Source organism: Phragmites australis, chromosome 1 (genome assembly GCF_958298935.1).
Source record: "Phragmites australis chromosome 1, lpPhrAust1.1, whole genome shotgun sequence".
Classification (NCBI taxonomy): domain Eukaryota; kingdom Viridiplantae; phylum Streptophyta; class Magnoliopsida; order Poales; family Poaceae; genus Phragmites; species Phragmites australis.
The window spans coordinates 10,911,007-11,053,939 of NC_084921.1; the positions used below are offsets into that span (position 1 = coordinate 10,911,007).

The window sequence follows — 142,933 nt, forward strand, 5'->3', positions numbered from 1 at the left end:
GACAACACAGAGGAGGACGCGCGTCAAGAAGTTCAAGTGGCGGGAGGTTAGCCGCGTAGTGTCCGTTTGAGTTGTAATGGAATTTGGGACTTAGGCTTGTATTGTTGCGTTCGCATCCTGTAGCCCGCTTGTGTTGGCCCATTAGCCAGCTCCCGTGGTTATAAGGGATAGAGATGTGGCAAGTGGGTTATCAGGAAAATGAATGGATAAACTATCTCCTCCCAATTCAGTCTCGTCTTTTTCCTCTGTTGATTCTCTCTCCCTCTAATTCTCTCCAATTACCTACCCAATTTTTTCCTCATTCTCTATTCCCTGCTCTTAGGTGATCGGGTCACAGCACTAACATCATACATTGTGACGTCGTGATTCAGTTAAGGTGTGTTTTATTGGAAGGCAAGGTTGGATAGGTTATGGCCATGCATGTTTTTAGGGATGAGATAAGCCAATTTCTCGTTTGGTTAGATGAGTTGGATGAGCCAATTTCTTATTTGGTTGGAAAAATAGGGATGAACAAACATGATATAGCCACCTATTTCCATTTGGGTGAGATTACCTCCTCTACTAGGCCAAAAAAATTGCAGTCACTAGGCATCAATAATTGTGAGGAGCTCTAATTTTAGGTGGGACCCACTGTTAATAAATAAAACCAAAAGGTAGCTAGCTCACAGTTATCTTCTTCTTCCTTAGAGCTCTATTTCCTTTTCTATCTCCTTCCAACAGAGCTCGTTACCCGCATAAGATCCATTGTCAGTGGCACCAGATCTCATCGTAGGGCATCAAAAATGGAACTCATATCCTACCACGTGTAAGGAACCGTTTAAACAATATTCTAATTAATCATTAAATCGATTATTTACTTAATCACGATTTCAACCATTAACCAGAATACTATTCTAGTAGTCCCGACACGTGTTTTGTGCCCAAGATCGAAATACATGTCTTTCCAACATTTAACATCACAACACAACTTAATAAAGAACGAGTAATTAACATTAGATTACAAGTTCCTAAGCATTTACCAAGTTATTGCAATTTACCGCAAAAGAGAGTTAGGAGGAGATAAAAACCGACTCAACTCCTAACCAACAAAACAAACAACGCAGCGGAAATAAAAGTTAAAGACAGCAAAAGATGTGTGAAGTCATATGTCCTTAGGCTTCACCCTAAAAGCGCGACTTCCGAGCAGTTGTCTACTCATACCCACCACCACCCTCGACATGCGTGAAATAGCCAAAGACTGACTCCTCCTCTACGGTAGCATCTTAAAAAGCAACATGAATACAAAGATACTCGCAAGACAAATCTACAATGAGTACTTATAAATAGCTAGACTCTAAAGATTATGCATTTGTATGTTAGCAAGAAAAGATCACATGGTTAAGTAAACTTCATATGTGAAAGCAAATTTGATATAAACATGTGTGGGCATCTATACTTGACCAACACGACTATCTAACTCATAAGCCTCAACTGAACATATATGTAAACGGAACCAGAAGAATAATATTTGTAAAGCACCATCTCAACCCATCAACCACATCAATCCATACTCGTAACTCTACAACTGTTGCAAATGGACAAAAGTATGCTCATGATTGAGAGCGCGATATTTTGAAATATTTTTACACCATCCAGGGGTACTCCTTTACCTACATGACTTGAGGACTATGCGGCTTGCATAACCATACATGTTCATACAAGGGGTCCTCATGTCAACCTTTTCCAATAAGTCTTAACTGTTTGATCATGCGTCGATAAGTGTGGGGGTCATCCAGAACTACTCTCAGAGCAAAATAGATACCTTAACCGATCTCATGCCCGGCACTATCGATCCGCACGCCAAAAATCCACAGCTACAAAGGTAATCAGCTTATCGTTCTCATATGCGACATGTAGTAAGCACGAAAAGTGCTAAAGCCAATTGCAACAACGATCGATGCTTAAACAATGCAAGCGGTCTACAGTATTCGGGTCCTTCTCCCGACATACTCAGGGGAACTCCACATCCAGGCAAGACAAATATCCCTAACACCATCCACATCTCGTCTCATTCTCACAACTCATCCAACCAACACCATCAATCCATCATTGTGATCATTATACAAGTAATTAAAACCTATACTCATAAACGATGAAATATTTCACCGCTCAACTTCTACCAATGACCTAAGCACTTGTTAAGCATCACGAATGACATTTTAAGTTAGATAACACCATATTAAACCCAGACTATAAGGATACAGATCAACAATTATTCAAGATAGGAGAATTAGTGCATCAACATATGTTATACTCATCATAAACCCGACATCGACTCAAACTCATGCATAACGTACATAAAACGTAATTTATCATATATGATGTATGCGATCCAAATTAATGGGAGCAGTATGCTTAGATACTTGCCTTACTACTCTGGTGACCGCCTAATACTACCCGCACAACACTCATAGAACTCAGGGAGATTGATGTCGCCTTCAGCTGCGGCCAGGTCATGAGTCGATTCTTCATTCACTAAACAAGAACGCGTTCAATGATGAGCATAAATGAAGTGTTGTATGACACAATATGCATAACAACACGCTAAAAGTGCAAGACATGCGAAAGAATAACAACTGTGCAATCTAAAAGTACATGGGAAAACCAACAGGAGGCCGGAGACTCTAGGAAAAGCTTTGGACTCTCCGGATTTATCCGAACTCTTCGAGAAGTTTTCCGGACTCTTTGGGCTACGGAGCCTCAGGAAAATTCTTCGGACACTCTGGACTTCCAGTGGAAAATGTGTTCGTGTTGTTTCATCGATCGATTCGACTCGCATGATGAATCTATACTACATATACATGCATATATACTATACAAAGGGTTCTAGACTCAACTTACATCCTAAACCCTAACAATTATTTAGTACAATTCAACGACCCTTTTCTGGAAAGTCTGGACTGTTCAAACATTTGTCCGGAGTCTCCGGACATTACGCAGAGAGCAATTTCGAAGGGAAACTTTGGTTGATTCGATTTCAAACCAAAGAGCAAGGTTTTTGCAATGGATCATGGGGTCTAGAATTTACTTACTAACTTATCAACTCGATTCCCTAGTTTAAATTCACCAAAATCTCAGAATTGCTCCAAAAACATCAGGAACTTGGGAATTTTGCAACCAAGTCTCAAAACTCGGATTTCAACCAACCAAAACACGCATTCGTGCTATGGGAGTGTGGGAGACTCACCCAAGGTACTTTGTCGAGCTTTGGGACCATCGGTTAAAGGGGGAAAAGCTTGGGAAGAGGAAGAACTCCGATGCTTCTTGTGCTTCAGCCAAGAGCACCAAAAGACATCAAAATTGGCTCGAATCCTTTGGAAAAATGAAAATAAATTGGATAGATAGGAAGCTTGTGAGCTAGAGAACGCGTGAGTACCACGTGCATACCTCGATTCCTTCTCTTGAGGTGGGATTTTGGGGGAAGAAGGAGAGAGTACTTGAGAGAGAGAGAGAGAGAGAGAGAGAGAGAGAGAGAGAGAGAGAGAGAGAGAGAGAGAGTTGTTGTTCCCTTTGGGGTTGCACGGGTGGGAGAGCGTGGGAGGGTGAGGGGAGAGAGAGAGAGAGTAGGTGGGGGCTACTCCAAGGGAGTGAAGGAGTGGTTGGCCTCCCATGTGGCCCCCACGCTAGAGAAACTAGTCCATTTAACTGTGAATTCTATTCTTTTCTCTCCTGAATTTCTTCCTCTCATTCGATTGAGTCAAACCGAAGTACTCTGATGTGCTAAAATAAATTGCCTCGAATTTAGTCACGACACTAATGATGCATAAATAGACTTAAATGCGTGATTACGGATTCGGGACGTGACACCAGGATGCCATACATCCTATTTCCCCCTTCAATTAAGGGTGTGTTTTGTTCATCGGATGAGGTTTTGTATAGTGGTATTGTATATGCAGGCTGAGGAGAAGCAAACTAAGTGGAATCATATTTGTTAAAAAGAAGAGTGTTTGGTTGGTTGTATTTATTTGGAAAGGCTGAGCTGAGTTTCTGTTTGGTTAATCGAATCTGAGACTATATGAGAGGTTGGATGGACTAAGGTTATGATTGGTTGCCTACATGAGGGTGGTTGTGTGACCTTGTGTATGAAGAGTAGTGTGTTTACCTTATCCAAGGATGCATGTACGCGCGCTGGAGCATGCACACTCGAATGGTCACGGCGCAAGAGCCGGGCGGAGCTCAATCTGATCAGCAAAACAAAACAACCATGACAAACACGGGAGCTCACACCGGTGACGAATCGCGGCACCCTTCTCCTCTGTGCCACACTCAACTAATCGATTCTTGACCCTTTATCTCGCTTCTTTGGAAGGGGATCTCGTCGAAGGTCGGTCTCATCGGCATGCATGGTGGCCGGGCATGGTGAGGTCGCCGGTGTCATCCTCACCGGCAATTCTGAATCGAATCCGGTGGATCTGCAGTGGCAGGATGTCGGCCGTCCCATGGGGAGTCCATTTGAGGGTTGCTCTGCCGGCGCCACTCATTGGAGCCTGGTCGGCGACTAGGACTGAGCGACGATAGCTCACAATGCCCATGGAGGTGCACGCCGACGTCGGGCCAAAGGGAAATTGACGCGTGTGGAAGGGAGAGGAGAACAATGGAAGGCTCTCCGAGGTTCAGGTTGAACATGCGAAGCTCAGCGGTGGCTGTTTGTCGGTGAAGGGCAGAGAGGGTCATCGGACTCAGGGAAGAAGACGACATCGCACCCAATATTGGGGGAGAAGATGAGGTTCGCGCAGGAATCAGTCAGATTGGTGGTGGGGACTTCCTTCCTTGCTTCCCCATGCTCGCGCAAGTTGGATTCGAGGGCAACACGACGGAAACCGCCCAGAGGCGCTCTAAGCAGGGAGGGAGGAGGTGGTCGCGAGAGGTAACCATAACTATCTGTAAGTGGGCCCATTGCACCTCGCACTTGCATCAGCTCAGTCAGGCCCATGAGCGAAGCTCGAATCGGCCTTCACTGCGGATGCAACATATGGTCATATTTTTGCACCCAACGAGCCATGCTGCTACAGTAAATTCAGGACACCAAACAACCTTCTCCACCAGATTCTACGCACAGTACCAACCAGGATGGGACTCATGCGGACAACCAAACACGCCCTAAGCTCACCTCGGAGGAGGAAGGCGGCCGGAGGTAGGAGGGTGACTCTCTCGCGAGAGGTAAGAGGAACGCGAGGGTGCTGAGTCATGGGACGCGAAGAAATAGGGACAACCTCCTCAAGCTATTTTCGAGGGATCCACTCGTCTAACATCTACACGAATATTCTCTAGTGTTAGACGATGTCATCCAATCCAGAACCATCAATTAAACACTTGATCATCAAAAAATCCTAGACGAGACCATCCCATCCAGACTTGTACCATGAACCAAATACACACTTAGATAGAGATGAGGGTGGTCAGAAAGAGAAGAGAAAAAATAGTGAGAAAAAAAGAATAGACGGTCAGAGAGTGATGAGCCGAGGGAGAGACTGGCTGCACGTGAATGACATGTTAGCATATATTTGCCATCTCAGTGCCATGTCAACCACACTGAGCCATCTGAAATATTTGATAGACTATTGTAAATCAGCCCCACGAAGGGAGGCTGACTCGACCACAGAGACCGAGCCATACCAAGCACAGCTAGGGGTTGGACCTATCAGGTGTGACTCCTTTTCCATGTCCTTTCTGGTGTTGGCTCATTATCAAATTTATCTCTTAAGGTCATCTCTAGTAGATACTCTAAAAATTCATCCCCTATAATACTATTACAGTACCCCTAATACTATTACAACATCATCTATTTTTTCTATCTCCAGCAGCTATCATATTTCTTACCTTTCATTACTTTTCATCTCTCCTCGGACCCACATTCATTCTCTAGCTACAGTGATACCGGTGCCCTTTTCCGTCCGCAACTTTGCCGCTCTCCAACTCCCACCGTATCCCTGTAGAGGTAGAAATCGGAGCTGCTGGAGCAAGTTGCGGCTGGCTTTGATCGGCAAAGGACAAAAAAAGTCGTCGGCACAGTGCTATGGAAAGATTTGCTGCTCCCGCTAGAGATGGCCTAACTAGAAGGATTTTTCTGCACTTTATATGCGTAAAAGCTATCCCATTAAGAAAAAATAATGAATAAAAAGAAATCTATACCCTATATATATATGTTCTTATGTTTTTAATTGGTGCTGTGTTAATCAAGAGAGGTTTAGGACATGTTTGGTTTGCATTAAAATTACTACGTCTAAAATTAGCTAAATATGATTTATCATAAAAAGTATGACCAATAAATATTTAGTTATAAATGTGACAAAATTAGTTGAAAAACTGAGCGTATAACATATATGTGAGAAGACTAATAAAATATAATTTATTATAGTTGTGACAATTAATTAAATAATTATTAAAAATCTTAAACCTAACTACCCTGAGACTTAAATGAATTTACGCGTGAAGTCACCAAACCGAAGCACTAACTCCGTCTCTCGTGTATCTACAGTCAACACTCCACCCGAGAAGCCCAGCCGACACACCGGTACCCTCGGCTCCGGCCTCCGCCGTCCCCTCCCGAAAATTGAACCGGCGAGGGGACCCATTCCATAGAGAGGAGCGCCCCACCCGCTCCTCTGCGCCCCCTCTCGCCGACGGCCGGCCTCCCTCGGGGACTCCGCCATCCGACGCCGCGGTGAGTTTTCGCTGCACTCTGCTCTACCGCTAAACCTTGCTTCTCTCGAGCAATCCCGTGGTTCTCCGCCCCGCCTACGCTTCGCTTCCCCTGGTTGCCTCCACGTGTGCTGGGCGGGGGGTTTCTACGCCTCTCGGACCTGTGCCATCGCAACACATAGAGTAGAGTAGCAAAGGGAGGAAGGAGAAGTCTTACGTTGGGTTTGTGGAATTTTGGCCGGCTCTCTGCTAGTTCTACCGGACAAGTGTCTCCAGTGAATGTCTACCCAAATTGACTTGATGATAGTAAGAGTTATTTCTAATGATTGCTTATGCAAGCCAGAACTGGGTTTACCGTTGATGTGTCCATGTTAGCGCCAAAAACTAATTGTTTTCACCAGGTACACCTTGCAGATAGGGGCTTGAACTCTTACTTTCGTGCTAAAGCAGGGTGGCGCAGGAGTCTATCTGAGTGCTTTGGCATTTATAATGCGAAGTTTACTTTCGTTTTGCCAAAAGATAGCTTCCTTGGTTTTTTTAGTCTCCCAATTTGTACTTTAACATCGACCGGGTAAATTGGTAACGGCACACTGAGTTCCTGTGGAGTCCTAACAAGTTTGTTTGCCACAGCGTGATGTCCTGTGCAATGTAACTATGTTTGGATGATAAGTTAAATGATGAATTACCTATCATAAAATGTGACGGTGCGTCATATGTATCTAACAGGGAACTGCCATTTAAACCTGAATATCTACGTGGCTGCACTGGAGTACCATGGCGTCCTGTCCTTTGCATGTCATGAATCTGTTGATCATAGGTACTTTTGCCATCTTGTGCTTACAACTGCACTATGGAAGCTTCTCATTTTATCTTTCATTTGACAATAAGATCACCTTTTTATCATTTTAAGATCTCAACAGTTGTTTGTTAATAAGGCATACTGTGCTTCGGTGTACAGCATGAGCTAGATTGGTGAAGACATAATTTCAATCGATTGGGATTCAAAACTTCTGTCCTCTTTTATTTGGTTAAAAGAATATCCATAATGTTCAAAGTATTTCTTCAAGTATGGATGCTTTTGGTAGTCTGAGCAGATTTTATGCAGTCAAAAGCTTTCCTGTAAAACATGTTCTGTCAATTTGGTGATGGACAGACTTGTGAAATTGGATCGCTCCTATTGCTTTCAGTGGAATCTATACTTCATGAAATATCACTTCTTGTTTGATAGCGTAGAGAATATTTATTGTTGACTTTGACTTGCCAGGATCCTCCCTTCTTTTAATTTCTAGAACATGATTCTAAGTTCTCTACATAAAGCGATGCCTTTTCTAATCTTAATTTCAGTTTGTTAAATCAACATGGCTATGTTTTGTTATGGGAATTATTGGGTCTCATAGATCCTTATAGTTTTTGTTATTTGGTGCAGTTTTGTTGGCAGTTATCTACATGCATGTACCAGCCACTGCCATCATAGCTGTTCCAAGTTCAAATTGCTATACCTTTGACAATGAAAGCCGCCTTGTGGATTTTGTATCCTTACCGTCGTGCTGTTCACTAGGTATATGTACATTGAAATTAGATAACTTCTTTTGTATTGCTTTCTCCTAAGCAGCTTCCAGACACATCTGGTTGGAAAGGATTTCGAATATAATGAAAAGGTGATTATGAAAAATCCACTGTAAGATGTTCGAAAATTACCTTCTAGACTGTTTACATGTATATTGTATTTGTTTTTTAAAGTAACAAGTACATTGTATTTCGTTAAGTGTATCCAGATATACGTTAACAACTCATATTTTATTATAATTATCAGGGCTTGCAACCCTCTGATTTGGTCGTCGAGTTCTGCAAAGATGTGCAGAAAAGATCTCAAGGGGTATGGCATGTCATTTTTTAATTCTTTATTGGCAATTTACGGTGCTAAGTGTTAACTCCATCTATTTTTAGTCCATGAAGGTTTAATTCATCATGTTCTTAAAAGGTGACGCAGTAGTACTCTGTTTGCATATTTGTACTTATATTGTAAGGTGCTAGTGGGTATTTCAAGGGTGTAGACTGTATAAAGGTATGTTGCCGTTTGTCATGTTTGAAGAATATAAAATCATGGAGGTTATGTGGTGCTAGCACAGCCATTAGAATTGGATTATAGTGATTATTCATAATGCATCCTTTTATACTGAACAAGTGATCAATACATTACTATATCCTCAGTTAATAGTGCAATATTGGCAAGATGGAAAAAACTGAATATTCCAAAAGGAAGAAATAACATAAAGGTAAAAACATATGCTTATGTATTTGAAGATTAGTGAGCACAATGCAGCAGCCTTGTAGTTCGAACATCAGCCATCATTCGGTTCCAATATTTTTAGCCATAATTCATCTGCCTGTCTGTCCTCTGTTTTAGCCTCACTGTTCTATATACTAATTATATTTAAAATTCTGGCTTTCCTTTTGGGCTTAGGCCCATTGATATTTGATTATTTTTATCTAAATGTAAATGACCGTCGATAGATATCAAAATTTGTGATATGGTCACCATCTGGATAATGCAATTGGTTTTTTCATTCCTTTCAGGGTTACATTGAGTTTGGACGTTTTGTCAGTTCTCACTCTTTTCTAACTGGTTCAGAACATATTGACTACATTCAGGTATCACTTTCAGATTGAAATCAATTTTGTCTATGATAAAATAATGCATACTCTTTCTCAGTGTCCTTATTTTGTATTGTGGGTGAAAAATGTTGTGCCTACTCTTGCGCGCACGTATGTGTTTTTATTCTCCATCCTTTCTATTTGTCACACTAGTGTATTTTCTTTTTCCCAAAAGGGAGTTTGGGGTTTTCCTTTCTTTTCTTCTTCCTATGTGTGCCTGTGTGTAATCAAATTTTGCACCTCGTCATCGTTCTTATAAGGTTGACTTGATCAGACCAGACTCATCAAAGGTAGGAAAGAAAGAAAAAGGGTACATAGAATTAACAATCCTTGAGTCCATTTGCGAAACATAATCACAACCTTTGAACATAGCATTGAGTTTGAGTGCAAAATCATAAATGGAAGATAAACTGTCATAAGCTGTAGGGACAGTTTCAAAGTTTCATTGCCATTTTGTCAACAAGCGACAGAATATAATCTGAACTAGAAAAATGTCTTTAACCAGTTGGTGTGTTCATTAATACATTTAAAAAGGTCTACAGCAGGGTCCAGGATGTACGATCCCCAACTTGAAATAGAACTTCCCACCATTAATCCATACATACTTAACATAACAGTTTGTTCAATTCATTTTGATGTATATCAATGAAAAAAAAAAAAATCCGCCAGGGTTCTTACAAGCTCGCTATCCGAATAAGCACAATATTGGTTTGAACATTTGGCTTCTCTGCATTGATGGTTGTTGAACTCAACTGTTGAGGACTGTTGCCCTATGCCTTTTTATCATAAGCGTGGTTATTTAGGTTGAATTGGAATTAGAGAGACATCCAATCTTGTTAGGAGCTCCCTACCTTCATAGCTCAACTGAACCAGCAAACATTCTTTAATTCCTCACTCACAATTTCAGAAATTCCAGTATGGAGATTTAGTGCACTGTGAAACTACCTTTGAAAAGATGGGTCGCACAGCACAGGTTTGTGTCTAATTTATGGTGAGATTCTTCGTTGTTGTCACCAATATTGGGAATTTTCTTTTCATCAAAATTTATTTTAGCCTAGTGCCTTTGAACGTATTTCAGGTAAATATCATATGTGGACATTGCTCAAGTAAAGTGTGCAAAGGTCTGTTGCCTGTTGGCTTTTCTTATTTTCCATCAACATCTTCATGTGGTCAATTTAAATACTTTTGTGTATGTTACCAATCAAATTATAAAAAGTGAGCTATCAGTGTTCGAAAAAACACTTATTCAGGGGTGGATAGATTACTTCCTACTGCATTGGTGTAGTAGGATATTACGGTAACAAGAGGAACATTGGATACAAGGGGTAGGATAGGGCAGATCGCCCTCTAATCCCGGGCTTCTCCCGTAGACTCGAGGCTCTGATCAATGCCAAGGGCAGATCACCCTCTAATCGCCGGGCTTCTCCCGCCGGGAAGAGGCTCTGATCTAACCATCTGGGCAAAATCCTTTTGCTGAATTCTTACTTCTTCCAATGATGCGTGGCTGCCCCTTTATATAGAGGAGAAATTACAATCCAAATCCTAACTTACCTAATTTATCTCTGGCTGAATTGGAAACTAATTGAACTCTATCTCCTAATTAAATCCAACTTATCTCCTGCCCGTAACAACTATATAACTTGCCTAAACAAACTTCACTCTTTCCATAACATTACACCGCTCGTCGAAGACATCTCGTCCTCGAGCTGTGGTGGCGGCCATGGCTGTTGTCCTTGGTGAAGACCTCATGTTGATGAGCGGCGGCGGGGTGCAATAGGAGAGCAGCACCGGCGTGGTGCAGCAGGATGGCTGCAGCGTCGTGGCGGAGCAACCTTTTTTTTTTGCGAAATTGGCGGAGGGCGGGCGGTGCAGGGACAAGGCGGCGGCTGCATCTTGGCAGGGCAGTAACGGTGGTGGCGTAGGATCGATGTCTCTGATACCAACTATTATGGTAACAAGAGGAATATTGGACACAAGGGGTAGGATAGTGCAGATCGCCCTCTAATCGCCGGGCTTCTCCTGCCGAGAAGAGGATCTGATCTAACCATATGGGCAAAAGCCCTTTGCTGAATTCTTCTTGCTTGCTTACAATGATGCGTGGCTGCCCCTTTATATAGAAAGGGGAAATTACAATCCAAATCCTAACTTACTTAATTTATCTCTAGCTGAATTGGAAACTAATCAAATCCAACTTATCTCCCGCCCATAACAACTAGATAACTCGCCTAAACTAATTGACTCTTTCCATAACATAGAAAGTAGTCTTCTCACTTGTACACAAGCTTGCTTGCAATTCCCAGCTACTCATTCAGTCATTCTTATTAGTAGATTTAAATTGTTATTTTCTCTGGGTCTTTAATGTTTTAAAGGAAAATGTTGACTGGTTCGACTTGATCATACTTCATTCTTCCCCCTTCGCAAGAGAGTTGAACCTATAAGTAAAGTTTGTTGTTATCCTCATTCCTCAACTTCCAGATGGCTATACATTTTTTCCTGCAAACATATTGGAACTTGACACATTACTTAAAGCACCATTCTTATTCAACAACGGGTTCATATAGATGCTCTGTATATATTGGTGTGCATATGCCATGCACCGTTGACAAGTATTGTTGGTTTTGTTCCCAGAATCATGTTTGGTCAAATGGTCGTAAAACTGCCAATTTCTTGTTGACCCTGAATCCAAAGATAACATAATGTTCTGTTTTAGCTGCATACTTCATGAGAAAGCATATGCTAATATTGACAACCATACAGATGAACAAGGATGCATTTGCAGCGTATATTACGCTGAACGGATGTGCAGGTAATGAAATATTTAGTTTATTTGCATTATCAGTGAAATGATTCCTATCCATTTATTGCTGTAAAAAATTCTACTCCCTTTTCTGTCCTCATACATGGTTCTTTTCTGTCAGAGTGGTTGTTGAACTTGCTATATCTTGTGCTAAAAGTGGTCCAAGAGTATTTAAGGGTTTCACTGTGGGATTTCATCCCCGGTCATCGGAAATCGTAAGTTCATCTCTTTTTTTTTGGCTGTTAGTCATTGCTTAAGTTAGTATTACAAGTCACTTTGGTCTTCTTAGGTTTATAATGGATTGACTCAGCTGGGATTTGAACAACTTCATCATGGATTTAGGTACGATGTCAAAATATGATTAAAAGTTAATGAGATTAAGATATCTCTTTGGCATAAAGCTTTAGGTTATCTATACAAGCCTGAGCAAATGCCGAATGGGAAATCTGAATTGTGTTCATGCAAATAATCTTCAACATGCATTTATATTAGTTTGCAGCTTCGTAGAGGGTTTCACTTGGTTTGACATGGGGTTCTGTAAGATCTAAATTTGTAAAGCTTATATCAACTCTGTGGATGATTATTACTACTTATACATCAAGATGCTTTGATAAATTCTAGCTTAATCATACAAACTATGGAATAACTACATGACAGGTCAAACAGGTCCTAATTAGTGACTTTAGCTACGGAATTACAGTAGGATATGTGTTATTGGAACGCAGTATCAAAAGGAGCCTAGACAATAAGGCTCTGTTTGGCATTGCGGTACATTATGATTATCTTTCAGATATTTTGGTGTTTGGCTAGGTGTGTTTTTTTATCTATACCATTTTACAAACGGATATATTATTGTGTTCCAAGTGAGTGGAAATGTGAGAGGAACAACCACCGGATAACAGGACTTGTCTAACTCAGTTTGATTGCTAAAAACAATGCTATATTTCTCACAACTGCTTTTGCACAGCAACTTCATAAATAAGGACTGCACAACACAGCACAGGAACTGCGAATTGACCCTTAGCATGCCATCGTGGCATCATTCATCACATGTCGATGGCCAAAAGCAATACATATGCTAGAAGCCCTGTCAACATTTGAGCATGATATTACCTGCAAACTTCATCATTACTCCTAGAATTTTTGTAACACTCTGGATTTTAATACTCACTTTTAATTATGATATCTGATTGTTTTTCCATGTTAGAGAATAGAAATATGTACTATTTCTATATTTATTTTTCTACAATATTCTCTTCCCTATGCAGTTTTCAGACTGAGCAGATTCATGTGTCTCTATATCTTAGTGCTATGTCTTCCCTCTCAGGCCTTGTTGGAAAACCTACCTTCAAGGTAAAAAATTTGGGTTTGTCAAAATAACAACAGTTTAATTTGATAATTTAACTAGTTTCTCTTCCCCAATGAATGATGTCACTCAAAAAATCCCCATAAAAAAAATTACTACTAAAAAACAACACTAACTTGTGCTCATTCACTCTTGATCATTGTTATGCCGGTGACTAAATGTTTATTCACATATCCGTACTATTCTTGATTAACGCATATCCTTGGCATATGAGTACATTATTGTTAAAACCATCAACAGTCTGCTGTCATCATCAGTACATGTTGAACTCTATGCATATATGTATATATATTTTTGGCTATTTCTGTTACGCAGGTTAATCCAGTGAAAGGGCTTGGTGTTACACTTACAGGATCCGGGGTCAATGGTGCCATGCCTACTACCCTGTCTCCTACAGTTCTGAATGTGGATTGGAGATGTTAGTTTTCTTCCTTGTGTCCCCATATTGATGCCTTTTGTAACATTCAACAAATGAGCTGTCTTCTACATTTTGTAGGTGAAATTGTGCGAAGCAGTCCTTACGAGGTCAATGTTTTGATCCCAGTGAAGGGCTATGATCCAATCGAATTTACACTTACCAAAGAATGTGGTTAGTCCTAGCCATACAATCATTAACTACACATATAGACTTACTCATTGGACATTTGGTCCTGCATGAGCTTCATTAGATCTTGATTTGGGAATATACGGAAGATGGGTCTTATACAATCCTCATTTGAGATAATTTCACAGATAAAAGAGATGTGTAGCTTGTAGGTTTACTTCTGGATCGTATGATTAAAGAAATTCAAAGGTGAATGCCTATTTGAACTTTAAAGTACCATTCAGTCCAACCATTAGCATTACCTGACGGTTTACATTGTGGACTGGAAAAGTGTATTACAATGTCGGCCTTGAGAGTTTGAGAAATGTTACGCAGCAAATTGTTAAAAGCCATCTGTCACAAAAGGTTGCCGTGTTTTGTTGATTTATATGTAGGTTATATTAAGATTGTAAACACAGCATGATAAACTCTGATAAACATGGTAATTATGCAATCTTTTCCTTATATCTTTATCAGTATGTTAGCTGTGGCCTAGTTATTTGAATTTGTTTTGTATCTGTCTCCTTGTGTAGGTTACACACAAGAAAAAGAGGGTTATCCTATGAAAGGCTGGGCAACATTTGGAATTATTTCTTGCATGTATGTGTTTTTTGAACTTAAAAATTAGCTTCTCAGTGATGGAAAATTCTATCATGAATTGTAACATCTGTTTTCTGAAGTTAGCATTTCCCTGATTTGGAATTATTTTTGAACGCATGAATTATCTTCATGATAACTGCAGTTTCTTCATGAATTGTAACTACTGTTACTGAAGTTAGTTTTTTTTTCCTGATATTACTACAGTACTACCCCTTTAGCACTACTATTACTATCATTCGTTGGTACTCGTGCTGCGTTTTTATTTCCGGTGTTGTGTTTACTATTCTGATTGCTGTCCTGTTTACGTGTAGTTTCATTGTCTTGTCAAGTCTACTTTGTTGTGGAGGGTTCGTCTACAAAACGCGTGTGGAGCATCTGGTATATTTTTAATTTAATGTTTGAGGGATAGAGCAATACTATTCAGAGTTGTCTTGAAATCATGATATTTTGCACCAACTTCAGTATGGTTTAGATGCGCTGCCTGGGATGGCCATCTTGTCTGCCCTTCTGGACGCTGTGAGCATTTACTTTGTCTTTACTACTTCGTTAGCTCATCAAATTATAAATGATCATGCTAGTAGATAGGCAATACTATTCTACTCACTTATTCAACCTAACCATTTATCAGGTTGGCAGACCAGGAGACTACTTGCGAGTGGATAATCGTATTGAAAATCACGCAAGCCAAGCATCTTGGGAAAGCTCACCTGGTACCACACAAGCAGCACAGAGGACAAATGATAGGACATATGGGTCGACATGAACTAAAGCATATGTAGCTCTAAGGATTATTTCTTGCAGGTTTGCATTGTGTACTCAATTAATCTACGCTTAATTTGATCTCATGCATATATATGGTTACAACCCACCATCAGCTTTTCCAAGCTTATTTATGTTAGATGTATATATGCACGCACTGCAATTACCTACTAGTGCAGGGTGTTTCTTGCATGTGTATAGTTGTACACCTTCCCCTTTGGGGCTTGGAACAGAACCTATGGTTGCACTCGATCCCCATCCCACTATCGTCGGTGTGTTGCTGACGCGCTGCCACCATCGACCGGTGAAGGCAGCTCCACCTCCTTATCCCCTTTCCCCTCTGCATCGGGATGACTTGCTGCTCCTGCCTGATGCCGCGTCGATGTGCTCGACGCCCACCGTCACGTTCGCGCGGGTTCCGCACTCAATGACGCCGTTGCGTGCCAGCATCGTCCTCTGCACCGTCGACTGTGCCGCAACTTCTCTCGCTACTCTGCCCCTCCTCGTCGACACCCGCAGAGGGCTACGTCGACTCTAACTTGATCCGGCCATGAACTGCTTCAGCAAGGGTTGCTGTCGTCTGGCCTCCGCCCAGAACGTTGCGCCACTGTCGCCCGCTCCAGCCTTTGGTGCAGGGGCACGTCACAAGGATGCCATGCCCCTGCGCCCACGTCTAGATTAGGATGGTCCCCCGCTGCTGTTTGGCACCAATAGCCAGCAGCTAGGGCTCCAGTGTGTGTGCGCGTTGAAAAAATAGAGGCATTCTGTTCCTGTTACCTTGATGCCGTCCTCTGGGAGGCTGAGTGCTATTCCTATTCTGCGGTGCCCAATATTCTTCAATGGCACCAACTTCTAGGAGTTCGCGGTGCATATGGAGATCCACATGGGTGGTCAATAGCTACGGGGCTACCTCACCGGCAAGAGGCCACGTCCACCTTGTCCTGCTCTTCCGACTCCACCTACTTACCTGTCAAATGCTAATGATGCCAAGGCTGCTCTTGACGCTTCTGAGACCGAGATGAAGACTTACTAGCCTAATCTTGCCGTCTATGAGACTTGACTGCGTGAGAAGGCCTGTCCCAAGGCCATCTTGTTTGCGAGTATGGAGGTTGACCTCATGATGTCCCTTAAGGGCCTTGCCACTACTCAGTTAATGTGGGCTCACCTTTGTCGTGGCTACGAGATTTGCAACGAGGCGTTGTACCTTGCTGTTGTAGAGGAGGCTCAGCCACTTCGCCAGCTAAACTCCATTGTCGAGGAGTTCCATCGTCAGATGTCCACAGTTTGGTAGTGCCTGGATAGCCTAGGTGTTGAGTTCTATGGTGTTGGCACTTGCAGGTGTTCTGACCACTACTGGAGTCAAAGGGACACTCTTCATCTTCACGAGTTCCTCTCTTGACTCTGACCTGAGTTTGAGACTATCAGATCGTAGCTGTTGACACAACGTCCGCATCTATAGCTTGATGAGGCGATGCTTGAGCTACGGGCTAAGGAGACACGTCTTCAAGCGGGGAGTCTGAGTCGGGATTAGCAGTCCACCTCTGTCCTGTTGCTAGAGTTCCTTCATGATCTCACACACCTCCCCAACTGCCTCCACCTCCTTCAACGCCACAACCCTCCCCGGTGGTGGTGGGGACCCCTTCTGGTATCGTTTGCAACTACTGCGACAAGCCAGTGCACATTGCTCAGGTGTGCTTCACGAAACAACATGACAAAGCATAGAAGAAGACACGTCACAGTGGATGGACCTCTCAGAGCTCTAGTGGTGCTTCTAATTAGTCCTCTCATTCTGTGTCTGCTGCAGAGGAGGAGGTCCTCGCGAGTTTCGCCGCCTCACTACTGCAGCTTCTACCTCAGCTTTCGGGATTATTGCTTAGGCTTCTGGTTTTACACCACCTTCCTTCCCACCCAGGTATATTATCCAAATGGCTTCTTGATTCTAGTGCTTCCTTTCATATGACTTCAAATTTCACTCATATGTCTTCTGTATCATCTCCTAGTTCACCTCTTGTTGTTCAGACTACAGATGTCACTTCTCTTCCCCTCTCTTGTTGTGTTCAGGATCTTCGTATGGGGCTTTTGGTGGGGACTGGTCCTAGGCGTCATGACTCTCAGCTTATTTGGGAGCTTGATTGGCTGCGCCTTTCTTTTGCTACTTGGGACAGCCAGTCATCCAATTCGACTGTCTCTGTGTTAGCTACTTCTTCTACAACCATTCTTGTGCAGTGGCATCATTGTCTAGGCCATCTCTTGGGTTCTAGGCTTTCCACTTTGGTAGGTACTGGTGTCTTAGGTCCTGTTTCTGGTGATGCTGCTCTTCATTGTATGGGTTGCAAGCTTGGTAAATAGCTGCAACTCTCTTATCCTTCTAGTGGTTTTGTCTCAACGTCCCTTTAATCTTGTCCACTCTGATGTATGAAGGTTTCGAAAGGGGGTCACTCCTATTATGTGATCTTTATCGATGATTATTTGAGATTTACTTGGATTTATCTTATGTCTTCTCGTGGTCAGTTCCTTTCCATTTACCAATAGTTTGCCACTATGATTAGCATTGTGTTTAACTCTTGCATTCGGGCTTTTTTTGCTGACTCCGCTAGTGAGTATATTTTAGACACACCTCGTCGCTATATAGCTGACCAGATCACTCTTGCTCAGTTCTTCTGCCCTGGTGCCCATGCTCAAAATGGCGTTGCTGAGTGCAAGCATTATCACATTCTTGAGGCTGCTCGCGCTTTTTGATCTCTTCAGATCTTTCACCTCACTTTTGGGCTGAGTCTCATTAATAGGCAACCATCCTCTGCTGTTTAGGGATGTATTCCCTATGAGCGTCTCTTTGGCAAACCTTCTGGCTACAATCACCTTCGGTGCTTTTGGTGTGTCTGCTATGTTCTTCCTCGTGAGCACACCAAACTGATTGCTCAGTCAGTTGAGTGTGTTTTACTTGTATACAGTTTGGGGCACAAGGGGTGTTGCTGCTATGATCCTGTTGCCTGTTGAATGAGGATTTCTCAGGATGTCACCTTTGAGGAATCCCGTTCTTACTATCCTCTTTCGTCCACCAGTACTCCATCCACCACAGTTGAGTCTATCTCTTTCCTGACTACTCTTCATTTGTTTCCTCTTCCATCCTCACATCTTTTGTTGCCATCATGTTCCATACAACCACCACTCTCCCTAGCTCCACCGACATCGTCATCACCATGCTCCCTACCTTCTGCTCCACCTCCGGTTCCTTCACCACCTCCTCCAGAGGTTCCTCCTCGTGAGATCACTCATTACTACACTCGTCGATCGCGACATCTTCCTCCACCTGACTCCTCTCCGTCCCTTCTAGGACTTGCTCTAGAGTCTCCACCTCGGTATGATCTCCATGATCATCGTACTATTCGGCCACGTAAGTGCTATGGCTTCACAGCTACTGCTCTTATCGAGACCACGACCTACCAAGAGGTTCTTGTCCACTAGGAGTGGCAACATGCTATGGCTGGAAAGATTGTTGCTTTGGATAGTTTGGCACTTGGGATCTTGTTCCTCTACCAGCTCATGTCACTCCCATAATTTGCAAGTGGGTTTACAAGGTCAAGACTCACCCTAATGTCTCCCTGGAGCGCTACAAGTCTTGTCTTGTGGCATGTGATTTTCAGCAGAAGCACGGTTGTCACTACGATGAGACTTTTTCTCCAGTTGTTCACATGTCCACTGTTCGGACTCTTCTGGCAGTTGCCTTTATTTGCTTGTGGTCCATATCTCAACCAGACATCAAGAATGCCTTTCTCAATGGCGAGTTACGTGAGGCATGTAGCCACATCTAGGATACTCTGTTCTTGATGGCAATGGTCTGTCATATGCGTCGCTCTCACTATCTTTTCTTCCCTGCTCCAACTCACTCCAGCTTTAGGCATATTCTGATGCCATCTTTATTGTTTCTTTTGCATTGATTTTTGGTAGCTCTTCTGAATTAGGCTAGTTCATTCAATTGCCTCTGCTCTCACCACCATCCCATGTGCATGTGCAAATGCACTAGTGTTGTAGTGCATGCACACTATTAGTGTTGCTTTTATGCACGATATTTGAGTTTTTTATAAGTTTAAAAATCAAAAACACATAAACCGTCCTAGGATATCACCTGTGCAAGCAATTGTTGTGTCCTATCATCTTGTAGTAGAATATAATACAACTACACAACTATTATTATTGAACTCGTAACACAGGGCTTACTTGTCAAACCTCAGAAGTCAAAAGAATAAAAGAAGTAGACAACCATACTAGTTAAAATGTATGCACCATGGACTACCAACTAAGGACATGATTATGCAATGACTCACCCCTTGTCTATCCTTGACATAAATAAACAGACTGTTTTAGAGCAAAAGAAGATGAGATACATTTCATTGAAAGTAATGGGATTACATTGGCAAATGGGGAAAAAAAAGCAAATTGAAGTTGCAGTTACATCTTATGCCACCACACATTAGCATGCTGACATTTAAATTGGCATATCATGTAAATTAAATGGTTGATCACATGCAAAAGAACCTGATTCAAACTGAAGCCTTTTGATGACTAGATCTCCTGATTAATCCTACGACAGTTCTTGCGGATTTCTCCATTGTAACCCATGAGGGGGTTTATGTTCCCCATTTTGATTATTGAATTCACATAATGTTCGAAGAACAATGACTCGTTTTCCGCATAGCTTCTAACAAGATCTGCTATTTCTGGGTCTTTTCCTGTCCATAAAACTTGATCTGAATTAAGAAGCCCTTTTCCCTTCAATATCAACTTATAATAGCTGTTATCAAATTTCGAAGGACTGACAAAATCTAGTGGACGTATCTTGTTATCATCACCAGTGCGTGGGCACGTCGACACCAATGTGTAATAGAACCTTTTCTCTAGCGTGATGTCTGGTCTGTTATCTCTATGTTGATTGTAGAGCCGTTGTGTGAAACTCACACATCTGGCCATTCCAATAGTGTGGCTTCCTGTCAGTGTGAAATAAAATTATCTTTAAGTAGAAAAGAGAATATGCAGATCTAATAGCAACAGCTATGTTCTTAGAAATTCATCTGGAATAGCAATTTTTAGTTTCAGTGCTACAGTCATGACCCTACTGGAACATCAAAATATCCAATACGGTTATTACCTAAGGACTTTTGTTATTTTTCATTTTCCATTCTTGTCTGGCACATATAATTGCTGATGACAGTAATGCCTTTTTACTATCCCCTTTTCAATGTCTTTCTTGCTATACTTTCAGTCTTAAGCATATAACAAGAAACTATGTAGAAATTATGAACTGAACCACTTTGATTCACTATTTTACATCAAGGTTTATTTTGAGCATTGAAGATGTGCCAATACCATACCTGATAGTGCCACAAGGTCCACCTTATCGAGTCCTTGCCTTTGGAAAAACTTGATAAGATGATGTAGTGTTGCATTTGGTGGAGGAAGGTTCTTATTTGCTAGCTTCATATTTGCTGCCTTTGAGTCCCTCCTCCCTAGCGGAAGTTCCCAATATGGTCCACCACTCTGTCAGGAGATAACATTACCATGTGCGTGTTAAACTATATCAATTGGAGCTAAAATAAATTTTAGTTGAGGATGCCAGCTTTTAGTCCTCTTAAATAAGATAAAACAATTAGTTTCTTTGAAAAATTCTCTAGATACTTCTCTTCCTATAACTAGTACAGGTTCTTGTGACTTGAAAGAACAGAAATTTACCAACACTGTTGAACCTCTGGCTGCTAGAGCAATAGTGTCAGCACAAGAGACTGTATGTGGACATGCTTCTTCAAGTGCGGCTTTGATCTCATCTATAACCTCAAACCCCCTAATAGAATTCTTATTGGGAATAGCATTTTTCTCGCTTATGACTTCCTCAGTGTCATCCAAAAGAACTGATGCATCACACCCCTGCAATTTCATCCTGATGAGCAAAATAATTTTGATCTACAGTACTAAATACACCAGTAGATAACCTAGATTATCGATGGTTGAACATGAAAGCATGGTTCTAGCTCTCAACAATAATCAATGTCCGATACATGGCGAAACCTTGTGTATTCTGGATGAAAAAAGGATTTGAACTGTGCTAACCTGAACAAAGCAGTCATGAAATAGGAGCCTGAGAAGGGAAGCGGCTATCCTTTGTTCCTTTGCAATAGCCTTCTTTAGTACAGACACCACAATCTCATCAGCTTGTGGGCATGTGAGCTTGTAGTAGTCTGGAGAAAGACCTGGATTTGGGCTGTTACCAATTGGATAGGCACCCTCATGGTGACCAGGGAATGCGAGGGAGGCAGCTAAGTAGAAAGAAGCAATTAAGATTGCACCAAGAATTATCTTGGATGAAGCCATGAGTTTTGAATGCTGTTGTGCTTCAGTTTTGCTCATTCTACTTCGTATTTATAGAGCTCATGTGATTCAACTGCATCATTCCATCCACTCCACTTATGGAAAGCATTATGTGTTTGCATCAGGTGTACCTGATTTCTGACTTAGAGGTAGCATTTTGCCTGTGTCTTTTATCACTTAACTGCATCATTCCATGCTTGACCTGCCTAAACCCTGTTCTCCTATTATTGGCTCCACTTCCACATGAGATCATTAAGCTTCTCACTGTAGGGGCTATGTCTGCCTTGTCAATAGGAAGGTCCCTGTTGTTTTCTTTAGAGATTCCTCTTTGCTTGTGCTCTAAATACATTTTGGAAACAGAAACTATGGGACTTTGTTCCACCTACTTCTCTAAATAAATCCTGGTAAACTTACAATGGAAAGTGGTAGTAGTAGCTCCACCCACTCCAAATACGTCCTTGTATAATTCAGTAACAGGAGAGACAAGCTGCAGAAAGTACCATGGGTACAACTAGATATGAGTCATGCATTTAGGAAGCTCTAGTAACCTTACTTACGATAACTAGGTACTTTTGACTGTTCCATTTTTTGTGTGAAACATCTCAATTCATCTGACATAATTGGAAACCTTTTGCGTCTATATGTTTACAGAATGGAATTCCAGCAAAGTATAATATGATTTACGTTTCTTTTGGATACTCTTGACTGTTTGCACCTTGCACACCTCTATTTCTTTGAGACTTATGTGGCGTCTGTTGAGTTATTAATGGACCCGTAATCACAGATACACAGACTGTTCTGATCGACTGATCCTGCTGTTGTTGTTGAATAAAACAGATGCCTAGTGGTCGGATGGTTCAGAATTCGGAAGATGCCAGCTTATGGTGCATTTCGGTGAATTGATTCGAAGTCCGGTTTTTCTGCGATCTAGGAATTTGTCCAAATCGTTTGTAGACTGGTATGCGTAGATCTATTTTCTTTTGATGAACCAGTAGGGTTTCCCCTACCTGATTAATATCTGTCAACTGAAAGTAGTTAGAGCAGTTGGTCTATTTTCCTCCGGATGGAATCTATCAGTTCCAATGGAAATCCTTCGTTTAGTACTTGGAGGGTGATATATAGTACCTGTCATTACAATACTACTGTACTTGCAACGGCAGCAGAGTCAGTTGGAAGTAGTTTCGAATCGTCGTACAATGGCAGTAATTACGTGCAGTCCCAGCAAGAAACAAATCAGGTGGTGGTACTGAAATAAGATGGCGTGCATATATGCTTCTTGCACACTAGTGGCCTTGCAATCTTCTGGACTCATGTGGCAGTGACGAGATCTCTGATGTAGCGCGCCGTCATTGACGTATCGCGCTGTCGCTGACACGTGAGGCTAGGCTCATGCGACACTGATGAGGATCTTCTGACATATTGCGATGTCGCTGATATGTGAGGCTAGGCTTATGCGAATATATCGCGCTGTTGCTGACACGTGGAGCTAGGCTCATGCGATAGTGACGAATCCACAATAGCTCAGCATCACATACGAGGACGACAGGACCAAGTTTACTATACCAGTGGTCTTACTGGACGCCATGATGCACCATGTATGTGTGAGGACAGAATAACGGGAGGCAATTTTCAACCGAGGACGGTAGGAGTTGCATCTGAGGGCTGGACTCAATTCACCGTGTCATCACTCATTTTACGGTGTGACACGCGGCGTAACTAATCATAAAACTCGTTGGGTGGGTTAATGCAAATTCATAGGTGTGAAAAAAAAAATAAGCTAGTAAAAGAAGGAAGATACTACAAGATAGTGTGCCAACGTACGTAGGCATGTAGCCTAGCTTGGCTACTTGGTTAGTTCGTCCCGAGCCATCCATATACAAGCCGTCCCACGCGCAGCAGCACAGTGAAAAGTCGGTCGCGCCCGGCATTAACGCCGCGCCGGAATTTTCAGCTGCGGCTCACAACCACCGTCTCGTCCTGTCCTACGACGGCCGAACCTACCCGTCGTCGTTGGCGTGGCGTTCTTCAATTTTTTTTTCGGTGAAGAGGCTTTCTTGGAGCCTACGTGGTATGGGATTAGGATGTCTTACGTCGCGTGCCACCGTGCGCGTGGGTCGGATTTACGTGTCTGCGATAAAATCATCGTGACGTTGACGTCAAGGAATCTGAATCTCGTGGTATGACTGCTGAGTATTGACCAGTGAACACACACTAAATTATTTTCTTCATTCATTTATGTAAAACATATTTTAAAATAAATATCTTTAAAAATAAAATTTAATATTTAATTTCTCTTACGATATATTATCAAGTGCTATAAAGTTAACAAACTGGTTAAAATTTATAAACTTTGATCTTTTTAAATAAAAATACGCCTTATACCTTATATGAACGGATGGAGTAGTAAGGTTCAGGATGCATCTTGTGTCCGTGGAATGAAAAAGGTCGGTCGCCTTAACAGGGTAAATTTAGTTGGTAAGTTAGCTAGTTAGTTAACACGATGTAACTACTGTGGTCGACCAGTGATGTGTGCAAGGGTGGATCACGGATTCATGTCCGTGCGTCGCTGTGAAGAAAGGGTGTGTGTGTGAGCGAAAATCATGTCACTCCAGTGATTGTGCTGGCTCATAAGCTTAGTTTATCAGCGTCACGGGGCACAGAGCAGGGTGGCTCCCTGTCGGCCGATCAAGGCCCTCCAGCACTGGAACAGAAGTCGGCACTAATTTTCATTTAACCTTAACCTGAGAAAATAGTGAGAAATGGAACAGGATCTCCCGACTTTACTATGGGACGTTGGATCTTAGTAGATGGGTAAGGTGTCGGTGCTACAGTAATGCTACAGTGCACAATAATATTGCTACACCACTTTAATACAGTGTTGTGAATTACAGTTCTTCTCTGCTTTCACCGGGATGAAGTCGGATTTGGATCTGCACGGATCAAGCAAGTATAACTACCGAACTAGCTAGGTCCCATATGATTGACCCCATCTCGAAGTCAAAACCTAAGGCAAGTGGTTGCCCAGATTCCGTGGCCAATGCTGATCAGTTGTCGGCACGGGGGCAGGTGAAAAGGGGCGTACAGCCCATGCAGTTGGTACAAAAGTGCTTATACTACTAAAGATCACCCATTGAGCTTGCATGATTATGTTTGCGTGCTTTTTTTTTTTTTGGTTCTTGGGTATAGATTTAGGGTTACGCGAGTTTAGATTTATGTATATATGGAGTAGCTAGCTAGATGTGTTTTGGTTTAATTAAATGGCGATGATAAGGTTAGTTTATGTGCTTTCGTGGCTCGATGTCTTAGTATATGTAAAGCATTGTAAACAATCACTTGATTTGCAGTGTAAATTTCTCACACCTATCTGAATAGCATGCTTAAAACACAATGGTCCGTGTGAAGACGTGTCTCTAACAACTACGTACTTTAGTTTTGAGGCACCTTCGAAGTGACCTGACTCAATTGATTGAACCTATAATTTTTTCCTAGACTTTGCAGCCGTGGTTTGCCCCCCAAGCTCATGTTTTCTACGCGGGATGCGCAGTTTTTTTAAATTTTATTAACTTTAATCGTTACATCAAGCTAATATAAATATACAAAAGTTTATTCTCGATATCTACGTAACTATGATACACACAGCCGTAATCTAACAAATATCAACACATTACAAAAGACTCACACAAACCAAAAATCTAATAAGATAGAATTACATCTTCTCAGCTAAGATTATTCTGCTTAGTCTTAGATGCGGAGTCTAGACTGTCATCCAAACTAGGTAAAGAGCTTCTTAGTTTCACACCCCAGTCAAGTATATACCGTAGTAACCATCTTGTGATGCTCCTATCAATGTAGTACATATCACATACGGAGCCAGTTTGTACAAGTAAAGATAACCCGTAAAGGAGAAGAAGAGTTCCTCTTGTTAAAGATAATGTTATTCCTATATAGCCATAGAGACCAACAAAATGTGGCATCCTTAGCTAGTAAGTAGCCTTTCAAGTTTTTACTAAGACCCAGAAGCCAATTCCCAAATATGTTTTGAACACTTCGCGGTTGATAAAGATTTGATACTACCTAGACTATTAGCCATGCAGAGCGTGCGAAATGGCAATCAAAGAAGAGGTGCTTAATCGTCTCGGGTTTGTGACAAAAGCAACACTTTTGATCACCACGCCATTGTCTTTTGATTAGATTATCCTTTGTTAATAGAACACTCTTATACATATATCAAAGGAAAATCTTATTTTAATGGTATTTTCAATTTCCACATTTGACTATTCTGGATTGGTTCATCTCCCTTCACCAGGGCCCTGTACAAACAACTAACTGTGAACCTTCCAGATTGGTTTAAACTCCATTTAAACTCATCTCGGTCCCCCGTCAAAGTGATGTTGGTAAGGTGTGTCGTCAAAACATTCCACACAACCAATTTTGAGCCAGTCAAGTCCCGCCTGAAAGAGAAATTTGTGGGGAATGACTCCATTGCCTTAGCTAACGAGGCTTGTTTATTTTGCACGATGTTATATAATGAAGGAAATTAGACTCATAGCGGTGAGTTGTCTAACCAAATATCTTTCTAGAATCTAATTTTAGAGCCGTCCTTTATGTCAAAAGTACCATATCAGAATATGTTATTTTTCACTTTCATTGGAGCGATCCAGAAGTCTGAGTCACATGGTTTTCTTTCAACTTGTGAAATTGTTTTTGTCCCTATGTATTTGTTTCGCAAAAGATCTTGCCACATCCCCTCTTCCATCGGTAACTTGTATAATCACTTACATAGGAGAGAGGTGATTTGGATATCCAGGTAATTCACCCAAGTATTTGGGTTTACGTAGGACTTTCTATTTTACCAGGCGATACTTCTTTTTATGACAATCGATTTGCTAATAAAATCTTGATCGAAAAGAATCAACCTTTTTTATACCCCGTGTGGGATTTGAAAGAAGGACATCATATAAGTGGGTAAGCTACTAAGAATTGAGTTTAGAAGAACCAGTTTTCCACCCACTGTTAAGTACTTGTCCTTCCAGCTGCTCAGTCTTTTTTTAATTCTTTCCTCAACTTATTTGCAATCCGAGTTTCTGAGTTTTCAATATTGAATTGGGATTCCTAGGTACCGAATAGGTGACTCACCCACTGCACATCCAAATATATCTTCATACTGATCTACCTTGTCTTGAGCCACTCCAAAGCAAAACAATTCATTTGGAAGTTTATGTTTAATCCAGGGAGTTGCTTGAATGTACAAAGCAAAAGCTTCATGTTCTTGGCCTTTTCTAGGTTATCATCCATGAATATGATCGTGTCGTTAGTATATTGGAGAATTGATAGCCCACTTTCTACAAGTGGGGTACAATGCCTTCGACTTGACTGGCATTGTTAGCCCTCTCAATCGATACAGCTAACATATCTACGATAATGTTAAACAGAATCAGAGAGAATAGGTCACCTTGATGTAGACCCTTTTTTTTGGAAGTAATGGTCAATTTCTTAATTGACTTTTATAGCTACGCTACCCTTGAAAATAAAGCATTCGATCCATGTGCACCATTTAGACAAAAACCTTTCATCCGAATGGACTATAGCAAGAAAGGCTATTCTACTTTGTCATAAGTCTTCTCAATGTCATTTTTGAAAATTACACCACTCATCTTTTTTCAATGGAGTAAGAAACCAAGGTAAAATGGTCTTAGTTTATATGTGATGAGTGATTGACAAGGTTTTTGATTTGGTTTGATGATTTTTGAGATTACATGAGCATGTCTGTGTATTTCAATTATGATCATGACTAACCAAATGTGCAGAGAAAATCAGCACAACACGCCGGACTAATTTTTCTTGAGAGGTTGCAAAGCGTGCCTAGTGTGATTCTATATGTCGGATGGTCCAGTGATGGAGGATGTGCAAGCCAGACTAATTTTTCCAGAGAGGATGCAAAACTTGTCTTATGAGGATGTACATGCCAAATGGTCCGGCGATTGACAGTGTGCACATCGGAGGGTTTTTCAGGAGTGTGTTAGTGAAGGAAATATTGCATACGTCTGATGGTCCGGTGATCAGAGGGAAATACACGCTGGATCATCCGGTGTTTATGATTTTTCTGGGATGTGCTTTAAACTAACAATTCTGATTTTTAACTAACTTAAGATAGAGTTGGAGATACGTGTTTGCTTCACAATTCTGATTTTTAACTAACTTAAGATAGAGTTGGAGATACGTGTTTGCTTATCTCATGGTGTGCATGTGATAGATGCAACTTAACGGTTAAAGGCGGGATGATCGAGGCTAAGCGGCGTGCTTGGTGCCGGACAATCAAGGAGGCTAGGCAGAGTCAAGGGTGATCCTAGCTATACACATGAAGAGCAAGCAAAGCATGAAAATGTGAATGAAGATGACGTGTTGACAAAGTCAAGAGAAAGGAATGCCGGCGCAAGTGACAAGGCGGCCTGAGGATCGGAAGCAGAAGAGACTTGTTGTAACATCCTGAGTTTTAGTGTGTTAATTAATTGCAAATTTCACTCTAAATTAAAACTTTTTGTGATTAATTATGTCAAGTAAAATCAAGGATAAATACATATTCAAATATATTAAGTTGACTAGGTATTCCAAAATGCACTTGAATTATTTTCAAAATAATCCATGTATTAAATTGATTCATCTGCATTGATTTACGGTTTTCATGGTTCTTTGTGTGGAGATTTGAAACCGAATGTCTCTCAATTTCAAATATATTCCTAGAGTCTATGCAGCTCAATTCCAAATTGAACTCAAATCTTTTGATTCAAATCATCTTCAAAGTCTCAAGGTCCAAATCCAAATCATCTTCAAAGTCTCAAGGTCCAAATCCATTTGAATTTATACCAAACCCAAACTCAATTCCAAAACTAAACTCAAATACCTTCATTTGAATTTAAACCCCAAACTCCTTTCCTTCTATTTTTCCCTCTCGGGCCCAATCTCTCTCTCTCTCTCTCTCTCTCTCTCTCTCTCTCTCTCTCTCTCTCTCTCTCTCTCTCTTCACGCGATCCAGCCAGCCAGCCTAGTCGGCCTTCCTCCTCTAGCGCCAACCACGTGTCTCCCAACTCACGGTCACCACCATTGCCTTCCTTCTCTAGCGCATCACCGTGCCTCGCTGCCCCATGCCACTGCAATGGCCTACACAAGCCACTTGACTCTCTCGCCCATCCCTTTGCACTCTCCCGCTCCTTCTCCTCTCCTCTCTCTCTCTCTCTCTCTCTCTCTCTCTCTCTCTCTCTCTCTCTCTCTCTCTCTCTCTCTCCCCCCCCCCCGCAGCCCGAGAGCCTAACGCCCATGACTTCCGCGACTCACCTCACCACCTCATAGTCGCGCTGCTTGTCGACGACTGCACGACATCATGAGCCAGCACCACCTCAAGTCAAGCTGTGGGGCTATAAAAGGCGCAACCCAGCCTCTCTCTTTCCCTTTCCCCCATTTCTCTGCCACTACTGCCATAACTCACCTCCGTAACTCGTCGTCGCCAATCTGCCACCCACGTGCTACCAAGGAGCTCCAGGAGGACTACACCATCCTAGTGTCGTTCGCCATCGATCGGAAGCCCTACCGTCCCCTCTTAGGTAGCACATCGTTGTCCCAGTGCTCTCTCTTAGCCATGTGCTACCCGTGTCCTTGCTCCACCACCATGAAATAGCTTATCGCCGGTGTGTTTGTGCCTCTGTTTGTGGTCTGGCCATTGTGTCGTGTAATCTATGGAGCCTTAGGCTTCTTTTTCTTATAGGGAGATCACACGTAGGCTAGGGGAGATGTTGCCCAACTTCTACGCAGCCGCTTAGACAGCCTCCGGCCGTCATCTGGCGCTGCTCCGACCTTGGCCCACCTTCGATAAGCCCCCAAACGAACTCGTCATCACGTGTAGAAGCCCGACGATCATCCGTTGTCGTGAAACCCTATCGGGTGGGTGATTCCAGCGAGCCCTCCGGCGTCACTCTGCCGCAATCGCTCGCTGTCGATCCCCCCTTCGCTGCTCTGCTTGGGACGACGCATTCGTGTGCACGCATGCGCATGGTTAGGCCATTCTTGCGCCCGTGTGGCCCAGCCGAGCTAGCCAACCCAACCACCCATAGGCCTCGCCCCAATGGGTCGGCCCAGCTTCACAGCCCACGAACCAGCCGGCCTACCCGAGCAGGGCCAGTACTGTGTAGCCTAGTACTATGTAGACTAGGCCCGGACCTGGCCCAAATCTGAGCCCAATTCGGCCTAACCACATATTGTTCATGTGGCCCATGCTACTATTCATGTGGGTCCCACTCATGAATAGCATCATTTTGTATTTTCTCAATTAATTTTAGATTAAAACTTCTGAGAGTCATAATTCCTCCGTTTTGGCTCCGATTTTGGCGATTCTTTTGCCAAAATTCATCTAAATTCGAGATCTATTTATTCATCACAGTGTGATATCCTTTTGGGATCATTTGGATTTTCATTGGTGTTATTTGATTCTCCCCTAGTATAGCTTGTTAATGATTGTAATCACAATTGTAGAACCACCATAATGTCTACATTTTCCTGCGAGGGAAGCGTCAGGAGTGAGGAAGATCCTGACTACAACCAAAACCTTGAAGAAAACCTCGGAGAAGGCAAGTCTTATCTCCTTGATCATATTGGACCTATGTTTTCAAGTAATCTACATGATCAACTAAAACATAGCTTATTATCGTGTGTGCTATGTATCACATTTTCTTTAAAAACTGCTTATAATAGCTAAATCCTATCAACATGTGTCATACCTTAAATGTTATCATTCAGAGCACATATCACCCTAGGATTACCTGTTGTTATCTATATTAATGATGGATGACAATTTGATATCTAGCATGCTTAGAATGGAATGCGTCTCCTCTGAGATGTCGCTTTTTAAAATACATCTCCATAGAGACAATGATTTATTGTTGCCAATGCTAACTCATATACTATGAAGCCTTGATGGTTGTGAATTATGTAATGGTTGTGAAATCCTTGATGTCATATGGGATGTGGAGGGTTGAAGCATCTAGGCCCCTAATTCATGTTTTGGTAATTAATGACAATAAAAAATTGTGGACTAACATGTTTATTTGAGTTATGAAAAGGTTAGTCACAAAGGTTTCGCGAAGCTAGAAGAAGCATGTGTAGAAAACATGAAAATGGCTAGCTCAAGGCAAATGTATAACTATATGGTATTTTCTTTTACCGATCAAAGGAGATTAGAGAATAAAATTGACCAGATTGATAGGATAAGTATCGTACTATTAAGAGGGGTTGATGTGCGTTTACTTGAGACATCTACAGTGCCACAATTGCTCAAACTTGCATTTCATATACAGTGGAAAATTTAGTTTGAGAGAAAACAAAGAAAGGTAACCTTTGGGGTATTTCTGAGTTGTGGTGGTCTGACTGTTGGAACGGCCGGTCTAATCGATGTATAGCAAAGGTTGTTCGGTTCAAGTTTCAAGTGTCGCGGTTTAACCGCTGTATAACCATATTTAAGATGTGTTCGGATCTCAATCCCGATCTGATCGTGGTGTGGCCCGGTCTGATCGCCAAGGAGCAGAGGGGCTTAGACCCTCAGCTCTAGCTAGTGGTCTAACCGTCGGGCATGACTGGTCTGACCGTCCAGGAACAGAGAGTTTTGGCACTTTGTTCCCTGCTCGCGGTCTGACCGAGAGGGTTGGTGGTCTGACCACTAGCCTGTGTTAGAAGTTATTATCATGACTTTATAGCCATTGAATGGCTGACAGTCTAACCGCTAGTTGACCTACGATCTGACCGTCAGTGTCATAGATGTGTTAAATCAACAGAAACAGTCATATTTTGGAGTGCGACCTATATATAGTCGTTTGGCTGGTTCAAGGGAGCTCTCTAGCACTTCACTACAACACCTTTGAGCTCTTGCCTTTATTCTTTCCTTCTCTTGGCTTAGTGGTTGCATTTTTGAGAGTGTGAGAGCATCTAGTGTATAACTTTGAAGAGTTTTAGCATTGAGACACTATTGATCCTTCAAGCAAGCGTCATCGACTTTTTACTCTTGGAGTTTGCCTCCTCCTAAATGGCTTGGAGGTTATTGCATTGTTGAGCCATTCAAAGAAGATTTTTAAGCATCCATGACGGTGATTGTGAGAGGTTTTGAGTACGCCTTACCGGAGAGGCAAAGTACTACTCTAGTGAAATTAAGGTATTAACTAGATCTTATTCTATTCCAGTTTAAGATCAAGTTGCTCAGTGTGAGCCATTTCTCGTGTGAGAATTGGATACTTGATAGAGAAGCGGTTAGAAACTTGAACTCACCTCAATGTGGATTAGGGGTGATTGGCAAATCACCGATACCACGGGATAAATTTCGTGTGTCATCCTTTGAGCAATTTACTTTCATGCAATTTACTTTATGTAATTTATTTTCCTAGAATATAAATTGTTGCATATCACCCTAGGATTGCAAACCTTGACATAGCTCTTAATTGTTTTCATATTACTCTAGCGATCTTTAGTTTGTTTCTACAAGTTTTCTTGATCGCTTAGTAATTAGTTTTAATACCACTTATTCACCCTCTCTAGTCGGTATCCTTGATCCTACAATGGTGATATGTAAAAATGGATGAAAACTATTTTGGCGAGGGCATGTTGAGTAGTACTCTGGATAAGAATGCTCCTAGTGGCTTGAGTCACCTCTGTGGTATTCATTACTAGAAGATACTTGCCCCGGTCGCTTAAGGACTGAGTCATTGCGCCGTCTTGCGTAGCCACCCCGTGCAACCATACGTCCTGAGTGAGCAAGACTTGACTTCTCCTTCATCAGACTGAGTTGGGTATCATACTAGGAGGCTAAGAGAAGCGAGCAGTCAAGTGACCATATGTCCCTCTGTTTAAAGGTTGCTAGAATTGGCCTAGGCTTAAAAAGAGGGTTGACCTTCAGTACATGGCCTCTAGTACTTGAAGGTAAATCTCGTAGAAAACCCTAGCGGGAAAGGTGATTGGAGTGTCTCGATATGATTCATTCCTCTGCTTGCAACGGTTGGAGGCTAAGCATATTGCATAGGTACAGTGTACAACCTCTACAGAGTGTAAATCTATTCAAATAGTTGTGTCAATGGTCATGGACTTGCGAAAGCAGCAATCGTGTTGACTAGACTCGGGGTGCGTGTGTCTTGATGAACGAGTGTATAGACTAGATGTCAGTGTGATGAGGTTCCTGGCTCAATCTGTCAGAAGTTGTGTGATATTAGAGGTACACTAGAGGTGATGATAGGGATTGTGGAGTGAGGTATAACCCTTCTCAGGACCGAAAAACCCTAGATATAGCATGTTACCTGATTTTGAACTATTTAAGCTGTTTTGAAGTCAATCGTAGATGATACAATTGGATACTTGCATATATTGCTTTACGTTTAAAACTAAACCGAAAAGTCTTATCCTTGAATTACCCCATTTATCTATCAATACATCGAAGTAACATAGAGCTTGTTGAGTACCTTCTATACTCACCCTTGCTGTCATTCAGATGAGGAAGCTAATGCTGACTTCGTAGGATGTGAAGGCGAGGATAAATAGTAGTCTTAGAAGTCGCGTTCGCACCCTAGCTGCTTGTGACTTGGGCTTTCGTTTTTCACTGTGTTTTGTTAGCCGCTTGGCTAGGTTTGTAATATATAGTATGGTTTGTAACTTTTTGTACTCTGAACCTTAATTTATGTATGAATCTTGACTGTGATACTACAATTGTTATATTGTGCGTATTATCTATTTGATCCAGGAGACCGATATGAGAGACACATGAGATCATGGGTTGAGGTCATACACTTGTCGATGGTCAAGATTGTAAAATAGAGTACATGCGTAGACATCAGATCGCTTGCTTAAAGTGTAAGCAAGTGGTGTTGAGTCACGCTTTGAGAAGCAAGCAAGGTGGTTTCGCAGTTTAACCTCAAAACTGTGTGAAGGAGGAGTACATGTAGCATCATCGCGAAGCTTGTGTCGAGACGAAGCTAAGTCATGAAGGCATCACGGTCGTCCGATGGACGAGAAAAAAGATGGACGAAAATATCCTCGGCGATAGTTAGGAGTGTATTGGAAAAGATGAGCATTTTAAGAATAATCTATGAAATTTAGGGATTAAGGAACCTAGGCTATAAATAGCGGGGAGGGCTGGTTAAGCCCTTTGAGCTATCCATTTGAGTATTGTGTGCTAGGATTTTAGGAGAGCGAGAGATGAGTGGTTAGTCTATGTATTAGGTGTTAGCTTTTGTATGAAAAACATTTTGTAATCCACTGAAAATAGAGGTTCCTATGTAAGAAATGAAGTTTATGTTTCCTTTTATATTTGTGTTCATCTTCTTATAGTTTTTTTCTATTAGTTTCCTTGCTTGGTTGCAAGTTTCTCGATTTTTGTTGTAATTTTCGTTTTTTGTTTGAAAGCTGAAATTTTCCACTCATTGAAGTTATTCTTCTTGTTGTTAGAGGCATAAAATTCATATTCAGAATTAGTCTTGAATTTCCTGGCCTATATATCATCAACTTGAAGAGTTTATTCATCCAATTCTCCTTGGATTTAAATGTTTCTTTCTCAAATTGCAAGTATTTGTGTGTGATGTTGTATGGATTGGGTTTCAATGAAACCTAGTATTCAATTCTATCCATTAGAGCTATGCTTTTCTTGAAGATTTTTATTATGACTTATTTCTCTCTTTTATGTTGCTTCCACTCTTAGTTTTGATATGCGTTGGATGAAAAAATAGAAAAAAATCATCTATTTCAGAAGAAATTAGTTGAGACGTCTATTTACCTTCGTCTAATCATTATTCTGGTTCCTACAACTTCATGTACATCTCATGCAGAATTTCCGCTCCTAGAATATTTTTGCCACGCATGAATGCCACGTCGTTTTACATTGTGATTCACTCAATCTAGTCTTCTTTTATATTTCTTGCTCTGATAGTATTCTTTTATGTTCTTATATTGGCCAGTTGTAACGTCGCATACAAAGCTTGCAACCACAGCTTAATATGTTCATCGTACGCTTCAGATTGCGTAAAGCGCTGTTGATTTTCTAGAAGCATAGAAACAGACACCTCTAGCTACCCTACCTTAAGCGACAACACACTGGCGAAGCTAGGATGAATTTTCTGGTGGTGCACAAATAATTTCTACTATGATATGTAGTCAAAATGTGCTACTTAGCACTAAGTATTTTTTCTAGCCTGATGCTAATGAACAGGGAGACACAACGTAGCGTCGCCCCTGACAACACATTACAGTTCGCGACAATGACAACAATAACAATAATGCATTTGTCTCAAACAAATTGGAATAGCTAGAGATAAAACATATAAGATCTAGTTAAAAAGATGATAAATAATAATAATAATAATAATAATAAATGTACTACTAATAGTAAACATTAGTAAAAGTAATAAGGGTGCAAGAAACATCACGGTTCACGAAATAAAACAAAATCCTGTCAAATAAAACATTGATAAAATGAAATTAAGCCATCCCTTGGAAGCTAATGGCAGTCTCTAATAGCCAACAAAGCAGCGGCCGAGCTTGTTATCTTCTGCGAGCAAATAAGTGCAAGTAGCATCATAATAATAATCACTACTTAAAAAAAAAAACTATTTTTAAGAGTAGGTAGTAACCTAGTTTTAGAAATGTTTAGCTATCCATCTATGACCGAAGATCTGTGGAAATAAACAATTTTCACAAGCGTAAAAGAGACCGTATGTGAAAACCTATTAACAGAGGCGGTTCACTTAAAGAACAATCTATAAAAATAGGTTTTCACATGCGGTTCTTTAAGCAATCCGCCTATGAAAATATGTTCTCACAGACGGTTCCTTAAACGGACCGTCTGTGATAATCGATCCTTAAATCGATATTTTTTTTGAAAAAAAGCAAAAAAAAAAAGACCAACCTTGCACCCCCCGTGGCAGAAATATAGCAAGTTACAAGTCACACGATTTTCATGGAAATACGACAGCGTGAAGTTATAGGCACTCAAACTCGGAACCTCTTAGCTCGTGCGAACCATCCCACTAAAGAACGACTACTGATACTAGTAGCATATGCATTTCTTTTGATATCTTCTATCTAAAACTTTAAACAATTATTTGGACAACTAAATGATTTCAAATGAAAAAAATTCAACTATAAAGTTATAGATCTCGTCGAGGGCTACCATTTTTATATAAAATGTGTACTCAGCCAACTTCGTATAAAAAAATTATGAATTTTATAAGATAAATTGTCATATATTTTTACAGATGTTTCACATAAGAAATCGCATGTAGAATGACCATCTATTATCAGAGGAGGTTTGTGAACCACCTGTGATAATGGATGATAGATTATTTAAAAAATTCATAACCTTTTCATACGAACTCAGATTGGAACAAACTTTATATGAAAATTATAGCCCTCGACGAGATCTACAATTTTGTAATTGTTTTTTCGTTTGAAGTCATTTATATATCTAAATAATTGTTTGAAGTTTTAGACATAAGAGATAAAAAAAAATGCATATACTATTGATATCACTAATACTTCTGTAAGCTAAGTCTCTAAATCCTCCCGAGTCCCTTGACTCAAAGTCATTTTAGGAATCTAAACCTCTTAGAGTCCTTTATATTATCAATGCAATCCTTGAGCATTCGAATGGTTGGTCCCACTCCTATGTTACATGCCAACCATATAGGTTACTACCTTTTCATTGATCTTTCTTCTTCGTAGAAAGATAGTGGAGGTCTTTGATCTTCTTGTTGATCTTATTAGAGATGTTGGAGTCTGTAGTATTCTTTTTCTTCTTCTTGTTCTTGAGTTGCTTGTATTAATAGAACTCGTGGTAACAATAGCATAGATATTTTTATCTCTCTTGTGTTTGAAACTTCATCTGATTATTTGAACACATAAATGACTTTAAATAAAAAGTTTTCAATTACAAAGTTGTAGATCTCATCGATGGCTACAATTTATATATAAAGTTTATCCTCATCTGATTTCGTATAAAAATATTATGAATTTTTTAAGATAAGTTGTCATCTATTTTTAAAGTCAGTTCGCATTAGGAACCGTATCTGAAAATAAATGGCTATTTTCATAGACAGTTCATAGATGGTTCCTTATTTGAACCGCCTGTGGTAGCCATTCGGCTTATGATAGCCGTCTGTGCAAATTAGATGATTATCACATGTAGTTCCTTATGTAAATCGCATGTGTAAATGGTTATTTCTAGAGACGATTCTTTATGTAAATTATATGTGAAAATTTGTTTCCAAATACGGCCTAAAACGGTAGGGGGCCACCATCGCCAGCTCAGACGGTTTCTCATGCAAACCGTCTGTAGGAAGTCATTCTGGGTGTTATAAAAAATAGTGTTTTAATTGTGAACAGTGTCCAACACATCATTGTCAGGTCAAGGCAGCTTATTAGATACTCTCCAGCTCGATGGATCATAAGGTCAAAAGTCTTCTCTGCATGCATGCTGTAATCATAACAAGTGTAACACCAAAAGAAAAATTGTTAAAGTTCGACCTGCTGAAATGGTGAAATGGGGTAATATATATAACCGATTGCGAGCCTAAAGTATTGTGGACTAGGAGTAATCAAAACGATACTAGTGGATTGGCGCGCCTACATCACGTCTCTTTTTTTACACAGAACATGACAAAAGAAGACTAAAAAAATTATGTTCATCAATTTTAGACATTTCAATATTTATTTATGAATTTATTAATATTTAACACATTCATTTAATTATGGAAAAAACAATATTATTTTGATGCATACACATAATTTTAATATGTAGACGACAATAATACGAACCTAACAAAATTTGTTTCATATTTTTAAAAAAAATTTAGATATTTTTCTGTGCATTTGGATTATTTCAACCGATTTATCAATATAACTATTATACCTTTCGCTATTTTTCTAGAATTTTTTCAAAAAATTATATTATACATGTAAATATATGGATACATATATACATACATACGCGTATATGTACATATATATATATATATACATATACGTATATGTATTCATATATACACATATATACATATGTAGGACCCATATAAACAGTAGCTAGAGTTCATATGCTACAGCAGCTGCAGTGTATTAGCCTATGAGTGGTCTTCAAATTTTGGCCGGTTAATATACAGTATAGATTTGCTTACCATTTCCCTTTAAAAAAAAAGAGAAGGAATTTGAAGCTTGCTTACAAATAACAAGCATATCCATGAGAGAGGGATACACGAAATCTAACCATCACATCAGGGTTGGTAAAAGAAACATCAGAGTAATGCATTAATGGGCCGTCTAATCAGTTATATAATTGTGTCCTTTAATCATTAATGCCAAACTCTCACTGCCTGAAGACATCATTGAAATATTATTTTCATCTGTGTTAGAACACAGATGGTTAACTTCTAAAAAATGTGTGGGACTGGGGTCATTTCAAACTTTGCCTCTTTATTTTCCTTCTACAGTGAGCATGGCTGCTATGTAGTTAAGAGTAAATTATAGGAGTAAAATGGGAAACGAAAGAACAGGATACAGTTACAAATAAATCAGGAGGATAACACAGCGGAAGTCAAATGAGCAGGTACTCCCCCGCCCATGTCACTTTTTGGTCTCCCCAGATCTTAGTAATAGACAGGATGTGACATGTGTTTGTGGTCTATTTTGTGGCATGTGGCATGCTCTTCCTACTTGCTGGGACAGTAGGACTACATAATTTTTACTTCTTAGGTATAACCTATTATTTATATCTACTATTGAAATTTTGTTCAGATGTAAAATAATATGCTACATCATAGAATAGCACTACTATATATATACACACACTAGGTTAATAAGGATATGACATGGCATACAATAGTTGGTTGATCACTTTTCTCACTATCTCCAAACTTCCCTCATAAAATTACGTGTCAGCTCTTTTAGCTCTGATAGTAACAAGAATAGCCATTACTGTTGTTTTCTTTAAGGAACGGACACTACACTGTACACTGAAGCAAATTCTATAGAATTCTATTCTACGAAAAACTCTCTTATGCGATAACATATATCTACTCTCTTTTTTCAACTTAATTATTAAATCATAGAAAAATAATATAAATAAAATCTTACAAGAATCTTACTATACAAATTCTTATAAAACATACTACGTGCTGCACAGAAGAACAAAGCTGGCTCCTCTACCACTAGTGTTGGAAGGTTTCAAACAGTTCAAGTCCTTCCGGGAACCTGCCCGTGACATGTATGTAGGCCATGCAATGCAAGCACCTAACGCTAGTAATCACGCACCGTGTGCTCGATCAGAGTTGGTACATCACACGTCACGTTTGACGTGACCGGCATACATGTGTGGTCGCTGAAAAACCAACACCATGCATGGTTTAGTCAAGTCACGTGCCCTGGGCAACCGAAATCACCATGTTTTATTTCGAAATAAAAGAGTTTTATTACTCATGAACAGGATTATAATCCGCAATAATTACTGCTGTGATACGGTCCGGAGAGTGAAGGAACAGAACATCTGTACTACGACTTGTCCTTGTAAAATTTGCTAATAAATCTACAGCCATATTTTAGTTATGGTTTACTTTTTTAGTATAAGCTCTACATGTCCACCGATCTTCCTTCTTAAATCCTTGATGAGATGGCCTGTGCTTGATCTGTTCATGGACGTACTTTTGAGTGCTTGTAACAACACCTCACAGTCTGACTGAAGAACTATCGGCTAGTTTGTGTACTGTAACACCAATGTGATGTCTTTAGTAGCCGCATGAACTTTAGCTTCAAATGCTTCCGAACAATGAGGGAAATAACGCCAAGCTGATAAGAAGTCCTCGCCTGCAGAATTCCTAATAATGACCCATACTCTATGACACTGTTGGAAAATGAGCCATTCGTGGATATTGCCACCCACCCTTGTTCTGGGCGAAGCCAGGGAGGTGAAACACTATTGCACAGAGGCTTGGGGTGCCGGGCATTCGGTCGCTCTTGGCCAGTCACCTGCTTGTCTATGAGAAAATCTCTTCCATCATGTTGTTGGATTTGGAACAGTGTATCACAGCAGTTGCATAGATAATTCTTTATCACTTCAATGGGTGGATTCCGCTTCAATGGGTTGTATCATTTCTCAATTGCCATATCCTCCAGATAAGCAGAAGCACCCTACACCGATCTCTTTTAGAAATTTCATGAAGCACATCAAATAACCACTCCAGACCAATATACACGATATCATCTATTACCAGTATAGACCAGACTTCCTCCATTGTTTGCCATAAAGTGTGCAGATTAGTACAGATTATCATGGTATGGAAAAGAGTCCTCATTACTCATGCCACAGCGAGGGCAGTTGCCAATCTCCTCTTGAAAGGACAATGATGTCGTCTAGAGGGGGGGTGAATAGGTGTTTTTGCAAAAATTCGTTCTATTTTACCATTGGCCTAAACTTACAGCGAAATATAAACTAATGGATTTTTCACAAGTGAAAAATCTAAATATGTTAGACTCAACTAGTGCACAAACACCCTAAATAAGTGTGAAAGTTACAATCCTAGGGTGACAAGAATTACTCTAATCTAGCGAGAAATATGCAGTAAAAGTTAAATTGAAAAAGGCTGAAAACACTTTTCACACGCCTGAAATCACTGTTCATCCGGAGGATCCGGGGTAGTCCGGATACTCCAGGTTGTACAGGTCCAGAGTCTCCAGGAAAATCCGGAATCTCCGGATTCTGTACAGAACAGAGCTCGAAACTAAAATAAAAGGATGTCTAAAGAGTTCTAGCTCAAACCAAGTGATGTCGTGTGTTCCAAGAGATGATTCCAAGTAGATCCACGGAGAACCTACACTTAAATACACACAAACAAGTAGATCGAACAATATGCACAAAGATTTGAACAAGAACTTAAAAATACGAGAACAAGAGATGAGACACAAAGATTTGTTTCCCGAAGTCCAGATTCACCACCGTGAATCCTACGTCTCCGTTGAGGAAGCTCCAACGAGTCGGGTCTCTTTCAACCACTTTTCTCGATTCACTCTTGATTTCTTCCCTTGCGGAGGCAAAATCAACGCCTTTACAAACTTTCACGGTACACCAAAACCTTGGGTGCTCGCCAGCAACACCTAGCCGGCTAGGAAGCTTCACCTCCAAAAGTAACAAACGCAATCGAACTTCTTGCCGATGAACTCGAGTGCTCAAGATTGGATTTAGCTCACTTGCACTCAATCTTCCAATATCACAACCCAACTCACTTTTCTTCTCAAATATCTCACTAAAATGGAGTGGGAAGGAGTTCTTTTGACTCTAAAAAGTGTTCTTTTTCGTGCTCTAGCCATCCCCAAAGGAGGGGGTATAAATACCCACCTCCAAAAAACTAGCCGTTGGAGACTTTTCAGGCCTGATCCGGAGTATCCAGGGTACTCCAGAGTATCCGGGTCAACTGAAATAGCCCAAACTGAGACTCTCTGGCAGAGTCTCACCCGGAGACTCCGTACAGTCTGGAGTATCCGGCCTACCCCGGAGTATCCGGGTTTAGCACTGCTGACCTCTGAAAAACGGTGATAACTTTTGATCTCGGAGTCCGATTTCGATGATTTTGGACTCTATGGAAAGCTTATTCAGAGGTATACACACCTCAAATAAATTCATGACCTAAAACATATAGGATCAAATTAGGAACACTCCGAAACCCAATTCAGACACTTCCACATTTTTCACACCGGGATTTCTAAAAAGAACTCTCACTTGAGTTTGGTTAGAAACTCTTGAGCAATGAGATACGACAATTAGCTCACGTTGCATCCCTCTTAATAGTGCGGCATACCTATTCTCAAATTCAAAGATAAAACTCGTTTGAACCACTTTGAGCATTTGAAAACTTTCATGTACCGCTTCTTTCTTTCAAACCATTAGGGTTGCTATCGGAGGATGAACTCCTCAAGCGGGAATCCGGAGGGACCCCCTTTGAGATTCGGCCGGGGGATGATTCTGAACCCGCTTCGTAGGTGAAATAAATGGGAGTAAATGAGATGCAGGTGGAGGTGGAATGATCGGATGCAGGATGGAGTAAATGCTTATGGGATTTTTAGACAGATTCGGGCCGCACTGAGCATAACACCATACTCCTGTGTGTATGCTATAAATGCTCTGAGAATGTCTCTCTGAGGATCTGCTGGGTTACAAGAATATTTGTCTAAGTCTAGAGCTTCGTTCTCCTTGTTCTTCGAGAGTTGTCTGGTGTTCCGTGTTTCGGTCTGGTCGTTCCTTGTGTTCCATGCTTCGGGGTTGTCTGGTCGTCCGTCCACCTTCTCTGGGGAGCTCGCCCCGCTTATATACCTATCGGGGCGGTAGCGTACCCAGAAAGGATGGCACGAGTTCCAAGGCGCCATAAATGGAAAGCAACCATCATGGACTGCTGCGCGAGGTGACAGGGAGGGTTGAAAACACGCCCCCGTCCGGTCTTTGTTCGTCATCATTTGGCTTTTCGGCAAGTGCTGCGGGGAGGGCCCACCGGGCAGCCACCGAGCAGCCCCGCGTGCCCGCCCGGTCAGAGCAGGCCTGACATAGCAAGGCGGCAGACAGTGTGCCTCGAGCTCTGCGACGTTATCCCGAGACGCACTGGATGACGCGCGATGGGACTCGTGCATTAAATGTCCCCACGCCTCCCTACCAGACCGTGGCAGGGACTGACAGCAGACGTGGGGGGGAGTGGTTGGAAGTGCCAGGCCACGCGCCCTCTTAAATGCAGCATCGGGCCTCTCACTAGTTGACACCTCACCGCTGAGCCTCTGTGGGGACCACCGGTGAAGGACTTCTCAGGCCCTCGGGGAACTGTGAGGGCTCGGGAGCTACTGTTCGCAGCCCTGAGCACTCTCTCTCAAATATGCCCTCTCTTGGTCCTCGGAGAACCGAGTGCTCGGGGACCACTGTTCACGGCCCCGAGCACTCTCTTCCGGAACTGACTGTTCGGGTCCTCAGGAAACCGAGTGCTCGGGGGCCATTGTTCATGACCCCGAGCACTCTCTCCCGAAACTAACTTCCCTTGGATCCTCGGGGAACTCGGGTGCTCAGGGGCCACTGTTCGCAGCCCCGAGCACTCTCTCCCGGAACTTGGCTTTTCTTGTTATTGGGGAACTTGGGTGCTCAGGAACCATTGTGTATGGCCCTGAGCACCCTCTTCCCAGAACTTGGTCTTTTCGGGTCATCGGAGAACTCGGGTACTCGGGGACCACTGTTCATGGCCCGGAGCACCCTCTCCCAGAACTTGGTTTTCTCGGACCTCGGAGAGATAACCCCCGAGGGAGGGCGCCATGTGGCACTCTGCTGTTCTGGCCTCGGGACTCGGGGACCCCCGATTCCTGTGTTACCGACAGTCACCAACTTCCATACATTCTTCACTCCATCTTTTTTTGATTCTTCATATGATTGATGTGAATCATCCATAACTTCCCATGGTCTCGCACAATCCATCGGCGCAAAGCCTTCACTCGCTCTTCACCACCACCTTGGTCCTTCGACGCTAAACCATTTGCTTGCGCTTCACCATGGATGGTCCATCGCAGCCGAGTCTTGCTTACCCTTCACCGTCCTGCCATAGAAAACCACTTTGTATTCGACATCATCAAGGAATTAACTTTATCAAATATGGAGTCCACTCTTGTTCTACACTCTTGGCATATATGATTTCAATTAGAAAACCACTTTGTATTCGACATCATCAAGGAATTAACTTTATCAAATATGGAGTCCATTTTTGTTCTACACTCTTGGCATATATGATTTCAATTCAACTTATGCCTTCATATGGATCCTAACCCCAACTCACTCTTAAGCACATAGCACACGGGTTAGTCCATAAAACCTAAATGACAACTTTTATACCTTAAGTTACTTGATCTCCACAAGTAACTTATTAGCCTTTATGCATATTGTCAATCTTTATATAAAACCTAACCCCACTCATTCTTAAACACATAGCACACGGGTTAGTCCATAAAACTCTATTAACAAGTCATACCTTTAGTTACTTGATCTCCACAAGTAACTTAGCCTTGAAGCTTATTACTAATCTTATTGAGCTTCTTCTTCTTATGAGCATCACTAAAATCTCAATGACTTTTGATGCAATTCTTTGAACTCATGGCATTTCTCAAAGAATCCATGCTTCATCATTTATACATCTCCTATGGAATAACCTAATAGCAATTCTCAATATAATTGTAAGTCCATAGGCATTGTCATCACTTACCTGAGCATCACCTAGAGCTCATTCATCTCGATGCATTTTCAATCTCCCCATTCACCTAGAGCTCATGCATATCTCTCATCCATGCATCACCTATGGAACAACCTACTAACAAACTCAACACCATTGTTAGTCCATAGGTATTGTCATTAATTACCAAAACCACACATAGGGACTAGATGCACTTTCACCTCTATATGGTGTTATTTCTTCTTTAGCATCGTGGGTAGCCCCCACCCCCCACCACCACAAGTTTCCAGGCATTGATCTTCATCTTCTATGGCATAGGTGTCAGCCAAATTAGTTTCTAGATTAGTCACTCTCCGGATGGCCTAGAACTTGAAGCCCTCACCGCTCGACTATTGATAATCTCCTTCATAGCAATATGATATGCACTCCTAACCGAAAAGAGCCCAATCTTCTCCGATTGACAGGCCAAAAAATCCTCCTCTTGTGGTCAAGATGTTTTAATTTTCAGAATGAGATCAACATCATCAGGGATAAAATGCCCCCTTAGTAGTTCTTCCTTCCACTCTCCTTGCTCATCAATAAAACTAACCACTCTGGTATATCTACATCTCCCATGATCAGAAGGTCGATGGGATGCACCATGAGGTATCCATAGATCTCGCCAAGTTCTAACTGTTTTTCCATTACCAATCCTCCATATTATACATTTCTTTCAACAATTGCAAGCCATATTCAATTCCTTTCCATATAGCCAAAGGGGTTCCTCTGAACATAGTATCCATTAGGTTCTCTTGAGTAGTACTTAGCCTTTACCAACCACGCACAAAGACTATCCGATTTGTCAATTAGTCACCAAGCTTGATGGGCCAGTAACGCCTGATTGAAGAGACGCATGTCTCGGAAGCTAAGACCACTGTGGTTCTTTGGGAGTATCATTTTATCCTATGCAACCTAGTTCATCTTATGCTTGCCGTTCTCCACATCCCACCAATAACTTCTCATCAACTCTGTTAGGTCATCACAAACAGACACGGGAAGCTTAAACACACTCATCACATTTGTTGGCAGGACTTGAGCTACTGATTTTATTAAAACTTCCTTGGCACCACTTGACACATATTTCTCTCCCCAATCCACCAGTCTTTTGCTCATCTTAGCTTGCAAAGTCTGGAATTTTTTTATTATTCATTCTTCCTTTAGGAACTGGCAAGCCTAAGTATTTTGCCTCAAAACCCACCTGTGTAACATTAAGAATAGTTTTCACTTCCTCTTGGACTTCAGCCAGGCAAGACTCACTAAAAAGCATTGAGCATTTAGTGGGGTTTATGAGCTGGCCCATGCTTAGTACATACTGGTGCAAAACATCTTGAACGATCGCTGCTTGAGCCGGTGTAGCATTTAAGAACAGTAGAGTGTCATCCGCGAAAAGCAAATGTGACACCACTGACGCGGTCGGGCAAATCGTGAGCGGGTTGACACCCCTCGATGACACTGCATCTTGGATCATAACAGATAATGAGTCAGCCACAAAAAATAAAAGAAATAGTGGCATAGGATCACTTTGGTGTAGTCCTCTCGATTCGAAAAACTGCTAGAAAAGTCTTCCATTAAATTTTACAGAGTACTTGACAGTTGTCACACACTACATCGTCCATCTAATCCATTTATATGAGAAGCCCAGTTTCAGCATAGCACGCTAAAAAAAACCCAATCAACACAATCGTATGCCTTAGACAGATCTAACTTATACGAAAAAAAACGACACTCATCATCAGTGTCTTGCTGTATAAAATACAGGCATTGCCACTATAGCATTGTCAGAGATCAATCTTCTCGGCACGAATGCACCGTGTTAACTAGACATGTTCATGAACCATCCAATCTATCTTTCATACTGACCACGAAAGTACCTTAATTTGGTAGTACAATTCTAAGGTAGGAAGCTACGATAATGTCCGGAAAATTTTAGACGTTACCTTTGTGATGCGAAGCTTGTGCGAAGAAGGGCAGAAGGCATGGCGCTGTAGCACAGTACTTTTATCCCCAAAGACAGGGATACGAATCCGTGTCCGATTGTCACTAGCCATTAAAAAAAAAACTCCATGGGAATAGTCTCCTGCATTTATATGGTCGTCATTAAAAAAATACCTGTAACGACACCTGTGTATTACAAAAGTAGCTGGATTGATTGGTAAGCAAAACCACACTTTTGGCTAATGAAGCTTCTCTGCACTTTGGTTTGCTTGTTTTCACATAGCGTATGCTGTATTGTCATGTTTTGCGCGAGGTTGAATATGGTTGGGCGAATATATTACTACTACTGCTACAACTTGTGTTGGGGGGTGGGCCTACCATGATACAACTTAGATACATTAAGTGAGAGCCACAGAATAGAGATAGACGACTAGATAGGTGAATAGGTATCTTATAATTTTTTTACAAAATAGGTGATCTATTTATTATTTACCTAACGTATCTTAAGAAAAAATCATCATAAAAAGTAACACAACTGAAATTCAAGTTTAACCCGAAAGTTTCGATTCAAAAATTAAATTTAAAAATCCAACAAAAGGTGGATCTCATAGTTAGAATCAAACCCTAGGTTCCACAGTAAACCAATCTATGACTCAACCCACACAAAAATTAGATCTTTAGGAGAAAAAAAAAACTCAAGAAGATGATCACTGGGTGAAAAAACCTCTAAATTGATGAATTAGAAGCAAATAAATTTAATACCCAATTATGTAATTTTATATGCGAATTTTATACCTCTCGCAACTAGAAAATTAACTCCAACAAGGTGGAAAAATTCAGCTCACGCACGAAAACAGAAATCGCGATCTAAAACTTGCAAAAAAAAAAAGGGAACCAATAGAAGAAAACTAGAAGTAGGGAAATTCAAGCATATACAAAAATATAAACTTTATTACTCAAAATGATCAGCCCTATATTAAGCAAATTAAAAAAAATCCTCTCAAAGCTCACACATATTATATAGGCTAAGCATTAATCATTTCTCTCCTTAAAACAATAGCACTAAGCTCTCAAATGGGTGTCACAAGGGGCTGGCTTGTTCAAAACCTCTCATAGCCCTACCCATCTATTTATAGGTCTAGAAAATTTGATCTCTAAATTTTCTAGCTTGTTACTAAAATACTATTCTATTATAGTACACTCCTACCTACCATCAAGGATATTTTGTTCAATTTCTTGCTCCGTCCATCGAACTGTCACGACGTCTTCACGACTTAGGTTCGTCTCGACGCAAGCTTTACGACAGTGCCACATACTCCTACAATCCTCTCACGGATTTAAGTCCCAACTGTAAAAACCTCTTCACGCTTCTCAAAGCGTGACTCATCACTTGCTTACACCTTAAGCAAGCGCTCTGATATCGATACGTGTACTCCGTTTTGCGATCCTAACCACCGGTAAATCTCTCCCACTCACGATCCCTCAGGCTGCCTTATCATTTACACCAGTATCCCTTTCGCTTGACTTTATTAACACATCGTCTTCATTCTCCGTTTCATGCTTTACTTGACATCTATGTGGAAAGCTAGATCGTCTGGCACCAAGCACCCGATTAGCCCCGATCACTCGCCATCAACCGTCAAGTTATATCCATCACCTAAACATCATGAGACAAGTAAATACATTTGTCCAACTCTAACTCCAGTTAATCTATAATCAAAATGCACAAACCAACCTCAAACAATCCAAAACTCGATAAAATAAATTGACAATCTTATCGATCACTTATCGTATATAAACTAAATCACATTTTAGCTTAGTTTCTCGAGACCAATTATTGGTCTAAAGTAAAAGCGCCTGCTTTGTTGAGATAGTTTAAGATCGTTCTCGGAAGACTCCCAGTCCTGGGACCAGATACTGTTACATAATCTGATTAATTCATAAACAGAGTTTCCAATAAAATTGTATCATTGAGTAGGGGTAGTTCAGTTTGACATATATGTTGTATAATGTATGTCTATATGGGCAGCATAGTCTACAGCTCATCGTAGCCTCTTACTTTCGTTTAACACAGTAACACACTGCCCCAATCCTGTGAAGAATTTGCAGGAACGTTTGTTGTGTAAGTGGCTGTTACTGTTTTCACGGTCTACATTTGCCTTTTAGCTTCTCTGTGAAAATGGTCTCACCTGAGAAAGAGAAACCATCTCTCCTCCTACACATGTCTAGGGCCAAAAAGTTTAATCTCCGGGGAACTCTGAGCTAAAACTGAAGCACCAAACCGCAACCGAGACCGTCAGAACCCACTTGTAACTTGACCCGATTTACTGTAACATTTGAGCACAATGTCTACCGACTACCGATCAGCTCACTTATTCTATACACGCCTCGCTAACAACCCGGCCAGCTGCCCGGCTTCATCTGATCCCACCGTCTCCTGCTCCAAACCACCCTTCTCTGATCTTTTCCTACATGCACCCCTTCCTGCCACTATACATACCACCATATGCCCACCTCAGATCATCCACAACCACAAGAAGAGAGGCAAAAACAAGCGAGTAGCAACACTTCTTCTCTTGCTTGTAAGGCAGTGCAGCGAAGATCACTCACATGGCGGCTTCCACGGGTTGCCTCGCCCTGCTATGCCTTGTTTCTGCCCTCCTCCTCACCGGCGCCGTCAGCGGCCACCCATGGGGCGGCCTGTTCCCGCAGTTCTACGACCATTCGTGCCCCAAGGCGAAGGAGATCGTAAGGTCCATCGTGGCGCAGGCCGTGGCCAGGGAGACCAGGATGGCGGCGTCCTTGGTCAGGCTGCATTTCCATGACTGCTTTGTCAAGGTCTGTGCTTCCTGTCTGCTATCGTATTCTTCGCATTCTTCCACACATCAAATTCCGAGTTCTATGTCGGTAAAGTAAGATGTTACGTTCCAAAGACAATGACATGCATTTTATTAAACTTCCTAACGGTACAATCCACGGAATCAATGCAAACAAACATGAGAAACAATAATGGAGGTTTTCTATGGCTGCATAAACACAAAACTCAAAAAAAAACTTGCTATATAAATACCTTGGCGTTGGAAAAGGTAGCATGGAAGAATATGTAGTTTTCAGGCTAACTTTTTTTTTACCAGTGATAAGAAAGCCTACCTACCTTGCGCACGCCAGCACTAACTACTAGGTCTTGGTGACATGATCGAAACCGCGCCATGATTGATTAAACCTTTTTCGTTCCTTTTTCTTTTCTTGAAGTAGAAGATGACCACTTGATTCAAATGCACAATAATTGACGTTCTCCATGCAAATATGCGATGCTCATCCTCCACTCAATTCATGTGCCACTATTGCTGTCCTCATGTGCCTAATCAATCTACCGAAACGCCTTCCTGTGTGTAGGGGTGCGATGCGTCCGTGCTGCTGGACAACAGCAGCAGCATAGTCAGCGAGAAAGGGTCCAACCCCAACAAGAACTCCATCAGGGGGTTTGAGGTGGTCGACCAGATCAAGGCCGCCCTCGAGGCCGCCTGCCCCGGCACCGTCTCCTGCGCCGACATCCTCGCCCTCGCCGCCCGCGACTCCACCGTGCTCGTAAGTACCAGCATCTATTATTCTGTCCAACCACAGCAGAGAAAAGCATCATATATGCAGCAGGAGAAGTGAGCATGATTTATGATCTACATGAATATGCCCATCATCTGTATATAGCCAACCAGGATTCTTGATTTGAACTCTTAACCTGCAGGTTGGTGGCCCATACTGGGACGTGCCGCTCGGCCGGAGGGACTCGCTGGGTGCAAGCATCCAGGGCTCCAACAACGACATCCCGGCCCCCAACAACACCCTCCCAACCATCATCACCAAGTTCAAGCTCCAGGGCCTCGACGTCGTCGACGTCGTTGCCCTCTCCGGTGACTTCCCGGCCATTTCATGGTTTGCTCCACCCTTCGCTATTCACCAGTTTGATCGTATACTTACGCTGCAAAACATGGCATAGGTGGTCACACCATAGGTATGTCCCGGTGCACCAGCTTCCGGCAGAGGCTGTACAACCAGACGGGCAATGGCATGGCTGACAGCACGCTGGACGTGTCCTACGCGGCGCAGCTCAGGCAGGGGTGCCCCCGCTCTGGCGGCGACAACAACCTCTTCCCCTTGGACTTCGTCAGCCCAGCCAAGTTCGACAATTTTTACTTCAAGAACCTCCTGGTCGGCAAGGGTCTCCTCAGCTCCGACGAGGTCCTGCTAACCAAGAGCGCTGAGACAGCGGCACTCGTGAAGGCATATGCGGCTGATGTCAATCTCTTCTTCCAGCACTTTGCGCAGTCGATGGTGAAGATGGGCAACATCTCGCCACTGACCGGGTCACAGGGGGAGATCAGGAAGAATTGCCGGAGGCTCAACAATAACCACTGAGGAAGGCACTGGGGCCGCTTTATGTGCTGAAATGTACTTCATGCTTTCGTTTCTTTTGAGATGAATTGTACTTGATGTTGGTGGCATATAAACATATATATTTTGCTTAAATAAGCAAAGCACGGCTTAACGGCTGTGGACTTTTGACGGATTCGTTCTTGTGTAAAGCATCTCATGGCATTTGTGACAAATGGAATTTTCTTCTGTTCTATTTGTTCACAAGGAATTCCAGCAAAACACAGTATGCACTTGTGTTTCCTTGGAAATTCTCACTGTACTTTACGCACCTATGTTTCTTTCAAAATTACGTGGCGTAGTGATGGGTGAATGCACCAGTAAGCACTGATACATGAGAACAAGTAATTTAACAGAGCAGCAACAGGCCAACAACTATGGTAATGAGAAAGAGTGCAGAGTGAACTAACCAAATGAGGTAAATTGGGGTTAAAAGAACTTGCAGCGAGGAGAAGAAACGGGGATGAATCTCTCTCCTTGAATGACCTGCAAAGAAGTGTTGGGATGAGAAGAACGAGCAAAACAAGCCAAGGAATGGTGTCGACAGTGAAATGTAACAGTTGAAATGGCTGAATATACAAATTCTGCTCATGAATAGGAATGATAATAACAGATTGAGGAATGTGCAAAGAATCAGTAGAGTGGAGATGATGTAAATATTCTCAGCAAGTACAATGGGATTCCATAGATGTAATTAGACCTGGATCTAGCATTATCATGAAAACATATAGAAGTTTAAGATTGCATTGAAGCTCTAAGTATATGAGCAACAAAGAGCAGAGTAAATAAGTGGACATACATGCTGGAACGAACTTTAATAACCTTTACAGCAATATTTGTGAGGTAAATCAGCAAAAAAAAAAAGTGGTGTGGAGCTTTCCGATCAGCACTAATCATTGGTCGTAGTCTGTAAATAATAGTTACTGCACAAGTTGTGGGGACAAAACTATAAGCAGAAAAAATCAATTTGCAGGCTCCGTGAGCGGCGCTGGGATCCACTGACTTCACGGGCGAGTGAAGTCCCGGTGACTTCACTTCACCATGAGCCGTTGGATCCCAACTAGATGGACAAAAACATTTTTCTTGGTTTCCTACAGGAATCAGAAATCAAACTACATCAGAGGGTAGAGGGCTTGAGCCCCGCGCCCCTTGAAGATCTAGCTGTGGCCTAATGAGTCTACTACCACTACTGTTTTATTACATGCGCCTAATCTCCATGCTAACTGTTTCCATGGGCTTAATCTATCTACCAACCTTTTTGCAACACTTTTCTATGTGTAGGGTTACGATGCTTATGTGCTGGACAACAATAGTAGCATCGTGAGCGAGAAAGGATCCAACCCCAACAGGAACTCCATCAGAGAGTTTGAGGTGGTGGACGAGATCAAGGCCACCCTCGAGGCCGCTTGCCCTGGCACCGTCTTCTGCGACGACATCCTCATCCTTGTCGCCTGCAACTCCACTGTCCTCGTCGGTGGCTCCTACTGGGACATCCCCGTCGGCCGCATGGACTCATTGGGTGCGAGCATCCAGGGCTCCAACAATGACATCCAGGCCCCCAAACAACGCGCTCCCCACCATCGTCAATTCATCACCAAGTTCTGGCGCCAGTGTCGTCAACATCGTGGTGCTCTCTGGGGCCACACCATCGTGTGAGGGTCCTAATTGATAGTTACTTTACTAGCACGGGGAGGAAGAATAGCAAGAACAGTAGCAGGGTTCTGGGTTTAGGACGGAGGAGGAAGAAGGAGGAACATAGTTGCAATGTCTTAGGCCATGCCTCTCCCCTTCGCTCACTCTACGTTTATCCTCCCTCTCGTTACATGGGACAAGCCCGATATGCGACACTAAACCCAGTCTTGCCCAGTCATGCGAGGGTTAGGCTTCGGTCGATGCTTGGTCCGCCTAGTCTTGTCCTCCTGGTGCTTAGTCTCACTCGTGTCGGTGTCGTCCTCCTTGGGTGCGCTAACATCCCCTCCTCCTCGAGTGACTGCTTGACCCCAAGCAGGCGCCATGGGAAACCGTTGCCGCAGAGGTTCCATGTCCTCCCGCGTCACAAGGGTTGCCAGAGACGAGGACCACTTGACGAGTACTTGCGCGACTGTTGAAGCTCCACGCATAATCATGCGCTGCTAGAGAACACGCTCGGGCGCCTGAAAGAAATTATTAGCTGACGACAAATCTAGAGATACCTGAACCTGTGCTCCAACCACAATCTTCAGCCGGGATACATGGAAGACTGGATGAACAGAGTTGTGCGGGGGAAACTCCAATTTGTAGGCCACGGTGCCAATCCTCTCCAGTATGCGATACGGTCCGAAATACTTTAAAAGTGCCTAGAGGGGGGGGGATGAAAAGGCTTTTCTGAAAATTAAAACTAAAACAGCGGATTAAATCTGCCGGATACTCCAGTGAAGGTCGGATACTACGGTCTGGTCCGGAGTATCCGGTCTAGTTCGGAGTCTCCGGTCTATACAGGAAATCTAGAACAACTACGAATTAAAGCAAGTAGCTAGAATCTATAGTTGAAGCTAGGTCTACTGGATATCACAGAGCTAAAATAACACTTAACACTAGCAAGATGATCACTAGAGTAATTTGTATGAAGAATCACAAATTCACACGATAAAGCAAATTGCACGAATGTGAACGCAAGAGATTATCCCGGAGTTCAGTCACCTCACAAAGAAGTGCCTATATCTCCGTTGAGGAGCTCACAAAGAGCCGGGTCTTTTCCAACCCTATCCTCTTCTAGCGACCACCAAGATCAAGCTAGAATTTCTTACTCAATTCGAAGATGTTTACAAACTTCCCGTGGCACTCCACAAGTTTGGGTGCTCTACGGGCGACGCCTTGCCGTCTAAAAGCACGAAGCTTCAAGAGAAATGATCGCAGCTAATGCTCGAGGAAGAACTCAATGCTCAAGTGGCTCAAACCCTCTCTAAACACAAACTCACTAAATTTTGCAAACTTTGCACTAGAGGTGGTTGGAGGGTCTTTGAATGCTCTTAAAGTGCTCAAGGAGTCTAAAGTTCACCAGCAACAGCAAGCACTAAATGCCATGGGGTGTGGGAGTATTTATAGCCCTCTCTCAGAAACTAGCCGTTACTGTTTTGTCAGAACTGACCGGAGTATCCGGTGAACACCGGAGTATCCGGCCCTAAATCCAAAACTGGCGTCAGAACGATCACAGACGTGTCAGAACTAGCCGTTACAATTCTGTTAAGTTACCGGAGTCTCCGGTGAACACCGGAGTCTCCGATCCTGACAGGGCTTTCAAAAAGACTAAGTCCGGAGACTAGCCGGACCCTCCGGCCTCTCCAGGTACCGGAGTATCCGGTGAACACCGGAGACTCTGGTATTTTTATCAAAAAGATTAAAAGCTAACCAAGACACCCCTGCCGGAGTCTCTCTCGGAGACTCCGGTTAAAACTTAACCTCTTACCGGAGTATCCGGTGAACACCAGAGACTCCAATTTTTTTAATTAAAATAAAGACTTAACCGGGACTCTCTGGCGGAGTCTCCCTCAGAGACTCCGGTCTAAAGACCCATAAATTACCGAAGTATCCGGTGAACACCGGAGACTCCGGTCTTTTTCCAATAAAAATAAACCAGAACCGAGACTCTTTGCAAGAGTCTACCTCAGAGACTCCGAACTAAACACTGAGTACCGGAGTATCCAGTGAACACTGGAGTATCCGGACTCAGTGAACTTTTGCAGAACTAACTCAGTGTCCGTGGGTGAGTGTGTCTCTCAACTAGTTGGTTCTAAGGGATATTTTGAGCATTGAGACACTAACCAAGCAATCAAAAGCAACCCTCTTAATAGAGTGGCTATCCTAGACTCAATTTCAAAAATAAAAGAATTTAAATCCTATTGAGTACTCTTCGTTGATTCTCCATTTGTTTCGACGGGCGTCAAACGTCACATGTCTTCTCAACTAATACTTAAACCTGTTCATAACTTAGATAAACATATTAGTTCCTTAATCGTTTCGTCATCAATAAGCCAAAACCCACTTAGGAGGCCTAGATGCACTTTCATACTTGAAGGCAAGCTTGTTATTGGCACGGACCGCGACTGAAGATTGCACATATGGCTAAAGTTTCAGGAAGCCCAAATCGCCCACTGCAAAGGTGTGTTCTGTTCACTTCTTGTCGGCCTGCAGCTTCATGCATTGTTGGTCGCAGAGAAGATGTTGATGGAGTAGCTGATTCATCACCTTGTGTTTCTCCAGCCAGTCGACGAGCTCGATGATAGGACATGAATCGAAAGCTTCAATTCCCCAATGATGAGGATTGGTGCCATATAGAACTTCAAATGGCGATTTGTTTAGGACCAAGTGGAAGCTTGTATTATACCAATACTCTGCCTGTGCAATCCAATGGCTCCAGCGAGTGGGTCAAGTGCTGATGAAGCAACAGAGATAGGTCTCCACATATTGATTGAGGTGCTCCATTTGGCTGTCAGTTTGGGGGGTGGTAGGTGAAGCTCATCCAGCATCTTCATGCTGGACAGTTTGAAGAGCTCATACCAGAACCGGCTAGTGAAGATGTGATCCTTGTACGAGATGATAGAGAGAGGTATCCCATGTAATTTATAAACAAAGTCCATGAATACTTGTATGACTTGTGCGGCCGTGAATGGATGAGCCAGCGGGATGAAGTGGTCGTATTTCGAAAATCTATTGACGACCACCAAGAGAGCATTGTAGCACCCAGAACATGGAAGTCGGTCCACAAAATCAAGGGAAATTACTTGCTAGGATTGTGTCATAATTGAAAGGGGCTGGAGAAGACATGGACTTTTGGATCGATCGAGCTTTGCTTGTTGACAAGTCCGGCAATTCTTGACAAATGTGTGAACTAGAGCTTTCATGTCGCGCCACACGAACAATTTCTTCATGCAGCGATATGTGACGGGAAACCCCGAGAGGCCACCTATTGCACTACTATGAAGCGTCTGGGTGATCCTATGCTGCAGATTGGGGTCTTGGCCAACCCAAATGCATTGATTATAGCATATAATACCTTGTTGGAGCTTATAGGCACGTGAATCAGACTTGGATGAAGCTAGTTCTATCAGCAGCCGTTGCGCAAAAGGGTCCTTTGAGTAGCTTGCCAGGACCTCTGATAGCCACATCAGTTGATAGGCAGACATGGCATGGAGCTCCATGGTAGTCGATGGCTGGCGTGACAACGCATCCATGGCACAATTGCCGCTCCCTTTCTTGTATACAATGCGATAGTGGAGGCAAAACAATTTGGTAAATACCTTCGGTTGCCATGGTGTGTGCAGGCGTTGTTCATTGAGATTCACCAAGCTACATTGATCCGTATGGATTATGAATTCCCCAAGCTGTAAGTAGGAGTGCCATTGATCAATTGCCACCAAGATGACCAGGTATTCCTTCTCATAGGTCGAGAGACCACCATTCCGGTGACCCAGCGATTTGCTGACAAATGCCAGTGGGTGACCATCCTGCATAAGGACTGCGCCTACTCCAAATCGGTTGGCATCCATTTCTATGTGAAATTGTTTAGAGAAATTCAGAAGGGTCAGAACTGGAGCTTGAATCAATGCTTGCTTGAGTGTTTGAAATGTCATCTCAGTTTGCGATGTCCAGATGAATAGATTGTGCTTGCACGGTAAGTCTATGAGGGGACGACTGATGGACTTGAATTGGCGCACAAATTTTTGGTAATAACTGGCAAGTCCCAAGAAATTGCACAACTCCTTGACAAAAGTCGGTGTTGGCCAGTCACGAATGGCTTCAATCTTGGATTCATCTATCTGGACGCCAGCGGCACTGACGACATGTCCCAAATATGCAATCCATTATTGTGCAAACACACATTTAGATAATTTGACGTTCCACTGATCATGACGCAGAAGTTGCAAGACTTTTTCGAGACGAACCAAGTGCTCTTCAAAGGATCTACTATAAATTAGAATGTCGTCAAAGAAAACAAGGACACATTTGTGCAGCAGTGGATACAGGGTTGTGTTCATCGCGCTTTGAAATGTAGCTGGCGCATTGGACAATCCGAATGCCATGACGTGGAATTTGTAATGTCATGTATGCGTCTGGAAGGCAGTTTTGAATTCCTCACCTTCGCTGAGAGGGATTTGGTGGTAGCATGCCTGTAAATCTAGTTTGGAGAATCAACTGGCTCTGGCAAGTTCATCTAGCAGTTCATCAATCACCGGGACTTGGTATTTGGTTTTGACAGATAGTGCGTTCAGCTAACGATAATCCACACAGAAGTGCCATTTACCATCTTTTTTCTTTACGAGTAGCACTGGAGAAGAGAACTTACTGGAGCTGTGCTGGATTAAGCCTTGTTGTAGCATATCTTGCACTTGGTGCTCTATTTCTGATTTCAAGGTAGGTGGATAGCGATATGGTCTAATTTGGACAGGTCTTTCACCAGGCATTAGAGGTATTTTTTTATCACAAGACCATGGAGGCGGTAGGCCATGTGGCTCTTGAAAGACATCATTGTATCGATCCACCAATGCTTGTACAGACTCATGAAGTGGAGGGTTGCCCAATTCTTCTTCAGTAGGGGACATTGTCAGCAGCTGTAAATCAGTGCATTCTGCATTATCCGGCAACAAGCCTTGTAATGTGACCCAGTTCCCCTCATATGGAATGGATAGTTGTTTCCATCCCTAATGTAGTTTCATGGGACTAAATACTTCTAGCCAGTCCATATCAATGATAGCACCATAAGAATGAAGAGGCAAAATCTTGAATGGTGTATGGAAAGCAATGCCCTGTTGAAAGGATAATAATGTCGCCTAGAGGGTGGGTGAATAGGCATTTTACAAAAAATCGTCCTTTTTTACCGTTGGTCTAAACTTGCAGCGGAATATAAATTAACGGACTTTTCACAAGTGAAAAACCTAAATATGATAGGCTCAACTAGTGCACAATCACCCTAAATAAGTGTGGAAATTACAATCCTAAGGTGACAAAAATTACTCTAATCTAGCGAGAGATATGCAATAAAACTTAAATTGAAAAAGTCTGAAAACACTGTTCATATACCTGAAATTACTGTTTATCCGGATACTCCGGTGAAGACCAGAGTCTCCCGGTTGTACAGGTCCGGAATCTCCGGTAAAGTCTGGATTCTCCGGATTCTGTACAGAACTAAGCCGAAACTGAATATAAATGATGAGTAGAGAGTTCTAGCTCAAACCAAGTGATGTCGTGTATTCCTGGAGATGATTCCACGTAGATTCACAGAGAACCTACACTCAAATACACACAAACAAGTAGATCGAGCAATATGCACAAATATTTGAGCAAGAACTTAGAAGTAAGGAAACATGAGAGGAGACACAAAGATTTGTTTCCCGAAGTTCGGATTCACCACCGTGAATCCTACGTCTCCGTTGAGAAAGCTCCAACGAGCCGGATCTCTTTCAACCGCTTTCCTCTCCAAGCTCGGTCACACTTGAGCTTGGCTTCCACTAACTTGATCTCTTCCCTTCCGAAGACGAGATCGACCTTCACAAACTTTCCTGCGGCTCACCACAAGCACGGGAGCTCACCGGTGACACCTAGCCGGCTAGGAGGCTTCACCTCCAAGAGTAACAAACGCTTCGAGAACTTCTTGTTGAGAACTCAAGTGCTCAAGATTGGATTTTAGCTCACATGCACTCGATCTTCCAATCTCACAACACAACTCTCTTTTCTTCTCAAATCACACACTAGATTGGAGTGGGAGGGGTTCTTTTGGCTCTAGAAATGTGTTCTTTTCGTGCTCTTGCAACAGCCCCAAAGGATGGGGTGAGTGGGGTATAAATAGCCCACTCCAAAGAACTAGCCATTACTGTTCTGACATACCTACCCCGGAGTATCTGGTGAACACCGGAGTATCCGGTCTCAATTCCAAAAACGGCGTCAGAACGGTCACATAACGTGTCAGAACTAGCCGTTATGATCTTTTCTGGACTTTACCGGAGTATCCGGCCGACACCGGAGTCTCCGGTTGGCACTTAACATAGAAAACAGCGCCGGAGGCTTCCCAGAGTCTCCGACCACTCCAGGTACCGGAGTATCCGGACTTCGCCGGAGTCTCCGGCCACTCCGAGTACAGCACAGCTGACCTCCGAAAAACGGCGATAACTTTTGATCCCGGAGTCCGATTTCGACGATTTTGGACTCTATGAAAAGCTTATTCAAAGGGCTACATATCTCAACTGAATTAATGACCTAAAACACATAGGATCAAACTAGGAACACTCCAAAACCCATTTTGGACACTTCCACACTTTCCGCTCCGGACTCTTAACAACAAACTCTCACTTTGTGTTTGGTTGGGAACTCTTGAGCACTGAGACACGACAATTAGCTCATGTTACATCCCTCTTAATAGTGCGGCATACCTAGACTCAATTTGAAAGATAAAACTCGTTTGAACCAATTTGAGCCTTTTGAATACTTTCAAGTACCGCTTCTTACTTTCAAACCTTTGAGGGTTGCCAACTTCCATATATTCTTCACTCCATCTCTTCTTGATTCTTCATATGATTGATGTGAATCATCCATAGTTTTCCATGGCCTCGCACGGTCCATCGGAGCAAAGCCTTCACTCGCTCTTCACCACCGCCTTGGTCCTTCGGCGCCAAGCCATTTGCTTGCCCTTCGCCATGGATGGTCCATCGCAGCCGAGTCTTGCTTGCCCTTCACCGTCTTGCCATAGAAAACCACTTTATATTCGACATCTTCAAGGAATCCATAGTCCACTCTTGTTCTTCACTCTTAGCACATATAATTTCAATTCAACTTATGCCTTCTTATGGATCCTAACCTCAACTCACTCTCAAGCACAAAGCACATGGGTTAGTCCATAAAACCTAAATGACAACTTTTATACCTTAAGTTGTTTGATCTCCATAAGTAACTTATTAGCCTTCATGAATATTGTCAAATCTTCATATAGAATCTAACCCCACTCATTCTTAAACACATAGCACACGGGTTAATCCATAAAACTCTATTGACAAGTCATAACTTTAGTTACTTGATCTCCACAAGTAACTTAGCCTTCAAGCTTATTGCTAATCTTATTGAGCTTCCTTTTCTTCTTATGAGCATCACTAAAATCTCGATGACTTTTGATGTAATTCTTTGAACTCATGGCATTTCTCAAAGAATCCATGCTTCATCATTTATGCATCTCCTATAGAATAACCTAATAGCAATTCTCAATATGATTGTTAGTCCATAGGCATTGTTATCACTTACCCGAGCATCACCTAGAGCTCATTCATCTTGATGCATTTTCAATCTCCCCATTTACCTAGAGCTCATGCATATCTCTCATCCATGCATCACCTATGGAACAACCTACTAACAAACTCAACACCATTGTTAGTCCATAGGTATTATCATTAATTACCAAAACCACACATAAGGGCTAGATGCACTTTCACCTGTACTGACCAACTTGCATGCCTAATTTCCTATTGGCAGTGCAAAACCTAACCATTGGCTACCTGAACCTTGAGAAGATGCTGGAAAGGGGTTACTCCTTGTAGTTGTGCTGCAATATCTAAGCTCAAAAATGTATGTGGGCTTCCTGAATCCAACAACATCAGTATATCAATCTCTTGTATAACACTGTGCAATTTGAGTGTCTTGGCAGATTCAGCTCCAGAAATAGCTTCACACGATATAGTGAGTAGTGTGCTATCCAGTGGAGATTCATTTGTGTCCAAATGTTGTTGTTCCTAGTCCTCGCAATTGAAGAGCTCCCATAATTCTTGCACTGCATGAAGCTAAACCGTAGTATTGCACTTATGATCACGACTCCACTTCTCTGCACACTTGTAGCAGAGCCCTCTTGCATGGCGATAAGCACGTAACGCAGCCATCTTATCATCAGGCTTCTGCTACTACTGACGGGATGCCTCAATGTCACGATGATCTTCAGGCATGTCAATAACGTCGGGCTTTGCTTGCAGTTGAGGAAATAGAGTGCTAGGCCCTCTTGAAATGGATAGACCCACCATTGTGTAATCTGTCTTGTGGTATTCATAGCGCCACACTGTGTCGCCGACCTCTTCCTGCAAGGATGCAAGAACAGGACCGGCCCTGAGATTGCAATGGTTCAGGGCAAAACTAAAAGCGAGGCCCCATTGAACATAAATATTGAAATATTAATTACAAAGATAATATTTTGGTTAGAGTCCACGAGTATTTACGATAAGCTTGAATAACTTGGAATGCATCCATTACGGTAAGCTAGAGCAAAATTATCGTAAATGCTGAACAAAATTGTGAGGGATCAGAGTACATGCACGTATGCTTGCGTTAATGCATGCTAGCTAGGTAGAAATACTCATATGCATATGTACAACTTACTGCGTGCAGCTCTAGTTACTCATCGGTACATGCAGCAGTTAGCTTGCAACCATAGTAGCTTTGGAGCTATGTGCTCGCAGGTGTCAGCACCGCAGTACAAACGCTGGACCCATTGATCGCCGGAGCAAGTGTGGACATTTCCATATTTCAAACGTGCGATCTCAACAAGGGTTGGATCCATTTGAGGTGAAGTAGAAACTATAGAGCAGAACAACCAGTGACAAAAACTCATATGGCAATGGCTGATGCATGTCCTCGATCGAAGCTGCTGGCATGCGGGATGCCTTGGAGTCATGGTCCCACGGAACGCAAGAAACTAGACTGTCTGTACGGAAGAAAACATGAAACAAGCAAACATCCAAATAGGCTAGGCAGACAGGTCACTTGAATTTTTATGGACCGGAGGAACCAAGCTACTTGCGTCCTACCGTACGGACTACTAAGCCTAGCTGCTACTTTAGACCTAGTTCTATCTGTTGTCGTACGGACTGTTAGGTATGTATATTATACAGAGATATATGAAGAGAGGCCCCTCAGTTTTGGGGGCCCGGGGCGACCGTCCTGCTCGACCCCCCTCAGGGCCAGCCCTGTGCAAGAACACAAGTAATATTGAGATCGGGGGGCCTCTGAACCATGATTACAGATTTGATATTAGCACATAACCGGTCAATGAAACGTGTGGTGTAGTAAAGTTGATCCGATGTGGATTCATACGTGGCTAACTAATAAATTAATGCAACAATTTCTCTACATACTCCTTGATAGTGTGTGTTTGTCGGATATGGAACAGTTTCATAATTAGATTCTCTTGTTCATCATGGCCAAAACGCACAAGGATCAATTCATAGAAATCAGTCCAGGAGATCTGACACACACGGCGTTTGATCGACTGAAGCCATCGCGCCACGGAACCCGTGAGATGCATGGATGCAACCTTTACCCAAATGGATTGCTCTATACCGAACATATCAAAGCAGTTCTCACATATGCTTTTCCATAACTTGGGATTGTCCCCATCAAACTCTAGGAAATTCAGTTTGGGTAGTTTACTAGAGTGATGGAACGAAGAAGATGATCTCAATGTAAAATCCGAAAGCATAGGTCCAGGGAAGGGTTGGGTGGAAGACAGATCGGTGGCACCTTTGACCGGGAGATGCGAGAGGGTGGAGACCGACCCAAACACATGCTCCCAATAATCTTGTCTCCCCTGGTGCCCATGAGGGCCGATGGTTGGCTCTCTAGTAGGTGGGCACGCAGCAACCATCTCAGTTGGAAGGAGGATCCCCAGCGAAGCATTTGCCAGATCCAGGACCACATGATCCATGTGTTTGTGGAGAACTCTGATCTTCAGTCGAAGATACTCCACGGTAGAGTTGATTTGGGGCTTCCAAGTTTCAATTGTAATGGAGATGCCATAGATTTTCCATAGCTTCTCACACAGTGACGATTCGACACCATCAAATTGGTGCTCGATGGCCTCGAATCGATAACTAAGGCTATGGAATTTGTCAAGGATAAGCTTCATCTGAGAATCCATAGTGCCAAGCATTTTTCTGGAATCGAGTGAAGTGTTGGTGGGGATCCAGAGGGTGACAGGAAAGTGGTCTCTAATACCAGGTTGTGAGGGTCCTAATCGATACTTACTTTACTAGCACATGGAGGAAGAACAACAAGAACATGAGCAGGGTTCTGGGTTTAGGACAAAGGAGGAAGGAGGAACATAGTTGCAATGTCTTAGGCCATGCTTCTCCCTTCGCTCGCTCTCTATTTATCCTCTGTCTCGTTACATTGGCCGAGCCCGATACGCAACACTAAACCTAGTTTGGCCCAGTCGTGCGTGTGTTGGGCTTTGGTCGACGCTTAGTCCACCTTGTCTTGTCCTCTTGGTGCTCAGTCTCACTTTGCTGATGTCGTCCTCCTTGGGTGCGCTAACACATTAGTGTGTCCCGGTGCACCAGCTTCCAGCAAAGGTTGTATAGCCAGACGGGCAACGGTATGCCCCTGCTCTAGCGGTGACACCAACCTCTTCCCCCTGGACCTCGCCACCATCAGGTTCGACAACTTCTACTTCAAGAACATCCTAGCCGGCAAGGACCTCCTCAGCTTCGAAAAGGTGCTGCTGACCAAAAGCGCCAATATGGCGGCACTCATGAAGGCATACGCTGCCGATGTTGGCCTCTTCTTCCAGCAATTTGCGCAGTCGATGGTGAGGATGGGAAACATCTCACCGCTGACCTGGGCGCAAGGGGGATTAGGAAGAACTGCAGGAGGCTCAACAACAACCACTACTAATCACGAGGGCGCTAAGATATCGAGGTTGCGTATTTTTAATTGTGTGTGATGTACGTTGGGTGATGTATTTTGTTCAAATAAACATGAATGGCTTAACACCTGATAACTAGTGACTTCGAACGGTCTCATTGTTGTGTTCCTCAGCAACTGGAGTCCTAGAAAGTTTTGTTGAGCCGGACACACACATCCATATCGGATTCCAACACCCATGTGGAATTCCAAGTTGTATTTCACATGTGAAAAATATTGCCGAGTTGGACTTTGACACCTACACCCATGCCAAGAATTACCAGTATCTGTTCATATTGTACTAGTTGTTGATATATTTACGTATTACATCTTACAAGGTAAAATCTAAATTCTGAGCGTGCAGGCAATAACGCTCCAGCCCGCACGCTCAGTTGGCTATGTTGTCCGCGCCTCAACATACCAATGAAGTAATGATTTACCTGGGTCCCATTCCATTATTATCCTCTCTATCTCACTCCATCCTTATTCTCTCCCTCCCTAGAAACGTCGCCATTCCCCAGTGCAGAAACATGGATGAGCTCCACACCCAAAGCACAAAATTGAAAGCACCCCTCCAATCCACCCTCTTTACCTGGCCCCATGGAAGCATATCATTGTCGTGCAACATTGCACGGCCGCCACTGCTATGGGTGTGATTGGCAGTAAGAAGCTACGGCGCCTGCTACACAACTTCACGAAGGTGCTCGAGCTCCCCTTCATGGTTGATGGGGGCGTCTCTGTCGAGGAGGATGCTATTGCACTGCACTTCATGGTGACCGCCATCAATGGGTTTTCCCCGACCGATGGCCACGCCCACACCATCTAGATCCATCAGAGGGTCACCAATGTTGCCGCCACGTTCGAGCTTGACCAATGGTGCTTCCACCTTTGGCCTTGCACTCGACCCGCCATGGCCACCGCAGCCTACGCCGAGGGTGAGCTTGTCGCAACCGTCTCCGAGGGCATTGTCCATGATGATGCAGATGGTGGCGGAGCCACCATCCTTGTAGACACTGGCGCCGAGAGCACCCTTGTGCTTGGGGCCAAGGAGGGAAGATGCCGGAGGATCACACGTTGTCGGGTGTGTTGCCACTAGCCTCAAGTCTCATGCTCCCTTCTTGGATCTGTCGAATTGCTTTTGCATTTTGTACTAAGTTACCTATATATTGTTTCAAAATTGCCTAAGAAAATAAATCAAAAAATTTCTCAAATAGTTCTACCAGTTTTCTTATACATGGCTTCAAATTTGCCTAGCAAAATACATCAAACTGCTTCTTCCATTTTGTTTATAGCTGTCCTAATTGTGCTTCTCAGAATCAAAGTGTTTACATGCAAACCTTATGTTGATTTGTTTTTTTAATCTTAAACCTGAGCTATACTATTTTATCTTGAAACAATTTTTTATTTTTGAATTGCTTTTTATGATCCCAAAATTCATGGCACATTGGTTCTAGCTTGCCCTTGATTCTATTTTGATTTGGTTACTACTTTTAACAAAAAATGCTTTTTGCTGCAACGATAATTTCCCTATCCATTTGAACACGAAGAAATGAACGGGAAGGGACAGGGAAGAGACGGAAGGAGCGCACTGGTGGTTTGCAAGTGGGGATGTCCAGAAATGGAAGTGTGCAACCATATGATTTTGTCGGTTAAAATGGGTGTGCATGCCAAAAAAAAACTAATGCATGCACATGCATATTTTAGCCGTATCCATCTTACAAATTACTGTAAGGTTTGACTGCATGCTCTATGAAGCAACAACGTATATTATTAATGAAATTTGTACCATATACATCAAGATTTCAGTCTGTAGCTTGACATGATATAAATACACTCTACGTCATAAATCCCAAGATTCGGATAGTACTACATGAGCTATACACTATTGTGCGCACACATATGGGTATCCCATAACTGGTACGCTCCAGCTGGTGCGCGCAGGTAGGCATTCGGCGGCACGGTGCGAAGACCTGAACACCAGAACCAGGTGCTAGTCTGTGACTACTAGATATTATACTTATGTAGTTCATATACTAGATTGCTAGATACGTTGTGAATATATGCTATATATGCGGTCATGTTTGTGCTAGAAGGCTGTGAATATATGCTAGATATATGCAATTATGCAGTCATGCTTGTGCCAATACTAGTAGCCCAAATATGTTGTGAATCTAAGTTCTAACCAAATAGATATACCTATTTCTGCTGCAGCTAGACCAAGATCCTGAAATTTTTTCATCATGAATAAAAGAATATGCTCACATATTTTTCAAACAATATCAATACTAGTAGCACTCCACATACTAGTCAGAGCAAAAATCAACCAAAGAAGCCTAGGGTGAATTTTAGTTTCTCGGATATCATTAGGGATCTAGGGTATCACAAACCAATTGATGCATATCCATTTGAAATTAGAGATCAAGTAAAGAAGGCATATGTTTTGAATGGCCCAACTCAACCAAGGGGTTATACATTTCCTTGAAAATGGCAATATGGTGATTTGAGATCCTTCCAACAACATTTATTCAAGAAATATGATCGGTTGGAGTATAGTATTTCAAAGGATGCATTGATTTGCTTATATTGTTATGTTTTCTTTGAGCCAAGAAAGTCTGAAAAATTTGAGAGTGATGTATTTGCGAAGACTGGTTATGACAAATGGAAGAAGGTTGTGGAAAAATATGATAAACATGGTGCTTCCCATGTTCACAATATTGCAAGGCTGAAGTGCGAGGACTTTATGAATCAAAAGACAGGTGTGTCTCAAAATATTACTAATCACAGTAAGGAAGATCAAATTCTATACAAGATTTGCTTGAGTGCTTCTTTATATCTGCATGATTTCTTATTAAGCAAGGTGATCATTTTCGTGGACATGATGAGTCTTATACTTCCCTCAACAAGGGTAAATTTAGAGAGATGGTTGACTGGTACAAATACAAGAAAAAAAGTGAAGAATGCATATGAGAAAGGTTCTACACAGTGTCAAATGATATCCCATACTATTCAAAAGGATCTTACAAAAGCTTGTGCAGAAGAAGTCACAGCAATGATTATGGATGAGATTGGAGATAGGAACTTCTCGGTGCTTCTTAATGAGTCTCAAGATGTATCAGTAAAGGAGCAAATGGTTGTGATTTTGAGGTTAGTAGTCGATACATTGTATCTTGTATTGTACTTCCATGATTAATTAGATTTTGTGTAGTATTGACTTAGAATAAATTTTACGTTTGTCAGTGATCAAGGAAAAATTCTGGATGGATTTCTTGGACTTCAACATGTCCAATAGTGTACAACTGTTGCATTGAAAGAAGATTTGGTCAGTGTGTTTTCTAGTCATAAGTTAAACATCACTAGGCTTTTAAGCAGGGTTATAACGTAGCTTCAAATATGAGAGGTGAATTTAATAGCATGCAGAAACTGATTCGGGGAGAAACCCTTTATGCTTTCTATGTACATTATTTTGCTCATCAATTGCAGTTAGTGGTTGTTACTGTTGCAACTTCTAGTTCATCCATTGCAGATTTATTTAACTATGTTTCTTTGATAGTGAACATTATGAATGCATCTTGTATGACAAAAGATGTGTTGCTTGCAAAGCATCAAGATGTCTTGTTAGAAAAGGTTGAGAAAGGTGAGATAAGCATTGTAAGAGGACTTAACTAGGAAAGTAGCCAAGCTAGGCCAGAAGATACTAGATAAAACTCTCATCTTAAAATATTTCTATGTATATACCAAATGTTAATGGCGATCTTGGAGGTGCTTGAGATCATATGTGCAGATTCTGTTAAACCATCATGTAATGGTGGGGCATTTGATTTGATTGGTGAAATGGAAAGGTTTGATTTTTGTATTCATCATGCACATTTGATGATAGACTTGTTGAGCATTACATATGATTTATTATGTGGTTTGCAAAGGAATGATCAAGACATTGTTGAAGCAAGAATTTGATCATGGATGTGAACGATCGCCTTTGGGATATGAGAGACAATGGATTTGAGATATTATTTAGAAGCGTAAAGTCCTTCTATTATGCAAATGATATTAAAGTATCAAAAATGAAAAATGGAGTAAAAGCTAGAGGGATGTCTGCATGTGGAACACAAATTGAAAGATAACAAATATGCATTTCTACAATGTTGAGATTTTTATTGCTATCGATGCCATTATGTCATAGATGAATCATTGCTTCAATGATTTTAGTTCAAAGTCATTAGTATGCATTGCTTCTCTTAATCCAAAGCACTCCTTCTATAATTTTGATGTGGATAAGCTTATGAGACTTGTTGAGATATATGCAGAAGATTTCACAATAGCTTATTGTTTATTGATAAGATAATAAGTTCAAAACTTTATTCTCAACATTAGGAGAAGTGAATAATTTCGTGGATAATGTGATCTTGAAAAGATTGTTGAAAACATGGTTCAAACTGGAAAGAATAGAACTTTTCCACTAATTTATCGCCTCATTGAGCTAACATTGATCCTTCATGTGGCAACAACATCACTTGAGATAATCTTTTTAGCAATGAGTATTATAAAGATAGATTTACGCAATAAAATGGGTGATGAATGGATCTATGACTTGATGGTATACTGCACTGAAAAGGAGATATTTAGAAGCATTAGTAATGAAAAAAAAAACACAAAATAGTTTGAAGATATGAAAAAATGTTATATGTTAGTACCTCAAACTAAATTACCGGTATGCTCCATTCTCTTCTAATGTTCATAATTATTTCAAACTAGAAAGAAATTGTTATGACTCTAATTTAGCGTGTTTTGTGTACAGATCTCTCATCATGAAGATTGAAAAATATTGAGCTATTGTCATGTGTTATCCATTAGTTTGGTACAATTATATGGTCCATCTGCCTTTCATTCTTTCTTCTTTATGTGTCTTGCATTTTTTTCACTATATATATGTATGGCATTCCTTTGAACTAGCCGATTATATGCATAAGACACAATTTATCTCATGTTAGCATAGTTTCTTAAGCCCTAGCCAACTAACATTTTGTTCTAGATCCGCTCTTGCACATCATGTACCTCCATCGATCAAGTTGGCTCAGACCATCCCCAACCATATTCCCTTCATTTTGTTCCCTTCCTGATTCCCCTTCATGTTCCTATTCTCTTTATTTTCTCTCATCTCCAACAGCTTTCCTTCAAAGGGATTCGTGAAGGGAAATGAGAGAGAATCCTATCCTGAAAAAAATAGCCTTAGAAATCTCTTCGTGACGGAAATCGTAAAGAAAAACCGTTAGAATACTGAAGGGAACAAGAATCCCTTCACGAAGGGATTTTCGTCCACGAAGGGAACCCTTGCGATGGTCTCATAAGCTTAACATCATCATCATCAGGAGTCACAAAGTACTAAAGTAGGCTGGCTCTCTCTAGCTCATCATGCCCCTCCATCCCTTTGCAAATTAACTACGTAGAAGAAAAAAATATGTGCTCCATATGAATGAAAACAGTACGAAAACGATCAAAAAAAGGTCCTAAACCACTTTCAATTTTACATTTTTTGTCTTAGAAACGAAGTTGATAATGATAATGCCGGAAACGAATACGACATCGATAATACATGAAAATCAAAAACATACCGGTATCGATTGGGAATCGATAATTCAAACCCGAAAGCATCGAACTGTAGCTATGAGCACTAGCTATGACTCATAGTGCCTTATTTTCTGCACTACTAAAAAGAATGCCCAGCAAGCAATTCAGTCGTAGCTTCTTCTGTTGCATCATGTGAGCTAAGTGATAGATATTTGGTAAGTGCTTCTAGGATTCCAGCTTCAACCTACCCCATGCGACTAAGCAAATAGACAACGGGAGGCTGAGCTGATGAGAGAGTGGGAGCCTAGGAGGCATGTTGCATGTTGGGTCGTGTGCCGTGCCCAAGTTAAGATGGATCACGAGAAGTAGAAACTGGAATTCCAGTGATAATTTCTAACCTAAAACGAAAGAACTCGAAAACGATCGGAAAAGTTCTAAATCGTTTCTGTAGAGTTTTCTCGTTTCTGTTTTCGCTTTTTCGATATATCATTTCTGGCTACTACTGTCGGAAAAGTTAGAAAATGTTCTTCAGAATACCATGAATTACCGTTTTTATTTTCATCCCTAGTGCTCCGTTAGTTGTACTAAAGCACCTAACTTTTTACTAATAATTATAGTCATCGATGGATATGTCGGTTTTTAAGTAGCACAGAACTGGTACCATTCGTGTTTGAATCACTTTCGTGTGCTCATGATTTTATAGATGATAATGATACGTTGTAAAGGAATATTAATGAAAGGACAAAGTTTACCATTTAGAGACGGTGTCTACTTGACCCACCTCTTACAATAAAAGAAATGAAATGGCAAGTGCATTTTTTTTAAATTTAGGCAACGAAATGTGGCGCCCACATTAAAAAAAAAGGTTTTACGGCGCTAGGCAACACCTACTACCAACCGAGCAGCGCTTAGTTCCTGGTTATTTTTCATTATGAACCAGTAGGATGCTGACTTACTGCTTTCCAACCATAAAACTCCAAACTTATCTAGCTTTCAGCCATTGTTTGCAGGTATAATTTTCCCATGCTCACAAATAGTAAGATTATATAGATTAATATATGGAAGAACAAGAGCTGAAGATAAACCTTGGCCTAAGATGAGAAACATACGTAGGTCAAGCAAGTATACCTAGCTAGCTAGGTCCTATACGGATGTATGATTGATGCCCATCGATCTCTGAAGTCTAGTGGTTATTCAGATTCCATGGCCAATGCTGATCAGTTGCCGGCGGGCAGGTGAGAAGGCCGTACAGCCAGATGGAAGAAGACGAGTGAGTTGGTTGCAATGAGTGGCCCATGTAGTTGGTACACTTGTGCTTAAACCATATGCAGTCCAACCCCTTTGAGCTCACATGATTGTGTACTTCAATTTATTTCCCTTCTCAGGAGGTTAGGGCTATGAATTTTTTTTATTGTATAGATGGAGTAGCAAGATGTGATTTTGCTTAATGAACTGATGATGATAAGGTTCGTGCACTTGTTTTCGTGACTCGATGCCTTTGAGTTCGTTTTGCCTTTTGCCCTTCTCCGGGTGTTAACAAATTGGAGTAGGGCTGGAGCACAGCATAGCGGCGACGAAACCGAGGGCGTGGCATATAGTCCAAGCGGTGCGGGATCAACTGACTGGGGCATAAATGATTCTTTTCATTGAACTACTTGATAAATACTAAGGAGACTTCCTAGTATAATGAAAACGTGATTTATAAATTATTTTCATTGTTTTAGGAGCTGGGACCTCTTTTTTTTCTTAGATATTTAGAGAGAAACGGGAAAGGGAGAAGGAAGAAGATGTACTTGACTTGCATGTGGATCCCACTTTCTTATATATTTTTTATAAATTTCAATTTCCGACAAAGTGACAATTCATCTTCCACGTCAGAAAAACCGCTTACAAAATCATCCTAGGAGATTATTAGATGGTTTTGAATATTTTGAGAGATTCAATACCTGGTTTCATACTTCAGGGGTTTAAGTAGACAAACCTCGATACCTTAGGATTGAACTATACTTGTTCCTTCCAAGAAATAATGGTACGCATTCCTTTTAGTTCTAAATTTTTGCTATGGTTGTTTTCTGTACAATGCTCCATGTAGTAACAGTCGCAAAAAGAAAAACACAAACTAAACCGTGGACGCGTCTTTGATTCTGTGGAGTGGTCCATGTGGGTTGGCATATCGAATATATGATTGTATTAACCAATATGCCATAATATATTGGAGTTTGGTTAATATATGCATGCATTGTTAGCAATCTCGTGACTTGCAGTGTATTTTTCACATTCACCTATGCGTATAACATGCTTAAAACAAGGTGTCCATGTTAATCCAATTGTCCTTCTGAAGATGTGTCTCTGTAACTTAGAACCAGTAACCTGACAAAATTGATGCTGGTGGTATTTTTCTCCCCTAAATTTTGCGTACCATTATTGCAAAAAAAAATTGTGTTGTGACAAGGTTGGCGAAGTTAAAATGTCGTTTTACATTGCTGTTCACTCAACCTAATATTTTATGTTTCTTCATCGAATGGCAAGCTTGGAAGAACGGTTTCATATGTTCATAGCACGCGTCAGATTGCGTAAAGTGCTGTCAATTTTCCAGCGGCGTAGAAACAAACACCTCTGCCCCTACCTTCAGCAGACAGTACTGTACAGGGTAAAAAAAAAGTCTACTTAGATCATCTCCAACAGAAACTCTAAAAATCTATCCTTATATACTATTACAGTATCCCCTATTTTTTTCATCTCCAACAGACACCATATTTCCTACATTCTATTACTTTCCTTCTCCCTCCGGATCCACACGTCAGTCACCAGGAACAGGGATGTGGTGCTGGATTTGGGGCGGCAAATTTGCTGACCAAAGCTGCCTCCTCCATCACTGTAGCGAGCGGCAATAGTATTTTGATGTTTCTGTTGGAGCGATGAACGAGAGGCTGGAGCAGCAAAATCGCGTCTACAGTATTTTGCGAGAGCAAATGTCGTCTCCAACGTTGGAGACGACCTTACTCCCTCAAACTATACAGTTAGTTAAAAAAACCTAGCTATTAAACCGATTGTTTAACTCTTGGGAATCTAAATCCGGATTATTTTGCATATTTAGCAGTGGTTTTATATGCAGAGACAGTGGTTTTGCTAAGCCGAGGAGAAGACGAGAGGGTGCGTGTAGGGATCAGTGACATCCTAAGAGAGGGGTGAATTAGAACACTTAAAACTATTTCGGCTCCAAATAACACAAGATAAACATATACAATTTCTATCTAAATGTACTCTAAGTTTATCTAGTATGTCTACTCTACCGATCAAAACGCTCGCAACCTATCTAAGAAGGTAAATTGCAAGTAAGTAAATACGGAAACGTAAATAAGGTAGAGAGAGCAAACTCTGTACAAGGATTTTTTTTTTTCCCGTGATATCGATGGGATGAATACCACCCTTAGTCCACATTGTAGCTCCACAAAGGATATGCTCCTGGTCGGCACCCGGTCACAGCCTTTGAGCCACTGAGTCATAAAGATAAGGCCTCCACCCAGATGAGCCACCAAGCCACTAAGGCAATGTCTCACCATTAGCCTCTCTTCCGGTTCCTCACCGTCGTGATCACTTCGGAGCTTGAGTCACAAAGGCAAGGGTCTCCACTTCCCCGTACAGTCGCCTTGTCACCGCTCCACACCAAGTTAGAGGGTCAACAAGCTTACCGATGAGTCACCAAAACTCTAAGATGCTAGCGTACCAAGAGGTACACTGTTGGATCACTCCTTGATTCACTCTCTAGGCAACAATCACCTAGCAACTCACTCTCTATGCCTATAAGCATTAATCACTCATTAATCTTATGCTTAATCGCTTGGATTATCACTTTAAGCACTTTGGTGGCTTAGATGTCTTCTTAGCTGTATATGAACTTCTCTGGACTCCAGCGCGCTCAAATGACTGAGTGAAGAGGTATTTATAGCCTTAAACTTGCGCACTAGCCGTTAACCCAACGGCTCTAAAAAATTGTTAACACCGGATGATCCGGTGATAACAGTAGTACTAACATCGGATCATCCGGTGTGTACACTCTCACAAACTAGCCGTTGGAACCCCACTTAAACCTCTGTGAACACCGAATACTACGGTACAGAGTCCACCTTCATCACTGGACTTTCTGGTGAGTATATCTTAACCATCCAAGCCAACATCTTCTCTATATAAATTGCTCCGGTGTATTCTCTGGTGCACATCACTTCATCATCGAACCATCCGGTGCGTTATCCTTTGCCAACCGAACCAATGCAACCCTCTCTGGAAAATATACTCCGGTGTACAAATCTTCAGAGCACCGGACCTTCCGGTGAGGTCACTACATTCTCCCCTTTGTCAACAATGCTCGGGTGCATTCCTCCAGTGAGTTCAAATCAATCACCGAACTACCCGGCAGGGTCTTCGTCTTTGCACTATTCATTGTCCGGTGCACTTCTCTTCATCACCAAACCTTCTGGCGTGTTGACCTTCAATCCTCAACATCTGCAATCTTCTCTGGTGAAAATGCTCCAGTATGTATCCTCTTCTGAGCACTGGATCATCCGGTGAGGTCAAATGCCTCTGGACACTATGCTCCGATATGTTCAACCATATGATCACCGGACCATCCGATGAAGTCAATTCTCTTAGAACTTTTTCCGATTCAACCAAGCTTTGTACCAACTTCGGTGGCTTCTCGTGTATTGCATCCATGAGACTTACTAACATATATTCTTGACAAACATGTTAGTCTCAATGACTATATTGTCATTAATCATCAAAATCACAATCATAGTCTAATATGGCCATTTTCGCTACAATCTCTCTATTTTTTGTGATTGATGGCAACACAGCCAAAGCAAGTGACAAATAACAAATAATTCCAAATGTAAAGATCATAAATAAGCATAAAGTCTTACCACATTGCTTGGATGCATATTCTTACCACTTAGTCCCCTTATGTTGTGGCTCCTCCTTTCTCCATTGCTATTTTCTCCCTTGATTTGATCTAAACAAGAGCTTATTTCACTTTGTTAACCTTCATTGTATCTTGCACTTGCTACAATATTCCTTCATTGTTCATCTCACACTCCTTTCTTTGGTCGTCAAACTTCTCCTCTTTTATCAACAATCTTCCAAAAAGGATTATATGTACAAGTTGAACTTAAAGGGAAAAACATTAGAGCACATAGGAGAGAGCTTCACAAATCATGATCCAATTAAAAATAATATCAATTATAATGATACCAATTGTAGGAATCTCACTACAAAAGAATGATACCAATTGAAAGCTATAAAAGCGCATGGATCATAATTCATGAAACTCACATAATATAGTCTAAACTCCCCCTATATATGTGCATACATATGATCAGAAAAAAGTATATGCACAACTAGACAATATATCAAGATAGGAAGTTTAAGCTATATTATGCATGAAGGTAGCTTAAATGAAGAAAGATTTAACAATAATACCAATTGAAGCGTTTGAGCATTGCATACCTCCTAGGACATGTTGATTGCTCCATGAGACTACAAGAGACACAACTTGCAACACATGTTAGTCTCAAAATCATAACCTATAGGATATACTCTCCCTAAATGTGTGTATACAAGTGTTGAATACTTGTGAGATATATGCACTTGTTATTGATAACAATGAAACTTGTCCTATAGATTAGATCATGGCACATAAAAGATATCAAATGTAAAACTAATGCTATAGAAGAAACCTACCACTAATAAACCATGTAGATTACTCTTGGATAAGAGAGAAATACAAGCAGCCTACCATATGAACCTACACTAGGCATTGCAATAAATTGAAATAAACACATGCAATCTTAGACAAGATAAATAAGCTAGAAGCAAATCAAAATGCATGAACAATAATCTAGCTACACTTAACTTTTTTACCTTTGGATGGGAATTTGGGTATGTGATGATCATAATCTTCATCAATACGTCAATCTTGTACGCTTAGCTTCTTTACTTGAGTCTTCATTTTATCGTGTAAGCCAAGCCTCCAAATCCTCATAGCCGTCTCGAGCTTTAAGTCTTCTTAGAAACCCAAACCGATTGGGCCCCTTCATATTGGTGATGACTTCCTTGGGCACCCAAATGGGTTGGTTTTACCTCTGATCCTTCTTCCCAACCATGTGTACAACTACCTTGCCATTTTCCCTCTTCTTGAGTTTGTAGTTGTCGCTCTCTATCTTGTGTTCAACCATGTGATCATCGGACCATCCGGTGAAGTCAATTCTTCTGAGACTTTTTCCAATTCAACCAAGCTTTATCCCGGCTTCAATGGCTTCTTCATATATTACATCTATGAGACTTACTAACATATATTCTTGATAAACATGTTAGTCTCAATGACTATGTTATTATTAATCACTAAAATCACAATCATAGCCTAATAGAACTATTTTTGCTACAGTGCGGACTCGACGAGATCGGTCGGGCTAGGGGGTTTTATATACCAGGAATCGTCCTGCCATATCGGCCAGATTATGTGACAGGTTAGTCAGCAAACCAGAGTACTAATCAGCTCAAACCACTGTCAAATGTGCAAAATAATCCAGATTTGGATTCCCAGGGGTTAAACAAACGTTTTAATAGTTCGGGGGTTTTTTCGGACCAACCGTATAGTTTGAGAGAGTAAAATAGACTTTAAAAAAAAACACGCTGATAAGATGAATTAATCATTGCTTGGAAGCCAAGGGCAGTCTCCAGCAGTCAACAAAGCAGGGATCCGACTTGCTCTCTTCTACGATCAACTAAGTGCAACTGGCATCATAATATCATGTCTAATCCATCATTGTTAGCTTAACATTCCCAGCCTTTAAGCAATAATATTATGTCTAATCCATCACAATATTATGCTCATTAAACACTCACTAGTTCTATTCATAATAAGGTTGAAAGTTTTGTCTGCATGCTCTAATCATAATAAGTGTAACATCAAGAGAGAGAATGGTAAGGTTTGACCTGGTAACATGGTGAAATGGGCTTATATTAACTCATTAGAAACCTAAAGAATTCTCGACCACATACAGTAATTAAATAGATACTTGCCTACTGATGCCTTTTTTTAATCGATCCTTGCTTACAAATTGCAAGCAAAAATCCATGAGTGATACACACTATCTGACCATCACATCAGGGTTGGTAAAAGAAACATCAGAATAATACATTAGTCAGCTCTCTGGTTAGTTATATAATTGTGTCCTTTAATAATCAAACTCTCACTTATGAAATCATTGACGGATTATTTTCAGCTGTACTAGAAAAACAGTGTTGGTTAGCTTTGAAGAAATGTGGGGCCCTATTCAGACTTAGGTTATTTTCTTCCACTGAAAGCATGATTGCTGTGTAGTTAAGTGTGAATTACAGGAGTAAAATGAGAAGGGGAGGAACAGGAGACAATAATGAATCAGAAGCCTACCACAGCACAAGTCAAATGAGAAGGTACTCTTTCCCATGTCACTTTTTTGTCTCCCCCCAGGTCTTAGCAGTAGGGGTGCTAAGCTTTTGGTCTCTTTTGAGGCATGTGACATGCTCTTGCTAGTTGTTAGGGCTATATTTTTTTTTACACCTTTACCATATGCGAGAACAGAATGGAATAATGCAGGAACCAATTATATTTGATCGAAATATATAGATAATAGTGCGCAATCAGTATGCCTAATATAAGTCTTTCGCAAAATAAAGAGATAAATCATTATTGGAAGCCACTAGTTCATTTTCTCCATGAATTTTCTCTATGTTGCTTCTTCATGTGTAATATGGCATCGCATAAATAGTAGTCACTTTTCCTTATTAGGCATGCATGTTTCCTTCAATGAAAGCCATGCTGATTATTTCCTTATTTTCCACATGAACCTTTATATTTAATTTGTACAGTAGTACCCTTGAAATATTTGACAGTAACAACCAATGCTGATGTTTCCTTCAAGGAACGGCCACTGATACGTGCTGCACAGAACAAAGCAGGGTACCAGTGTGGAAGCTTTCGAACAGTCCTCGAAGTCCTTCGAGGAAGCTGCTCGACACATGAGTGTAGGCCATGCAAGCACCTAACGCGAATCATCACGTACCGTGTACTCAGAGTTGGTACATCACACATCGCGTTTGACCTGATCGACATGCATGTGTTCGCTGGGAAATCAGTCGGTACCCTGCATTGGACAGCGGAAGGCAACCATGTTAGACATGCATGTTCTCCAGCCGTTTCATGAACCATCCAATCTTACATATTGATCACTACACTGATATAGTGATATAGAAAAAGTACCCTAATTTGGTAGTACAATTCCAAGGTACGAAACTACGACAATGACCGAAAAATCTTAGACGTTACCTCTTGATCAGAAGCTTGTACAAAAAAAGACATGCTGCTGTAGCATTTTACTTTTGTCCCCAAAAACAGGTATATGAATCCATGTTCGATGATCACCAACCATAAAAGAACACTCCATGGGGATAATCCTGCATACAGTCTTCACTAATAAAAATACCATCCGACCTGTAACGACAGTTGTGTATAACAAAAGTAGCTGGATTAATTGGGAAGTAAAACCTCACTTTTTGCTGAGCTTTGTGTACTTTGGTTACTTGATTTCACATAGTGAATGCTGTATTGTCATGTGTTGCGTAAGGTTAAATATGGTTGGACGAATATATTACTAATACTTGTTACAAGTGGGCCTACCCTGATACAACTAAGAAGATAAAGTGAGAGCAATAACTGATCTACTGTAAAGCTACACCTGCCTTATTGAAGTGGATTAAGATCATTCCTGGAAGACTCCAAGATACATGAGAGGACACTGTTACTTAATGCGATAAATTCACAAACATAATTCACAATAAAACTGCATCGTTATACTGTATATGCAGTTTCATTTAAAAGGTATGGTGTATAATGCATCTGCCTATATGAGAAGCATAAGCAGCAAATAATGCATATGCCTATATGAGCAGCATAATCGGCAATTCATCATAGCATCTTCATTTCAGTTAACACACTACTCCAATCCTTTGAAAAAAATTGCAGGAATGCTTATTATTTAATAAGTGGCAGATGCTGTTTTCAGTCTACTTTTGCATTTTAGCTCCTCAGTGAAAAGGGTCTCACCTGAGAAACCATCTCTTCACCTACACTTGTCTAGGGGTTTTTTTTTTTGAAACTGTACGGTAGGGGCTTCCCCTACTGTGGTAGATTATATTAGAAATATAGAAAAAAGGAAAAGTTGTACATCAATTGGACCAAGAAGATCCAAGGGAAGGAAGAGAAGAAAGGTTAGGACACAGAGTCAAGCCAAGAGGAAACAGAAAAAGTTTAATCTTCGTGTGGCTTTGAGCTAAAACTGAAGCACCAAAGTGCCAAACAGCAATTAAAACAGTTAGAGCCAACTTGTAACTTGGAGTTAGTATAGCAGTTGGACACAAATATCTAGCTAGCTCACTTGTTCTATACGCATCGCCCTAACAACTCAAGGGCAGCATCCCACTGTGCCCTGCTCCAAACCACCCTCCTTTCTTTGCATGCACTACACCCACTTCCTGCAGCTATATATACCACCCTATGCCTCATCCACCATAGACAAGAGAAGTGAACAAGCAAGTGCCATCTCCCTTCTCTTACTTGTAACAGTGCGGCAAAGGTTAGTCACTTACATGGCGACTTCCATGGGTTGCATCGTCTTGCTCTGCCTGGTTTCTCCCCTCCTCCTCGCCGGTGCCGTCCGTGGCGACCCATGGGGCGGCTTGTTCCCGCAGTTCTATGACCATTCATGCCCCAAGGCGAAGGAGATCGTGAAGTCCATTGTGGCACAGGCTGTCGCCAAGGAGACCAGGATGGCGGCATCCTTGGTCAGACTGCATTTCCATGACTGCTTTGTCAAGGTAAACTATGCTTCCTCTCTGCTATTGTATTCTTTATATGCTTTTGACACAGCTATGATGCTTGCTAAACAGAGTCCGTGCAGTGCACTAAAGCAGAATTAAGGATACAAATTGTGTACTTCAAATTTTTGTATGTTGGTACAATAAGATTGTGCGTAATCCATATAAAGGTACTGCAAACAAACATTAAAAACGAAAATAAATGGATGCATTTCTTTGGATGTATAAACACATAACTCAAAAATGCACAGTGTACAACTTCAACTTTTTGCTATATATGTGCCTAGGTATTGGAAAAGGTAGCATGGAAGAACCTGCAATTTTTAGGCTAACCTTTTTTACCAGTGATAAGAAAGCCTACCTACATTGCCCATAAGCACTACTTTATGTCTTGGTGACATGATCGAAACGTACCATGATTGATTAATTCTGTTTGTTTTTTTTTTTTTCCTTTTTTTGAACGAGAAGAAGTTTACTTAATTCTAATGTACAATGATTGAAGGTCTCCATGCAATGTTTGCCATCCCTCATTCAATGCACGTGCCTAATCTCTAAACTGTTTCCATGTGCCTAATCTAACTACCAACCTTTTCCAACATCGTTCCGTGTGTAGGGGTGCGATGCATCCGTGCTGCTGGACAACAGCAGCAGCATAGTCAGTGAGAAAGGGTCCAATCCCAACATGAACTCCCTCAGGGGATTTGAGGTGGTCGACCAGATCAAGGCTACCCTCGAGGCCGCCTGCCCCGGCACCGTCTCCTGCGCCGACATCCTCGCCCTCGCCGCCCGGGACTCCACCGTGCTCGTAAGTACCAGCACCAGCACTTCTGTCCAACCACAAGGGGAAAAAAAGCACATCATATCAGCAGTAGGAGGAGAAATGAGCATGATTTATGCTCTACATGAATAAGCAGATCTGTATATAGCCATAGCCTTGGCAAAAGAACTGCTGCTGGCACGAGGATTGTTCTGAACCCAAACCTGCAGGTTGGTGGCCCATACTGGGACGTGCCGCTCGGCCGGAGGGACTCGCTGGGGGCAAGCATACAGGGCTCCAACAACGACATCCCAGCCCCCAACAACACCCTCCCCACCATCATCACCAAGTTCAAGCGCCATGGCCTCAATGTTGTCGATGTCGTCGCTCTCTCCGGTAACTCCTCGTGGCATTTCATGATTTCTTCCGTCCTTCGTTATTTACCAACTTGAGGTATACATAACACTGCACAACATGGATGCACCACGTGCATACAGGTGGTCACACCATAGGTATGTCTCGGTGCACCAGCTTCCGGCAGAGGCTGTACAACCAGACGGGCAATGGCATGGCTGACAGCACGCTGGACGTGTCCTACGCGGCGCAGCTCAGGCAGGGGTGCCCCCGCTCTGGCGGTGACAACAACCTCTTCCCCTTGGACTTCGTCACCCCAGCCAAGTTCGACAACTTTTACTTCAAGAACCTCCTGGTCGGCAAGGGCCTTCTCAGCTCTGACGAGGTCCTTCTAACCAAGAGCGCTGAGACAGCAGCACTCGTAAAGGCATATGCTGCTGATGTCAATCTCTTCTTCCAGCACTTTGCACAGTCGATGGTGAATATGGGCAACATCTCACCACTGACCGGGTCACAGGGTGAGATCAGGAAGAACTGTAGGAGGCTCAACAACAACCACTGAGGGCATTGAGGTTTCTTTATGTGCTGAACTGTATGTGATGTCGGTGACATATTTTGTTTAAATAAGCAAGCATGGCTGTTATTTATCAAGGTTGTTTGATAATTTGTGTTTTTATGTAATCACATTGTAAAATGTGTATTTATTAATAATTCAATATATAATATGAGTTCATTTGGTTGCTAGAACTGCTTATTTGACTTACCAAATTTTGACTTCCAAATCTGAACTCAATTAACTCATAGTACATGTCCACCTATTCTTCAAGAGTTTCTCTAGCACTCCAGCCTTGTTTACTTTGGCATTTGTCACCTGTCAAAATAAAATATGGACCAAACGTTAGTTTGTAAGGGAAAAACTTCAGCCATTATACGACTATACGAGGGTCCAAAGATTCATGTGACTCATGTAGTCACATTGTGTCTACAAGAAATCTCCTAGGCTATCGTGCAACCATTCAAACTAATAGCTTGAACACGTTCATATCACTAGGTGCTATTTCACATGTAAACCAAGGAGGTACCTGATTGTACCCATTTCGTATATATAGGTGCTATTTCAGAGGTTTCAACAGGAAGATATGTAAGGAAGACATGGCACAGCTTCAGCTTTCATGTATATACAGAACCAGTATCTGCAATGGGTAATAATACATTGTCAATAATTCATAAGGCAATTAGATTTGAAAATGGGGCTAGAAAGTGAAAAAAGAAAGGGATAACAAAGCAAGTTACAAGTCAGAGCAACTATTTACCTGCAGATCCTGCTGCTATATGGGCTTTCTCTTTTCCGTATTTCTTGTTGTTCAATGGTTCCATCGTGGAGGGGTGGTAGTTGTCTAGAAGAATATAAATGCCAGTTAAGTTCATCGAACAGGAAACACACCTAAAAGACAAACGAGATCAGCTGAGGGTAGTAAACTGGTTGAATCCAGCAAGATGCATCCTCTCAAGGACTTCCAGAATCTTGAACAATATTGCACAATTATATCCACAAACATATGGATGGGAAAAGAAAAGGACAAGTACCATGTGTCAACCAGCAGACGCCCTCTCAACTGATGGAGCCTGTGGACAGTCAGAGTCCTCCTTTGGTTTGGTGTCTGTTGCTTAAAAGAAATGATAAACAGTTAGAACAAAGGGTATATGAGTTTGTGTGATGAGCCCAAAGCACAATTGTGACAAGACAAGATTTACATGTGAAAAGTGGATTCCAAGTTTTGTAAACCCCTATGGCCAACAGCCAAGATCGGCAACATGTTGATAAATGTTGCCCTTGACGACAGAGAACACATGATAGAAGTATTATTAAGATATCTCACATGGAATACCATTAGGGATGGCAACGGGTCGAGTCAGGGCTGGATGGAGCAAAACCACCCCCGACCCGAAACCTAACGGTCCCAACCCGACCCAAACCCAAAATAACAAACGGGTGAAATTTAAGACCTACACCCACCAGGTGCCCTCGGAGAGCCTCGCTGAGCTCGTCCTGCTGCAGCGGCAAGACAACCGAGTGGGGAGGCTGTGGAGGGCGGCGGGGAGGCGGCTGGGCGGGGAGGCCGTGGAGGCGGGGCCAGGCAAGGAGAGACGACGGCTGGCTGAGGAGGCCGCGGAGGGGCGGCGGCCAGGCGGGGAGGCCATGGAGGCGGGGCCGGGGATGGGCGGCGACCGGGAGGCGGGGAGGGGCGGTGGCCGGGCCAGGAGGCTATGAAGGCGCCGAGGCAGGGTCGGGCGGGGAGGCCGGGGCGAGGGGCGTGGAGGCGGAGGGGAGGCCAGGTGTTTGATGGGCTGAGGGGGGAGTTGGGCTAGGCTCCTTTTGAGAATGGATTTCGAGCGACCCGTGGGCACCAGCGGGTGATATTGAAAACCCAAACCCGACCCGATCTATTTTGGGAAAATCTAGACCCGAACCTAGACCCATCGGGTGCAGAACCCGCGGGTACCCGGACCCAAGGGTCCAATTGCCATCCATAAATACCATTGTCAAGTGTGCAACTGTGCATCACCAAGTATTGACTATACCTAGAAGAGCATGGTGTACTTGTGAGTTTATATGTTTGCAAATGATGATACTGTTGGCAGCAAGATTTCCCTAACAAATTGGACAGGTCATCAAAATCTAACCAGAATTCTAAATCATTGCTTCAATTGCCTTGTTGGCCTTAAGCACCTCCCCTTTTGAGCAAAGTGAAGCAATAGCAGCATAATATGGTCAAAGTCATCATAAAAAGACTTCCCAAGCAGATTTCGGTAGTCAATATCAGCATCATCACTTGATTTCGACAAACTATCATCTACATCTTTTATGGGTTGAAGTTGAACCATGCCCTCAGAACTCCTATGAAGACTATGGTTGGAAGCATCATAAGCAACTGGACTTAAAACTTGTTCTGAATCTGTCATGAAATCACAAGCATCCTCAGCTTTATGCAGCTTCTTGAGGTGTGCAATCGCATTAAAACTGCTCAAATCAGCAGAGGATAAAAACATGAGTCCCACTTTATTTAGGATGGTCACAGTCTCATCGGTCCTCCCTTGATCACATGCAAAAGATGGAGGCCAACAAGAGACTCTGCTTAAATCTCATCTCCAACACTGTTTATTAACTCCATGACTTCTTTGCGCCGAAACATCTCCCTCAAGATGCCCCTGGATTCTTCCGTCCTTCCTTTGCATACAGTCCTTTTACCAGGCTCATGAAACCAACAAAATCAGGTACTATGCCCTTATAATGGTATTCAATGAAGAAGCCTAATGCAGCTTCAGTATCACCTTTCAGACAGAGTCCACTGATAATGGCACCAAGTATGAAACAATCTGGGAGTAGAAAGAGTTCCTCCAAATGAGACATAATCTCAAGAGCTTTTTCAGTTAATCCAAAATTACAATAACCACTTATCAGCAAGTTGTAAACATGGGTTGTGGGTCTCATACCCTTGTTGGACATTTTCTGAAACAACTGATATGCATCGTCCAACAAACCTTCTCTGCACAAAGCACCTATAAGTATGGCATAAGTGATCATTGTGGGAAGCATCTTGCTGCTTTCTAAGTAGTCAAAGAGCCTGAATGCTTCAGTAAGGCATCCTTGCTGGCACAAACCATTGATAACTGAGTTATGGATGACAATGTTTGGACGAAGCCCCTCTTTTTCATGGTTTCACAGAGGTCTGATGCTTTTCCAAGATATCCAGCTTTACAAAGGCCATCCACCACTATGGAGTGCATGGCTAGATCTCCTGAAAACCCACTTTTTTGAGCTTCCTTCAAAAGTTACATGCATCCAGAACTTCGCCCTGCTTCTTTAGAACATAGACAGCCCCTCTCAGAACACTGACAGGAACACTGCCATTATCCATGGTACTGGAAAACCAAAATAGCTTCACTAACACTTCTCTTGCTGAGATGACAAGACAGCATATCAATCATTCTAGGTTTGTGTAGGCCATGAATCTTAATGAAGTCACATAACAATGGTTGTATGACCTCTTCACTTCCATTTCAGTGTAAACTCTTGAGTAGCTCATAGCATGTTTTACTAGTTACAGGAACAGCTTGCATCCTAAGTAACTTATAAGCATCCATTGCTGCTTGACAACAATCCATGCTGCTTAAGAAAGCAGAAGCATAATTGCAAACAGATGAAAATAAGCCAATATCTAATTCACCAACCTTACAAATGAAATCCAGCACTCCATGTTCACCGTGTTCTTTGAAATGCGCATGAATCAACTTCCTGCAGTTACAGGAATCGGACCTTAAATTTTTCTGAACAAGATCATGAAATATTTGGTCAGTCATGTCAACTTCTCTTTATTACATAGTGCTCTAATCAGGCAATCGTGAACAACTATACTGGACAATGATGAATCTTTCTTGTATTCGTCAAACAACTCCAGTGCCTTGTCAATTTTCTCATGTTTACACGTCATATCTATGATTGTATGGTAGGTGATAGTATTAGGTCTTAAGCCCATCTCAGGCATTTTATGAAACAAGCTCCAGGCATCATCAACTTTGTTAATCATAAACAACGCTTTGACAAGGACGTTGCATGTTACAACATCCATGGAAATCCCACTGCTCTCAAGTCTGCCCCTTATTGCCATAACACCAGTTGCATCATCTCTGTTCATGTAACTGTGCAATAGTGTGCTATATGTGAAGTTATCAGCAACAACACCTTCAAAGATTTTGACGACCTTTTCAGTGTCGCCAGCCTTATATAGACCATTTATTACAGTGTTGTATCTTACAATGCCAGCCTTTACCCCCTTATTCTCCATCTCCTCGAGCAAAGAGAAAGCCCTATCCAAATCTCCATTTTTGCACAAATTGTCAATCAAAATCGAATATACATACTCGTCCACCACTACGCTTGTTTGTTCCAGTTTCCTCACAATAGAGAAAGCATCTTCCAATCTGTTCCTCTTGCAGAAACCACCCACAAGTGATGTATAAGTAATCAAATTTGGCGTAGCATCCTGTCTCTCCATCTCATCCAAGAACCCCATTACTCTCTCCACACTACCTTCTCTGCACAGTACATCAATAACAGTAGTGTAGTTAACCACGTCGGCTGCTATGCCCTTATCTAACATTGACCGATGCTCCCAAAGCCCTTCCATCAAGAACCCATGACTCGTGTATCCATGAACCATGCTGCTGTAAAGCACAGCATCAGCATACATGCCCTTGCACTCCATCTCCCGCACCAGCTCTACCATCTCACCTATTCTCCCCTCTAACCCAAGCGCATGGACCACCGCTGTCAACGTCACCAGGCCTGGCTCAAACCCACTGAACTCGCTCCTCATCCTCTCATAGAACTCCAACCCCGTCCCAGCCTTCCCGGCCCTGGAGAACCTGGCAACGATCGAGCTGCAAACGCGATCGTCCACCTGACACCCCCTCGCGGTCATTACATCGAACACCTTGAGCGCGCCATCGACCTCCCCGCGGGCACACAAGCCCACCACCACCATGCGGTACGTGGACGGGGACAGCACAGCGCCGTGATCCTCGACGGCAGTGGAGAGCAGCTCCAGCGCGTGGCGCGGATCGTCGCGCCCGGCGCAGGCCCGGGCGGAGCAGCGCGTCCCAGAGGCGGTGGCTGGCTGTGCAGGAGGCGAGCGCGAGGCGCTGTGCCGCTTCGCGCCGGCGTGCGGAGTCGAGCAGCGCGGAGGCAGCGAGGAGGTGTGTGCGCGGGGTGGGGGCGACGGCGTTGGTGAGCAGAGGCGAGCGCGGCGACGAGGCGGTGCTTGCGGCGGCGGAGGAGCGCGGCCAGGAGACGGTCGACGTGGTGCGCGGAGACGGCGCGACCGAGCTTGATGAGCGAGGGGAGCGGCGCGGGAGGCGGAGGGGGCTCGCCGTTGCCACTGGGGAGAGGCATGGCAGGCGGGCGGGGGAGCGGAACGTTCGAAACGCCGGGAAGAGCTTTTGGAAGCTGATGGCAGTGCGCGTGCAATGGGCCGGTAAAGGCGTGTTTGGGTCCGGATCTCTCTTATTCTGACCAAGCGATGCGTAGAATCTCAAAAATAACTCTAATCAATTATTTATATTACTGTTATAATTTAGTTGAGCAGATGTAAATATATTGTCTCAATCTTAACTTCAGAGTGGAGCTCTGTTCAAACTTCACTTTATAGCCTAATTGATGAATGTAAATTCTACATCCGTTCATATAAACGGATCTACTTATCAGTATCATAAAAATATTTTTATATAATCAATCAATGACTATCTTAACTATTGCATCTGTTCACGTAGTCTCATATATAGTTAAACCAACAAAAACTCAAACTCAATCTATTCAGATAGATCCAATCAACCAAATATTTTTCTTTTCAACAAATATAATCCTACTCAGCATGTTTCTCCTCATCATGTTCATATGATGCAGCTCTATAAGACCTCCTCTGGTGAACCAAACACACCTAAACGAAATCAAAATTTTGAATTCCTGAATTTGAAAATGCTCGAGTATGTATGGATCGAGTATTACATCCAATAAAAATGAGTAAATTTTAAAAATCTACAACTATTTAGATATATGTTGCAAAAAAACTATAACTTTTAGTGACTATTTAAAAAATATATAACTATTTTGACATGTGTTGCAAAAATATATATATATATATAATTTTATCACCATGGGCCCACCTATTATCCTCTGGCAACGGGTGGACCCACGGTTAATTCTCTCATTAAATGTTATAGAGGATGACAGGTGGACTCGCGGTAAGAAAGTTGTAGTTTTTTTGCAACATATATCAAAATAGTTATATGTTTTTGAAATGAGGCACCAGAAGTTGTAGTTTCCTGCAACACATGTCAAAAGAGTCATAGGTTTTTTAAATTTATTTAATAAAAATTGATTGGATCCCGGTATCATTCTAGCTCACTTTGTAGTTCAAGACATTGATGTCATGTTATGACCAGTGTAACTATAAGGATTCATCTAAATTAAATTCGAGTTAATCATTAGAACAATTATTTAATAAGATGAGAGAGAGGGAGTGGGTGGGTGAGGGAGGGAGAGAGAGGATGGGTGGGGGAGGGGGCTACTGCTGTGGAGAGAGGGGAATGAGGTGGTGAGGTCGGTCAACTAGGTGGGCCCTACATACTAGAGGAAGAAGGTATAAATTCAATTCTTTCTCTTCTAATTTTTCCTTCTCTTACTTGATTTACTCAAAATAAGATGTTCTAGTACTGTAAAATAAAATTGCTCAAAAATTATATATGATGCATGATTATTTTTAAATACATTATTACGGGTTTTGGGTCGTAACAAATCTTACCCCTTAAAAGAATCTCGTCACAAGATTCAAAACAAGTCGGGGAAGAGCGCGATGGAGTCGATTGAGATGCAAAGATGGAGAGGCGAAGTGCTGTACGTGCGGTGATCGTAATACTCGAGGCTTGAAAAGATGTGATGCTCAAGATTCAATTGTAAGAACATCACTCACAAGCTAAAGAAAGAATTGGGGAAAAATCGATACAAAGGGAGTCCTCACGTTCCCAGGTGGCTTCATCTTTGATATGATTGCTCCATTAGATCTTGAGGAAATTGATGGAACAACTTTGGGTTTTCCGTTCAGCTTCGTCAAGGATACAGATTAGGTGCTCATGATATGTAAATGCGTGCAATATGAGAGATAGAAAATGAATGTATGCTCGATCCCTATCTACACGTCTCTTTCTTGAGTGCATCGCTCCCCAACAAACATCAAAATCATAATCATCATCGTCATGCATATATTGATCCATTAATCATCACCCTTCGTGCGAAAAGAATGTAGTGTTCGCGCAAACTGTGCTTATGCAACTTGCCGCACAAGTGATGTTTCATACATTGTTGCTAACATATTCACTTCTCGTACCATCGCCTTTACGGGACATCATATGTAATCGTCACATGGGTAGACAACCATAATTATCATCGTATGGTGGATGTTCATACGTTATTGCTAATGTATTCACTTCTCCTATCATCACCATATGGGACACATCAGGTCCTTACCTCGCATCAGTTAAGCCTCCAATATTGACCGCTATCGGGATGCGTCCCTTACCTTCTTACCTTTCTCGTCGAGTGTGTCGATGCAATATAAATAATAAAAACATCATAATAAGTAACAGCACAATGCAGAAACAAGAAATTTAAATATAGCAACCAAAAATACATTACACTTAGGGGCAATCATAGAGCTAGATACAAGCTACGCCCTAACCTTACGTTACCTAAGCTCAACTAACTTTAGCTCACAAGCTCGATCACTAAACAATCACATAGGAAAACTTCGGCGTATAAGACCTGCTCCTTGCACATCTCTATCGTGTATCCTCTTTGTCGGTAGCTATCGTCATTGCACCATCAGCTTTCTCTCACATTCTTGCTTTCTTTTGTGAGGGAAGTGTTTCTACTCGCCTTTAACCCATAAGAGAATAAGGTGAGTTAAAGAACAAGTTGATTCATATTAGCAAACTTAAAGCATGAGACAACTCTAAGAAAAAGGTAAGGAATAAAAGAAATCATATCCCTAGAGCATGAAATTAAACATTAATGAGTTTTATTAATGAGATTGGCACATTTTACCTAAAACCACCATATTACCATAACTTATGGTCAACCATGCTCTGATACCAAGCTGTGAGGATCGATCCAAATTAAATTCAAATTAATTATTAGGACGATTATTTAATAAGATGGGAGCTAGCCCGCTCTCGTCTCTCAACGAACCACATGCTAACCCACATCTCACAACACCAATTATAACCACTAATAATTAAAGCGAATATAATTCCGACAGTCACGATATGTGTGATCCGATAATTACTAGAAAAGCTATTACCCACACATACCTTTACAACATGAATATCATAACATAGCAACAAACTAGGGTTCAAAGATTATAAGTTGATACATTAAACAAAAATAAGGTTTCATCTAGCATAACATACAAATATCGCAACGGAAGACACATCTAACAAAATAAAGAATCGGTGGAGCTATTTGCCCACAAGGCAACCAATCGGGGTCAAGGTAGTATAACGACCGCTCGCCATTACACCGCTTCCGGTGGGATTAAAGTAGCTGACACCTAACTTCACCTAAAAAAATAAACAACGTGAGTAGGAAGATACTCATAAGGCTTAATCCATATTTGATATATATAAATAATCCGACTCCAAAGATAATGTATTTGGTCGTTAGCAAAGAAATAAGCACATGGTTAAGTAAATTCATATGCGAAAGTAATTTGACACAAACATGTATGAGTATCTAGACTTAACCAATGTAACAATCTAACCGATAAACATCAACTAAACATATATGTACATGGGAACTAATATAAAAAAAATGAAACAAGAGTTATCTCATCACATCAACCCACATGTGCAACTCTACGACTACTGCAAATAGATAAAAATATGCTTATGACCAAGAGCGTGGTATTTTAAAATATTTTTACACCATATAGGGGTACAACTTTACCCACAAGATTTAACGATCATACGACTCATGCAACCAAACAGGTATATACAAAGGGGTACTTATGTCAATCTTTTTCATATCCGAAACTAACCACTTGCACATGCCCCTATGGCACCGAGACTACCGCGAGCGTGTCTTGGACACCTCCGGCTCCCCGTCACCTTGTTTCTCCTTTTTTTTTTCTCTTACGCGTCATAGGTTAGCACGCAAGCGTTAGATATTTGACTTAAATTACCATTAGATCGACATGTGGTGAGTGTGGTAAGTGCTAGAGCTAACTGCAATAATAATCGATGCTTAAACAACGCAAGCGGTCTATGATGTCTGGGCTACTCTTCTGACCTACCCGGGGAACTCCACATCAGGGCAGAAGAAAACACCATAACAACAACCACATCAACTAACACTATCAACCCAATATGGTTATCAATGTGACAATAATTAAAACCTATAACTCGTGAACGGGGGTTGAACCACCGCTCGACTTCTACCGAAGAATATATGCATAGTTAAGCATTTTGGTTAACTTTTAAATCAAACCATCATCAAGTTAAGCCCTGGTTATAAGAAGATGGATCACTAATAACTCAAGACATGATGTAAAGCATCAACATAGGTTGACCCAACATCAACTCAACAATACGCATAACGTACATAAAACATATTATATCACATTAGACACATATGATCCAAATTAATGGGAGAAATATATTTAGATACTTACCTCGCTGCTTAGCTTCAAATAAAGATCAACCATAAAACCTTCCCGTGTAAACCCGTTACTCTCCAGAATGCCATTCACTAAAAGAATAGATAAGCATCGCAATAAACATATGACAAAATGCCATAAAATATATTTTATAATATATGAAAATATTTTTTCTAGTTAGAACAAGTCATAAGAAGACTAGCACAATTGATTTTGCTAATTTTGAACTTGTAAAGAATTAACGATGAATTAATGAAGTCTTAACCTAATTAATTTATCTCAAAAAGTAATTATTTAGTGGGTGGGATATTTTTTTTGGGTATAGGAGGTTATTATGAAAAAAAATTAGTTCCATAAGTTTTGGAGCTATATAAAATTTATTATGAATTTACAAGTTTTAGCAAAGAAAACAAAAAAGAAAAATGCCTGATGAACAATACAATTCGGAGGTTTTGGGTTGAACTTGGAAAATCCGGGTTCCGAAACTTCCGTGTTAACCTTCGAGTGGGGGTCCTCAGGTATTTTTGGCTAGGATCACCCGTAACCTCCGGATGAGGTCAGAAATGCTGATTTTCGTCAGGATCTCTCTGGAAACGATTTCGATGGTTTTTGGGGTGGGAATTCTAGACATAAAGCATCATCTTGACCTCCTCTACCACGTAGGACAACACACATAAGCTGAAAATGACCGGAGCTCGGCTATTGTCTTCAATGGTGGTGATAGCCATGGTTGGGCTCTTTTGAAGTCGATGGCGGTAGATCCAACCATGAGAATGAAATGAGAGGGGATCGAGATGACATCGTGGAGGGTGGTGGCCGGTTTGAGGAGGAAGAAGAGGTGGCTGAGGTACCTGAGTTCGACGGGGAGGACGACATTTGGCGGGCTATGGTGGAGAAGCTCTCTGGGGACCTCCTCCATAGCCTCCCCTTGCTTCTCCTTCTCTTGGCTCAGTTGGGGAGAGAGAGTGAGAATAAGAGGGAGAGGGAGTGGGTGGGTGAGTGAGAAAGAGAGAGAATGGGTGGGGGAGGGGGCTACTACTATGGAGAGAGGGAGGTGAGGTGGTGGGGCCGATCACCACCTGACTTGTTAGAGAAAGAAAATGCAAATTTAATTTTTTTTAAATTTTTCTTTTTCTTATCTGATTGACTAAATAAAATTGTTTAAAAATTAGACACGATTCTTATAATATATGATTATATTTAAATACGTGATTACGGGTTTCGGCTAACACACTTCACTGCTATAGGTTTTCTAAAAAATTCAGCAGAGGAACATGAGAATTACATTTTATCACAAAAATAAACACATGAAGTTACATCAAATAAAAAGAGCTAATTCCACCACGAAACCTGAAAAGTGGATGAGACTAAGTGCAATTTACTCGTAGGATTCTTGTTCAAGCGGTTTGTGACGTGACAACGGAACACGGGTGTTGTCTTATCACATTATAACATAGATACAATCATACAAACTGTTCAAATAAAATAATATTTAAGTAGGAAAGGTAGGAATTTGAACTAAATCGTTAAAAATTGGAAAAACACAAACAATGGAAAAAAACTATTTGTTGCATGTCGGATAAAAACAATCTGCTGCACAGTCGTAATTACATGCAACACACTTGTAAGTAGCGTATAAATATGGCGGATGCTATTTGTCAGGTTTTTTTTTATGATGAATGTGAGGCATCCCATCCTAATTCGGCGGTCCGCATCCTTTCTTTTACCTCTCATCTTCAATGCAATGTTTTTCTTCTTGCTCTGCCCCAACCGCTCCGCTCCGGTGCCGCCCACCTCCTCCTGTCTTCAACGGTGTCATCGCTCGCCGCCACGCTAACTAATCCATTTTTGAGCTTCCCATTGCCAACCCTACCTACCGCCCGGCTACCCGTAACTCTAGTAACACCACCGCTGCCTCGTCGTAGCCCACCTTTAGTCCGACTGTCACCCCAGCCTCCCTCTAGCCCTCAGAGTCACCGATGAACTCTGAAATCCCCGAATCCTAACCCCTCCCTTAAACTCGCTGCGTTCACACGAGCGCCTGAAATCGAGCGCATAATTTCAGGCATTGAAGATTAGAAAGCATGTATAAATATGGACTGCAATTATTTTTTAGAAGATTTGAATAATAACACCCAAATAGGTTAGTGTCAGATGGGCCTATTATGACCTACTAGCCCAATTGCTATGGGCATCGCAGTTGATGAACTCAAATCCCCAAAGTAGGGGTGACAACGGATCAGATTAAGACTGAATGGAGTAAGAACATACCTGACCCGAAACCTAAAATCCGACTTGATCAAAAATCAAATCGGGAGCAAATCCATCCCACCCCGGATGGGCACTTGAGACTTAGCAGGGAACCCAAAACCCGAGCCTTATCTCTTTCCGCACTCCTCACCTGGGACTCCCAGCTAACCATTTGATCGCCAAATCCACCCATCTTCCCCGCTCGCTCGTAGCAGATCCCGACCACCGGCCGCATCTGCTACCACACACCCTCATCCCCCGACCTCCTCCTCCCCACTGATGCCAGGATGCGCTACTATTCTGCACTGCTGGTCGGGTGCCCGGAGACGTTCGCCGACCTCGTCCGCCGCTACCGCGGCGTGCTACTCGTGGACCTCATCAATCCCGTAACACCCATCTACCTGCTCTAGTGGAACGAGGTTGTTGTCGGGGGTTTGGGATCGAGACTAAAGGCAAGGGAGATGGGAGGCTTGTGGGATTGGTTGAGCATTTCCTTTCCTTTTTTGAATCAAATCAAAATCGAAATAGAGAGACGCGACGAACAGGGTTGAATTGGGTTGGGTTATTTGGGGTCAGAAACGGCTGGGAATAGGTGGAGTGGTCCGGCCGCGGTCACGGTCGTGTCGGGGACGTAGTTCCAGTAGAAATGGGTCGCAAGCGTGTGAAATGTGGAAATGAGCTCTAAGATTTTGAAGCCCGTGAGATAACCATGAATACAAAAATAAACTCGGATCTCAACTCAACTCGGGTTCGGGGCCCAACCCGTGGCCCCGCAACACGGTTTTTACACTGAATCCGGCCCCGCCGGGTCCGCAGGGCCGACACGACCCGCCCACTTACCCCCAAGTGACACGAGCGAAAACGAGAAGGGGGGCAAGATGCAGCAGGCTCAGGCGCAGTCGGCGGCGGCGGTCGCGGTCGCGCCGTCGGCGTCGGCGGTGGAGCCGGCGGCAGCCCACCCGCACGATCCGACTGGCGGGGATGCGCCACCGAAGCAGGTGGCGCAGGCGATGGAGCGGCTGGGGCGCGCGGTCCGGCTCATCGCGGACATCCGGCTCGGCGCGGACCGCCTCCTCGAGGCCCTCTTCGTCGCCGGCAGTGCGCCCGCGCACAGAGCCCACCAGCACGCCTACAGGACCGCGCGCGCCGTCGCCCAGGAGGAGGCCGCCATGCGCCGCCACTTCCAAGACCTCCGCGCCCTCGGCAGGTACCCCCACCCGGACACCCCCAGCATCTCGATCCGGGAGGTTCTTGATAGTTCTCTTGGATTCCTAGAAAGAATCTGCATGGCGTTTTACTCATTGCAGCATTCTATAGTGGTAAATATCAATTTTTCCTGGAAAACAACCCTTACCCTTCTTCTGTTATCAGTGAGATACTCAAATTAACACCTATTATGTTGTCTAACTGATGTTCAGGAAATTGATAACTGTGGTCTAGGATTGCTCTCTGCGTTTGTATCGAAACTCTAGTGTTTAGTGCTTAGGTCAGTCGCCCTGCACACCAAAAATGTCGAATTAGTTTTGTTAAGTAATGCTTACTTTAGTACCTAGTGTCATGTTGGACTTGGAACTGCTCTGCGGCTGTTCTTGGTTTTGGAGCTTATGTTGGTTTCTAGATTGTCTTGCTTAGGCTTTGGTGGTACTTTGAAGATAGGACATCTAATTTAGTTTGATTTAGTTCTTTTCTGATAGTTTTAATCTTATGGTTAGCTGTTTGTCCGTAGTTTGGACTTGTTGGAGAAGCACTTTTGCAAAATATATTTTGTGGAGACGGGTGGCCTTCCTCTATTTTATTCGGACCATTTGGCATTTCTGGCACACATATTAGATTCTTTCTCTAGTACAACATTGTAACCTCTGTGGAACTGTTGTAACTAGAATTAGCACGGATAAGACTTCAGTTTTGAGAAGGAAAAAAAGTGGACTTACTGGTTATATCTGAACCATATTGAATTAAGTTGGCACAATATTTGAAAGGCATGTGAAGAGCCTTGGTTTCAGTTGTCTTCTTTTGCAATTATTCTCCTATTAAACTGATTTAAGGAACTTCTATGCTTAAGGGCATCATTTTCACTTTTTGGTCCATGGACTAACTGTAGTTTTGTGGTGTTTATCATTCTTTCACTTTTAATGAGTCATTGGTGACACAATTCTATTGGTAGGTTCAATGCGTTTGTACTAAAATTTTATTTTCCTTTTTTAAAATTTTAATACAAAATGGCACTATTTCATCAATAGTGATCCGGCTAATCATTTGAATCTGGAAAGGTCCAGTTGTTTAACTATGGCCTAACAAGTATCTTGTAGTCTTTTAGCCATTCTTTTTCATCTGTGAATAATTCCTTTTTTTGCTGTTAGAAAGGCAATTAGAGCAGTCTGGAGTTCTTAATGGAGCCCTTAAAGCTCGAGGCAATTCATGGGGCTTGCACATGCCACTTGTTTGTCCAGACGGTGCTGTTGTAGCTTATGCTTGGAAGCGTCAACTGGCAGGCCAGGCTGGTGCATCTGCTGTTGATAGAACTAGGTAAAATTCATTACCTACTATCTTTTGTTGTCTTGTTTAGCTACTGCTGCAACGTGGCGTGCTTCTTTTCTCTATTTATGATTTGCTGTTGACTTGTGACATTTTCACCAGCCTGCATTAACGGAATGCAGTTTATAATGTTTATTCCACAGTGGTTCTCCCTATAATAATATGCTTCTTTGTGGCAGCTGAATTTGTGCAATCATTGTTCAATTCTGAATATTGCTATGACTTACAATTGGTGCATTGCATAGGTGTTGCCATGGCTCTTATTTGATGAGTTAATCAATGGGAAGTTTATTCCCCCTTTTCCCACTTGTGTTTTTATTTGGAAAAAGCCCCGCATTTGCAAGAAGAATTTGTCTACTATATCCTTCTAACGCAATAATTTTCGTCGTTTCAGTGTTTGGATTGTTTCTACCAAGTTTTTAGTAGTATTGTGTGCTGAACAAAAAATGTTTGTTTTTCCAGTGCGCCTGTATTGTTCTGCATAGAATGGCATTGGAAATGTCGTGATTGTATTATTCATGAGCATGCTTAGATGCAAGTACCGTACATGGTGCTTGCAATCATCCACCAGCCTCTATGGGAAGAGGCCAAGAGTTTAGCACAAATTTCTCCCCCGCCCCTCCTGTTTTGTTTAGTAAACTAAAACATCTAAAAATTACTCACCATGTGTGGTACTGTGATTGTTCCATTTTGTGATAAGGAAAAGGTTCAATCTACGTCTCTCAACTATCCCTTTAATTTCAACCTAAACTCGAATACCTGTTTAAATTCCATCATGGTCTCCAGTCATCGCTGCTGGTTGAGGATGACTAGTGGTGGTATTTGTGGTGATTTTTGGATGTCACCCAATCATCGCTTACTGCTTTAAAGACTTTGCAGGAAACTGGGGAAAAGAGTGTTGGGGAAATGCCCCAGCCCACAAGCATTACCAGGAAGTCACCGGCTGGGGCCACTCCGGAGCCCTAAAGCTCCGGGCTCCCCACCAGGATTACAACCTCCGGAGGCCATAAGGGCTCGTTAGGCCGCTCCTTCTCTAGGTAGGGGAGACAATTAGCCTCTGGAGGAAATATCAGCAAAGAAATGACACCCTTGTAGTCATCTGACACAAAGTGATCGGCAATTAATGCCAGTGCAAGTGGAGACTATCCTGACACCTAGGACAGTGCGGCGTCGTGCCGTAATTGACGATCGGCTTAGCATCGCATCCTTACAGTTGCTTGCACCACTGTATTTGCTATAATAGATAATATCTTCTAGGTAGGGGTAAAAGTATTTTTACCAGGGCTCAGGCTATGTAAGTTCGACCGATCCTGGGCTCTAAAGTATGGTGGTAACTTGTACTGTTATTTCTGTAGGGGCATACTTGTACGTTTATACCTTGAATGACACTATAAATACAGACCCCTGGATACTAAACCAGGAGAGGAATTTTTTGACGATCAATACACAAGGTGTTCCTTCCTCTCCACTTTATTCGGGGAATCGCTATACATTTCGATCCGAGAAAAAACACTAAGTGGTTCCAAGGATACATTATATTACTAAAAACTTGCACATCCAAAGAACACTTACAAAGAGGAGCACCGACATATAGGAAACAAATCATGAGAGAGCAAACCAGAGGGAGAAAGAGTACAAGGTGAAAAAAGAAAACTCCGGAGCCCTAATAGCGGCCGCGCATGAAGCGGCGTATGCGCTTCATTTGATGCCTACCGTTGCGGAGGCTGATGTAGTAGCCAGCCCCAAGCTGCCGGAAGACGAGGACAATGATAACTCCTTCACATCTCTCTTTCCCTCCTCCTTGGCCTATTTTTCTGTCTAGGCCGTCCCTTTCTTCGTTTCCGCCTTTTCCTCCTCATCAATCTCCTTCATCAAGAGATCCTAGTTGACCTCCCTTTCATTGCCGGAGATGTCGATGATCTCGACGGGAGCGACCGCTCGGATTGGAGGTTGAGTCGGAGCAACAGGAGGCAGCCCCTCTGTAAGGATGGAAGCACGATTATTGTCGGTTCCAATCTTGCAAGCACTGGCTCTAGCCTTGCAAGCATGCTCGCGAAATCGCTTGCCTCTGGAGGCGCAGCGGCAGGCGGATCTAAGGCAGGCGTCGGAGGTGACAAACCAGTTGAGACCATCGTCATTTCTGACGATGAGGAGGAAGAAGGCGCCATGCTCAAGCCAAAGAGAAGCGCTCCCTCACACATTAGTGAGGGATCAGCTGGGTGAGGAACCCCAGCTTTTATAGCCGAATTGATTAGTCACACATGTCCGGGGAAGAAAACAGAACAACCGCGGGTGTCGCTTCGCGGCACTTCCCATTGCACCCCTAGGGGCTCGTGGCTACATCCTGGTCGATCCCCGTACGTGCGGTAACACCCTAGTTTTTTGCGTAAATGTCTTGTTGCATTTATGGTTCGGGCCTCCTTTCGGCGCGTGCAAGGGCCGCGGGCACGAAACCTACACATCACCCGGTCAGCTACACCACTGTCACTTCACGTCCTCAAATACTTGGGCCAAGAAAACGAGGAGAATACCATGCTTCCACACGCAATCTTCACTACGACGATTCAAGTGGCGAAAGAACTCACTATTAGGGGGGTTGAAGGGCTCACTCCGGCCCTCATATGGGCTCCAGAGCGCGTGTCTCCGTCACAACCTCGATGGCCATTGGTTCTAGCGATGGCCAGGCCTCCGGCCTCCACATAAACTCTGGAACCCAGGGGAAACCAAGTAATTCCCTCCAGATAACTTTGTCTCCGTCGGAGTCTTGCCACCATCACTCGCGGTCACTATGGAGAGACTCCTCGATGGTGAGGGGTTGTTCAGGAGATCTTGACTATGAGGTTGGATTGGAGCTAATTCGTTCTAAACATTTGCTCACCCCTCCGAACCTCGGGGTCAATAGATGAGGGGTACTGTTGGGGAAAATGCCCTAGCTCATAAGCATTACCAGGAAGTCATTGGCTGGGGTTACTACGGAGCCCTAAGGCTCCGAGTTCCCCATCAGGATTACAACCTCCGAAGGCCGTAAGGGCTCATCAGGCCGCTCCTTCTCCAGGTAGAGGAGATAGCTAGCCTTCGGAGGAAATATCAGCAAAGAAAAGACATCCATGCAGTCATCTGACACGAAGTGATCGGCAGTTAATGCCAGTGCAAGTGGAGGCTATCCTGACACCCGGGATAGTACGACGTCGTGCCGCAATTGACGACCGGCTCAGCATTGTATTCTTACGATTGTATGCACCACTGTATTTGCCATAATAGATAATTCTTCTAGGTAAGGGTAAAAGTATTTTTTACCAGGGCTTGGGCTGTGTAAGTTCGACCAGTCCTGAGCCCTGCGGTATGGCGGTAACTGGTACCGTTATTTCTGTAGGGGCATACTTGTACGTTTATACCCCGAATGACACTATAAATACAGACCCCTGCCACCAGACCAGGAGAGGAATTTTTTGACGATCAATACACAAGGTGTTTCTTCCTCTCCACTTCTTCTCCAAGCTTAAGCCATCCGTGTGAGTGTTCTCACCGTACTTGTTCATGGAAGACATTCTCTTCCAACAACAAAGAGTTTCTACTCTTGCATTATTCATGCGTTATAATGTTTGGATTGTTGATTTTGGATTCATGCTCATCCAATGCTTTTTTCAGGTTAGCTCTCAAGGCCTTCACTGACCAGAAAAGAAGATTCTTTCCTCATCTAGAAGATGAAGCGCTTAGCCATCTCCATGATGATGAACCTGGTGTCGCCAAAAAACCTAGGTTTTCTGCCAGCAATGCAGAGCTAGAGGAAAAAACTTTATCTGAAATACTGAAAAATCTAGAAAATGAAGTACCTAACATGAAAATATTCACATACCGGCATCTGGATTGGTCAAAAAGAGCTTCATCATTAGCATCTCTAATGGATGATGACTTTGTGGATCCATCTAAAGTGTTGAACCTGCAAAATATGGGCAAAATGAGATCTGGTGCTCTGTCAACTTCCATAGACCAGGTTGCAGTAATTGAGTTGCTGGTTCCTTCAATATTTAGAGCTATTGTGTCATTGCATCCTGCTGGATCTACTGATCCTGATGCCGTGGCATTCTTCTCCCCCACTGAGGTAAGGATATTTTCCAAAAGTTAACTCTGTCCAGCTCAATTATTAACTTTGCATAACCAGCCATGCATTGGTGTTGGCAGTATGTGTCTGATTATAAGTTGCCTATGTACCAAGATCACTTCATTGTTTTAGCAAGTTTTTATTAATACTCTTAATGGGCAAATTAAGTGACCAAGACATCCTTTTTGACACATGATGTAAATATTCTACTAGGGAGGAAGCTACCTTCACGCAAGAGGCCTGTCGGTGCATCATGTATTTAAGCATGTAAAGGCAAGTGCTTCTATGTTCTTTTTATTTATTTTTTCTGATAAGAGGCACTACAAGCGAAAGATGGGTGTAGTTAATTGAATATGTTGATTATGCAGGAGCATGCTGACAAGGCGTTACAGTACTTTATCAGTGTGGAACCCAGTAAAGCACTATCTCTATTATTGGTAAGTTGCAAACTTGCAATAATTATTAGTCCCTTGGATACCGTCGTATTAGTAATCCAGTCATTGAGATTTTATTTTTATGGGGATAGTCATTGCCAAAAAACTGATTGACACTATCCCTAGTTCCTAGGCTTTCGTTGTTTCTTCATTTTGGACATTTTCTGTTACTAAAAACATGTTATTTTCTGCAGCGTTGGATCGCCAGCTATCAGACTCTATTTACAAAGGTTTGCAGGTAATGCCCCTAGATGTTTAACTTGATGCACATAGTATTGTTAGTGTTTCTGCCCTGCGAATAAGTAATGCTTGGATCACTTTGTATGCAGCAAATGCCGACGACTTCTGCTGATGGACAAGTCCCTGGCTTTGCTTTTACCTCCTGTCCACCGCCCCTATCACCAGACTTCAAATGTTGGTTCAGATCTTCAGGAGGCCTATCATATTGGATGCTCTTCCTATGATGGCTAATGCTTCTAACGATACTCGAGACTCTTTAGATGGCATACGATGCTTTTGACGTTGTCACCTGACAACGTACATGTACAACAATCTTTCTGTGTAGAACAGTGGTTTTTGGAAATGCATGTAGCACAGTTGTTAATTTATGAACAAAAGGCTTGGTAATTGATTAGGTACTTGGGTTGGATTTTCTTTATTAGCAAGCATTCTGGGATCAGGTGTTACAGAACTTAAATAGTTATGTTAAGTTTTTTTATGTATGTGTACCTTGATTACTTGAAGTGTTATCAGCATCAGTGCTGCACGGTGAATTGCAATTTTAATTGAAAATAACATTAATGCTTACATTGCTATTGTACCTCGATTGAGCTATGCTTTCCTCTGCATGCCAACTGTTCATAGAGATTAAACTTGTGTTTGTCCAACTTTACTTGCGAATTCGGTGCAACAATAAAACAGAATCGACATTTCAAACGATGTGTTGGAGTATAGGTAGTTCTTTTAGCACTCACTGCAGAGTTATCAGTTACAATGCCAACTGTTTACAGTTTAAACCAATAATACTAGGAGAGGCAAACCAGGGGGTCTATTCCTGACTGGAACCTAAATATACACAACCACTTTGTCAAGTATTTACAATACATATACATCTCGAAGGAGTTCGCATGAAAGCTCTGCAAGTTCCACTAAGTTAGTGGCTATACAAGCTCTCTGCTGATCTTTTCACATACCGCAAAAACTCTACTAACATGTACATATTACAGTACCAAAACTATAAGATAGACTGCAGGCATGGAGTTAAGAGCTCTCCTGGAACGATTGCGAACGCGATAGCGCTGCCGGATTCGCCTGTAAAACCTGAGCACCGTCTGATGTCTGGCCTTTGCTCTCAACCTTGGATCGGAAAGGCTTGAATGTGCCAGGGTCCCCAGGTTTGATGCCAAGGGTGGTCCATATTGAACTCTTTGCAGCCTCATCAGGATCATCGATCCTGAGCGTCTTGGGAACCCACAATGATTTCTCCTTCTCCTCTTTCAGCGGATTAGAATCCCTGGAATGTTTCCCCAGAGTAGGAGATCCATTGCCTGAACAGCTGCTGTTGCTTGACGATGATGGTGACACGCAACCGTTAGGTCTGACCCACGGTATGTTCCACGTCGTGGCTGGCCATCCAGAGAAGCAACCCCAAAGTGCAGGTGGCACGAGAGGGTAGGGAAATGCTGGCCCAGGAAATCTTGAGGGCGGCATCATGGGAGAGTTCATCCATGGAGCTGAACTTGTACTGCTGCCCTCTGAAGGTGAAACAGATTCGGGCATACTACCTGGCACCATTACAGGGAGATTGTTCCATCCTACACTCCAAGGGTACATGAAAGGGGCTCCAAGGTAATACTGGGGCACTGGGGTAACTCCATTACAATAAACCGGTGCTCCATTCTTATCAACGTGAACTGCGTTTTCAGGCAGACCATTGTATAATGTGACAGAAGATGCACAAGGGTTATCTTCCCTGTTTTCACCTCTTGGTGCTGATCCAGCGTTGGTTACATTCTGCTCATCAATGTTCAGTGCTGACACCATCGATTCACAAAGTGGAACCTCAGGCCCAAATTTGAGAGCTGTTTCATTTCTACTGGTTGGCTGTATCAGAGCAGAAGGTGAATGTACAAGAGCTTCGGGGAGTACAGTGCACTTAGAGATGTCCACTCTAGACCCCATCATACAATCAGGGGCCATCAGCAATTGACGGTAGTGCAATGATGAGTTCTTACTTTTGCGCCTCCCGGCACCAACAGGAACATTCCTCATAGTCCCCCCTGCAGTCCAGTACCTTTGGCAATTCTTACAGAAGTGCCTAGGTTGATTAACATTGTAGTTGTTGTAATAGCAGAACTTTGTATCCATACTGTTGCACCGAGGACAAGGTAGAATCTTATCTGGTTTCTTAAGTGCCTTGTCCTGGCCTGATTCGTCATTTGCTGTCTTCTCATTCTCCCCCTTTGGGTCTGACGCTGCTTTATCTTCAGGACTGTTCATCTGGCCTTGATCTTCTTTCTTATGGTCTAAAGTAGATGAACTGTCTGGTTCTACATTTTCCGGCATTTGTGGCGGATCAACTTTCATTTCCTCATCTTCTTTCTCTTGAGGCACATCACCCTTCATTTCATTTTCTTTTTTCTCTTCTGGTGCATCAACTTTCATTTCATTATCCTTTTCCTCTTGTGGCGCATCAACCTTCATTTCACTATCTTCTTTCTCTTCTTTTCCGCCATTGTGTTGATCCTAGAAGATTATAGCAAGAAACTCTATTAGAAGAGGTCTCGAATTCAAATAAAACTGTAGTTGGAATTTTACATCTAACAACGGGATAGAACATTGTGTTTGTGCACGTGTCGTAAGGTCTAAAACAAGCTAAGGAAAAATAGGCCTTGGCTGAATAGTTCAACGAGATAGATCAAGGAAAACACTAACAATACTTGGATCAATTATAGTCATCTTATTCGGCTTTATTTGTTCTTCCAGAGAAGAGAAATATTATCAGATAATTATATGAATTTTCCCATAAAGTATTTAATTTTGTTACTCCAAGCATAGAAAACATGGAAGTATTAAGTCATCTTATCCGCAAAAAACATATCATGTAAATTCAAAATTGGGCAGATGGGGTAGAGAAATCCGCATTAACCCACCATGTGATTCAAGTCCTGTAGCTTGGATCCAAATTTGATCACCTTTATCCTCCTCCATACACAGTACAATGGTACGTGAAGTAGAGAAAGACTCAGGACAATGCCCAATCATCAATGAAGTAAGGGATTAGTAAAGTTTTTCTCTCTTATCCCTATTGCTCACATAATCCTACGCGGCCTCGCCTTGTTTCGCTTTCCTATGATCTGTTTATACAGATTGTACCAGATCCCTGTTAATGAAATCAAAGCACCAAGAGAAGCACCCAAGTGACCAATCTTGGACAAATGAAAGTGAAAAGGCCATGGTCCATGGAAGTATTAGAGATAAAATCTCCCTTGTATAGAAGTTTCTTCTTGTATTTGGTATTCACCGGGTATATATGGAATTGTATCCCGGCTGTTGTAATCTCAACCATATTTGGTTGATTTCCCTTGTACATCACGGCACCTGCTGGCCGTATATATAAAGAGCACGCCCAGGCCTCCAGCCGTGTGGTGATTAGCCTAAACATCATATCTCTCTCGATCTCTATTCTATTTCATGGTATCAGGATTTTAATCGATCCAATCCACCTTCCACTACTCTCCCTTCCTGGCCGATGGGTTCCACCGCTGATGGCGCTCTGAACACCAGCGTCGCCCCGGCGATGCCCCCTTCGGCACACACTGCTGCTGTCCGCCTCCCGGTCGTCCTCAACCTGCAGGAATCGAACTACACCAAGTGGAGCACCTTCTTCCTCGCGCTCTGCGGCAAGTTCAACCTTCTTCCACACGTTCAGCAGGCTACACCGACGCCGGGCGACCCGAACTGGGTGCAAGACGACTACACAGTCAAGTCTTGGCTGTACGGCTCCGTCTCCACCAACCTCTTGCAACAGCAACAATTGTGTATTGTGACAACATCAGCACTGTCTACATGTCCGCAAACCCAATCCAGTATCGTCGCACCAAGCACATCGAGATCGACATTCACTTCATTCGGGAAAAGGTGTCTCTCGGTGAAATTTGAGTGCTTCATGTGCCTTCTTCTCATCAGTTTGCCGACATCATGACAAAAGGCTTGCCTACACAACTGTTTTCAGATTTCAAGTCCAGTCTATGCGTTCGGTCTCCTCCTGAATCCGCACAAGGACTGCGGGCGGGTATTAGAGATAAAATCTCCCTTGTATAGAAGTTTCTTCTTGTATTTGGTATTCACCGGGTATATATGGAATTGTATCCCGGCTGTTGTAATCTCAACCATATTTGGTTGATTTCCCTTGTACATCACGGCACCTGCTGGCCGTATATATAAAGAGCATGCCCAAGCCTCCAGCCGTGTGGTGATTAGCCTAAACATCATATCTCTCTCGATCTCTATTCTATTTCAGGAAGGACCACCACAAGCTAAAAGAAGCTAGATCTTAGCACTATTTTCTTACTTTGCACTCCTCGGAACTAACTACTTTTGAGGAGGCATGGATGACAACACCCTACCAACTATATGCTTATTGCCTTAGCATATGGTACCTCATCTGCACCCCCAGGTACCCAACAGCTACGCAGTCTTTTTTGGCAGCTTAATGGGATTTTGCACCCAAAAGTTTGTGCTCGAGCATAGACTGAGATCAAGGTCTCTCGTCTGGAACAAGGAAAATTTTATCGGTTTCTACAGGAACTGAACTGCTACCTACTAAGAGCATGTTTGGTTCATAGCCACATATTGCCACACTTTGCCACGTCTAAGGTTAACCAAGTTTGACTAGCTTAGACAGCCGTTTGGTTTGCAGCCATAGTTGTGGTCCCATTATTATGGCCCCACGTATCAGAGATTCAGAAAAATATGGTAAGATTCTGTTAAGCAGTTTAAGTTATGGCAGCTTAGACAAAAACATTTAACATGCTTAGGCATTCTTAGGCTGTGAAACAAACATGCTCTAAAATTCATGTGATCCATTAGCGTCCAAAAACAATCATGTGATCCAGGCCCCCAAAGGGTGTACGGACGGTAAAAGTATCATTATCCTTATTCTTGCCTTGTTGGGTCTATCCACTCGTAAATCCAAACCGAATTTCGTGGTCATCTTGATCGGCATGCACATCTTAGAGTTTATACAAACAATGAATTCACCCTCTTCTTAGTTTTGGCTACTAAATTCTAAACTCGATGAAAACTCTTAAAAATTCTGAACTCGATGAGACTGATGAAACTTATTTAATCACAAAAAAAAAGAAAGTTGAGAACAACGCACACAAAAGTTGAGTGAGTACAGATTGAACCGCTGATCAAACGAATGCCTGTCCCTTTCGTTCCCCCCAAGCGATAAGCCTCTCACGAAGCAATAATTAACGTACAAGATTATACGCAAGCGGCTAACCTCAGCCGTCGCCTCCTCCTCCGGCGCCGGTGGCTGCAGCTCCTCCGGCGGCTGGTCGTGGCGGGGCGGCTCCTCCGCTTCCGTGTTCCAGAGCGAGGGCTCAGGGGCCACCGGGATCGCCCGGCCGAAGAGCTTTATGCCCAGATCCTTCTGATCCGACATCCTCCCGTCCTCAAAGCCGACAGGAACACAAGCTGCTGCCGCCTCTCGAAGCGGGGAGAGAGAGAGAGAGAGGGGGGGGGGGGGGGGGAACAGAGGAATTTGAGAGGGGGGCCTCGTTATAAAAGCAAATCGCGCGCCCCGGGGTGGGGGGGGGGGGGACAGCTGGCGTCCAGGTCAGCGGCGCGCGGCGCTCGTCAGCCACCAGTTTTTCGTGGCTCTTTTTGTATTTCGAGAGGAGCGAGTTTTCGTGGCTGGGAGGGCGCCGGGTGACGTCAGCGCGGGACAGGGGTGCGTATCTCTCAAAAAGCGGAGCGGAAAAGGGTGGCCACCAGCCCAGGCTTTTTCTACTCTTTCCTCCCCCTCACCCTGGACCTACTTTTCGGAAAATAATTTTATAAGGTTTGATCACCATTTCTTTTGAGACCACGGTCGCGTCGGTACATCTCTTCATCGTTTCCATTGTGCACCTAGCAAGACAGATATTGGCAAAGCAGCGCGGGTGGCAGGATGAGCGCGACGGCACATAGCGAACGCCTGCGGCCATGATCACGTCCAGCGCCAAAGAGCTCAGCGGAGGTGGTTGGCAGCAGCGAATAGGAGTAGCGGTGGAGCGGTGGAGGCGTAGGTGGAAATCCCTACATACCTGTCATTAAAGACTAGGTTTGGTTCTGATATTTCGGTGATCTGAGACGAGATTAAAAATAAGATTTTATTATTAAATATAAATCGTTCAGATCTATTTTTTTCAATTTGCTTTTAGACCGATATACACAACATATAGAGCCTTTGAATTTTAGAGGCCTAAGACGATCACACCTCTCGACCCCCTCCGGATCAACCCTGTCAAAGACCTCGATAAAGGTGGTTGATAGCAACGAGTAGAATAGCAGTGAAGGTGTAAGTGGGAATCCTTACACGTCCACGTAGTGTCTACTTCAGTACACTATCCTCTTTATCCTATAATCAATCCAAATACATAAGTAGCTAGGAGCACACACTCCATTTTTATCTCATTCTCTCTTTCACTCACGTCCACAAACAATCCCCTTTCAGTCTGTGTCGTACAATCAAAGCATTTTTGTGTTGGGTCATCCTAAGCACGATCCATTTTTTCATTGTAGATAAAGCTACTCATCGTATCTCATATCAAGACTTAATATAGCCCATAAATTATATCATGGCAGCCTAACCCATCTCTATTTGTGCCATATTCAAGTTGGGCCTTGACCAAAAAAACACGGTTCTAAGTCCTGACTATATCAACGTCTCCACACTCGGATCTTGCTCATCCTCGAGCAAGTGATTGCAATCCCAAGTGAACAGCCAAAAATTCTGCAAAGAAGCTCGTACAAGTATATACCAACATTTATCATTAAATCTACTAGACCTCCTCGCCCAAATAGCTAATTGCTTCTCTCCCAAAGCTGCTTTGTATCTTCCACAAATAAACACCAAGAACTGAACACTCCGATAAGGAACATTTGATTTCAAATCAAGCACCAGTATTTTATCTAGAAGAAAATAGCCTCCTCAAATTTTCAAGAAGTAATAATTGTGCATCCCTAACAAAGGTTCACTCTCGGGTCGCTCAAAATCTTTAAAACCTTGCCTTTTACTCCATCCGATTGTAAATATAGGTCGTTTTAGACTTGTGTATAAAAATTAAAAAAGTAGATCAAATGATCTTGTTATCCTTTATTTATTCTGTATTAGAAAAGATAACTTATTTATTTATAAGAGTGATAGTATTTATTAAACAAGAGCAAAACGAGAAAAAAAAAGAAAAAAATGCATAGAAGTTCGAGAATAATTTATATTTAGAAATAGTTGAGAAGACTAAAACGATCTATATTTACAATCAGATAGAGTATCTACATGTGTAGGTTGTATGTGGATTTCGGTGAGGTAGCCAAACTAATGCTCAATAAATCAAATTAAAGAATATTACGCTACGAGAGCTCTGGTAAAAAAAGGTCATTGGAGTTAAAACTTTCGAGAATGTTGAACATATGGCAGAGGTGAAAAATTAATATGGGAGCACTCGTGATGCTCCCACGACATGCCACCTTTATGCGGTGGCATTCTTTCTCTTTTTGCAACAGGGACTGAAAACGAATCCGATATGACATCAAAACATGCGAGCCACATGTATTGACCTTGACCATTTTGTCCAAGTGTCGACGAGCCTGCGCCCACTATGTCTTGCTTGAGATAGGGCTTTGCGCATTCAGCGTCGGAGGATAGGCAAGGCCAACCTGGGCTACGGCTCCCCAGCCTTTTTGCAATAAAATAAAATAAAATAATAATAATGTTAGGTATGCAACTCAATTTTGTTTAGGTTAGAGATCATTTGACTCTAGCTACCTACCTGTTAAGAACAAACGCTGCTAGATACATAACAAGATAAAAAATAATTTTTTTTCAATAGCTTGCCAGTATATATTGATGGTCAAATTATAGATAAGTATAACTAAAAAACATAATGAATGACTGCAAGGATAAAAAGCGTCAAAGAGTGTATCTGTCGTGGCTATCAAACTGAGACTTTGACTAGTTGTAATTTTAGTGTGTGTGTATATATATATATAATATTACTTTTTAGAATTATTTTTAGGTATTATAATATATTAATCTCTCTCAAATATGTATTTCAACCAAATATGAGAAATATCAATGTATATTCTCCTATGGCTATAAATTATACCATATATTAGTTCAATGGTTTAGCACTTGAAACATCTTTAAATTTATTTTGTTATTTAGCCTCTTAAAATTTTGGTCCAGCTCCGTCACTGTGCGCATTGTCTATGCTTTTTTCGCGTCCACCTCATTCGTCTTCTACCCTATGCCAGAGGTCCAGATAAATTTTGACAAGCGATATAGTTGTTCTCGACTGATGTTTCGGAGGTCGCATGATTTTTTTTACTACTGCTACTCCTCCTATGCAACAAAATAGTAGCTGCTGCCATGACGCAGGGCTCTTTTTCTTTCGGCAGCCGCCATGCCATGCAGATTGCAGGGCAGGGGAACCAAAATTTGTCCGTAAGAGACGGAAAAAAAATCTAAAATTAGATAATATATATGAGTGTATTTGTTAAAATAGATAATATGTTATCGTATTTATAATTTTAATATTTGTATTCGGTACATCTTTACCGAAAATAAAATTTCGGTATACCGTACGCAGAAAAACCGCGAGCCTGGTCATATTCAGTACACCGTGTGTCGAATAGGGCACTATAGCCCATATTCGGCACACGGTGTGCCGAATATACCCTTTGCCTGCCGTGCGGTGAGTTGACGTGATATGCATTTTCGGTACATCGTACGCCGAAAAAACCTATATTCGACACATCGTGTGCCGAATACGGCACTGTAGCCAATATTTAGCACACCGTGTACCGAATATCAACCGTATTCGGTACACAGTGTGCCGAATATTGACTATAGTGCCGTATTCGACACACGGTGTGTCGAATATGGGTTTTTCGGCATACGATATATCAAAAATCTATTTTCGGTAAATGATGCGCTGAATACGAATGCTAAATTTTTAAATACGATAACATATTATCTATTTTAGCAAATATACTCATATATGTTATCTAATTTTAGATTTTTTGTCTGAGAGATGGCAGGAGCGAGTAGCAAAGTAAGCACGGCGAAGGGGCCTCCATGAGCCTACCGTGCACGGCGAAGGGTCTTACGGGAGATGATGCGCTCGTTCGCATGGAGCCGCGCTGTTGCGGCCTCCCTATACTCGCTGTTGAGGCTGCGAAGGGCGGCAGGCTTGCTCGCGTAGAACCATGCAACCGCTGCCCTCTACGTGCACCGTTCGGCGCACCGAGCTGCGTAGTATTCAATGAGCTTGAGTATTGCAAGCGTGTCAGATTTTCCAATCCTGCTAGTTTAGCATGGTCTCAATTTCTCTTCTCTCATGGCTTCTTGTGTCAAAAATCCCAACGGATGACGCGTTGTTGACACACAAGTACATGCCCCAAACAGATACGATGAGAGCCCCGCTCATAAGAGGAGACTCAAGCTTAAAGATGAACCTATAAGCCGAAAGGAGAGAGCCAAGAGAAATATTGTCTGAGTATCTGTTGAAGTTTTAGTACTGGGGGAAAACATCTGGGTCTTCCTCTCTTGCCCTTTGAGGGTTTATTTATAGAGAGAAGGGATAGAAAAAAATTACCAACAAGCCCATAAGATATTATGTTACAATCATATGCATAGAGGGATATTTTAGGTATTTTATCCCTTTACATACTACGTGGTGGCTGAGACACTATAATAGGTATAATAATACAATAATGTATCATCTAAATATCTTCAGGCTTGAACGTGCCCCCAACAACGACTGTTTGTAAGAATTTTGTATGACGGAACCATCTTCAGCCCCGTCCTTCAAATAATTGCATTTAACTAGGTTTAGCAAGCATATTTTCTCACAGAAAATATTCAACTTTTTTTTGATTATAAATTGTTTTATCATGTAGATAATGTTACATGGAACCAGAAAAAATTGTTTCACTTGATTTGAAGCTCAGATAAATTAGTTATCGATTTTATAAGGTTGAGCTATTTTTATGATTTTTATCGAAATTCGATAAAACTGATCGGTTTTCGATAAAATTTGAACGGTTTTTGAAGGAAATCGAACGGTTTTTTATCACAAACAAAATGCGATCTAGTACATTTAGTTATGAGAGGATACCTTATCTAAAGTTAATGTTACTTGCAAGCAATGTTTATATTAAGATATCCAAATTATGATTGACCAGCGATTATATCGTAGATAAAGAAGTCCACCTAGTTCTATATCATATTGTAGGTCGTGCTAAGATAGTCTACACATACACTATGATGATGCTATCGGTGAGGTTCAAACACCATGTTTGAGTCTCTCTCGCTGAAGCATAACATGACTTCTCAAGTACCATAAATTAAGAATACATCGCTATAATAAAATAGATCAAATAGATGTGGTTGATGATAAGATTTGGTATTTATAATGGTTATTGTAGCAATGATTGGTTTAATGGACGACCAGTAATCAGTATATTCATTGATAGAAAGTGCTCCAACCATGATGAACAATACTCCGACCATTAAATAGTAACTCTGACCAATGAACAATAGTACTTTATGACCACAACTAGTGACTACGATAAGTGGTCATGATCAGTGACGCGATTAGTGACCATAATTTGTTTCAGCAGTTGGTCTCCGGACAGATAGGAAAGCTGGTCGAATTTAAGTACATAGATATGTCAAGTATATAGTCGAATCTAAGAAGACTGAGCTGCAATAAAAGATACTCGTAGATATATGGGAATTTACGTAGTCGATTAGAAAAGATACGTTAATTATAGAAAATTTGGAGATCAAAAGACATAGATGAATTATATCTGTAAGTCTTGTTCAATTTGAATTATAAGTTCTGATATTTTACAACTAAGATCTGCTACACTTAAATATAGGAGGGTCGTATCTGATTGAAAAAAGGAACTAAGTGATTAAATCAATCTACTCTGTCTTTCGTCTTTTGCCTAATTTTTATAATCTCGTTCTCTTTTTTTATCCATATTACTATATGTTCTTGATCTCAACAACCAGATAAACCGTTGACTATCTGTGCTCCGACGAGGTCCGATGACACAGTGCTACGATCGGGATATCCTGAATACCGCTCATTGCATTATGCACACGAGACGCTTAATGTTTAACATGACATCTTCTCGTATTAACAGATATCAAAATCAGCTGAGAGTTTACCAGGAAAGATCTCCGATAACTTTGGAGAACAATAGAGAGATTACCCCATAATAGATAAGGCTGGAGATGCTAGGGAACCCCTCTGGTGCTCCTGTCGCTGCTCTCGCTCAGCCTTGTTCGCGTCGACGCTGCCGCCGCGGCGTCTTCTTTTCTCGGTACTGGGCCTTCTCTCTTCCTTCCTTCGGCTCTGGATCGGGCGTGTTCCTGAGCGAGAGATTGTTGCTGGCATGTACGCGGATCGAGTGCTTACGGCTGGTCTTTTGTGTTCTCTTGCAGCGGGTCCAGGATGGGAGAAGGGAGTATCGGCTGCAGCGGACATGGTTGGTGTACAGGTTTGCGATTCTATCTCCTCTGATCTCTCTCTCTCTCTCTCTAAAGGAAGCTTGATAAGTTCTTGAGTAGTCTTCAGAAAAAAAGAGTCCCAGAGCTACTGCATGTGCTTTTCACTAATGGAGTAGTTCTTGATAAGTTCTTGAGTAGTTACAAAGTTCATGCAAAATTGCAGACGCAAAACTGAATCAAGGGAATGCAGCCGGAGATAATAGCATGCTGATCGAGCTGAATAGCCAAAAACAAATATTGTCATATATTAAATAATACACTTATTCAATATTGAGTCAACTGAGTGATTGAGTCCGTACATTATTATTTTTATGTCAGCTGGTAAGCTGCCACCTTTTTTGTTAGAGCAAACGCAGATTTTTCCCAACTAGCTAGAAAGATTAAGGCGCTCTGTATATAAACAAACAAACAAACACAAAAGGGAGTTACATGAATTGAACGTCCATTTGGTGAAACAAGGTCTTTTTTAGAATAAGGAATAAATATTTGATGAAACAATAAGATGGCTACAGCGTTTCACCTAACTAACTAATTGGTCCTCGACCGTGTTCAGAAGGGGGCGGCATCGGCGGCGAAGGAGGAAGAGGAAGGGCGGGTGGTGCCGGAGAGGGTGGAGATGGCGTTGAGCATCAACGACTACCCCTCCAGCGGCGCCAACAGCCGACACATCTCGCACCCATGATCGATCCAACGATGAATCAGAACTGCATGCATGATGCGCATGGTTTCGACCAGAGACTGTGGAAGACCATCGACTCCGATTCAGCAATACATATGCAGAATTAAATATATGTTCCTTCCCATGTTGGAAGTGCATGCATGTTGATCTCGAATTAACGCATAATGGAGCATTAGCTAATTCGCAAGTCGCAACTAGGTCATCTCCTTTTTCCTGACCCTGAAGATCCGCCACTGGCTTAAGCCCCATGAAGATCCGCCCCCTGGAGGCAGCACTACCGAATGGTTATGCAGAGTTAAATGCGTAATGCTAATATGATATCATTTCTATCACAAATGTAATGACATTATTTATTCCCTTGTCGTGTTGGTACATTATTCAAAAGTATACTATTTCTCGCACAAATAGTATATTTCTTACCGAACAGAGATAGCAATGTTTCTGGAGTCCATTAACTGTATGTCATCGAGATTATCCCAATTTTATTATTTACCATTGATAAAATTCGATTTCACTTCATACAATTGAAACGCCAAATTCTTCATTTCGTACCATCACCATCTCATGACGTCCGTTTACGCTCTATTTGGCCATAAGATATGTCTATTGTGTCTCTATTTTATGGGTATAGAATTTCACACTATACAACCGCACCAAAATAAGTATACTAAAATTTTTACTCTATATCACTGCACCATAAGTTCACTCTATACTAATATCAAAAGTTTACTCTATACCAGATGTCCACCAGTGCACAGATCAATTTTCAGATTGAACAACTGTAGCTCATGTTGTTAAGCTAAAAACATGACGATAGAACTGAAGAAACTGAATAAAAACCATTATCTGCAGCTCATGTTTTTAAGCTGAAAATTGACATAACAAGTCCAAATAGGCCGTGTGAAAAACATGAATGAGGCTAAAAGACACTATCGGTACTTGGAAGAGGCTAAATCCCGTTTTGAAATGGAACTGGCAAAAGCTAAAAAGGAGGCACGCTGAAAAGCGACCAGATTCGATGAAAGCTGCTTCAAAACCCAAAGGTGATGAGGTTCGCAAAATGGAAGAGCTAGATGGCATCATATCTACTGAGCAAGTTGAACTAAATAGACTCACAAAATGTTTCAGCAAAATTAAAGATCAGACAAGTATCTATAGCATTATTGCTTTGCCTCCTTAACTTAGTTACCATACCGTATACCAGGCTTCAGAACTTCAGCAAAAAATTGAAAATGCTAGGGGGTAAGTGCTCAAGGATCAAAATATTAAAGTTTCTAACATCCAATCTGTAAGTATATGAAATCACACCTTTTCTTCTACTGCTCCAAGCCTAGATAGCAGAGGAGATGCTATTCGCTGGGCCATGTGTTCGCCATGCCCCCCTCATTGCCGGCCGCCATCGCCACGGGCCCCATTCGCCGTGAACGCTATCTCCGCTGGCACCGTCACCATGGTCCCCCTCTCCATGAGTATCGTATTCGCGGGCGCCATCGCCTCGAGCCCCCTCGCAGCCAATGTCATCCCTGCCGTCGGCACCGCTAATGTCGTCCCCACCACGACCCGCGTTGCCGATGTCGTTCTTGCCGCAGCCCATCTCCATCTTGATTTGGGGGATCGAGGGTTCGGGCGAGACTGGCCAGACGAGGGTTTAGCGCTCTGTTCAACCTAGGTCAAACTTGGCATTTTGATAATGTTTGATATACTAGTTCATTGTAACATCACGGTAATAACATGGATTGGCAGTGGTATACAGTGAAATCGAACTTTATTTATAGCAAATTATCAATTAGGATGATTTTAGATGGCATACAATCAATTTTCTCATGTTTCTGAAGATCTCTCCTTCCCTTAACGACCACAGAACTTTGTGTCTGCTCGGCATGGGTTGATCCAATCCGAAAGCAGCTCGGCATGGGTTGATCCAATCCGAAAGCAGCTCGGCCTTGATAACTCTATGGGCTAGGCCGACAGATTCACCGTCTTCCTCGGACCAATCGAAATCGAATTCCTTAGTGTTCCCTCGTCTTCTTCTGAGCCCAGCCATCCAAAAACAAACGAAGAAGGTCCTGAGCCCATCCGTGGTCCGTGGAGGAGGACGAAGACGACGAGCCGAATCGGACGGCCGCGGCTCGACCGGTGGCCGCATCGCAGTCGCAGACGCTGGAAACCGCGCACGCACGAGGATTTCCCTTCAACGCAGGGGGGTTTGGTTTTCCTCCGGCGGCAACGACAGGCCACGCTTCCCCTTCCCGAGACCCCGAGGCGGATTCGATCCATCCATCTCGCGAGCCGAGCAGAGGAGGGCGGGCGGGCGCCATGGACGCCGCGCGGTGCCCTGAGATCCCCCGGCGCTGCCACCACTGCGCCGGGCCCCTCTCCAAGGACATGGTAAGCCGACGACCCACCCCGGGATCGCGATCGCCCTCGTCTTCGTTTCCCTTCCCCTTGATCCGGGCCGGGTCGTGGATCGGTCTTGGGTCCCTTAGTTTGTTACGCTTAATCTTCAGTTGATGTAGCTAGTGGTTGATTCTACGTTCTTTTTTTTTTTTCGCCCTGTTCGTGCGCCGCCTTCGAATTTGGGCGATGAACCGTGGCGGCATCCTTTGATATTGTTAGGTTGTCATAGTTTTTTATTTTGGCCTGACTCGGTATGCATTTTTGGTGTACGAACGGTCAAAATTCTGCGAGTAGTTGGTGCTAAGATAAGCCTATGTTTGTAGTCGTAATTATCCTGTGCAAAGTTTGGTGGCTCGGCAGTAAGGTTCTCATTTTAGATTGGCAGGAAGAATTTTATGTCATGTTTTATAAGTGATTTATCAAGGTTTTAAATGTGATTTTCGCGGCTTAGTGGCAAGGTCTGGAAAAAGCTACATCTATTGCTAGCTAACACGGAAGCTATCCTTCTTCGCGCTTTAGTATTAAAAAGGAAAAAAATGTAGAATAGGTATATAATCTAATTCATATTCAAAGATATTACAAAACTATGGCACTCTATAATACACTAGATACTATATTAAAGATCATAAATCACAATATTCATACTGAAAAGTATCCATCAATAAGAAAAGTGAATGTTGGAGAAAAGTAAGATAAAGTGTCCTGTTAAATTTCTCATACTTGAGCCTTATAAGAGATGCATTTGAGCTTCTAATAAAGTTGGATTTAAAAATTGGCTTGTTGTTTTGGCCTGTTGGTACAAATGTAGAAAGCGAAGCTATCACTAGCTAGGAGCTAAGGCAGTAAGGCAAATAGCGGAGCTATTTGGAACTAATACACTTGTAGCTAGTATAGCGGCAAATTATATTGTCGCTTCGTGTATGGGGTCAAAAATAGCTATAGCGCATCTATAGCTAGATATTTAGAACCTTGTGGTTTATGCATTTGACTGATGCACGATCCCGGAATTGTTCGAAGGAATCAAGCAGCTGGACGGTGCCTCCGTTGGTTCGAGATAGCTTCTCCATGGTGCGTTCCCCCTCCAGCTGGACTGGACTGATGTTGTTCTATAAGATCTTCTGTGCTTTGTTGTTAATACATGTATGATTCCATCTTGTGGCAGATTGGTTCCGCTGTGGGGGGTACAGCAGGAGCATTTTATGGTTTTAACCATGGTATGTACCTGTTGTTCCGTTCCGTAATCTGATTGAGCTACTTGTGCAGTAGTTGATGCGTCTGCATGGCAGATGATTTGTTAGTTCTTTAGCTATTATTTTCCCCACCTTTTTTTTACTGGGTTGTAATTACGAGTAAGTTAGTTTGGAGTCCATATGCAGCAGCTGTGCCATCTAATGTGTGGTTGTGGAGTTGGCATGTCAATACATGTTATTCATCTTATAGTGTGCCTTATTAACATTTCAAATTCCTGTAAACTATTCAGACACCACACACGCTTGTAGTTGTTTGTATGTCCCAAAAACTCTATTTATGTTATCCTTTCAATTCAGGGATTATCGTTGCATGTGAAAATTGTACCTTGCACATAGCAGAATTTGTGTTCTTCTAGAGCCCTCCCACTACATGCCTGTACACATGGAAGTTTCTTTTCCTCTTTGGTTCATGTGATATTTTCTCACCTAGATTTACATCTAGTAGATGTTTTTACTTGGTACGCTTGTCGGCAAATGGATATAGAATGAATTTGATTAACCATTTATTCCCTTCTCAAGTTTTGATGTACTGATGTTATTATGCAATTAATAATTATTATACTATCAGCATTAATTTTGGAATTCTTTTTGTAGTTACGCCTGTCGTTCGACGTTACATAAAGGGGCCAATGTGGATCCATTTTCTTGTCGGTGTAAGTACCATGCACTTTCCTGTTCCAGACATTGGTAGTTTTCTTATTGACCTGTTTAGCATGAGTAATTTTGAGTTAGAAAGTTCTTTTATACAGCATGTCCATCGCCGTGACGAGTTTCAGTTGTAACAGCAGAACCTGAAAAGGGGGGGGGGGGGGATTATTTCTTTTGTTTATGTATCAGATATCAAGCTCTAGTCTCATTCTAAATTATTCTAAACACACCATTCATGACTTGTCACTGGACACAGCACTGAATATTCAATCTGGCCCTGTATTCTATCTACAATTCCATCACATCAGATATTCTTTAATTGGAATGTACGCCCTGTTAAGATTTCTTAGTCTATAGCCATAGCTGCGCCAAGAGAAGTTTGAGAAATTTTTTTTGACACGCACTATCTTTTTTTTTTGTCAAGAATAAAAAAGAGGATAACATGGTGATCTGGTGTAAAAATGTACTGATTTTGATACTCCTATCACCGCCCCCCCCCCTCATGCAGGCACCTCCAGTCGTTGTGTTCTCTTCTGCATGTGCTGGATTAGCAGGTTAGGCGTTACTCTTCTATATTTATTTATTTATTACTTTTTTTTGTTGGCTCCATTTGATAGTTTATATTGTTCACTACTAGATAAATTGTGCCTTTACCTTTCAGGATTACGAAAGTCACCGTAGAAATTTAATTTATGTTTGCTTTCTGCAAAGCTCCAATAACCATTCTTGGCAAGACACCTTGTGTCAAATTGACTTGTCCTCTTATACTTTTGTGATGCCCCTCCTAAAGGTTAGGTTTTTCTGCAATGAGCTTTGATTTGACCTTTACCTAGCACATACCCATCTAAAGTAGAACAGGACCAGAAGGGACCTCAGCATTTTAACTTCTGCTTACAAAAGGATGGTCCTGAACTCCTGATTGGCGTACATTGAATATTTATCTCTCGCTTCCTGGGTGTAAGCTTTTTCCAAGGTAGATGTTGGGCATGTGGGGCTTTTTAATATTGTCAAATGCTTAGTACTATACTACTAATACTCCCTCCGGGTTTTTATTTTTACTTAATCATTTTGGACATCAACACGGTTCAATCATATGTACATGCATGACTCACCTACCAGTTCAGTCATATGTACATGCATGATGCTAATGCCTAATGGTTGTATGAAGTGTTTGGATTGTGAATATGCAATTTGCGGTTGTGAATGCTTAATCCACATTAATTTAGCAGCAGTTGTGGTTGTGGGATGGCAGATACCTGCTTAGGAGTCTAATGTGTTTATGAGATCAAACTCTTTTAAGGGAACTTATGTGCACATTGACCACCATAAACAACTCCATGTTTACTTGTTGAATTATACAAATCGCCAAATCCGTAACTGGCCTGTAGTTGTTTTTTCATTATTGACGTAGAGCCAATGACAGCATCAAAGTGCATAATTTTCAATTCAATGTTTCTCATGGTTAGCGTAGAACATTTAGTTGTGAAGATAGTCGAACATGGTAGTAAAGAGGCAAGTATTTCTCTCAATCTCACATTTTTGCTTCTGTCCAATATCACTAATGAGCCTCCATGGAATCGGTAATGACAAATTCATTGCATGCCATGAAACTGATATCCCTGAAGTTATATTTTTATCTGTAGGTGGTACAATACCAGCCGCTGCACAGCTGGTTTCATCATCCTATCATGCAGCCATGTCGTCGCCCTCCTTTGCCCGCTCTGCCTCTCATGCAACCATGCCATCGCCCTCATTTTCCCACTCCGCTTCTCATGATGACATGCACAAGAGAAGCTATCCTCTGACTGTGCAAGGCAAGAATACCGCCCTGTAAAACGTGTTTGTGTTACCACTTCTCGCTCGTTTAACGAGAGATGCTTTTGTAAATGGTAAGATTTTCCCGTGGACCGACGCTATATATGTTTTTTTTAATAAATTTTGGTATTTATCTCTATGCATAACTTGGAGTGTGATCACTTCATGTCTATTTTCCTGGTGGTGTTGCGACCGGCTTATACTCGTTTGGGACCCATTTCACATTTTCAGTGTGCCAAACTTTCAAACAGGACAAGATGTTTGTAGATCCATTTTTTTATGTTTTATCATTGATCATGGTATCATCGCTTTCGTTGGGTTTACCATGTAAAGATGTTGAAAATATAGTTGGGACTACGTGATGTGTTTATCATGATATCTGGTATAACCTGCATCACGCCTGCGTGGCTACATTTTTCAACAACATATCACCAGTTCTGCTGCACTGCTTTGTTCAGAGGCCACGTAACCTGTTCCTTGTGGAGGAGGAAAGCATTGTCTCGCTCCAGTTCATCGAATCGTCGCGCTTCGCTTTGGGTGCCAATATGCCATGGATCTGGTCGTTCGCGTGGCGACGAGATCGATCAATGTCATGCAGCTGGTAGCGGTGGCTGACGAGTGGCCTCTGCTTTAGCCTTTGCGGATTGGTTCAGCGTGACGTGCCTCATCTGTAGCCTTGTTACATTACATATACGCCCAGGCCCAAATCTATCAACCTCGGAATTGAAAAGGAAGGCCGCGAATTGATATGGAGGGTGAACTTATATGTTCGATTGTATATAACATGATATTTGTGGTGCAAGGGCTGTTGGCTCTGACTCTGTAATAATAAACGGTTATGTACATCTTCTGATGTATAGGCTGAGATAGTCTTATTTTACTATCAAAAAGGTAAGTAAGAATTTTAGAGGTCTAATGACACCCATTATATATGTGGAGTTTACGGACCCTGCGGATGACAAGCCCATCCAAAAGACAACAAGTTCATACACGCCATTGAAGCTAGCAAAAGCTCTGCATCCACCAAGCCTTTCACAATTAAATTTCTATTAGTATCTCCCTCCGACTACACGCAAGAGAGTCGTATGACTAGATTTAGATCTATTTGGGCTAGTCATGCACCCTATTGTAAAAGTCAGAGATCAATACGAGATAAACATGACGTAGAGATATTATCATAAGGGAGACATGAATCTATATAAAAACCACCAAGTGTGTTCTTTGATTCATCTACTTGAAGCATCCCCTATCTCTTTTAAATTCGTAAGATCAACGGTTCACCGATCATCGATAGCTGGCACTGTCCGTGGGGATCATGACCAACGACGTCGAATCTTCGCCACGTAACAAGTCGCTGACTCCACCCAAGTCTACATCAAGAACTGGTTTCTTGGATGAGGGGCGGTGCCGGAGGGCTTCAAGTTCCTTTTCATCTCCATCGATACCTTTACCAAGAAATGACTCAAGTGTTGATACAATCAGCCAAATATCAAATCTCTTCGGAGCTACTACGATCAAGACATTCCACAACTAACCCTCCAAGCTAGGTACCTAGTTCTACGACCTGTTCTTAGCCAACGTAACAGCAACAAGCTATCCCAGAAGTAGGGAGAGTCTCTACAAGGTGGTCAAGTCTGCTCGCTCGAGGCCTCTTAGCAATGGAGGATGGATGAGCTTTCAATAATTCTTGGAATGTCTACCAACTCCAAAAGCTTTATGTATTACTAAGAGTAAGTCTACACTAATAAAGGTTTATATTTCTTGTAAGGTCGCTTAAATCTCTTTGTGTTCTTTTTTTCTTCCCTAAACTAAACATCTGGCTCGACTTCACGAAACAAGTGTTTCTACGACCAAAGGGGAAGTATGAACGTTCAATTCTTTTCTCTTACCCTGGCTGGATAATTCATAATGGCTGGTCAACAAATTTTATCTTATTATCTTTGACTGTCTATCTGTGTTTTCTTCCTAGATAACCAGTTAGGGCTGGATGAATACAATATACTAAGAGCTAACGACAACATACTGTGCGTGTGCCAAAGCGACTTCCTTCACATGGATACAACGTTCTAAGTGCTGACCTTGCAGGATGTGACAAAGGCTCCTTATCGCATCCTTGTGTGCCCAGGGGCTATAATGCCTCCCACTCATGTTGGATCTAGGGATGACCTGATTAAGCTCCCCGATTAGCAACGAAGTCATCCTACCTTAGCTGAAGCAGGAAGCGAGTAGCACTGAGCATGTTAGGTTGTCGATATCTTCTCGGTATCGAGTTCCCAAGAAGTCCCATCGTTTTCATTTACATTCTTTTTTTGTTTTTTACTAACAAAAGAATAAGTTTCTATTCTCAAGCACATGTTACAGAATAAAGGCTAAGCAGACCTGGCGATTCTCCGATTAGCCACCGCGATGGTTTTGAGTACTACTCGGAGTTATGACTTTTTGTGCCAGGGTCCCATCACATTTTCTATTTAGTATCTCTTTTGGCGCATGCGGGGGTTGTTGGTACAAAATACCAGGAGAGCTGGTGCACTACACTGACAAATGCGCTTAGTTTCCAAACATCATTGTGATCTTTAGTCAGAAAAGGAGGAAATGTTCTTTCACCATCACATGAAATCTCTACAGCGATGGTTCAACTTTCGAAAAACCCACTGGACATAGAGCCATATTTTCCCCAACCTTCTCAGGATCCCGAGAAGTTGGGACGATGCTTATTGGTTGATCTGGATTTCCTACTCGAACGAGGTCCCTACTCGGAGGTTCACCGAGCTACCTAGAGAAGGCCTAATATCCCGACTAGATGACTCGATGACAAGCAGGAACCCAAATACATTTGCCATCCTAATCAGGAACCTGAGTTCTACTCAATGATGTGATTGGTCAAAATGCTTATCTTTGCTGACCGTGTCTTTGATCCGTAGAAGCCTTATTTCACGTACTGGTGGAGGACTTGAGGATGAGTAGTATAAAACTACCATATTCATTTACCCTAGACTTTTCTGTCATTCTCGGGGTATATCTTTATCTCCAGGAAGATAATCCCTAGACGTATGAAAATCACCTGCAGATACCTAGAATATCTCGTAAACAGGAAAGTTTATCTTCAAGAATGGAACGGAAGGACTTCAGAGGTTGTACGACGCCCCACTATATATGTGGAGCCTAGGGACCCTGCGAAGGACAAGCCCATCCAAGAGACATCAAGTTCATACAAGCCAATGAAGCCTATGGAAGCTCTGCATCCATCAAACCTTTTGAAGTTAGATCTGTATTAACATCTGCCCCCTATCTACACGTTAGGAAGCCATCCGACTAGGTTTAGATCCATCTAGGCTAGCCATGCACTCCCTTGTAACAGTCTCAGAGATCAATACAAGACAAATAAAATGTAGGGCTATTATCCTAAGGGAGACCTGAACCTGTATAAAAGACCTCTCTGTGTAGGGGTGAAAACAGGATGTTTATTTCCCTCTCGCCCGCCCAACTGAAGGCTTGCGAAGCAAATATGAGATGTAACAATGGCCATCTGACACAGGATGATTGGTATATGTCCGAATTATCTAAATATTAGGTGTTATGAGAAAATTTATTGTTATTTAACTTAAAAACATGATAATATATAGGTAGATTGTCACACATCCGTAGACAGATAATATTGAATGCTCTTGTTTTCACATCTAAGCAATCACTCTCTCTATGCTCACTTTGATTGCACCCCTATATTGTTTAATGTACTATGTGGGGATGCAAATGAAGTAAAAAATTTACATCTATCCGACTAACCGAAAGCTTGTGACACTATCCGCTTCGACTCTGACTCCGAGAAAAAAGTATAGGATAGGATACATGATGAAAAAATAATTATTTAGCAATATTTGTGTCCGACTCTGACTCTGAGAAAAAAATATAGGATATGATATAGGATGAGCTATATCCGTCCACATTTGATCCAATTACACCCCTACCTCTGTGTGTTCTTTGATTCGTCTACTCGAAACATCTCTTATATCTTCTACAAAATTATAAGATCGCCAGTTCATCAATCGTCATCGAGGTGAGTTCAAGTCACTAACCGCTCCTCTATCAAATCACCAATTCTCACACCAAGATGGACTTGATTTTTGAGCTAGATTAGTATAATGAACTACTCAATACCTCTTTTTACTAGAGTTGCACTTTACCTCTCCGGCAAAGTGTGCACAATACATGCACTTTACCTCACCATCAGGGCTTCTTCACAAAATTCTTTGAAGAGCTCACCGATTTCACCACCTCTAAGCCGTCTAGGAGTTGGCAAACTCCAAGAGTAGCAAATCGATGATACTTACTTGAAGAATCACTAGTGGTACAAAGCTCAAACACTTAACTCAATGCACTAGAACGCTCCCATTCTTCACAAAGATGCACCTAGGAGCAAAAGAGAGGAGATGAGACTCAAGGTTCAAGAGTATGCAATCTAAATGAGCAAAAGAGTCTCCTTGAACCAGCAAGGTGACTATATATAGGCTACATGTCAAAATGTAGTCGTTACACAAAGTCTAACACCTTTGAGTCCCTAGTGGTCAGACTGTCACTAGCCCAATGACTATTTCAAAGCATCAAATGCTATGTTTCTGAACTTTATTTGAACTGGCGGTCAAACCACCGCTGGTCATGGTCAGACTGAGCCAAAACAACGACTTCAAACTCTCTGTTTTCTATAGCGGTCAATCCGATACTATCCACGGTCAAACCATGAGTCAGAATAGAGACTTCAAAGGGAATGGTAGGCCCAGTGGTCAGACCGCTAGACCATAGTACTTAGTCAGCCACAATGACCTTGCCCTTGCACAGATGGCAGTCAGACCGCCGATCCCTGGCGGTCAGATCGCCAGGCACACAAAACTCACAAAAGGCTGGGTTTTTCCATTTCTCTCAAAAAAGAATTCATCATTCTAGCATGAAATGCAGGTTTGAGCAAAGTGACAACTATAGATGATTCAAGCGAATGAATATCAATCCCTCTTAATACTACGATATCTAATCTTATCAAATCCATTCATTTTCTTCTCTTATCACCTTATGACCAGTAAAAGAAAAATACCCTATTTTATACCTTTTCCTTGAGCTAGCCATCATCCAATGCATTACATGTGCTTCATCTAGCTCATATATTTTCACAGGGGCTAACATTTTTATATCTCAAACAACCTAGTTAGTCCACAAGTAAAAGTTACATTAACTACCAAAACACACATTAGCGGTTTAGATGTTTCACAGTGCCTCATGAATAGTATATTTGCTGAATATTTAGGAAAATATATTCTTGCCTTCATGGATGATATATTAGTATGCAGCAGGTCACTAGATGATCATGTCAAGCACTTGGATTAGGTCTTTCATGTATTACTGCAAAACAAACTTGTTGTCAAACTCATCAAATGCTCAGACACAATTAGAATATATGGGTCATGTTGTCTGTGACAATGGTGTTTCAATAGATCATGAGAAAACAGTTGCAATGACTAATTGGCCAACACCCAGAAATTTCATTGAACTCATATGGTTTCTAGGGCTCATGTTACTACAGAAAATTTGTAAGACACTATGCTCTTATTGCCAAGCCCCTCACTTGTCTTTTGAAGAGAAAAACTTTTGAATGGAGAGCTCAAGCTCAAGAAGCATTCTAGCACCTCAAAGCAGCTATGAGCTCCACTCCAGTCCTGCCAGTATCCAATTTCCATAATCAATTTGAGCTGGAAACTGATGCTTGTGATTTTGGAATAGGAGCAGTCTTGACACAAAATGGTCAACCAATTGCATATTTTAGCAAAGCTCTAGGTGCTACAAACAAAAAACTTTCTGCTTATGAAAAGGGATTTCTAGCAATTATGATGGTTATTGACAAATGGAAATCCTATCTTATGAGAGGACATTTCATTATTAAGATAGATCACAAGAGCTTGTGTCACCTCAATGGTCAGTAGCTTTCCACTGACCTACAATATAAATCAATGACCAAGCTTATGGGCTTCCAATATAAAAAAGGAACTGAAAACAAAGTGGCAGATGCTCTCTCTAGAATAGGGAATTTCTTTCACATTCAAGTACCAGTTTGCCAACCTAAATTGATCCAAGAAGTTCTCAATTCCTATCAACATGACCCTCATGCTCTTCAACTCCTCACTGAACTGTCTATATCAAGCAATGATCAAGGATTTACCCTAGAAACTGGTCTTATCAGAAAAAATGGCAAAATCTGGATTGGAGCAAACTCAACCTTACAAACCAAAATAATTGATGCCTTCCATTCCACAGCAATTGGGGAACATTCTGGAATACCAGCAACTTATCAAAGACTTAATAAGCAATTTTGCTGGACTGGTCTCAAAATTGTTGTAGAGGACTTAGTTAAACAATGTTCAATTTGTCAGCATGTCAAACATGAGAATTGCAAGTCACCAGGCCTTCTCCAACCATTACCAATACCTATTGCTACATGGCAAGATCTATCAATGGACTTCATTGAAGACCTACTTAAATCTGATGGTCACTCGGTTATACTTGTGGTTGTGGACAGATTCACAAAGTATGCACATTTTATTCCCCTGCAACACCCATTCACAGCTCAACAAGTAGACAAAGTATTCCTCAATAACATTGTCAAGCTTCATAGAGTTCCACTGTCAAATGTGTCAGATAGGGACTAAGTGTTTACATGTCAATCTCCATGCACATAAATATAGAGTCCGCATCCGTCTTCAGGACGATATAGTCACAGGTTTTCACTTGCTTTTCAGAGACGGTCAACACAAGAAAGAACAATCTAGAAGCGCCATGGAAGCGGAAGATTCGAGAGAGCGAATTCATTCAGTGATTTAGAGACAATGACGCTCGCGATGGAGAGACTTTCCAGTTGACAGAAGAGCGATTGCAAGAGATAGGGCACAGCTAGACGGATGGCCCAGGGTATCTAATCCTGTTCGCTCCCCATGCTTTCGCACCCCAGCGTCGGTAGGGACCCAGAGAGCTGGCATTGGAAAGCATCACGTTCTGGCCACACACAAAAGAAGTCGGTGGAAGGTATGGAATTTCTGGTATGACCTATTTAGGCTACTTGACACAAAGCTACAACTAAGCACTACTTATCATCCACAAACAGACGGTCAAATAGAACGTGTCAATGTGTCATTGGAGATGTTCCAAAGATGTGATGTTCATAACTCCCCTACTAAATGGTCTAAAAGGCCAGCACTTTCAGAGTTTTGGTATAACACAAGCCACCATTCATCTCTCAATTGACCCCCCCCCCCTTTGAAGCATTGTATGATGTTGAGCTAAACTACGAAACAATCCCAAATCTTATGACAACAGAAAACTCTGATGTTCCTGTTCTGCTACAGAAAAGGCACATCTATTTTGAATTTCTAAAGAATCAGTTACAAGGGCATAAAAGAAGAAAAATGCAAGTCGATAAGCACCACACTCCTAGGCAGTTTCAGATGAGAGAAAATGTGCTTCTCAAGTTACAACCTTATGCTCTGTGAAGAACCGTCCAAACAGTATTCTAATTAATCATTAGGAGGATCATTGTTCACAATCATAATCTCAGTGATTAACCAGAATACCATCCCGGTAGTCCCGTTACACGTTTTCTGCCCAAGATCGGAACACATGCCTTTCCAACATGTACATCACAACACAACTTAAGAAAGAGCAATTAAATTTATAATACAAGTTCTTAAGCATGCAACCATTTGCAACAGTTTACACAAAGAGAAACTATGTAGCGAAAGAATAAAACCTTAACAACAACAAAAGAAGAGTGGAGCCATATGCCCTTAGGCTCCACCCCAAAAGCTACGTCTCACTAGAGTAGGTTGCACTACTCTTGCGCACCACCTGCACCGGCAGGAACGAAGTAGCCAAACAATGCCTCACCCTCACCAGCAGAACCTGAAAGAGCAGCGTGAGTACGAAGGTACTCGTAAGACTTAATCCATATAGAGCACATATAAATAGCCCGACTCCAAGGATCATGCATTGAACTATTAGCAAGAGTAAGGCCACATGGTTAAGTAAAATATATGCGGTAAGTAACCTGGACAACTACGTGTGAGCATGTATACTTAACCGACATACTAGTGTACCCTGCAACTTGAGCATGTATGTATAGGAACTATAGTATCTCATCAACAATATCCACCGACCTCCACCGACCATTTACATCAACATAGGTTCTACCCATATCAACCTGACACTGGACTCAACACATGCAAACATACATAAAGCATAATTTATCAATTTAGATTCCATTCAATTTGAAGAAAGGGTGCAGTATGCTTAGATGCTTGCCTTGCTGCTCCGAGGTTTGCCTGATACTACCTACACGTAACTCGCAGAAGTGGTGTGCCTCGGTGTCACCCTCGATCACACCCTCGTTACGCTCTGGTTCTTCGTTCAATAAAAAAACGCATGCAATGATGAGCATGAAGGAAGTGCAATGAAAGATGCTCCACAGTGCATGACTACAACGGAGATATAACATATTACGACATACACTTTAAAATATTAATGATTTCCTTAATCATTGATTATTGTTAACCATTTACTAATTTCCTAAATTAATTAAGCTCAAACAAAGCTTAAACCTAATTAGAAAACTAACTATGCTTAACATGAGTGTGATTATTTTTAATGAACATGGAACAATATACAAAGATTATCAAAACTGATTTCATCAATTTTGGAGTTACCATTAATTAATTATGAATTCTCAAAGCTTAAATAATTTTCATTGATTGAACCAATTCCAGTTCATATTTCATGGTTGATAATATTTTTAACATGTAGAGTGTGAGCATACAAAGCTAATAAAATTGGTTTCATAATTTTTTGGAGCTATATTCAATTTCCTATGAATTTTTGCGTGTTTAAGCCGATTTACTAGTTGAACCAAAATTCAATTTTGCATTTTCTGGTTTTACCGAATATTAAAAGGCCTAAATCCTTTTTACACCAGGGGGGCTACCAGCCATAGCCATGAAAGCGGCCCATGCATTTCACTGCAGTCAAAATTGACCCGAAAGCCATGCGGCCACACTGTCGAGCCGACCGACGGCTCGACCGGACTTTGCCGGCGGTGAGCAGTGGCCTGAACGGCCCGACTGAGGGCGCCAATAGCTCGAGCACGACACGGGGATCCCATTCAAGGCACACACAGTCGGGCCGAAATATGGTCGGTGGTGAGATGCTCTCGCAGAGACGAGTGCCAGCGATGGGCCGAAAGGGTAAACACGCACGCTTTAGCTATGAGAGGGCACGATGGAGCTCACCACGCAGCAAGATGGGTCGGAGAAGTAGTAGCTCGGTGGTGTATCGGTGAAGAGCGAAACTCGACGGTCGGAGACGAAGAAGAAGGCGTCTGCACGATGGGACGGCAACAGATTCAGAGTGAAAACGGCCTGGGGTGCTTCGGAGGCCCTAATCCTTGCTCCACACGGCACATGCCTGGGGATTGGAGCTCGGGTTCATCGGATTTTGAAGCGGCGGCGAGTGGGCATGCTTGCTCTGCTCTGCTCTGGGCTTGGCTGAACGAGAGTGAGGGAGAGAGAGGAGAGAGCGGCAAGGGGTGAAAGGACAACGATGTCGCCTAGAGGGTGGGTGAATAAGAGTATCCTGAAAATTTTACAAACTAAATGCAACGGATTAGCAATATGTGGACAGTCCGCAGATTTTTTCGGAGTCTCTACAAAAGTGCGAACACTCCGTAGAAATCTGTGGATACTTCGAAGATTTCAGGAAAAACTCAAGAGATGCCTATGCAAAACAACGTGAATCAAATCTACGAATTACCCAGCATCAGTGGATGTATTCCAACTAATTTCACCAAGTACCTGCAGCTCAAAGTTCACAAGAAAGTAGATAGAGCAATATGCACAAATATTGAGCAATAACTCAAAAACAAGGAAATAAGAGAAGAGACATGTGATTTGTTTCCCGAAGTTCGGACACCGCCTCAAGAAGTTCCTACGTCTCTATTCGGGAGCTCAGTCACACTTGAGCCGGGTCTCTCTCAACTCTTTTCCTCTCTAAGCTCGGTCACACTTGAGCTTAGCTCCCACTCTTGATTTCTTCACTTGTGGAGACGAAATCGAAGTCTTCACAAACTTTCCGTGGCACACCGTAACCTTGGGTGCTCGCTGGCGATGCCTAGCTGCCTAGAGGATTCAATCCCCAAGCGTAACAAATGCTTAACGAACTTCTTGCCGATGAACTCGAGTGCTCAGGAATGGAGTTTAGCTCACTTGCACTCAATCTTTCAATCTCTCAACCCAACTCACTTTTCTTCTCAAATGTCACACTAAAATGGCGTGGGGAGAGCACAAATGGCTTTGGGTTTGAGGTATTTTCGTGGAGGCACTAGCATCCCTCAAAGGAGGGGATGAGGGGGTATAAATACCCACCCTCCCAAAAACTAGCCGTTCACCTGAGAAATGCAGTCACTCCGCAAAAATGCGGACTCTCCGCAAAAAGGTGCGGACACTCCGTAGTTCCCAGTTAACCCCAAAACTAGTCGTTGGACCTGGAATTTGCAGACCCTTCGCAAAAATGCGGAGCCTCTGCAAATGTGGACTCTCCGCAAAAATGTGCGGAGTCTCCGTAGTTAACAAAACAACACAGCTAACCTTATGAAAAACGGTTATAACTTTTGATCCCGAAGTCCGATTTCGACAATTTCTGACTGTATAGAAAGCTTATTTATAGGACTACACAACCCAACTGAATTCATGAAATTAAACCCATAGGATCAAATTAGGAACTCTATGAAACCCAATTCATACATATCTACACTTTCGGCACCAGGCTCCTAAAGCGAACTCTCACTTCGGTTTTGGCTAGAAACTCTTGAGCACTGAGACACGACAATTAGCTCAATATTACATCCCTCTTAATAGTGTGGCATACCTATACTCAAATTCAAAGATAAAACTCATTTGAATCACATTTGAGCCTTCGAATACCTTCGAGTACCGCTTATTTATTTCAAACTTTGAGGGTTGCCAACTTCCATATAATCTTCACTGCATCTCTTCTTGATTCTTCGTATAATCGATACAAATTAGTCATAGCTTCGTATGGCCTCACACGGTCCATTGGCGCAAAGCCTTCACTCACCACCGCCTTGGTCCTTTGGTGCTAAGCTATTTGCTTGCCCTTCACCACGAATGGTCCATCGCAGCCGAGTCTTGCTTTCTCTTCATCATCTTGCCATAGAAAATTATTTTGTATCCGACATCTTTAAAATATTCACTTTATAATTTATGGAGTCCATTCTTTGTTCTTCACTCTTGACATATATGATTTCAATTCAACTTATGCCTTCTTATGAATCCTAACCTCAACTCACTCTCAAGCATAAAGCACATGTGTTAGTCTATAAAACTTAATTGATAACTTTAAACCTTTAGTCACTTAGTTTTCACAAGTGACTTAGCCTTCATGTTTATTGTCAATCTTCAAGCTTCTTTTTCTTCTTATGAGCATTACTAAGATCCCAATGACTTTGGTGCAATCCTTTTTGAACTCATAGCATTCTTCAACGAATCCATACTTTATTTCCTATTCATCTCTTATGGAATAACTTAATAATAATTCTCAATATAATTGTTAGTCCATAGGTATTATCATCATTTACCCGAGCATCACCTAGAGCTCATTCATCTTGATACATATCTCTCATCCATGCATCATCTATGGAATATCCTACTAACAACTCTCAACAACATAGTTAGTCCATAGTTATTATCATCACTTACCCGAGTATCACTTAGAGCTCATTGATCTTGATGCATATCTCTCCTCCATGCATCACCTATGTAATATCCTACTAACAATTCTCAACAACATAGTTAGTCCATAGGTATTTGTATTAATTACTAAAACCACACATAAGAACTCGATGCACTTTCAAGGGGCAAGGGATAAGACCACAAACGCTTCCACTGAGAGGCTCGGTGCCGTGCTAGGCTTGCCAACGATGTGGCAGTGGCCACCAGAGTCAACAAAGCCGACGCCGAGCAGAGAGCAGAGAGAGCGGGATGGGAGTGAACAGTGCCGGCCGAAAGAAAATCCCCTCTCCACTTTTCCAATCCATTTGAATATCTTCCTATGGTCCAAAATTCATGGGACAAAATTTGTGTGAAACTACAATTCCTGTGCAACCCATTTTATCTTGTTTTCAATTTAAAATTCTCTAAAGTAGCAAACTTTTCTAACTTTTTGTAATTTCTATGTCTTCAAAATCATTCCTAAAAATTTGGGAAAAATTACTAATATTCCTCACTTATCATGGACTAATTTCTAAAATTGTTTCCAACTTTATGTTGCATAGAAAATATGCGAGTTTCTTCACAAAGCATTACTTAATAATAACTTTAACAATTTGAGTTCAATTTAAAACACATGCCAAAAATTGCTCAAAACAATAAACATGATGCTCATTAATGATTCGGGTGAAGTGCGGGGAAGAGAGTGAGGAAAAGGAGTTTCCAGGACTGGAACGATAATGGAATCACTGGATGATACAATAGTGCTATATGGCATATTTCTCAGACCTCGGGAAAAGTCTTAGGTTTCTGAGTGCCATATTCACCTAGACAAGTTAATCTTATAACAAGGATATTACAAGATAACAAGGTGGGTGTCATCATCCTTTCTCATCTCAGTTCACTCACATGACAAAGTTACAACTTCTATTTACATTCATGAGAGAACAAAGGTGAGGGTGGTGTCCTTGGTGACTTGATGGTGATTGTGTACATATATAAGAAAAATAGGAATATAAGATTCCTATTAAAACAAGGGTGGTGTGGGTGGGATGATAATGGTGCATGACACAATCTTTCTCGAAGAAAGCATGCGATGCACCAGAATCAAAAGTATGGTTGCGGAACGAGGGTTCACGAGCTACGTACCCAAAATAACACCGTCATCCTCTCGAGTCCCTTCGGTGGTGATGTGGTTCACTCCGCCATGCTTGGGAACGTGCGCCTCCTGGGAGGCTTGTGGAGTGGGTTGAGGTGATTGGGAAGGTCTAGAAGCAGTTGCCACGGCTCCCAGCTTCGGGTAGGGGCAATCTCGAGCATAGTGGCCGACACGGCTGCAGTTGTAGCATGGCCCGTCGGGGCTACTAGTCACACTTGCTTGAGATCCCGTGGGTCGTGGAGGCTGTCCTTGCGAAGAGGAGAAAGATGGACGTAGCACCACCCACATTGATTGTGGAGTAGCAAAAGTCGCCATATGAGATGGTGGAGGTTGACTCTCCGTGCGAGCGCGTTGAGAATACCCACCCATAGAAAGCGACGGAACCCTCTTGCGATTCTTCTCCTCCTGGTGGTTCTTCAGCTTGAACTCCACTGTGAGAGAGGTTCTCACTAGCTTGTTGAAGTCGGTGAACTCATGCATCGACAGCCGGTCTTGCATCTTGGAACTGAGGCCGTTCATGAAGCGGTATTGCTTCCGCTCATCCATGTTTACCTCATCCGACACATATTGGGCAAGGTGGTTGAACACCTGCATGTACTCCATGACGGTTCTACCTCCTTGCTTGAGGTCCAGAAACTCTCACCTTTTGATCTCCATTATCCCCTTGTGGATATGATAATAACGGAATGCCTAACGGAACTCCGCCCAAGACACCCGGTGGTTGGTGAGGTGCATGGCCAAGTAGTTAGTCCACCACGCGCCCGCCGCACCCTAAAGTTGATGCATGGAGAAAAGTGCCTTCTCATGGTCTTCACATATGAGGAGAGTGAGTTTCTGCTCGATAGTACGAAGCCAGTGGTCGGCATCGAGAGGATCCTCAGCCCGCGTGAAGGTGGGCGGCTGAGTCCATAAGAAATCGGCGAAGTCATCTCGGCGTCTGGCTCCACCTCCTTCTTGAGGGGTCGTGTTACCCACGAGAGCTTCAAGGAGCATCGTGTGAGCATGACGGTTCTATTCAATTTGCATGAGCACATCCGCCATGCTCTACGGTGGAGGGTGGTTCTCATTAGAACCCTCGGGAAGATCTCCGAGACTATGGAGGGTTCTCATCCTATTGCAATGATAAGACGAATAGGGCAAAGTCAAATTCTAACACAACCTAAAGGCATTCACCATATATCATTTTCTTGGACCCTTAATACCGTATATATGGAAACATGCATGCATATGACCAATAGGGAAAAATGAATGCATGCTCGATCCCTATCTACTTTTTCTTTCTCAAGCTTGTCTCTTCACAACAACATCAAGATCACATGCATTTATATAACCAATCATCACCCTTTGTGCCAGAAAGAATAAGTAGTACGAATGGTGCTTGTGCGTCTTGCCGCATAAGCGACAATTCATACATTGTTGTCAATGTATTCACTTTTCGTACCCTCGCTGTACGGGACACACCAGGCCCCTGCCTCGCACTGGTTGAGCCTCCGATATTTATTACCATCGGGATGCATTCCTTACCTTTTTCGTCGATGCAACATAAATCATAAATGTATCATAATGCGAATACAAACAATTTAAGCGTCGCTCATATCCACGCTTTACACTTAGGGGCATAATATAGCAAATTTATACATATTAGCAAGAGAGGCACTAAAGAAACTTTAGTGGGTTGCTTAGTGATGTTGACACACTTACTAAACAATGCTTAGGATTGTTTAGGCTACTTAATTAAATCAAGCTCTGATACCATACTGTGAGGAATCGTCCAAATAATATTTTAATTAATCATTAAGAGGATCATTATTCACAATCACGATCTCAGTGATTAATCAGAATACCATCCCGGTAGTTCTGGCATGTGTTTTGTGCCTAAGATTAGAACACATACCTTTCCAATATATACATCACAACATAACTTAAAAAAAGCGAGTAATTAAAATTATAATACAAGTTCTTAAGAATGAAACCATTTGTAACAGTTTATACAAAGAGAAACTACGCAGCGGAAGAATAAAACCTTAACAACAACAAAAGGAGAGTGGAGCCTTATGCTCTTAGACTCCACCTCAAAAGCTGCGCCTCACCAGAGTAAGATGCGCTACTCTTACCCACCACCTGCACCGGCGGGCATGAAGTAGCCAAACACCGCCTCACCATCACCAGCAAAACCTGAAAGAGCAGCGTGAGTACGAAGGTACTCGCAAGACTTAATCTATATAGGGCACATATAAATAGCCTAACTCCAAGGATCATGCATTGAGCTATTAGCAAGAGTAAGGCCACATGGTTAAGTAAAACATATACGATAAAGCAACCTGGACAACTACGTGTGAGCATGTATACTTAACTGACATGCTAGTGTACTCTGCAAACCACAACTTGAGCATGTATGTATAGGAACTATAATATCTCATCAACAATATCCACCGACCATTTCCATCATACCATGTCTTTATCCCACATTCGTAAACTCTATGACCGATGCAAATGAACGGAAGCATGCTCATGACTGACACCATGACATTTCGAAATGTTTTTACACCATACGACTTGAGTGACCACATAGGCTCACCCAAGGGGATACCTCTGTCAACCTTTTTCATACCTGAAACCACCCAATTGCAATGCCCCTATGGCACCGGGGTTACCGCGAGCGTGTCTGGGACACCTCCGGCTCCACGCCACCTTGCTTATCCTTTTTTTTTCTCTTACGTATCATAGAGTCGCAAGGCAAGTGTTGGCACAACATATGATAATCGGCTTATCTTACTATTAGATCAGCATGTGGTGAGTACGGAAAGTGCGAGAGCCAACCGCACCGACGGACGACCTTAAACGATGCAAAGCGATCTATGGTATTCGGGCTGCTCTCCCGAACTACCTAGATGACTCCTTCTGGGCAGAAGATACCCCTAACACCGCCTACATCTCGCCTTAATCTCACATCTCAACCTCATCTTTGTATTTGTGAACAGTGACTAAGCCCTAGGCTTGCGAACAACGGCAGCACCCTCGACTTCTTCCGAGGACCTAAGCATTTCGAATAATCCTTGAAGCTAGACACGAACTATATCATCAAGGTTACAAGGATAAGGATTCATCAATAGATCAAGGTAGAGATAATGTATCAACATAGGTTCTACCCATATCAGCCTGATACTGGACTCAACACATGCAAACATACATAAATCATAATTTATCAATTTAAACTCCATTCAATTTGAACAAAGGGTGCAGTATGCTTAGATGCATGCCTTGCCGCTCTGAGGTCTGCCTGATACTACCTACACAAAACTCGCAGAAGTAGTGTGCCTCGGTGTCACCCTTGATCACACCCTCGTTACGCTCCGATTCTTCGTTCACTAAAAGAACGTATGCAATGATGAGCATGAAGGATGTGCAATGAAAGATGCTCCACAGTGCATGCCAACGGCGGAGATATAACACATTACGGCATACGCTTTAAAATATTAATGATTTCCTTAATCATTGATTATTATTAACCATTTACTAATTTCCTAAATTAATTAAGCTTAAACAAAGCTTAAACCTAATTAGAAAATTAACTACGCTTAACATGAGTGTGATTATTTTTAATGAACAGGGAACAATATACAAAGATTATCAAAACTAATTTCATCAATTTTGGAGTTACCATTAATTAATTATGAATTATCAAAGCCTTCCTCCTTGCTTCACATGGCACAGGCCCGGGGATTGGAGCTCGGGCTCGTCGGATTTTGAAGCGGCGGTGAGTGGGCGTGCTTGCTCTGCTCTGCTTTGGGCTTGGTCGAACAAGAGAGTGAGGGAGAGAGATGAGAGAGCGGCGAGGGGCAAGGGATAAGGCCGTGGACGCTTCCACTGGAAGGCTCGGTGCCATGCTAGGCCTGCCGATGACGTGGCCGTGGCCACCAGAGTCAACAAAGCCGGCGCAAAGCAGAGAGCAGAGAGAGAGGGATGGGCATGAACAATGACGACCGAAATAAAATCCCCTCTCCAATTTTCCAATCCATTTGGATATCTTCCTATGGTCCAAAATTTGTAGGACAAAATTTGTGTGAAACTACTATTCCTGTGCAACCCATTTTATCTTGTTTGACCTGTAATGCTTGAGCAATTTCAATTTAAAATTCTCCAAAGTAGCAAACTTTTCTAACTTGTTGTAATTTTTATGTCTTCAAAATCATTCCCAAAAATTTGGAAAAAATCACTAATATTCCTCACTAATCATGGACTAATTTCTAAAATTATTTCCAACCTTATGTTGCATAGCGAATATGTGAGTTTCTTCACAAAGCATTACTAAATATTAACTTTAACAATTTGAGTTCAATTTAAAACACATGCCAAAAACTCTCAAAACAATAAATATGATGCTAATGATGCTCATTAATGCTTAATGACCTAATTAACAATTTTGAGCTGTCACATGCTCAATCATCATTGGTAAATATATATTGCCCTAAGCTTTCATCCAAGTATTTTGGTCCATTTCAAATCATATACCGCTGGTGCTTACCGCTTAGCACTATCTGAAACCTGTAAGATCCACCCAATCTTTCATATTTCTCAATTAAAACCAATTATGTACAACTATACTCCTGTATTTGCTAGCATATCTGGCAGTCAAGACTTGGATTCGGTGAATCTCCTGTCGGAGTCAATCCTGACCACAGATTGGTGAAGAAAGGTAATGTAGCCACAACATAAATACTGGTTAAATGGTTGGTACTACCAGAATCTATGACGACGTGGGAAGATTACTATGTGGTAAGGCAGTGTTACCCATATGCTCTAGATTGGGGGACAAGTTGTTTCTCAAGAGGGAGTGTTGCCACGGCTGGCGCCATGGATTCCCCGCACGATAGAGGAGAAGGCGAAGCTCTGAACTTTACACCACTATTACGTGTCCGACGAGTTGATGAAGTCAAAGGGAAACAGTAAAATGTAAGATGATAAATAGTACCGTAGGTCAAATACCATGTAAAAGGATTACAGCAATAATACTGTAGTAATTCCGTTAGTTACTATTCATAATACAATATAGCATAGCATCTAGTCCTATCCACTAAGATCCAACGGTGTACAGTATTTTGTAGTCACTGACTGCACCGAAGTCAGAGTATCCTCGTCCTGCGTGGCGGAGTCGTGTTGGGTTTGCAGTCCTGCGTGTGGGCCATGTTGGCCAGTGAGTGTGAAGAAGGAGAGGAGTATAAGAACTCGGTGTAGTGATTCCATTTGGCTTATGCTATGAACACGCGATTGCTCCTCGCCAACTTTCCTTCCTGTTCATCCTGCTCTCCCTCTGAAATCTCTCTCTCTCTCTCTCTCGTGAATTCTTCTGCTCCTCGCCGTTGCTACACAGTGGAGCCGGCAGCAGCCCACCCGCACGATCCGACGGGCGGGGACACGCCACCGAAGCAGGTGGCGCAGGCGATGGAGCGGCTGGGGCGCGCGGGCCGGCTCATCGCGGACATCCGGCTCGGCGCGGACCGCCTCCTCGAGGCCCTCTTCATCGCCGGCAGTGCGCCCACGCACAGCGCCCACCAGCACGCCGACAGGACCGCGCGCGCCGTCGCCCAGGAGGAGGCCGCCATGCGCCGCCACTTCCAAGACCTCCGCGCCCTCGGCAGGTACCCCCACCCGGACACCCCCAGCATCTCGATCCGGGAGGTTCTTGATAGTTCCCTTGGATTCCTAGAAAGAACCTGCGTGGCGTTCTACTCATTGCAGCATTCTCTAGTGGCAAATATCAAATTTTGCTGGAAAACAACCCTTACCCTTCTTCTGTTATCAGTGAGATATTCAAATTAGCACCTATGATGTTGTCTAACTGATGTTTAGGAAATTGATAGCTGTGGTATAGGATTTCTTTCTGCGTTAGTAGGGAAATTCTAGTTTTTAGTGCTTGGGTCAGTCACCCTGCACACCAAAAATATCAAATTAGTTTTGTTAAGTAATGCTTACTTTAGTACCTAGTGTCATGTTGGACTTGGAACTGCTCTGCGTCTGTTCTTGGTTTTGGAGCTTATGTTGGTTTCTAGATTGTCTTGCTTAGGCTTTGTGGTACTTTGAAGATTAGACATCTAATTTAGTTTGATTTAGTTCTTTTCTGCTAGTTTTAATCTTATGGTTGGATGTTTCTCTGTAGTTTGGACTTGTTGGGAGAAGCACTTTTGCAAAATATATTTGTGGAGACGGGTGGCCTTCCTCTATTTTATTCGGACCATTTGGCATTGCTGGAACACATATTACATTCTTGCTCTAGTACAACATTATAACCTCTGTGGAACTGTTGTAGCTAGAATTAGCACGGATACGACTTCAGTTTTGAGAAGGAAAAAAGGTGGACTTACTAGTTATGTCTAATACACCATCTGACACATGACTTGTGATATTTGAAAGCCATAAATATATCTGAAGTTCTGAACCATACTGAATTAAGTCGGCACAATATTTGAAAGGCATGTGAAGAGCCTTGGTTTCAGTTGTCTTCTTTTGCAATTATTCTCCTATTAAACTGGTTTAAGGAGCTTATATGCTTAAGGGCATCATTTTCACTTTTCCGTCCATGGACTAATTGTAATTTTGTGGTGTTTATCATGCTTTCACTTTTAATGAGTCATTGGTGACACTATTCTATTGGTAGGTTCAATGCATTTGTATGGAAATTTTATTTTTCCTTTTAAAATTTTAATATAAAATGGCACTATTTCTTCAACAGTGATCAGGCTAATCATTTTAATCTGGAAAGCTCCAGTTTTTTAACTGTGTCCTAACAAGTATCTTGCAGTCTTTTAGCCATTCTTTTTCGTCTGTGAATAATTCCTTTTTATCTGTTAGGAAGGCAATTAGAGGAGTCTGGAGTTCTTAATGTGGCCCTTAAAGCTCAAGGCAATTCGTGGGGCTTGCACATGCCACTTGTTTGTCCAGACGGTGCTGTTGTAGCTTATTCTTGGAAGCGTCAACTGGCAGGTCAGGCTGGTGCATCTGCTGTTGACAGAACTAGGTAAAATCATTACCTACTATTTTTTGTTGTCTTGTTTAGCTACTGCTGCAACGTGATGTGCTTCTTTTCTCTATTTATGATTTGCTGTTGACTTGTGACATTTTCACCAGCCTGCACTAACGGAATGCAGTTTATAGTGTTTACTCCACAGTGGTTCTCCCTGTAATAAATTAATTATATGGTTCTTTGTGGCAGCTGAATTTGTGCAATCATTGTTCAATTCTGAATATTGCTATGACTTCCAATCGGCGCATTGCATAGGTGTTGTCATGGCTGTCATTTGTTGAGTTAATCAATGGGCAGTTTATTCCTCCTTTCCCACTTGTGTTTTTATTTGGGAAAAAATCCGCATTTTCAAGAAGAGTTTCAGTGTTTGGATTGTTTCTACCGAGCTTTTAGAAGTATTGTGTGCTGAACAGAAAATGTTTGTTTTTCCAATGCGCCCGTATTGTCCAGCATAGAATGGCATTGGAAATGTCGTGATTGTATTATTCATGAGCATGTTTAGATGCAAGTACCGTGCATGGTGCTTGCAATCATCCACCAGTCTCTATGGGAAGAGGCCAAGAGTTCAGCACAAATTTCTTACCCCCCCCCCCCTGTTTAGTAAACTAAAACATCTAAAAATTACTCACCATGTGTGGTACTGTGGTTGTTCCATTTTGTGATAAGGAAAAGGTTCAATCTACGTCTCTCAACTATCCCTTTAATTTCAACCTAAACTTGAATACCCATTTAAATTCCATCATGGTCTCCAGTCATTGCTGCTGGTTGAGGATGACTAGTGGTGGCATTTGTGGTGATTTTTTATGGCACCCAATCATCGCTTACTGCTTTGAAGACTTTGCAGGAAACTGGGGAAAAGAGTTTCTACTTTTGCATTATTCATGTATTATAATGTTTGGATTGTTGATGATTTGGATTCATCCTCATCCAATGCTTTTTTTCAGGTTAGCTCTCAAGGCCTTCACTGACCAGAAAAGAAGATTCTTTCCTCATCTAGAAGATGAAGTGCTTAGCCATCTCCATGATGGTGAACCTGGTGTCGCCAAAAAACCTAGGTTTTCTGCCAGCAATGCAGAGCTAGAGGAAAAAACTTTATCTGAAATACTGAAAAATCTAGAAAATGAAGTACCTAACATGAAAATATTCACATACCGACATCTGGATTGGTCAAAAAGAGCTTCATCATTAGCATCTCTAATGGATGATGACTTTGTGGATCCATCTAAAGTGTTGAACCTGCAAAATATGGGCAAAATGAGATCTGGTGCTCTGTCAACTTCCATAGACCAGGTTGCAGTAATTGAGTTGCTGGTTCCTTCAATATTTAGAGCTATTGTGTCATTGCACCCTGCTGGATCTACTGATCCTGATGCTGTGGCATTCTTCTCTCCCACCGAGGTAAGGATGTTTTCCAAAAGTTGATTCTGCTCAGCTCAATTATGAACTTTGCGTAAGCAGCCATGCACTGGTGTTGACAGTATGTGTCTGATTATAAGTTGCCTATGTATCAAGATCACTTCATTGTTTTAGCATGTTTCCATTAATGTTCTTAATGGGCAAATTAAGTGACCAAGACATCCTTTTTGACACATGATGTAAATATTGTACCAGGGAGGAAGCTACCTTCACGCTAGAGGCCTGTCAGTGCATCATGTATTTAAGCATGTAAAGGTAAGTACTTCTATGTTCTTTTTAATTTTTGTTCTGATAAGAGGCACTAGAAGCGAAAGATGGGTGTAGTTAATAGAATATGTTGATTATGCAGGAGCATGCTAACAAGGCGTTACAGTACTTCATCGGTGTGGAACCCAGTAAAGCACTATCTCTACTATTGGTAAGTTGCAAACTTGCAATAATTATTAGTCCCTTGGATACCTTCATATTAGTAATCCAATCATTGAGATTTTATTTTATGGGGACAGTCATTGCCAAAAAATTGATTGACACTATTCCTAGTTCCTACGCTTTCGTTGTTTCTTCATTTTGGACATTTTCTGTTACTAAAAACATGTTATTTTCTTGCAGCGTTGGATCGCCAGCTATCAGACTCTATTTACAAAGGTTTGCAGGTAATGCCCCTGGATGTTTAATTTGATGCACATAGTATTGTTAGTGTTTCTACCCTGTGAATAAGTAATACTTGGATCACTTTGTATGCAGCAAATGCCGACGACTTCTGCTGATGGACCAGTCCCTGGCTTTGCTTTTACCTCCTGTCCACCGCCCCTATCACCAAACTTCAAATGTTGGTTCAGATCTTCAGGAGGCCTATCATATTGGATGTTCTTCCTATAATGGCTAATGCTTCTAACGACACTCGAGACTCGTTAGATAGCATACGATGCTCCGGACGTTGTCAGGTGACAACGTACATGTACAACAATCTTTCTGTGTAGAACCGTGGTTAGGTACTTGGGTTGGATTTCCTTATTAGCAGGCATTCTGGGACCAGGTGTTGCAGAACCTGGATAGTTATGTAGAGTTTTTTTATGTATGCGTACCTTGATTAGTTGAAGTGTTATCAGCATCAGTGCTGCACGATGGATTGCAATTTTAATTGAAAATAACATTAATGCTTACATTCCTATTGTACTCAATTGAGCTATGGTTTCCTCCGCATGAGAACTGTTCATAGAGGTGAAACTTGTATTTGTCCAACTTTACTTGCGAATACGATGCAACAATAAAACACAATCGATGTTTCAAACATGTGTAAGTATAGGTAGTTCTTTTAGCACTCACTGCAGAGTTATCAGTTACAATGCCAACTGTTTACAGCTTAAACCAATAATACTAGGAGAGGCAAACCAGGTGGGTCTATTCCTGACTGGAACCTAAATATACACAACCAGTTTGTCAAGTATTTACAATACATAAACATCTCAAAGGAGTTCTCATGAAAGCTCTCTGCAAGTTCCACTAAGTTAGTGGCTATACAAGAAGCTCTCTGCTGATCTTTTCACATATCACAGAAACTCTACTAACATGTACATATTACAGTACCAAAACTCTCTTGGAACGATTGCGAACGTGATAGCGCTGCCGGATTCGCCTGTAAAACCTAATCACCGTCTGATGTCTGGCCTTTGCTCTCAACCTTGGATCGGAAAGGCTTGAATGTGCCAGGGTCCCCAGGTTTGATGCCAAGGGTGGTCCATATTGAACTCTTTGCAACCTCATCAGGATCATCGATCCTGAGCGTCTTGGGAACCCACAATGATTTTTCTTTCTCCTCTTTCAGCGAATTAGAATCCTGTTATGCTCACACTCAATTTCATGGATCGGAGATAGGATTTCACAGCGCCATGGCAACTTGCCAGACCTGTTCTTCATGAGTTCATCTCAGTTCTTCATACTTGTCTTCCAAGCCACGAGTCTATCTCCTTTAACTACTTGCTAACAACCCACTCGTCCCGCAGAACTCCTACCAGGCCAACTCTCCTTACATTACATGGGCCGCCACACTCACCTCACCCATTCGGGCCCACTAATCCTTTTGCTGGCAAGTTTGGCACGCTTTGTTTTCTCCCGCCTCCTTCCCACCGCCACGCCTCTGGTCTCCTCTGAGCTGCCACCTTCTGCAGTGATTCCACCAGGGAGATCCTCCTGACCTGGGATGGTGACAACCCCGTCTCCGTCTCCTTGAAACGAGGCTTGTCCCCAAGCCGAAGCCTTCGGAAAGCGCTGACGCAGTGCTTGTTCATCTTCCCAGGTTGCTAGGGATGGTGGCCAGTCAGACCACTGCACCGCTCCATCTGGATGACGATGGAGTCTTCGATCCAATATAACTTCCGGTACTTGAAACGGAGATGGTATAGGAGGCAATGGAACAGCAACTTGGTCAAATGTTAGTGTAGCTTTCTTCAATTGAGAAACGTGAAACACTGGGTGAATTCCTGAGGATGGTGGCAATTCCAATTTGTAAGCCACCAGTCCAATCTTCTGCACAATCTGGAATGGACCAAAATATTTGAAGGATAATTCGTGGTTAGCTCTGGTGGCCACAGATGTTTGCACATAAGGTTGTAGCTTTAGATAAACATAATCTCCAACTGCAAACTGCTGCTCAGACCTCTTCTTGTCTGCCATTTGTTTCATTCTGAGATGAACTCTCACTAGATGTTGTTGGAGAAGCTTAGTCATCACCTCTCTGTCATTTAGCCACTCCTACAGATCAGCAATACGGCAAGCCTCAATTCTGTCAATGCCTAGTTGCCTAGGTTGATGACCACACAATACTTCAAAAGGAGATTTGCCCAGGATTGAATGGTGACTAGTGTTGTACCAAAACTCAACTAGAGCTAACCATTTACTCCATTTGTTAGGACAAGCATGCACAAAGCATCTGAGGTAAGTCTCCAAACATTAATTCACTCTTTCGCTTTGTCCATCTGTTTGAGGGTGGTAGGAGGTACTCATCCTCAAATCAGTCCTAGCTAGTTTAAAAAGTTCTTGCCAAAGAGAGCTAGTAAATATTTTGTCCCTATCAAACACTATTGCATAAGGCAGCCAATGTAATTTGAAAACATTGTCCATGAACACCAAAGCGACTTGGAATGCAGTGAAAGGGTGAGCCAAAGGCATAAAATGTGCATATTTGGAGAACTTATCTACCACCACAAAAATGCAATTGAACCTGGAGGATTTGGGCAAACCTTTTATAAAGTCCATTGTGATGACTTGCCATGCACCATTTGGAATTGGAAGAGGAGCCAATGACCTTGGATAAGCTACTCTCTCAGCCTTGGCTTGTTGACATACTGAACATTGTGCTACAAAACTTTTAACTACTTCCTTCATCTTAGGCCAAGCAAACAGGTTTTTGATTCTCTTGTAGTGACATCAAACCCTGAATGCCCCCCTATGGCACTGGTGTGCAAAGCTTGCAGGATCCTTTTCTGAACTTCTGCATTTGCACCCACCCAAATCCTATTCTTGTACCTGATGATACCATTTGTTAGAGTAAATGACCCTATGATCCCTTTGACCACTAAACCAGCCAGCAATTCTTTGGTTTTTTCTTATTGTTGATACCCCAAGATTATATCTTCCAGCCAAATG

General features: G+C 42.2%; 10 protein-coding genes and 1 pseudogene across 12 annotated transcripts; 8 read left to right on the forward strand and 3 right to left on the reverse strand.

Moving 5' to 3' along the window:
- The first annotated feature begins 6,494 nt into the window (after window positions 1–6,494).
- On the forward strand, window positions 6,495–23,099 carry LOC133909389 (uncharacterized). Its single transcript, XM_062351811.1, has 19 exons — window positions 6,495–6,703; window positions 7,408–7,498; window positions 8,108–8,211; window positions 8,301–8,339; window positions 8,495–8,557; window positions 9,259–9,333; window positions 10,244–10,309; window positions 10,415–10,457; window positions 12,094–12,142; window positions 12,255–12,348; window positions 12,423–12,475; window positions 13,402–13,486; window positions 13,815–13,917; window positions 13,996–14,088; window positions 14,616–14,682; window positions 14,994–15,060; window positions 15,145–15,198; window positions 15,311–15,483; window positions 22,639–23,099. The coding sequence occupies exons 2-18, from the start codon at window positions 7,456–7,458 to the stop codon at window positions 15,443–15,445; spliced, it is 1,233 nt and encodes a 410-aa protein (XP_062207795.1). The 5' UTR covers window positions 6,495–6,703; window positions 7,408–7,455; the 3' UTR covers window positions 15,446–15,483; window positions 22,639–23,099.
- Window positions 19,848–21,840, reverse strand: LOC133909399 (peroxidase 9-like). Its single transcript, XM_062351822.1, has 4 exons — window positions 21,544–21,840; window positions 21,169–21,360; window positions 20,811–20,976; window positions 19,848–20,426 (listed from the first exon to the last, which is right to left on the reverse strand). Exons 1-4 carry the CDS (start codon window positions 21,838–21,840, stop codon window positions 20,005–20,007), a joined length of 1,077 nt encoding a protein of 358 aa, XP_062207806.1. The 3' UTR covers window positions 19,848–20,004.
- A 25,322-nt stretch (window positions 23,100–48,421) lies between the features above and the next one.
- LOC133909408 (peroxidase 72-like) lies at window positions 48,422–50,586 on the forward strand. The gene is made up of 4 exons (XM_062351832.1): window positions 48,422–48,857; window positions 49,416–49,607; window positions 49,762–49,927; window positions 50,014–50,586. The coding sequence occupies exons 1-4, from the start codon at window positions 48,630–48,632 to the stop codon at window positions 50,430–50,432; spliced, it is 1,005 nt and encodes a 334-aa protein (XP_062207816.1). The 5' UTR covers window positions 48,422–48,629; the 3' UTR covers window positions 50,433–50,586.
- Window positions 50,587–50,751: 165 nt separating this feature from the next.
- On the forward strand, window positions 50,752–63,122 carry LOC133931092 (peroxidase 72-like; annotated as a pseudogene).
- Window positions 63,123–78,185: 15,063 nt separating this feature from the next.
- Window positions 78,186–80,463, forward strand: LOC133909424 (peroxidase 72-like). The gene is made up of 4 exons (XM_062351854.1): window positions 78,186–78,605; window positions 79,219–79,410; window positions 79,593–79,758; window positions 79,860–80,463. The coding sequence occupies exons 1-4, from the start codon at window positions 78,246–78,248 to the stop codon at window positions 80,276–80,278; spliced, it is 1,137 nt and encodes a 378-aa protein (XP_062207838.1). The 5' UTR covers window positions 78,186–78,245; the 3' UTR covers window positions 80,279–80,463.
- On the reverse strand, window positions 79,029–85,747 carry LOC133909419 (pentatricopeptide repeat-containing protein At5g57250, mitochondrial-like). The gene is made up of 6 exons (XM_062351841.1): window positions 82,402–85,747; window positions 81,304–81,377; window positions 81,030–81,160; window positions 80,799–80,909; window positions 79,587–80,587; window positions 79,029–79,432 (listed from the first exon to the last, which is right to left on the reverse strand). The coding sequence occupies exon 1, from the start codon at window positions 85,260–85,262 to the stop codon at window positions 84,075–84,077; it is 1,188 nt and encodes a 395-aa protein (XP_062207825.1). The 5' UTR covers window positions 85,263–85,747; the 3' UTR covers window positions 79,029–79,432; window positions 79,587–80,587; window positions 80,799–80,909; window positions 81,030–81,160; window positions 81,304–81,377; window positions 82,402–84,074.
- A 7,287-nt stretch (window positions 85,748–93,034) lies between these two features.
- Window positions 93,035–100,114, forward strand: LOC133909445 (mediator of RNA polymerase II transcription subunit 27-like). The gene is made up of 7 exons (XM_062351883.1): window positions 93,035–93,441; window positions 94,599–94,760; window positions 98,418–98,871; window positions 99,085–99,144; window positions 99,240–99,308; window positions 99,500–99,543; window positions 99,635–100,114. The coding sequence occupies exons 1-7, from the start codon at window positions 93,113–93,115 to the stop codon at window positions 99,774–99,776; spliced, it is 1,260 nt and encodes a 419-aa protein (XP_062207867.1). The 5' UTR covers window positions 93,035–93,112; the 3' UTR covers window positions 99,777–100,114.
- A 134-nt stretch (window positions 100,115–100,248) lies between these two features.
- On the reverse strand, window positions 100,249–105,049 carry LOC133909432 (cyclic dof factor 2-like). 2 transcript variants are annotated; one of them, XM_062351864.1, is made up of 2 exons: window positions 104,815–105,049; window positions 100,249–102,050 (listed from the first exon to the last, which is right to left on the reverse strand). In XM_062351864.1, exons 1-2 carry the CDS (start codon window positions 104,974–104,976, stop codon window positions 100,566–100,568), a joined length of 1,647 nt encoding a protein of 548 aa, XP_062207848.1. In that variant the 5' UTR covers window positions 104,977–105,049; the 3' UTR covers window positions 100,249–100,565. The 2 variants fall into 2 exon arrangements, with proteins under 2 accessions (XP_062207848.1, XP_062207856.1); XM_062351872.1 differs by lacking the exon at window positions 104,815–105,049 and adding an exon at window positions 102,458–102,650.
- Window positions 105,050–107,943: 2,894 nt separating this feature from the next.
- LOC133931102 (uncharacterized) lies at window positions 107,944–112,179 on the forward strand. Its single transcript, XM_062377921.1, has 4 exons — window positions 107,944–108,018; window positions 110,828–110,909; window positions 111,031–111,086; window positions 111,650–112,179. The coding sequence occupies exons 1-4, from the start codon at window positions 107,944–107,946 to the stop codon at window positions 111,776–111,778; spliced, it is 342 nt and encodes a 113-aa protein (XP_062233905.1). The 3' UTR covers window positions 111,779–112,179.
- Window positions 112,180–113,674: 1,495 nt separating this feature from the next.
- Window positions 113,675–118,137, forward strand: LOC133909464 (uncharacterized). 2 transcript variants are annotated; one of them, XM_062351905.1, is made up of 6 exons: window positions 113,675–114,163; window positions 115,190–115,240; window positions 115,335–115,386; window positions 116,017–116,075; window positions 116,579–116,624; window positions 117,696–118,137. In XM_062351905.1, the coding sequence occupies exons 1-6, from the start codon at window positions 114,092–114,094 to the stop codon at window positions 117,902–117,904; spliced, it is 489 nt and encodes a 162-aa protein (XP_062207889.1). In that variant the 5' UTR covers window positions 113,675–114,091; the 3' UTR covers window positions 117,905–118,137. The 2 variants fall into 2 exon arrangements, with proteins under 2 accessions (XP_062207889.1, XP_062207898.1); XM_062351914.1 differs by having other exon boundaries at window positions 113,683–114,163; window positions 117,714–118,118.
- Window positions 118,138–136,117: 17,980 nt separating this feature from the next.
- LOC133909454 (mediator of RNA polymerase II transcription subunit 27-like) lies at window positions 136,118–140,464 on the forward strand. Its single transcript, XM_062351893.1, has 7 exons — window positions 136,118–136,490; window positions 137,705–137,866; window positions 138,817–139,270; window positions 139,484–139,543; window positions 139,638–139,706; window positions 139,898–139,941; window positions 140,033–140,464. The coding sequence occupies exons 1-7, from the start codon at window positions 136,294–136,296 to the stop codon at window positions 140,172–140,174; spliced, it is 1,128 nt and encodes a 375-aa protein (XP_062207877.1). The 5' UTR covers window positions 136,118–136,293; the 3' UTR covers window positions 140,175–140,464.
- Window positions 140,465–142,933: the final 2,469 nt, after the last annotated feature.

What these genes read in the sequence shown, in the direction of transcription:
- LOC133909419 (XM_062351841.1), bottom strand. Translation starts at nt 85,262, where the DNA reads ATGGTGGTGGTGGGCTTGTGTGCCCGCGGGGAGGTCGATGGCGCGCTC.
- LOC133909399 (XM_062351822.1), bottom strand. Translation starts at nt 21,840, where the DNA reads ATGAGCAAAACTGAAGCACAACAGCATTCAAAACTCATGGCTTCATCC. An exon ending in TTCATGACTGCTTTGTTCAG is followed by an intron (nt 21,361 to 21,543) that starts GTTAGCACAGTT and finishes ATGAAATTGCAG; the next exon opens with GGGTGTGATGCATCAGTTCT. An exon ending in GGACCTTGTGGCACTATCAG is followed by an intron (nt 20,427 to 20,810) that starts GTATGGTATTGG and finishes TCACACTGACAG; the next exon opens with GAAGCCACACTATTGGAATG.
- LOC133909445 (XM_062351883.1), top strand. Translation starts at nt 93,113, where the DNA reads ATGCAGCAGGCTCAGGCGCAGTCGGCGGCGGCGGTCGCGGTCGCGCCG. An exon ending in CATTCTTCTCCCCCACTGAG is followed by an intron (nt 98,872 to 99,084) that starts GTAAGGATATTT and finishes ATATTCTACTAG; the next exon opens with GGAGGAAGCTACCTTCACGC. An exon ending in AAGCACTATCTCTATTATTG is followed by an intron (nt 99,309 to 99,499) that starts GTAAGTTGCAAA and finishes TATTTTCTGCAG; the next exon opens with CGTTGGATCGCCAGCTATCA.
- LOC133909424 (XM_062351854.1), top strand. Translation starts at nt 78,246, where the DNA reads ATGCACTACACCCACTTCCTGCAGCTATATATACCACCCTATGCCTCA. An exon ending in CCCGGGACTCCACCGTGCTC is followed by an intron (nt 79,411 to 79,592) that starts GTAAGTACCAGC and finishes CCAAACCTGCAG; the next exon opens with GTTGGTGGCCCATACTGGGA. An exon ending in CGATGTCGTCGCTCTCTCCG is followed by an intron (nt 79,759 to 79,859) that starts GTAACTCCTCGT and finishes ACGTGCATACAG; the next exon opens with GTGGTCACACCATAGGTATG.
- LOC133909454 (XM_062351893.1), top strand. Translation starts at nt 136,294, where the DNA reads ATGGAGCGGCTGGGGCGCGCGGGCCGGCTCATCGCGGACATCCGGCTC. An exon ending in GACCTCCGCGCCCTCGGCAG is followed by an intron (nt 136,491 to 137,704) that starts GTACCCCCACCC and finishes TCTGTTAGGAAG; the next exon opens with GCAATTAGAGGAGTCTGGAG. An exon ending in CATTCTTCTCTCCCACCGAG is followed by an intron (nt 139,271 to 139,483) that starts GTAAGGATGTTT and finishes ATATTGTACCAG; the next exon opens with GGAGGAAGCTACCTTCACGC.
- LOC133909389 (XM_062351811.1), top strand. Translation starts at nt 7,456, where the DNA reads ATGGCGTCCTGTCCTTTGCATGTCATGAATCTGTTGATCATAG. An exon ending in AAAGCCGCCTTGTGGATTTT is followed by an intron (nt 8,212 to 8,300) that starts GTATCCTTACCG and finishes AGCAGCTTCCAG; the next exon opens with ACACATCTGGTTGGAAAGGA. An exon ending in TGCAGAAAAGATCTCAAGGG is followed by an intron (nt 8,558 to 9,258) that starts GTATGGCATGTC and finishes CATTCCTTTCAG; the next exon opens with GGTTACATTGAGTTTGGACG.
- LOC133909432 (XM_062351864.1), bottom strand. Translation starts at nt 104,976, where the DNA reads ATGTCGGATCAGAAGGATCTGGGCATAAAGCTCTTCGGCCGGGCGATC. An exon ending in AGGAGGAGGCGACGGCTGAG is followed by an intron (nt 102,051 to 104,814) that starts GTTAGCCGCTTG and finishes ATAATCTTCTAG; the next exon opens with GATCAACACAATGGCGGAAA.
- LOC133931102 (XM_062377921.1), top strand. Translation starts at nt 107,944, where the DNA reads ATGACGCAGGGCTCTTTTTCTTTCGGCAGCCGCCATGCCATGCAGATT. An exon ending in AGGGGAACCAAAATTTGTCC is followed by an intron (nt 108,019 to 110,827) that starts GTAAGAGACGGA and finishes TGGAGATGCTAG; the next exon opens with GGAACCCCTCTGGTGCTCCT. An exon ending in CGGACATGGTTGGTGTACAG is followed by an intron (nt 111,087 to 111,649) that starts GTTTGCGATTCT and finishes GACCGTGTTCAG; the next exon opens with AAGGGGGCGGCATCGGCGGC.
- LOC133909408 (XM_062351832.1), top strand. Translation starts at nt 48,630, where the DNA reads ATGGCGGCTTCCACGGGTTGCCTCGCCCTGCTATGCCTTGTTTCTGCC. An exon ending in CCCGCGACTCCACCGTGCTC is followed by an intron (nt 49,608 to 49,761) that starts GTAAGTACCAGC and finishes CTTAACCTGCAG; the next exon opens with GTTGGTGGCCCATACTGGGA. An exon ending in CGACGTCGTTGCCCTCTCCG is followed by an intron (nt 49,928 to 50,013) that starts GTGACTTCCCGG and finishes AACATGGCATAG; the next exon opens with GTGGTCACACCATAGGTATG.
- LOC133909464 (XM_062351905.1), top strand. Translation starts at nt 114,092, where the DNA reads ATGGACGCCGCGCGGTGCCCTGAGATCCCCCGGCGCTGCCACCACTGC. An exon ending in ATTTTATGGTTTTAACCATG is followed by an intron (nt 115,387 to 116,016) that starts GTATGTACCTGT and finishes TTCTTTTTGTAG; the next exon opens with TTACGCCTGTCGTTCGACGT. An exon ending in GGATCCATTTTCTTGTCGGT is followed by an intron (nt 116,076 to 116,578) that starts GTAAGTACCATG and finishes CCCCTCATGCAG; the next exon opens with GCACCTCCAGTCGTTGTGTT.